This window comes from Choloepus didactylus, chromosome 14 (genome assembly GCF_015220235.1).
Source record: "Choloepus didactylus isolate mChoDid1 chromosome 14, mChoDid1.pri, whole genome shotgun sequence".
Lineage (NCBI taxonomy): Eukaryota > Metazoa > Chordata > Mammalia > Pilosa > Megalonychidae > Choloepus > Choloepus didactylus.
Window position 1 is genome coordinate 49,123,272 of NC_051320.1, and position 117,508 is coordinate 49,240,779.

The window sequence follows — 117,508 nt, forward strand, 5'->3', positions numbered from 1 at the left end:
TACCAAGCTCCCGTCTTGTTAATAACAGTATGTAGGCACTGTTATTCCAGAAAATATGAAACAATTTAACCAGAGCCTTTCAGTATGTCTAAAGCTTTTTTTTCCTTTGGGTGGGGAATTACAATTTTATTTCATGAATCCCAGTCAGGCATATAAAAATTATTAAGTTTATTAAGTCACTTGGGATAAACTTCTAGAAAAAGCAATTCACAACAGAAAAATACATTTTCTTTAAAGCTTTTTTAATGTCATCTATAAGTCTGTTAACAAAAGCACTGCTTCCCAAGGGTAGTCCTAAGTGATAAATTACTTAAGTACTTTTTTTAATAAAATATTTTTAAAATATTTTAATACCATAAATTGATAAATTAAGGAACTGAGAATGTCATTGCATTTTTATGATTTTCTCAAACAGCATTTTAAGTTTGGTATTGTAGTTGGGGAAGGGGCAAGGGAGACAAGGTTATAGTATTTCTCTTGTTGCTTACTAAAAAGCAGCTCACTTCACTTGAACATCAGCTGCCTGCTGTAAAACTAACAGTGCTTGTTAGTTCTGGAAACAGCAAATAATTCTAGAATAAAATGTATGTTCTGCCTACCTCAAAAAAAAAAAAAAGTATTTTAAGGGCAAAGTAATGGAGATGCTTTCTTCAATGTAAAATTAAGTTTCCTTATCTAGATCAGACTATATGTTGGCAAACTTCTTAACTGGCCAGACTGTAAATATTTTACACTTTATGGACAAAGAGGCAAAATCAAGGATATTACATAGGTACTTAATGTAACCTCATGTTCTTGGCTATAAATTAAAACAGGCAGCCAGCCCAACAGGTTAGTTTACAGACTTCCATTTCTTGTCTCTAAAATAAGAATATTAACTTTATTAGGGTTATCAGGATTAAATGATATTTCATATATAATCACAGATCAAAGTTTCATACAGTATTTAATGCCACTCAATAAATTACAGCTAATATTTAATGCAAAGATGGAGGTGGCAGGGTTACTGCAGTAGGTGATACATGGCCCAAGAATACTTACTTATTCTCGTTAAGTAAAAGTGCACTCCTAATATGATTTTAACCTGTCTTGGTTATAGAAATAAGCTGATTTTCAACACAGGATCTATATTTTTCAGATACCTTCTGGATAAAAATGTTTGGCTTTAAGAGTTAAAATACCATTGGGTATCAAACTAGAGAACCAATATACCCCAGTGTACCTGTTGTATCTGGGGAAGAGAAAAGAAAGAAAACTCATTGAAGCAGGGTGATGGGCACAGTTAAGTCCACTATTCTCTTTTGTGTTTTAAAATTGGTAGTGTGCTGGTAAATTGGCTTTCTGTGGGGAAAATGCCCTGATAGGCAAGTGATGTTTCACTTTAAGCTTCATCTTAGCTTACTGCTATGTTATGACAGTGACATACATTCCTCCATACATTCCTCAAGAGAAAGGTTGATCAAATAACCATCTATATAATCTTGAGTATTTTAAAATAATTTCCTCTATTTTATTCATTGTGCACAGCTTGAATATTCCAAACAGTTTATTATTCCCTTCGCTATTTGTAACTTTAGTAGTTTGAAGAGCCATTGTGAGGTGCTGTTTTGAACCATATTCACCAGTTGATTCATGATACTAGCAAGCAGAATGTTCAGTATCATTGAAAATGCACAAACACAGAAACTTTAGTGGGCTTCTCTTAGGCCTCTCTGAATCAATGAAAATTAACCTAAAACATTTGCAGATACTAACTGGCTAACTTCTAACAAAGTTTTCTACTTCCGCAATAACCCATTATTACCTTATATAAATTCATATTTTATTCTTATTTGTTCAATGTGGAAAATGTGATCACAGAATTGAAGAGAATTATATTTTATGTAAACTGTAAAAAGCCAACCAAAGGCAACTCATGCTTGATAAAATGAGCAGTTTTATACTTTATGAATTAGAAGCCAATATATGAGTGTCCAGAAGAAATCCTGAATTTTTTTAGTCACTTTGTCTTTTATTAACCATCTTTAATCTTTGACACCTAGTTTTATCTTTTTTTAATGCTATTTTTAAAGCAACACTGGAGGCAAAAATATCATTTATCCATGAAAATATTTTGAGAATGCTCTTTCTAAAATTAAAAATACCACTTAAAGTGAGGCAGCAAAAGTGTTAAGAGCATGAACTGAAGTCAGTCAGTGGTCTGTCTAGACTGAAATTGCGTCCATGATTTACTAGCTATGATTAAGTATGCTTCAAAATCCTTGTCTGTAAAACAGAGGTAAACTCTATGCTTCTTAGGGAATATGGTGCATACACACAGAGTTCCCAATAAATGTTAGCCATTAATACTAATTGGTATAGAAAATCAAATCCAGTATTTGCAAAATGACTACATAAGTGTTGCATATCAAAGAAGTCAAAATTCAGTCCCACAAGCCTTATTATACTTAACAGTTTTGTCTTTGGATACAAAGTTTTGAAACTAAAAGATGAGAAACTAATAATACATAGAAGTTCTATGAATCATCAGTAAATTATTTCTAGAAACACAAACTATATCCATTTGTCAGATTCTTCCCAGCATAAGCCAAGAGTCCCCTTGCACCTGTAATTACATTTTTTTTTGTCTTTTGAGTCGACCTTATCACTTTGGTTTATCAGATGTTGAAGAAACCATTGAACTATTCATAGCACTTAATACACTTATACACTTAAGTTTGGTCCCTCCTATCATTTAACCACAGCTGTTGAAAAAGTCACAGTCCCAACCAAGTTGTAAGTTTTTTCTTTTCATACAAATAAATCAGTTGGTCTATTCAGTTGCAATTTTTTATTTTTATAAAACTTTGCAAAATTATGAACATGGAAACTTCAAGAATATCCTAAGCTTTTTACATAAAGTAAATTACACGTTCACAGTCTGTCCATTTGAACTATTAATATTTAATAGGAGACTTAACACAGTAACATCCCAAATGGAGAATTAATTCTGCCGGCAGGTAGCAATGAAAATGCCAAGCCTGAACAATCATCACTGCCATTTCCTTATACAGTTTGAGTAAAAGATGTAAAGTACAGAATGGAAACAAAAGTGAATATAAAATTTGTCTTCCTCCAAAAACAACTCTATACAAGTCTTGAGATTCACCCATGACATCAAGAAAAATGAACTCAAGGAATTAGTTCTCTCTCCCACTGTCAAAGAAAAAAAAGCATGACTTTAAATTAGAAAACGTGAATGGCAATTTGCAAGCAAAAGGAAACCAGATTAACATTCTATTTACATTAGTTCTTTTCACAGATCAAAATTAAAATGTTTTTCATTAGATAATTAAAAATAAACACTTAAAAAAACATAAATGCATTTTACTGCAACAATACTGTGGGAAGGTAACTCTGAATTTAGAAATGCTCTCTAGAGCAAAATTAACTTAACTTTGCGTGGGCCAACTGGCCTGTCATTTAGATCTTTAATAGCAGCCATAGCTTCATTATAGTTTATCATAGCAACAATGGCTTCCCCTGTAGGTAATCCTTGCTCATTATACTGTATTGAAACTGAATCTGCTATGATTCTATAACCGTGGAAAAAGTCTAAAATCTCATTAACATTAGCTTTAAATGGAAGATTCATTATCTTAATAGGGGTTATTCTACCTGAACCACAATTTAATTTTGGATCAGGCATAAATCTCCCATCAGGAAAACCTCCCATATTACGCTTTCCAAAATCAAACTTGCCACCTTCTGGGCGACCAAAATTCACGAAAGGACGGTGGTTCCTAAAATCATCAGGTGTGCTCCTAAACTCTTCACCAGGAGGTCTAAAACTGTCTGGAAGTCTGGGCTCCTCCCCTGGAGCGCCCCCAAAGTCCTCCTCAGGGAGCTGCCTAAAGTCCTCATCAGAAGGGCATCCAAAGTCTTCCTCCAAGGGGCTCCTGAAGTCCTCATCAGGAGGGTGTCTAAAGTCTTCATCAGGAGGGCCCCTGAAGTCTTCATCTGGTGGGTGTCTGAAATCTTCCTCTCGGGGGCGCCTGAAATGCTCCTGTGGTGGCCGCCTGAAATGTTCCTGGTGTGGCCGCCTGAAATGATCCTGGGGTGGCCGCCTGAAATGATCCTGAGGTGGTCGCCTGAAATGATCCTGGGGTGGTGGTCGCCTAAAGTGTTCTTGGGGTGGCCGCCGGAAGTGCTCCTGGGGTGGCCGCCGGAAATGCTCTTGGGGTGGCCGCCGAATATACTCTTGGGGTGACCGCCTGAAGTCCTCCTCAGGGGAGTGTCTGAAGTCCTCCTCAGGGGGCCGCCTAAAGTCCTCCTCAGGGGGCCGCCTAAAGTCCTCTTCAGGTGGTCGTCTCCAATCCCCCTGGGGAGGCCGCCTGAAGTTCTCCTCAGGTGGCCGCCTGAAGTCTCCCTCAGGAAGTCGCCTCCAGTCCTCCTCAGGGGGCCGCCTGAAGTCCTCCTTGGGAAGCCGCCTGAAATCCTCCTCAGGTGGCCACCTCCATTCCTCCTCTCTAGGATGCCTGAAGTCCTCCTCCCACTGGCGCCTGAAGTCCTCTGGGGAGTGCCTGAAATCCTCTGGGTGGCACCTGAAATCCTCCGGGAGGTGCCTGAAGTCTTCTGGAGGGCGCCTATCAGGCTGTCTGAAATCCCCCTGGGGATGCTTGAAATTATCCAGTTGCCTGAAGTCCTCTAGCTGATGTCTGAAGTTTTCAGAAGGACCAGCTGAGTATTCTGGTGGCTCTTTTGAGTCAAATGAATTGGAATGGTCATCTCTGTCATATGACTGTGAACAATCTTGCTTTTTCTCACTGGACGTCAAGGAAAAATTTACACCAAACTCCCGCATTTGTACTTCAGATATAAGTCTTAACAACACCTCTGTCCCCAAGAATCTTTGTCGGTTTAAACATTCAGCTTTCATGGCCTGTTCTTCTGATTTAAATTTCACCAATGCTTCTCCCAGACCAACTCCTTTGTCATCATAAAGCAAATATATATCATCGTCAGCAAGAGAAAAGTCTGCAAAGAACTTTTGCACTTCAACTTTTGTGACATCAAATGGAAAATTTCTTATATATATGCATAGCTTCTGGCCAGGGTAGCCTTCTTCAGAGTACTTTTGTGAAACATGTCCAGATCTTTCTCTCTCTGTTGACCCTGGTCTTTTCTTTTCATAATATTCAATGAACTTCAGCATTTGTTTTCTAGAAACTGGATCAATGTGAACTGGACGATATTGTAAAATAGTCTTATGTAAGCCCAGAGCAGTATTATAGTCTTTCAGAGTCTTGAAAACCACAAAGGCATATCTTGTTCTTCTTTCATCTTTATATAAAAACTTAATCTGATCATTAGTCAGATCAGTATCTCTAAAGAAATTTCTTAAATCTCTTTTGTTAATACCTAGGGACAGATTTTTTAAGTGAACATAAAATCCAAGAGGGGAACGAGAACGTGTTCTTTTGGGAGACTTTGAATGAGACCATTTTCGGAAATGTCTTTCATTAATTCCTCTTGGTGGAGAATGTTCTTCAGTTCTCATGGAAACATCATCCTCTTTAATTGCATCACCACCAAACTTAATCCACTGTTGCTCTGAGCCTTGCATTACTTCTATAAATCTTGAACCCATAAAACTTCTATGACATTTAAGACCCCCTGAAGCATCAATACAAGAAGCAAATTTTACTATGGCATCACCATTATTTCGGCCATCGTGATGTTTTAAGAAAATTACTCCATCCACACACAAACCAGAGAAAAAAACACGTACATCATCTTCATTTACTAAGTAAGGTAAACCTCGTAGAAACAAGTAAGGATTCTCAGCCTTCAACGGCCGTGTCTTTCTTGACCTCAAATCACCATGTCCTGTACCATTAGTATGAAACCCAGCATCTTGATTAATCGAAGAGCCATATCCAGAATTATCTGCATCTTCCTTAATATTCTCAACAAAATTAGATAGGCTGCCAATCCCTGATGCCCCAGATCCTGGTCGCTCTCTTCCTGCACGATCAGTTCTTTTCATTTCTATAGTCTTCTGCATTTCTGCCTTGCTACTAAGAAAGAGCTCTACAGATGAATCCTTGATATACCCTCCTGAACGACTTATGGCACGTCTTGCATCTTCATCTGTTGCAAAAATAATAAAAGCCTCCCCAATATCCCCTCCAATTATATGCACTCCTCCATCAGGAATATTCAATCCCGTGAAGAACTGACGAATATTCACAGGCCTCGCAATAAAAGGAAGCCCCAATAAACGGATGACTACAGCCATGCTGAGCTCAAACCACAGCAATAATGACCTGCAGACAAAAAGGTACACATAATAGGAAGTCTTATTTTTGAAGTACTTTAGCCCAAACTAAGCTTAATAATTACTTGGTTCTTGCCACCTTCAGCACTTATAAATGAAAAGATACAAGTTCACAAAACTATAGATCCTATCTAATTCTTAAGAAAACAAGGAATATACTTTCTCCCATCTAAATAAACAAATAAGCCAACTACCTTGCCAATACATTTCCTATCATCTATCCTATATGTATGAACATCAAAAATATCAAATCTTCCATTTTAAGTCAGTCACATGTTTCACAACAAGACCAAACTATTTTCAGACTCATTTAGAAACATACCTTCTACTAAAACATGACAGTATTTGTGGATTAAAGTATTTTACCAACCATGATGAATTTTACATGTTTAGAAAAGTCATCTATGGTCACTATATAATTTCTGCTCATAATAAATTGCTTACCATTAGCGCATCACTGGCCAGACATAAAGAACAGAAGCCATGTGTACCTAGACATACTATTCTATACATACTTTTGTCAATCCGCTGTGAACAGCCTTAAGCTCTGGATATCTTACCTTTTTTTAAATTTCTTGGAGACCTGTTAACTCTGTAAAAGCAACTTAACTGTGGAAAGAAAATGAAATATAATTAATCCTTGGGCCCTGTAATTAATCTTAAACTACTGGTAGATGTGGATATCCTTTTCAGAACTACTTATCAAAAGTGAAGCAATATAAGAACCACTATTACGGGCATGGCAAAATGGTCTTCCATTCCAAGAGAGTAGTAATCTAGCAAAAAGGAGGTACAAGAGAAAATATAAAATCCGAATAGACATTTGCAAATTATTAAGAAACAAAAAGCTGGCTGAAAACTAAAAATAAAACAAAACAAAAAAGCTGCTCCTTGATTGGAAGTAGCACAAGGAGTAATGGAAATGTTGTGCATTTTGATTGGAGTAGCTGTTACACGGGTGTATAAATTTATCAAAATTCATTGAATTTACCTTATGATCTGTGCACTGCATTGTTTATGCATTTTACAGTCATTAAAAAAAAATTCAAAAAACCTTCCATTACTTCCACCCGTGAAAAACAAAACTTGTAGGTCATATTTATATACAACTCTTCTGCCACTTCCTCCCTTTCAAAACATAGGACCAAAAAATGCCAACTCTTGAAATTCAGGCCATTTTTAAAACAATAAATCCAAATTACTGGCTACCATTTAGATAGGATTTTAAGTTTTACATAAACAGCTCACATTTCCAAATATGGAATCAAATTTTTGACTCCTCTTTGCATTTTAAAAACTAACCTAAAATTTAATTGAGGAACATAGTACAATATCTCTAAAATCAGAATTCTCATCACTCCATGTCTTAAATTCCTAAGACAATTACTATTATAATCTCAAGGTATACAGAAAATGTTTGATAAGTATAGAATTTTATCACACCAATAGATTTAATCCATTTCAAACAACTAACTTGTACTCTATTGTGGAAACACAAATACACCATAGAAAACTAAAAAATATAATACAAACACATTAATTTGAAAGATTTGGGGATTACTAATATAACTACTGAAAAATCTCAATTTAGTATTTTTTTTTTAAGGAAACCTACATCTAATAATTTCAGGGATACCCAAACTAACAATATTTACTGAAATCTTACCAAATAAGCTGTTAAGACCTACTAAATTTATAATTATGAATTTATGTTTTCAACGTGAAAATAAATTTTGCTGTAGTTCAATATTTACACTCATGTACCACTGTGCCACAAAATGGATTCTGAAGATATTCTTTGAGGTCTGCAAGGTTTATTTTCTTTTAAAAGGGAACACAAATTGGTTCAACTTTTTTTAAAGTACAAGTTAAACGAACAAAGTTATCATGAAACTACTTGGCACATTCTACATCTGAATTATTATCAATTCCTAATTAATGAAACTTAAAATATTTTCATGGCACCCCAAAAAAGAAACTACTTGGCACATTATACATCGGAATTATTATCAATGCCTAATTAATGATACTTTTAAGTATCTTCACGGTACCCCCAAAAATGTATAAGCCTAGTTTTTTCAACAAACCAACATCGGCACCAACATTTCAACAAAATCTTTAAATGTCTTCTGAAACAGCTGTCCACATTAAAGTTCTAAGACTCCCTCCTATGTAAACCGACTTCGCTACATTTTTTACTTTAAAATATCTTAGAAAGCAGCCCTGATTACACATCATTTTGTACCTCCTAAGCTTTTTTAAAATATAAAAAAGGATTTACCCTAAGAACATAAATTCTTCTACAAGAAAAACTAGGGGCAAGTGTTTCAAGAAAGAATCATATGTCAAATACAAAAAATCACCTGTAAATAATTTATCCTCCCTTACAAACTATCTTTTAATTAAGTAGTTCCAGGAGTACCTCATGAATTCCAGTTCAAGCAGACTATATAAAGTTTATTCTAATTTTCCACAGTTAAATCTAATGCTTAAAACTTTTTTGTCCTTCAGACGGTAGGATAATTTAAGATTCTCCACCGTAACACATCCAGAAGACCACGTAAAAGATAACCAACTCCCAAACTGAGCACTTGTCCTGTGATTCTCATATGCTATTTCCTGAAGCAAATTCCCCAGAAATACTATTCTTAGAACATTAGATTACACAAAAAGCCAAATACACAAAATACTCAAAATTTTCTAAAGAATACAACAAAAGTATTTGAGTGGCTCTAAGTTAAAGACACAGTAATCTACTAGAACTTCAAATCTATGAAAAGAATGAAGTGGGTCCTAAAAGCCCACAAAAGGGTAAGTCACTGAAATTAATAAGCTCATTTTAAATAATTTTGCTGATATTATCTAGCGGTTCATCCAACTTAACCACCATTATCACTAAACAATACAAAACAGACTGAGAAGGAAATACGGGAGAGGGACTGAATTAAACAGGCATTATCTCACAGCCATTTGATTTTAACTAACAAGTCATTTTCCAGACACGGTAAGGGAGACAAAAATCTTTTACTCTGCCTGCGACTACTTCTTAAAACCCCAAGTTATGATGAAGAACTTCAAATTCTAAGAAAATGCGAGTTTCCCCTGCAGAAAATAATCTACTCCAGTCCACAATTATTCTTTACGATGATCTGCCTTTTATAATGTAGATGGTTAAATAAAGGCATAACGACAGAGAGCCATAGTTCCCAATATGAACTGTGTGTATGAAGACGAATCCACACGGCAGAGGATTTCCCTGAACATCCATCATCCTCAAATGGGGCTCATCCGAAGGCATCGATACTATAGCCCAAAGCCTCTGTCCACACTCCCAGGAGTCAGGACTTCCTTCCTTCGCGCCAGGCCAAAGTTGCTACGTGGGATCCGATGCTGTCGCCAGGCCTTCAGCCAAAATCAGCCTTCAAATTAACCTGGACCGCCCAACTTCCATGCCTTTCTGTTACGCCGTCCCAAGGGCTCACATTCCACCCTAACTCGCCACAGAGTGAGCTGTACCCAAATCTGACTAAAATATTTTCGCCCCTATCAAGCCTAACAACCCAGGCCTTCAGCGTTTTTCTGCCATCACCGATTACGATAACATCGCAAACAAAAAAATACCTATGAAATCCTTCGTGATCTTCTGTCTCAAAGTCACTGGGAAGAGCACGCACACACACACCACCACACGAAGACTGACGGGTGAGTTGCAGTTCAGCTAGAAAAAACGGTGCCCTAACGGCAGAAACTACGCTAAATCATGGCGCGGCCACCGGCCCCACCTTTCCCTGTTCTTCCGTCCGCGTCGCAAGCCCTCCCCACCCACCACGCCCAAAGGGTAACTGCTTCGCACTTGGCAGTAAACACACACCACTGCTGCCGAGTAGGACACACAAGGCCAGGGGTGCAGGGCACTCTTCGTCGCAGCAACCTCCCCAGACCTGGTAGAGCCCTCAATCAACCTAGAAGAAAATGGCGCCGACCCTCCCCTCCGGTCGGGACAAACGGACGTAGTTTGCCCATGCGTTCTCGCAACGTAACCTACCACCCCGGCGGTCGGCCCCGTTTGCGCACGCGCCGTGTCGCTAACCCACTTCCGGTTGTTAAGGGGAGGGAGGCGATTCCTGGCGAGCGCTCAAGCCCCGCCCTGGTTTTGCTAAACTTCCGCGCATGCTCCGATTCCAGCCAACCCGGGAGCCTAATTCGGAAACAAAGGATCAACTGGTTAGAGTAATAAGAACCTTTAAGAAATAACTGCCGAGTAACGCGTGCATAAAAGTTCCGGATTCCCAGGAGTTAAACAGATGCAAAAGCAAAGCAAAGTTGGCTATTTCTTTTGTCCTTTCGGTATTTTTGCTATCATGTGGTAAGCGTGTTCTGAAAGTCTCTTTGTAAACTGTAAAAGGCCACAGAAATGTTTATTTTACTACCTTGGATGTACGCCAGATGGAGTACTAACACCCAAGGGCTTAATAAATGTATTTATTCAATTTTATAGGCATTCACTTTGTGAAGAAGGGGCTTTATAAATTTACTCTTCCCACCCTAAGGTATTTTGAAACAACAGAACAGAGGGGCCAGTCCTGAAAATTAGAAGTGAAAAACATAATTACAGAACAAGTACAAGTTCTTTGATGCCTGCTATGTAATAGTTGGTGAACAACCTTGTGTTTCGTTATATGTTATTATTTGTAACTGATAAAGAAGCCCATCAAGCCCAACTAATAACCCATCAAGCCCATGCAATTACGTGATGCATTTATGGATAGATTCAAAGTTTAATAAGAAAGCAAAAATGACATTTTTAAAACATTGTTACAGATGAGTGAAAAAATGAGCTGTGACTCCCTCTCACACTGCAAAATAACCTCAAATTTAATGATATGTTTGTGAGAAATGAGTTGGTTTAACAAGTGAGTAAAATGCGGTTCCCAGAGTGGGGCAAATCACTTAACCTTTCTATGCCTCAGTTTCTTCATCTGTAAAACAGGATAACAATAGTACCTACCTTTTTGGGTTGTAAAGAGTGTTGAATAAATTAATATATCTAAATACCTGAGACTATATAAGTTTTAGCCACTTGTTTCAAATACTACAGTGATCCAAAGAAATGCAAAGGTATGTCATCTTGGGAAGCTGGTCACATTGATGAGGTAGCATTTATGTTGATTATTCCCCACACTGCAGAGTTTGGTCCCAGCCTTGCTCAGGAAACTGACCTTAAGAACTAATGTGTATTGAGGGCATATTGTTTATCAGTCACTTTGCAGTGTTTCACTTTATTCTTACAACTATCATCTGAAGTAGGTACTAATATTTTTCCTATTTTACATGTAAGAGAAAGGCATAGAGGATTGCATAATTCGCCCTAGGTCACATGGTGCAGGCTAATGCCAAGAATTGAATGCTGGTAGTTTGCCTCCAGTGGCTACTGTACTATATTACACAGGGAGAAGGATTCTGGGGCAGACTCCCTTTAAACAAGTACACAGAAGCAAAACATAAATTCCAGAATATCAATATTAATTCACAGGAAGAAACACAAAGTGAACCTGAGATCATTTCAGAACAACCAGCACTTTGGCCTGTATGCATTCTCAATATGACATCAAATGATCAGAAAGTTGTTTGCTAAGCATGGAGATCGAGCATGAGGAGTAACCTAATTTCGAAAAGTATTTTTCAATTAAGGCTACCTGGAGATATCCTTACTCATATTAACAAAAATAATAAAATAATAGCTATCATTTAATGAGCCCTTACTAGAGGGTTTATCCAGCCAAATGTGACCAGAACAGACTCAGTCCCCTGGACAGGCTTAAATAAGCATTGCCAGCCTCTCATTGCTTTCTCCATTGTTCTGGGCTCACCATCCCCCCTACTCAACACACTTTCTCCAAATTGAATGTCTGGCTTTTCTAGTCTGCCTCCCCACTTTCTCAGATGATCAGAACTGGATTTGACAGCATGTCACCCAATCAAAAAAAGAAAATTCCAGTCAAGGTAATTGAGCTTACCCACATGTTACTTCAATTACAGAATAATTTTTTGTGCCTTTAGTGTATCAGCATGAAAATGTAATCATTTTGGGGAAAAGAGAAAACTAGTTTCTGAAACAGCTAAAGAAAGGACTATACCATGAAACATATTGGCCACCCTGAGCTATGGCCACTTTGTGGCTCTATCTGAGCAGTTAATCAGCCTCCCCAGGCATTTTACCACAACTGCAGCACCACCTACCCTCCTGAATGATTTTGGTTTCAGACAGTCTTAAGATACACCCTTCCTCGAGCTCTTGAACATCCACAAGAATAGCCTTTCATCACTTGGCCTCACAGTTCCTTGATATTCTCCAAGGACTTTTATCCCTGTCCATAACTGAACTCCATTTAATCCACCAACATTTATTGAGTGTGGATTGTGTGTCCACCACTTCGCTGAAGGTTCCTGAAAGACGAAAGTGAAGAAGATACAGTCCCCTTTCCTCAAGAAATTCATACTCTAGCAGGGGAAACAGCACACATGTGCAGCCAGTCATTGCCCTCAGGAGGACGTGGACAGCAGAGGGGTTAAGGGGGTGGGCTCTGGGCCAGACAGACCCAGGGTAAATCCCACCTCTCCCACTTCATGACCTTGGACAAATTCCTTACTCTTAGTCTTCTCCATTTGTAGAGTGAAGATAACAGTACTCGCCCTAGATTGCCATTGTGAGGACTAAATGAAGTAACGCTTGTAAAGCACTTAGCAGAGTCCCTACCACAAACTTCAGGAAAACTAGAGATCAAGAACCCTGGCTCTGAAATCAGAATACCATAGTTCAATGTCTTACTCTGCCACTTGCTAGCTGTGTCACTTAAGTTGCTGAACCTCTCTGTGGTTCAATATCTTTGTGCTGGTTTTAAGCTGTCATGTACCCCCAGAAAATGCCTGTGATGGTTAGGTTCATGTGTCAACTTGGCCAGGTGATAGCACCCAGGTGTGTCTGGTCAAGCAAACACTGGCCTAACAATTGCTATGAGGACATTTGTGGCTGGTTAATAAACCAACAGGCTGGTTTATTAAATCATCAGTCAATTGACTGCAGCTGTGACTGATGACTCACCAAAGGGCATGTCTTGCACAATGAGAGAATGCAATTGGCTGGATTTAATCCAATTAATCAGTTGAAGACTTAATAAGCAAGACAGATAGAGGACCTTCACTTCTACTTTGGCTGCCCAGTGAAATGTTTCCTGAGGAGTTCATCGGACACCTTCCTTGGAGTTGACAGTTTGCTGACTGCTCTACAGAATTTGGATTCCTGCATACCCACAGTTGCGTGAGTCACTTTTACAAATTTGATAGTGAGAGACACCTCTCATTGATTCTGATTCCCTAGAGAACCCTAACTAATACAACGCCTATTCTTTTAATCTATTCATCTGGGTGCAGAGCTATTGTGGTGGGACTTTTGATTATGTTCTTTCAATTGAGATGTGACCCACCTAATTCAAGGTGGCTCTTAACCTTCTACTAGATTCCTTTATGACAGGATAAGGGTCAGAAAAAGCCAGAGAGCTCAGAGAGAGAAACACCCAGAGAGTTGGAGAAAAAAGCACTGGGAGAAGCAAGCAAGGACCCACAGAAGCTAAAAGAGCAAGACCTGAAAGCAACGAAACCCGAGAAAGAAGGATCAGCAGACACTGGCCATGTGGCTTCCCATGTGTCAGAGGAACCCTGAATGCCATCAGCCTTTCTTCAGAGAAGGTATCATCCTGTCAATGCCTTAACTGGGACATTTTCATGGCCTTAGAACTGTAAATTTGTAAACTAATAAATCCCCATTGTAAAAGCCAACCCATTTCTGATATATTGCATCCTGGCAGCTTCAGCAAACCAAAACAATCTTCACCTATCAAATGAAGATGACAATAGAAAGATTACTGAATGTAATAAAATGAGTTAATTTATGTAAACATATTAAGCAAGACACATATTAGCAGAATCTTAAAAGTTTCCCTGGTGCCACACATGCTCCTTTCCAACTGTCCCCTGCAATGGTCCTTAAAGTCACATTTACAAAACCCCAAAGGAGTTATACCAATTGATAATTCTAATTTTTCTGATCTATTCAGTTGCCTACCTTCAGGAATAGGGTCATGGTTACAGACTCTTCTTCAAACTCTGCTTGTAATATTCCTGATTGCTATATCTATTCTTGTTCTAGTTAAATGGCTTTTATCTCTATGTACTTGAATTATAACTCAAACATGTACAAAACCCTTTTCATCTTCCAGAACCCCAGCTAAGAATGATCCATTCTCCCCCGAAGGAAATCGACAATATCTACAAGTTATGAATCAGAAAGTTCACCATATGACCACTTAATTACTTTGCCCCAATTTTCAGCATGATGACCCCTTAATTACTTCACCTCAATTTTCAGCAGGAAGTAGCCAGAATGAATAATGGCCCAGTTCCCAAGATTGGAAATGAATATTGTTTTAAGGGGGAAATTGTAACAGTGACTTAAAATCTTAAAACTGTAAGCAAGCAGGAAATTGTAAAGTAGCCTTAAAAAGGCTCGATTGGCTTTTCACCTCTACCTGAAGATCTCTTCACTATTTTGCTACATAGATGAGTTGGCTCTTTGTGTTGTCCGCAGGTAGCTCGTCTGGGTTCGGGGTTTCACTAACCTTCAAAGCTGGAAGCAGGCTATAATGGAAGCTTTTATTCTCACAAAGGAACAATATGTAAATGTAAAGTCTGCACCCAGATTTGAATAAGCATTCATCTATGGTCCCCAGACCTCCCAGATCTGAATAAAGCCTTTTCATCTATCTCTCTAGACACCCGGAGGCATCTTTCCCAGGGGTCATGTAATTCCTGAAGGAAATAGGAAATAATTAAATTACTGAAATTCTCCAGACCTCTGATACATGTTACCTAAAATGATTAACTCTCTTTGTCTCTAATGGGTATGAAAACCAATTGAAGGGAGGAGCTAAGATGGCAGCACAGAGAGGAATGGAAGATTGTCAGTCCCCTCCTGGAACAATTAATAAATGACCAAAAAACTAGTAAATAACCTGGAATAACTGTGGGGAGACAAACATGACTGACCACTCATCATCCACCAACCTAAATTTGGAGGAATGCCCAAGATCGCAGCGTAAAATCTGTAAGTAAACACTGTGGACCCGCGCTGAGAGCTGAGAGCCCCTCCCTAACAGAAGCTGCGTGGTGCTAGAGAACAGCACTCTCCAAACAAGCGAGTGGACCTCAGCCCAGCCCCAACTGGGGTTTTAATATTAATCGCTCAATACAAACAGCGAATCCCCAACAAGCAGACAGAGGCTTTTGGTGACAACTGACCTTGGAAGAGTCGGGGGACATATCTGTCTCAGGATGGGGAGCCCAGAGGATCTGGTGCTATCTCTGGCTGACAGGTGAACCTGGGAGCTTTCTGTTTCTTTCTCTGTGGAGAAAACCTCAGCTGTTTTCAGCCCACAGCGCCTTGCAGTAAAGAAAGCCTCAGCCATTTTAAAATCAAAACACTCTGATCAGCAGAGTCAGAGAAACAAAGAACTTATTGATATGCAGTGACCTCTCTGGAGGGGGCATAGCTTCCCAAGAGGAAAGGGAGGGGCCCAGTTCTACTGCCTGCCTTTCTGGAACCAGACCCCAAAGCCTGCGGGAGGAGAGCCACAGGCCACACCCTCTTACACCAGCTGGTGACAGGCTGACAGGTGCACCTGCCAGGCAGAAAAGCACACATGTGTCAACCCTGTAAGTATCAGGGAAACCAGATACTGAATATTTCCTCCTTCTGTGACCTGAGCCTGTTCTCATCTGGGAAAACCTGATTGGGGTGGCCTGGGAGGTCAGATGCCTAGACAACAGAAAACTACAACCTACACTAAGAAAAACAAAGTTATGGCACAGTCAAAGGGACAAACGTACACTTCAACTGAGATACAGGTATTTAAACAACTAATGCTAAACAATTCAAAAAGTTTAGACAAGATTTCGCAAAAGAGGTAGAGGCTGTAAAGAAAACACTGGGCATACATAAGGCAGAAATAGAAAGTTCAAAAAAACAACTAGTAGAATCTATGGAAATGAAAGTCACAACAAAAGAGACGAAAGACACAATGGAAACATACAACAGCAGATCTCAAGAGGGAGAAGAAAACACTCAGGAACTGGAGAACAAAACACCTGAAAGCCTACATGCAAAGGAGCAGATGGAGAAAAGAATGAAAAAATATGAGCAACATCTCCGGGAACTTAAGAATGAAACAAAGTACAAGAATGTACATATACTTGGTGTCCCAGAAGGAGAAGAGAAGGGAAAAGGGGCAGAGGCAATAATAGAGGAAATAATCAATGAAAATTTCCCGTCTCTTATGAAAGACGTAAAATTACAGATCCAAGAAGCGCAACGTACTCCAAACAGAAGAGATATGAATAGGCCTATGCCAAGACACTTAATAATCAGATTATCAAATGTCAAAGACAAAGAGAGAATCCTGAAGGCAGCAAGAGAAAAGCAATCCATCACATACAAAGGAAGCGTTATAAGACTATCTGTGGATCTCTCAGCAGAAACCATGGAGGCAAGAAGGAAGTGGTGTGATATATTTAAGATACTGAAAGAGAAAAACCGCCAAACAAGAATCCTATATCCAGCAAAGCCGTCCTTCAAATATGAGGGAGAGCTCAAAATATTTTCTGACAAACAGATAATGAGAGACTTTGTGAACAAGACACACACCCTACAGGAAATACTAAAGGGAGCACTAGAGAGTGATAGGAGAAGACAGGAGTGAGTAGTTTGGAACACAATTTTGGGAGATGGTAACACAGCAATGTAAGTACACTGAACAAAGATAACTATGAATACCATTGAGAGAGGAAGGTTGGGAGCATGTGAGACACCAGAAGAAAGAAGGAAAGATAAAGAATGAGACTGTGTAACTTGGTGAAATCTAGTGTTCAACAATTGTGATAAAATATACAAATATGTTCTTTTACAAGGGAGAACAGCAAATGTCAACCTTGCAAGGTGTTCAAAATGGGGAGGCATTGGGGGAGGGATGCAATCAACATAAACTAGAGACTGTAACTAACAGAGTCATTGTATTATGCTTCCTTTAATGTAACAAAGGTGATATATCAAGGTAAATGCAGATAAGAGGGGGGGATAGGGGAGGCATGTTAGACACTTGATATTGGTGGTGTTGTCTGACTCTTTACTCTACTTTGATTTAAGGTCATTTTTCCTTTTGCTGCTTCCTAGCTGTCATTTTTTTTCCTCTTTCTTTTGCCTCTCTACCTTCTTTGACTCTCCCTCCTGCCTTTGGAAGAAATGTAGATGCCCCTATATAGATAGTGGTGAAGGTGGTGAACACATAAATATGTGACCATACAGAAAACCATCGATTGTTTACTTAGGATGGAATGTATGTTGTGTGAACAAAACCATCTTAAAAAAAAAAAAAATGGGTTGATGACAAAACCTCGAGGGGAATATACTGAGTGAAATGAGCCAGACACACAAGGACAAATATTGCAGGGTCTCACTGATAGAACTAATTATAATATGTAAACTCATAGACATGAAATATAAGGTACCAAGATATAGGACGAGGCTTAAGAATGGGGAGCGGTTGCTTATTATGAGCAGAATGTTCAACTAGGATGAACTTAAATGTTGAGAAATGAACAGAGGTGTCGGTAGCAAGATGTGAGAATAACTAACAGTGCCGAATGGTGTGTGAATGAGGTGGAAAGGGGAAGCTCAGAGTCATATATGTCACCAGAAGGAAAGTTGGAGGTCAAAAGATGGGAATGTATAAAACTGAATCCTATGGTGGGCAATGTCCATGATTAACTGTACAAATATTGGAAATCGCTTCCATGAACCAGAACAAATGTATGACAATACAATTAGAAGTTAATAATAGAGGGGCATATAGGGAAGAAATATATACCTATTGCAAACTATATACTACAGTTAGTAGTATTTCAACGGTCTTTCATAAACAGTAACAAATGTACTATACCAACACCACAAGTCAACAATTGAGGGGGGTTGGTTAGGGATATATTTTTTTCTTTTTTTCTTTTTTTTCATCTTTCACTTTATTTCTTGTCTGGAGTAATGAAAAGTTTATAAAAATTGAACAAAAATTAAGTGTGGTGATGGATGCACAGCTGTATGAGGGTACCAGGGGCAAATGATTGTACACTTTGGATCTTTGGATAATTGTACAGTATCTGAACAATCCCAATAAAAATTAAAAAGGAAAAAAAAGAAAACAATTGAAGAAACACTTCAGAGAGGCTGATTTGGGAAATTTCCCCCTGTCCTCCTACTGGTGTAAATAAAACCTCTTTTCCTTCTTAAAAAAAAAAAAAAAGGCCTAAGGATCATTTGAGCACAGTTTATAAACTGATTAAATAAGGAGCTTAGTCAGTTGCATGTGACAGAAGTCAGCTTCAAGAGATAACAAAATCAACAAATGTCTGACGTAAGATAAATAAGAATTGAAGAGGACCCCAACATTCCAACTTGAATAACTTCTTGTCTGAGGTAAATGTGAGTCTTGTCTCCAGGAAAGAAAGATGGAGACAAGGATCTGGATACTCTATCAATGCCATAACTTTAGAGAGGTATGCAGAAAGGTTACTAGATAAAATCACCATATTTTATTGCTAAATCTTTGGCCCCCAAACCTCAGTTGTTAAACTCATTTCTGGGAAACTGGTCAGGACCACATGTGAAACAGGATTTATCTTTTTCGTTAGGCTTCCTTTCCCCTGGGTTCCATCAGTCTCAGCTGTGACCAAAGAAACAAGGCAAGAGGAAGAACTAAATATCTGTGCCAGTTTGGATATATTTTGTCCCCCAGAGAAAGCCATGTTCTTTAATGAAATCTTATGGGGGCAGATGTATTAGTCTTGATTAGGTTGGAAACTTTTGACTGAGTGTTTCCATGGAGATGTGACTCTCCCAACTATGAGTGACACCTTTGATTGAGTTATTTCCATGAGATGTGACTCCACCCATTCAGGGTGGGTCTTGATTAGTTCACTGGAGTATTTAAAAGGAAAGCTAAGAGACCCAGATGCTTGCTGATGCTTTGAGATGCTAAACCAGAGTTTGCTCTAGAGAAGCTAAGAGAGGACAAAATGCCCCAAGAGCTGAGAGAGACTTTTGGAGGCAGTGGGGGGTAGTTCAGGGAATTAGTTGATGTAATTTGGGGGGCTTGGCAAGTCCAAAATCTGTAGGGCAGGCCAGCAGAATGGAAACTGTACAGCAGGAACTGGTGATGCAGCCTTAAAGAAGAATTTCTTCTTCCTCAAGGAAACCACAGTTTTACTCATAAGGCCTTTCAACTGATTTGGTAAGGCCCACCTACATTATTGAGAATGATTCCTCCTTTACTTAAAGTCAATTGATTGTAGATGTTAACCATATCTACATAATACTTTCATAGCAACACCTAGATTAGAGTTAGACTGAGTAACTGGGTAGTATGGCCTAGCCAAATCAACACATAAAACTAACAATCACAACAATTATTCACATATGAGAAAGGTAAAATTTGTGGTATGACACATGACTCAATTGTGAACAACATTTAAATTGCTGTAGTAATGTAAACAGTGATTTGCTACTCTAATTGAAATTTTTAAGTAAATTTATTGGAAAGATGGTGGTTCAGAAAGTATGCATGTGTAAAAAACAAGCCTTCATCTTCCATACTAGGCAGTCAATTGATAATGCTTAAATTTTAAAAGAGATCATTACAGTATTGCATATAGGACAAGATAGCAAATCATGATGGTAATGATAGTGGAGATTAAGAAAAGTTAAAAAAAATTCACTGATATTTAGGAGACAACTTCAAGAGATACTTAAAAGATAAAATCAAAAAGCCTTACTTTGGGACTTATATAGGAAGATGAAGGAAAAGAAAGCATCAAATGTGACTTGTAGATTTCTGACTTTTATTATAGGTAGAATGATGGTACCATTCACTGTAATAGAGACACTAGGAGAGGAAAAACTGGGGCAAAGAGGGAGGTATGGAGATCATGAGTTGTTTGGGGATGCATTGAATTAAAGATTCTTCATTTAACCCAAAAGGAATTTTCAAGCAGGCATTGGAAATACTGGTTCAAAACACCAAAAAGATATCTGACCTGGATATACAAATATGTTATTAATCTGCAAAAAAGTAGTCTCCCCATGTCACCTAGGGAGAAGCCAAAATTGAGAAGAGACAAAAGACTATGACTAAGCCCTTGGGGACTCCATATTTAATAACCAAGTAAAGGAAGCTGAGCCATAAAAGACAGAGAGCAGGAATAATCAGAAAGGTTATTCCAGAAATAACCTGGAAGAAAACCAGGAGCGTTCCACCAAAGAAGCCAAGTTCAGTTTGGATATATTGAATATGATGCAGCAGTTGTTTACATATAGTAGGCATTTAGTGCTAACAGTCTGGAGATTAGGAAAGAGTGCAGGGCTCACTATAAATAAATTAAGATCTTAACCTCACTAACTTGTCTTTCTGACCACAATCTCAACTTCTCCAATTCAAATCTGTTCTTCGTCTTCTTTGTAATATTTCATTCATTAGCCCCCTCATATGCTCACTTGCCTTTCCCTTTTCTTTATTTATTCTCAGACAAACTCATTCAGGGATTTAAGAGCAGCAGTAAAAATAGGGGTTAAGAGGAGTTCCACTTCCAGCATGAAGGTGTGAGGAGCTTCACAACCTGTTGCCCAGCAAAAGTGTGAAAATTATTTTTTAAAACCAACCATTTAAAGTCTTTGTAAATGGTCCTAAGGGGATATGATAAATGAAGAAACTTTTATTCAAGGGAATCTATTAAAATTTGATAAGCAAATTGAAAGTATATGGTATTTGAACCAAGACCCACACCCACTCACCTCCCTTCTAGATCAGCAAGATTGAATTCTGCTCCAGATTGATGCAGCCAAGAACACAGGACTCCCCTCCCCTGAGCTATATTTACCGCACAAAAGACTGAGAAGACTCAAAGTAGTAGAATCAGAAATGAAATAGGGGCTATTACTACCAACCTTACAGAAATAAGAAGGATTATAAAAGAATAATAGCAACAACTGTATGCAACAAATTAGATAACTTGGATGAAATGGACAAATTCCTACCATTTCATCCAAGTTATCTAACTACTGTTTTAGTTTCCTGGTTACTAAAACAACTATCATATAATGTGTTGACTTAACAACAGGAATTTATTGCCTCCTGATTTTAGAGGTTAGAAAGCCTCCCAGGATTGGTATCTTCCTGCCAGGGTTGGTATCTTCCAGCTGGTCTGCAATCTTTGGGGATCCTTGGCTTTTCTGTCACATGGCAATGCACACTGCAGCATCTTCTCTTTCTCATGTAGGTTCTGTTGACTTCTAGCTTCTAGTTGCTTCCCATGGCTTCTCTTTCTGTGTCCAAGTTTCTTTGCTTATAAGGACTTCAGCCATATTGGCCTAAGGCTCACCCTCCTTCAGTTTGGGCACACCTTAAATAATAACATCTTCAAAGGTCCTATTCGCAAATGGGTTCATATCCACAAGACCAGAGAATGGGACATGAACATGACTTTTGTGAGAGACATGATTCAATCCCCAACAAATACCAAAACAGATTCAGGAAGAAATAGACAATGTTAATAGACCTATAACAAGGAAAGAAATTGAATTAGTAACCAAAAACTACTCACAAAGAAAAGCCCAGGCCCAGATGGCTTCACTGGTAAATCCTACCAAAAACATAAAAGGAATTAATAACAGTTATTCACAAAATCTTCCAAAAAATAGAAGAGGACAGACTACATCCCAACTTGTTGTATAAGACTACTGTTACTCTGATGCCCAAACCAGATAAAGACTGCACAAGAAAAGAAAACAAAAGACCAATATCTCTTATTGGTCCTCAACAAAATACCTCAACAAAATCCTCAACAAAATACCAGCAAACCAAATCCAACAGCATATAAAAAGAATTACACTTAATTACATTCACAAATTGTGCTACCATCACCACAAGCCATTACCAAAACTTTTCCATCTCCCCTGTGATGGTTTGGAGCTGTATGTACCTCCAAAGATCACGCCCTTAGAGCTAATCCATTCCTGTGTGTGTAGACCTATTGTGGTGAGACCTCTTGACTAGATTATTTCTGTTGAGGCATGCCCCAGGTGGATCTTAATCCTCTACCGGAGTCCTTTATAAGAGGATAAAAGACAAAGAGAAGACACAGAAAAAGCCTCAGGAGCTCAGAAAAAAAAGCCAGACAGAGCAGCCAGAAGCTGAAAGCAACAAAACCCAGGAGAGAAGGGAAAGACCAGCAGACGTCTCCATGTGCCAGGCCATGTGACAGAGGAGCTGAGGATTGCCAGTAGCTGGTCTAAGGGGACAATGCATCACCTATTGATGCCTTGATTTGGACATTTTCATGGCCTGAGAACTGTAAGCTTGTAAGTTAATAAATCTCCATTTTAAAAGCCAAAAAAAAAAAAAAAAAAGAATTACACCATGACCAAGTGGTGGGATTTATCCCAGGAATACTAGTTTGTTTAACACCTGCAAATCAATTAATGTAATACACCAATAGAATAAAATAAAAAACAAAAACCACATGTCATCTCAATAGATTCAGAAAAAGCGTTTGACAAAACCCAACACCCTTTCAAGATGAAGGCACTCAACAAACTAGAAACAGAAGGGAACTTCCTCAGCCTGAAAAAGGGCATCTATGAAAAAACCCATAGTAACATCATACTTAACAGTGGAAGACTGGATGCTTTCCCCCTAAAATCAGGAATAAGACACGAATGTCTGCTCTTGCCACTTCATTTCAACATTGTACTAGAGGTTTTAGCCAGAGCAATTAGGCAATAAAAGGAAATAAAGGGCATACAAATTGAAAAGGAAGAGAGAAACTATCCCCAAGCTAATGCAGGAGTCATACAGTGGCTTCAGAGGATTCAAGAAGAACCAGATGTTAAAGATCCAAAATTGCTAGGATAACAGGTGGAATATTGTTGATCCCAACCCAGATTTGAGAAAGGAGCAGAACATGTCCAGTATTAATCATTCTTGACCTTCACTGCATTGTTAGATATCAAGAAAACAATCCAGGGATGGAAGAATGGGCAGGTTTTAGGAATCCATAGAGGTAATCAGACAGCTGAACACTCTCTATGGCCCGCTTGCATCCCCACTCTTTGCATGCACGTGCGTCATCACTCACGGAGAGGATCCCAGACGTGCCCATCGGGGATGCTCCCATCTACCAAAGTGCATGGTAGGGAAGGGGTTTCTTTTTGAGGTGATGAAAATGCTCTAAAATTGACTGTGGTAGTGGTTGAATGTATCAATGAATATATTTAAAAACAAACATTGACTTCACACTATAAATGTATAAATGTGTGAATTACATCTCAATAAATCTGTTATTTAAAAAAAGAATAGTTGTTAAGTGTGTGGAATTTGGTGTCAGTTTGCCTGGGTTAAAATGATGACCTGAATGTGACCTTAGGTAGGTCACTTATGCTTGTAAGCCTTGGTTTCTTCACCTATAAAGTGAAGGTGGTGGTAACAGTCCCAACTTAGGATCAAATGAAATATTATACTGCCTGAGACATAGAAAGCCAACAATTACTATCAGTTGTATTAATTATTATCCATGGACCCAGCTATGATTACATTTTAAATAATTCTCATATCTTTAGTTTCAACATATATATATATATTTTTTTTGGGGGGGGTAACCTATTCAATAAGGTTTTCTCAAGAAGCATTGATCAGCCCCAGGTATCTTCTATCTTCCTTTAGTGTCACAACCATCAACTCAGCCAACCAAATCAGAAACTTGGGAGCTATGCTGGACTAATTCTGTTTCTTTACTTCTTATGTCCAAGCCTTAAAGTTCTCATGATTCTTTCACCTCAATAGCTCTTTCATTCATCCTTCTTCCATCGCCCTAATTTGGACTCTGGATTTCTGCTTTAGCACCCCCAAGTGGTTTCTAACTCTAGACATTTCCATGTACTTTGTCTCCAGGATAATCTTTTCTAAATAGCAAATCTGATCATGTTAATCCTTAGCTTAAAATCTTAACAAGCTTACAACCATAGTAGACAAATATAGGCATTTAAGAGCTTTCATTTGTGTTCCTGCCAACCTTCCCAACCTCATCTCCTGTCACTGCCCATATACATCCTGTACTTCAGGGACATGCAGGTACACATTATTCCCCATGGGCCTGCTCTCTCATGCCTCCTCAGGGCCAGGCTGCCTCTAACCCCACAACCCGGGACCCTGCCCAAAGAGTGGTGCTGATGCTGCGGGAACACTAGCATTTCTGCCAGGAAGGCAGGGAGCTGCTGGGCTCAGGCCTCTGAGGGAGCAGCACCTGAATCTAATGGGCTATCAGCTCCTGCCGCTACCTTTTGAGGAACTAGAGTCACAGAGAGGCCGGCCCCAGCTGAAGAGTTACCTGAGACAGAAGCCTTGGGCCTCTGCTGGGGGCCTGAAGCAGAAGAGGGTATGGCATGGACAATTTGCATGTTGGCTGCCTCTGTTTGTTTTGGTTTCCTTCCTTCCTTTGGAAGCCTTTCCTTTCCCCTTCATCCCCACCAAATCGATAATATCTCTTCCTTTGATATCCTTCCTACACCCCATGCAGGGTTAATCCCACCCTCCATTTCAATAGTCTCAATTAGAGCAGTTATCACAACACATTGTAATTTGTTTCTACAGTCTGCCTCCCTACAAGACTGTGAGACCCCTGAAGGAAAGCAGCAGGCATAGATGGCCCTTGTCCCTGACAAGTATCTGTCTTTTAGAAGTGCCAACAAGTGTTTGAAAAATGATTGAACTTCCCACCAAAAATGTGGCCTACACTTAGACTCTCCTAATTTAAGCCTCTCCTAACTCATTTTGGGGATTCAAAACACAATAGTCTTTGGAGCAGCCACTGATGACTCCCATTTCTGTTTCCAACCTGTCAAATGATAGGCCTTCATTCATCTATCTGCTATAACTCTCCACCTGAGTAGGCATCTCACATTCAACATAACCAATCTACAAAATCTGCACTAATCTCCACAAACTGTTCACCTTTACCCTGGTTCCTCCCTAGCCCATCCTCTATCTGATCCCACACCAACATGCTATAGCCCTGCAGGCAAGTTCTAGACTTATTGCCAATTTTCATATCTAAATGATTTCCCTCCCAGTTACCCGCTCTGTCTTTTCAACAATATTATTTTTCTCAGAAATCCCATGTACTTTACTGAGAAAACTGATCTTGCTTGATTTCTTTCCTCCCCACCCCAAGATTTCTTTATGGCTTCACTCATCTCTCCTCTTTTATTCCAGACTATGAGAAACAATGACTCTCTTCTGAGATGGTCCTCCTTCCCTTCTTCCATCCATGTCTTTGACCCCTTCCAGCTCAAGAGAAAGTCAATTATTCCTCTCTATTGTGAATCTCTTCTCTACCATGACTTTTCTCTCCATTCGAATACACATTCCCTTTATCCTAAAAAACAACCCAAACAAACAAAATTTAAAACTCTTTTAGCTCAGTCCCTTTTTATTGCCTTCCTTTCAATGCCAAATTTCTCAGAGTACCCACTATTGTTCTAAAGCTTACTTCTACCCCCACTACTGTAACAAAAGTACACTCTAAAAGGTAATTAATGATCCCCTAACTGCTAAATCCAAAAAGGATTTCTCAATCCTCATTATTCCTGACCTCTTTGCAGCATTTATCCTGTTAGGAGGCATAGCACTGTGGTTAAGCAGCCCCTAGAACTAACCTGCCAGAATGCAAAGTTTGTTTCTGTAAACTGCAAACTGTGTGCTTAGGTAAGTCTTAAAAATCTCTTTGTGTCTCCATTTAATCATCTATAAAAAAGGTGATGATAACAGTACCTATTTCATATTGTTATTGAATGGATCAAATTTGATAATGCAGGTAAGGCATGGTGTGGTGTGTGTTCAGTAAGCATTTGCTGTCTATCCTCTCTGAACCCCATTCTTTCACTTTCTTTGGTACACTTCTTCCTAAGCTGTCATTAAAACATATTCTCCTACTCTCTCACCCACTTTCATGTATAACTCTTTGATATCTTCGCTGGATAATACCATACATATCTCTAAGCCTGATAAAAGGAGATAATTGTACTACCTGCTCATAGGGTTGCTAAGAAGATTGAAATGGTGCATGAAAGAAGTTTAGCATAGTACATGGCATAGAAAAAGCATTTGCTTTCCTGACTAGAGAGACAAAGAAAACAACTGTGGTTCAACTCCTTACTGTCTTATATTCCAGTGCTGTATAGTATAAGGCAGTCATATAGCAACTAAGAGGGAAGAGCCAAGAGAACTGCCAAGAGATGATTATCTGACATCATTGAAGGAACACTTGCAGCCACTTAATTCCAGACTTTTTATGTTTTTGTTTAAGCCATTCTGAACTGGCTTAAAATATCTTGTCTTGTATTAGTTGTAGCAAAAATATCCCTAATGATACAGTCCCACCTTATGCTTAATAGTTTTAGCTAATATTCTTTTCTGCCATACTTGTAGGCCATTTGTAGAGATGAACCCATGGTATCTACAGTTAATCTCATAGTTAACTGTGTTTGTCTATTTCAAATCCTTCTGCTAAAGATAAGCTTTCTATTTAGCTCTTGAGGGCAGTTTTGGTAGGTGAAGTGCCCATAGTCTTAAACAATCATAGTGCCACTGTCTGTGGTATATAAACACCATATCACCTCATTAGCTAAAGAATATAGATTTTTCCCACATGTTGAACATGCCAAAATATGCCTTTATTCCACAAAGAAACCGCTTAATACAGTGAAAATATAGGGTTTTGAGTTGGCCAAATAGAGATAAATTCTTGTTTCACCACTTCCTGAAACAGTGAGACAAGTTACTTAACTTTTTTGATCTTCACTTTCCCTTTTTGTAAAATGGGGGTAGTTCTCCCTCAAAGTGTTGTTATGAATCATTAAGATTAATGGTATCAGGGCCTAGCAAAGTGCACAGTGTGGGTCATCAATAAATAGGAGCTCATTTATTGCCTTAATTATATAGAAGGCAAAGAGTAAATTTTAGTGCCCTAATCCCTTCCACAAAACTTACTACATAATGTACTTCATCAAGGAAGACTAGATTTAAAACTCACCCACAGGAAGCTTTTGCAGGTTCATCCCAACTATTCTGACCATACCTTTTCTGAATCCCCATTAATGTTTATATGGTCACATATTTTTTTAAAAAAATTATATTCAGATAAGTGAAATTAGGCACTCAAATAACACAGTAATTTCTCAAAATATTTTAGACTTCTTTAGAAACAGCTTTTCTCTTAAAACATATACCTGCTGTGTCATAGCTATTGTGACTGCATAAATGCTGGTCTTTTGAGGAAGACCACATGGGAAAAAAGTAGGCCTAATGGTGGCTAATGGTTAAAGGTATTCAGCTTACTTAGAAGCATTTTCCACATGAATTGAGAATCCTTAACTAGTGACAAATCATCATTTTTATGAAACTTCTTTTTTTAAAAAAAGCCAAAAGTCACTGGTGGTTACTACTGATGGATAAGGTGGCTTAAAAATATGCCAGGGTCATTTACTGGAGAGGAGAGACAAAATATAACAAATTAAAAGCAACCAAAAAAACGAGATTTAACTATAAAGAAATTAGTTTTTCTTTTGTTACTCATGAACTGGCTCTGAAGGTAATTCCAAAATATTTGGGGCTTAACAGCCTCCAAGGGTGACTACTTTGAAAGACAACATTCATGTATGTTTATTTCTTTTTAAAAATTAGGTTCTTTTTTATTTATTAACAAGTAATGTAAAGATGATCTCCATTATTTACATGATTTCCTATTCTTAAAGGGAGTAGAAACACAAACGTCTGGCAGGAAAGATTTTTTTTTTTAGTGCTTGATACATAGTAATCCTCCAATATTACATATTTTAAATCAGTGTTTTTCATACTTTTAAAATGCTAGCCAAAGTACCATATACATCTTGGAATGTCTTCTTTGACGTGAAAATAACTTAGTATGGATACAATCTGATGGAAATAAATTTAACAACATTATCGTGAAACAACTTACCCTTAGTTTCGTTTTTTGTGAAGCAATCAGATATTTTCTTTATGTGATGCAATCAGATATTTTTCTTTCCTGTGCTATTTCCAGATTCCCTAAATCGAATGAGAGCGTCCCAGAGTTTAAAACACATTATTTATTATAAATAGACCATTGAGCCCTTCAGGTTCCCGGGCAAGCCTGATTCTAACCCAAGGTTTCCCGGACCCGCCAGCTTCCCGCGGGTTTGGTAACCTAGCAACCAGGCCCCGCAGGCAGACAGATCCGAAATCCCGGGCTGGGATGGGGGTGTGCCAGGGAAGTTGTCCAATCAGCAGCAGCGGACTCGTCGCAGAGGCTGATGGGGTGTGGGAAAGTGGACAGTAGCTGGCGTCGGCACCATGGCGACGGGCGGTGGTGGGGCTGGGTTGGCGATGGCGGCTTGCTTCTCTTTGTCCTCCGCCGCTGTGACTGCGTTCTTCCTTTTGGTCCTTCCGTGCGTCTCGAAAGCCCAGACCTTCTCCTTCCCTTTCCAGCAGCCGGATACTTGCGGCCACAATCAGTACTTCGATACCTCCGCGCTTTCCTGTGTCTCGTGTGGAGCCAACCAGAGGCAGGATGCCCGAGGTGAGTGAGACCCTTTGGAATGGGCTCCGGCAAAGTAACCCTTCCTCCTTGGGGCTGTCCCTAGTCTCCCGGCGTCGCAGAAACGCCTTTTTTGTCTGCGGGAGGAATAAGTCAGAAAGGTTAACCGCCGACGGCTGAGGGAACCGTTTCCTTGGAGAATCGCAGTTTGGACATAATGAATTTGGGGAACCCTGAGTTCGCTACCGCGTAAACAGTTCTAGGTATTCATTTTTCAGCACCAATGCCTCATTCATCTTCCAGAGATCTTTAGGTAGCACCTGGAAAGCAGCCGGGAGAGAAGAAAAGAAAGAGAAAAGGTAAGATGCAGAGGAGTAGGTGACAAGAAAGGTTTGGCAAGAGATACAAATTTTGCAGTTGTAAACTTTGATAGCCCTATTATCTTACTTTTCAAATCCCAGAAACTTAGGGCTGGTAGGGACTGCAAACATGATGAGATCCAGTCTCCCCAATTTGCAGATAAGGAAATTGAAGACCTCCTCAAAAGGTCGTAATATCTTCTGTGTCACCTTAAATTGGAGAATGGAAGAACTCCTGTCTATTTGTCCTCAGTCTGGAACTACATATTTCCACTATATAGTGTGTCCCCAATACAGATTTCGTTAGGATTTAGCCCTTTCTCTTGTTGAATAATGTTAGTTGCTCTTTAAATCTCTTTAGATTAGGCACTTCATTTTTTTTCCCCTGAAACTTCTATCATTTGGTCTTAATTCTCCTCATTGACACTGCTCAGTAAGTCTTCTTCCGTATTCTAAATTCCAAGATATTTTCAATCTCGATTTGGTCACCCATGGTATTAAGATGATACTTTTACCATCTTCAAATTTGATATGTCTTTATTTGGATCATTGAACAAGACAGGTCAGGATGCTCAAGTGAGTAAGTATGAATGAGAAAGCATTTCAGAGACTCTGTAAGTGTAAGGTATTAGCTTATAATTATAAATCCAGATTTTGTATGCCTTATACTACATAGACTCTTCTCGGTGCTGTTTCCACTTACTGCCGTTAGACGATGGTACACCTACCTGTCCAGCAAGTTGAATAGTGTTTATCTTGTAATGTTTACTACATGTCCGGGTTGAACAAAACAGTGATTTATTTGAATCAAGGTAACTTTCCTGATAAGGTTTTGTTTTGACAAAGTAAATTTGAATTCACTGAATATATGTTTATGGTTGGGTGACATAGAAATGTAAAATTACCCACAGAAGTTAATCAGTAGTTTTATTAGTAGTTTAATTATGCTGGTCCTTAAAATGGTAGCAAATACAACTCACTGTGGGACAGACAATATCAAAGCCCTTTACATATAATAATTAATTTAATAACTCATTTTAACCCTTTGAGGTAGGTTCTGTTACTACCCCATTTTACCAGAGAAGAAGCTGAGGCATGGAGAAATTAAGTAGCATAACCAAGATTTGAACCTAAGCAGTATGTTCCTGGATTTGAACCCAGGCAGTATTGGCTTCAGCATCTTGCTCTTTGGTTTTTTGTTTTGTTTTTCATTTTTTTTATTGTGGAATACAACGTATTTACATAAAAGTGATAACTTTCAAAGTGTGATTTAACAAGTAGGTAGAGAGCAAATTTTAAGTTTCAGTTATTTCCTTATTGTAAAATATAGAGTATATACAGAAAGGTGATAACAATGCACAATTTAATGAGTAGCTGTAGAGCACGTTTCAAAGGAATGTTATGGGTTACAGTTCCACAATTGCAGTTATTTCCTTATTGTGAAATATAACATATATGCAGAAAGATGATAACTTTCAAAGTACTTTTTAATAAGTAGTTATATAGGAAATTTCAAACAATGTTATCAGTTACAGTACCATAGTTCAGTGTCTTGCTCTTAACCACCATACTGCTTCTCAAGATATTAGGAATTATTAAAAGTTGCCCTATCTTGGAGTTTTACTTCTAATTACTAAAGGCAAAAATGACTCTTTCCTCTTCAGGAACTTCATGTGTGTGTCTACCAGGATTTCAGATGATCTCTAATAATGGAGGATCTACCATTATTTGTGAAAAGTGCCCAGAAAACATGGTATGGAGTTATATTTTAAAATAATTTTATTGTAAAAAAATGGTAAAGTAATTCATTTTTAAACTGCAATTAATCTTTACTATTTCCCTGCAAACTTCAAAAATACTTAACTTTATTTTTACTAGAGTAAATTTGAGGAGATCAGGGAAATTTTATGCAAACTTGGAGAAAACTGAAATATATTTCTTTACTTTTTTAATCTGAAATCCAGACAACCACAAAGCTGTTAAAAATTCTTTGCTTATTTTCCCCATAGAGTAAGTTATAAAGATAAAAAAGTGAATGACACAATATAAAAGCTAATATAAAGGCTTTCATCATATAAGCAATTTGGTTTGGGAGGAGTTCCTTTGTTTGATACAGATTCAGTACACCCCTTAGACCTACTTTGTCAATAGTTTTATATAATAATGTTCACAATGGTATCAAAAGTGTGATAAGTTCATGAAATGCCAGTTGCATGAATATATAGGTTAAATAATGTCCATTGCTGTTTTGTTAGTAATTTCATTATTTCTAATTCTTTAGTATATTAGAAGTGTTTAGAATATTAGTAAATTAATGGTTTCTATATCTAATAGTTCTCAATTAACAAAGTATATTTTCCAGTCATTTTGGATAAAGAGGAGTCTGTGTGCGTCAGTTTTGCATTTTACAGGAGTGTTTGTTCTGATTGCCCATATAGAAAACATTTTAATATAAAGTTACCAGTTTTCCTAACTTATAGTTTGTACATACAAGTCTGATTGTCATTTTGATATTTGTTTTGTATTTTTGGAAATAACTGACCCTATATTACCAACGATGAAGAGTTGCTAATATGAAATTGTGCCAAATCTGATTTATTTTTCAGTGACATTATTAAGTTACCATAATTTTAAAAATAATCCATATAAATGTGTTGTCAAGTATAGTAACATTTCTTGGTATATCCACTTTTTCAACAACAAAAAATTATTTGTGGCATTCTTTTGTTTTACTCTATTAACTTTGGTTACATAGCTATTTGTAATATAATTATTGTATTTTACCTCAGGAGTTTGCTAGACCGTGTAATATAGTAAGCCCAATTTTGTATGATGTCACATTTTATTTAAAAAAAAAAAAAGCTTTACTTGTACAAAGTATTAGCGGATAGAAGGAAATATTCTCAGGAATTAATTTTTAATAACTCAAGGCATAATTTATGTACCCTAAAATTCACCCATTTTGAATTATAAATTACTTTTTGAAAGGTCATGTACTTGGAAAAAAAGCTAATGCATTTGACAAAACTAGAATAGTTATTTTATAACAGATAAGACTAAACTATTAGTTGGCTAGTCATTGAATAAATCCTGTTGAGGTTTGTTCTTTTATCTTTGTAAATAGAAAAATTTAATGATGAAATTAATCATGAAGATGAGGATTCATTTGAACTAAAAATTATGAAGAAGAAAGAATTTTTATCCAGAACTAATCTTTTAGTAGCAGGCAGTATGTAGTAGTAATGTATGGCTTAAGTTTGGAATATAAGCATAAATTGGCTATCCAGGGAATTTTTATGTAGCTAATTATGTAGGATTTATTTGAATATCCACTGCAAATTGAACACTTTTGTGGCTTTTTGAAGTTATTCATCAGTTAAGAAGGAGAGAATAATTTATTTTTAATTTAATTTAGAAAGGTGTTACTGAAGATGGCTGGAACTGCATCTCTTGCCCTTATGGTTTAACTGAACAAGGAAAATGCCAGTGTCCCCCTGACCATATTTTAGGTAAGAAATAGATTCTTTATGAAATAGTAGTGATAAATCTTCATTTGTGTTTGTTTTTGATAAAAGACATTAATTGAAATTGCTTGCTGATTACTTAACAATATTTTTTATTGTTGTCCAAAATCAAGAGGCATTGGGAAATAATGTAATGTTTGTTTACTTTTTTAATCTGTTTAAATTAAAAGATAAAATAATTTATTTGACTAAAAACTCTGCCTGATTAAAAAATTTTTAATAATGTAGGGATAGATTAATACTTCTTTAACATGATAAAATATGTTTCAACCCAAAAGCCAACATGATACTTAGTAGGGAAAAATGATAAAAATTCCTATTAATATCAGGAGAGGAAAAAGATATAAACTATGTACTTAGATAAGAGAAAGAAATATTACATAACCATGGGAAAGGAGAAGGTAGAAGATGTTATTTGCAGATGATTTGATTATATATTTAGAAAACCTCAGACTAAAGGTTCCTGGATACAAAGTTAATATTTAAAAAATAGCCCTCCTATAAACAAGCAACAATCATTTATAAAATGTGATGGAAGAAAAGATTTCATCGAGAGTAGCAACAACAACAACATATACCTAGGTATAAACTAAGTATTGCATAAAAATATGCAAGGTAAGTTAATTGAAGAAAACCTTAGAAAGCTACTGAGGGATGCTAAAGTATGTTTCAATAAGTGAAAACACCTCATATTCTTTAGAAGGGAAGATTAAATATCATAAAGATGTCAACTCTATCAATTTCAGTCTGTAAGTTTAAAGGAACCCTAATAAATTATACCAGAATCTTGTTTTGTTTGTTCGTTTGTTGGTTTGTTTATTTGTTTTGGTGACTACACAAACTGATTCTGAAAGTTTTTTGGAAAAATATATGAAAAAAACAAGAAAATCCTGAAAAAGGAAATAATATAATAGCAAGAATATTATAAAGCTACTAATAACATGTCTAGCTGGCACACACAAACTGATGGAATTTAAAGCAAAGAATCAAAAATAGATCAATCCATATGGGAATTTGGTATATGATAAAAATGATTAATAAATTGTACTGGGAAAATATTTAAGTTGGATTTCTATCTTATTCTTTAAATAAATATAGATTCCAAGTGAATAAAATACTTAAGTATTAAACATTAATCCATGAAAGTTCTTAAATCCATGTTTTAAAGAAAACCTAGGAAAACTTTTTATAGTCTTGGTATGGAATAGTCCTTTCTAAGTATGACTAAAACCCCAGAAGCTATAGGTGGAAATTTTTGTAAGTTTTACTACAGACTCATAAAGAAAATTCCACATGACAAAAAAGTCATAAACAATACCCAAATCAAACTATAGACTAGAGAAAAATTTATAATGTATACAACAGGCAGGAGGCTAAGGAAAGCTCCTATAAAGAAATAAGAGCAAAATGAATAACCAGTTTTTTGAATGGCCAAAAAACATGAAAAAAGTTCACAGAAAAAAATATTTAAACCTGTCAAAATGCTCAACCATTCTCACAGTAAGGAAAATGTGAGTTAATGCTAAATGAGATTTCATTTTTAACCTATTAGATTTCATTTTCAAACTGTGAACTTTGACAGTGTGTTTACAGGGATTCAGAGAAACAGACATTCATATATTTATTAGGGGATTATAAATTGGTCCATCCTGTATGGAGAGCAAATTGACAGTGTTTATCAGAATTTGAAACACAGATGGATCATCTCTGCCCAGCAAGCCCTCTTCTATGAATTTCTTGTTCTGATAATACTTAAATATATGCCTGAAAAAGTTTGCATATTTTTTATTATAGCATGATTCCTAAGAGAAAAGATTAGAAACAATGTAAACTAGTCTGTCAAGAAAGGATTGATCAAATCAACTATGGTACATCCATATACCAGTATAGGATGCAGCCATGGAAGAGTAATGAGGCAGCTCTGAAAGTATTGCTATGGAAAGAAATCCAAGATTTATCGTTAAGTGAAAAAAAGCAAGGTATAGAACAGTGTGTTCATTCATCTACAAATATTTATTTATCAGCAGTTTTGTGTATTTGGTATGCTACCTTTTTAAAAAAGGTGATATATATGTATATGTGCTTGTATATGCATAGCCTATTTCTGAAAGTATTCATAAAAAACTGGTAATAATGGTTGCCTCCAGGGCAGAGAAGCAGTGGATGAATTTACCTCTTAGCACTAGGCTTAAGAATATGAGACCCTTGACTTGCCTAGGGAACCTTCACTTGACTGATAAATATTTAAGCAATTGTAAAGTTAAATTTGTACTATAATTTATCCATTGATTTTTAATAGTTTAATGAGCTCTATTGCCTCTCTTGAAAAAATGAAGTTATTCTCACAGTATTTGGGGGGTGGGGTGTTTTCTTAGGGATGGAGCTAATGAAAAATTTCAGGAGCTTGATGGTAATTTGAAATTTTTTTCATTTTATGATATGCTATTTCTTAAATTTAAGGATTATAGGAAGAGGAAGGTAAATCAGATTTAATTTTAAAGAATAAAAACAATTAAGGACAAATATGTTGGCATTTATTTAAAGTAGTGCTATCCAAAAGAAATATAAGCCACATATGTAATTTAAAATTTTCTTGTAGACACATGAAAAAGAAACAAGCAAAATTACTTTTAATATATATTTTATTTAAGGCAATAATACCCAAAAATATTATCATTTTAACATGTAAGGTATATAAAAGTTAACAAGGTATTTTCATTCTTTTTCTTACTAAGTCTTTGAAATCTCAGTTTGGGCTAACCACATTTGAAGTGCTCAGTAGCCACAAAAGGACAGTGCAGGTTTAAAGAAATGCAGTTATATCAAGAGAAAAATACATACAAGTACACTTGGTATCAGCTATGTGTGTATGAATTATTGTTTACCTTCTAAATTCTTTATTCCCTACATGTCAGACATGCTGTAAATACATCTGTGGGTCAGAAGCAAGGGGAAGCAGCATTTTCTTTGCGGCTTTTTCTAAACTGTGGCCTCTTACATTTGATGGCATCTTTGAAAAACATAGCATTTCCCTAGTTTAGAGGCTACTATTACATGAAAGCTCTCCATGTTGCCTCTTAGAGCCGCTTTGGGCTTGTGTTGTTAATTTCTTCTGTGGGTTTGTAAAAGGGGTTTGTGGAGATTGGTGAAGTGGACAGAAAGAGGCTTCATCTTTGCTTTTTGCACAGCTTCTCCCAATACTTCCCAATTTCTGTTATAGGAGGAAAATGCCTAGGTAATCAGGTAAATAATTTTTTTAAAACGGTGAGTGCATATCATTAAAAACTATAAAATATTTCATGAAGCTGTAATATGATAAGTAAAAGTCTATACTCCCTACCCATTTAATTTTCCTGAATTTACCTAGGTTAATTGTTTCTTCTCTCTTTCCCCCCAAAATTCAATGTATATGCAAATACAGTATATTTTAGAGCTAGTTCCTTAATTGCACATATAGATTTACTGCTTAAATTATGTATGTATATTTTAACATCAACCTCAAAAATTTACTTTTTAAAATCAAAGTAATACATGCATATCATTAGAACTTTAAATATTAAAAAAAAAAAGTCTATAATGGAAAGTAATACTCCTTTCCTTTCTACCGTCACTCCCAATTCCTCTCTTCACATATCACCACGATTAAGTTCTTTCTATATTTTTCCAGAAAAAATGCTTTCGAATTTATATGTATCTCCATATCCTTGCAGATTTTTGCAGGTGTCATCATACTTATTCATTCACAAGTATTTGATGATAAAAAATAAAGTGAATTTTTAAACCAACTTGACCAAAGAGGGTATGCTTGATGTCAGGGGCAGTAGCTAGCTCCAGTTCAGCTTCAGCCAATTGCCGTATATATCAACATGAGTCCCATGAAATTAAATTTTCCCATTTTTAAAGGAGATGCCAGAAATTCTGATTTATTTAATGTGAAAATTCTTGGTTTTAAATTTTACTTGTTTTTTTTAAAAAGGTTTGTTCAGCACATGTTGTGTGCCAAGTACTGTTCTAACCTCTGGAATAGTGGTCAGTCAAACTCCCAAGGAACATGCATTCTAGTGGCAAGAGAAAGACTGTAAACAAATAAATAGTTTTATGTCAGGGGGTAAGTGCTATGAAAAAAAATTAAAGGGAAGAGAGAGTAGAATATTATTTTACATGAATGATCATGGATGGCGTCTCAGGAATGGTGACATCTGAGCAAAGACTTAAAGGAAGCAAAGCCATGTAGAAGACTGGGGAACATCATTCAAGGGAATAGCAAGTGCGAAGGTCTGTTCCAAGGATAGCAAGTATACTTGTGTCTGAAGCAAAGGAGGAGGAAAGCAGAAATAGATGGGTCTGAAAAGTTGAGGGTAATGGAATGCAGATCATGTAAGGCCTTATGCAGACTATGGTAATGACCTTGGAAATTACTCTGGGTGAGATGAAGGGCTATTGGAAGGCTTTAAGCGGAGGAAGGACATGATCTCACTTAGGTTTTAAAATACTCTAACTTCTGCATCAAGGGGTCCAGTTAAAAAAGTGTTGCAAAAGTTTAAGTGACAGTGCTTGGGCCAGGGTGGTAGTTGTAGAGAGAATAATTCAACATCTGGATATATTTTGGAGAGTTGACAGGATTTACAGATTTTTTAATATTTGATTTTATTATTTTTTTTATTGTGGAGGATGAAAAGGAAAGAGAAGATGCTAAGAACTGGGGCCTAAGTAAATGGTCAAATGGAATTGCCATTAACTGAGATGGGGATGATTGTAGAAGGAACAAGTTGTTTACCTCTACTTTTGTTAAAATTGTATTTTACCACCTGGCAAAAACTTAAAACTTCATGGATAAGTTCTCTTTGACCATTTTCCCCAATGCCTGATTCTCTCGTTATGGTTCCCTCAACCCCAAAGCTATTGTTATCATTTGGGGATGCATGTGTGTGTGTTCTTCCAGAAATTTTTTGTTGTTCTTAACATACAAATGTACATACATAGCCACAGAAAATAAATAAGTGTTTTCACACCAAAAATATCCTTTTATAGCTTACTCTTTTTAGTTAACAGTATATTAGTCCATCTACATCTACCTCATTCTTTTTCATCTCCTCTACGGTATTTCATAGCATGGATATATCACCTTTCTGTTATTTAAAATAATTCACTTGATTTTCTAAGAAATAATGTTTCAATAAATACTGTTGTTCCAGTTTGCTAATGCTGCTGTTAAGCAAAAACCAGAAATGGATTGGCTTACATAAAGGGGGTTTATTTCTTTACAAACTTACAGTCTGAAGGCAATGAAAATGTCCAAATTAAGGCATCAACACTAGTATACCTTCACCGAAGGAAGGCCAGTGGCATCTGGAAAACCTGTGTTAGCTGGGAAGGCACGTGGCTGGCATCTGCTGTTTCCAGATTGTGTTCCAGCTCCTCTCAGTTCCTGTGCCTTCTTCAAAATGTTGTTCTTGGGGAGTTTTGTCCTCTCTTAACTTCTCAGGAGCAAACACCAGGCTAACGTCTCCAAAGTATCAGCAAAAGTCTACTTTCAGTGGCTGTCTTCAAAATCTCTCTCTCAGCTGCTCTCCAAAATGTCACCCTCAGCTGCTTTGAGGTTCTTTTGTTTCTGAGTTCTTTTATAGGGCTCCAGTGATTAAATCAAGACCCACCCTGAATGGGCAGGGCCCACATCTGCATGGAAATAATTTAATCAAACATTTCACCCACAGTTGATTGAGTCACATCTCCATGGAAACAGTCAACCAAAGGATACCAACCTAATCAACACTAATACATCTGCCCCCACAAAATTATATTAAAGAACATGGCCTTTTGGGGTACATAATACATCCAAACTGGAACATTCATTATACCTGCCTCCTTATACAAATAGGCAAGTATTTCTGTAGGTTAGCTATTGAGAAATGAAACTGTAGTGTTGTAGGGTATGTGCATTTAAAATTTTAGTAGATACTACTTTCCAAGTTGCAGAACAAAACTCATCAGCTGTCTATGAAAATAATTGCTTCCCTGTATTCTTCCTGATACTTGATATAATCAAACTTCTTAATTTTTTTCCAATTTGACACATTAAAAATTACATCACATGAAATTCCATTTATTTCTTTGTGAATGAGGTAATTATTTTTTCTTAACATTTATTAGAAATTTCTGATTATTTTCTTAAGATAAATTATTGGAAGCACATTTGAAGGATTAAAGGATATGAACTTTTTAAAGTTTGGGGCTTGTGTACAAGTTACTTCTCCAAAAAGGTTGTACCTTATTAGTAATATGAGATTCCTATTTCTTTGAATCCTTGCCAACAGTAATTTTCTTTTAAAAAAACTTAATTTGCTGTGCAAAAACATTGATCTTATTTTTATATGCGTATCTTTGAATACTAGTGAAGTTGGCATTATTTCATAGATTATTTAATATGTTTATTTTGACCATTACATGTCTTCTTTTGTGAGTTGTCAATTTATATTCTTTATTTTTCTGTTGTGATGTTCAAAACCTACATTGCTATTGATTAAAGTGAAACCACTTTTTTAATAGGTTGATAAACTTAACTGATTTTATGAAGCATTTGTATGAAGGACTTTTCAGGTTCTCTGAAAACACAGATATATTATGCCTGAATCAACCAATTTCTGAAGGGTTGAAGAAAATGACTATCCGTCATTAACTGGTAGACATGGCAGTTATAGTAGATTAGATGTCATTCATTGTGTTGTCCTTACATGTATGTAAGGACATTTTTTTTAAAATTCAGTTTTATTAAGAAATATTCCCATACCATACAGTCATCTATGGTGTACAATCAACTGTTCACAGTACCATCTTACAGTTGTACATTCATCACCCCAATCTATTTTTGAACATTTTCCTTACAACAGAAAGAATCAGAATCACAATAAAAAAATTAAAAACAAACAAACAAACAAAAAAACCCCACTCAGATTACCCCACCCATCCCACCCTATTTTTCATTTAGATTTTGTCCCCATTTTTCTACTGGATAAAGGGAGTGCGATCCACAGGGTTTTCACAGTCACACTTACTGTCACCCATTGTAAGCTACATTGTTATACAGTCATCTTCAAGAGGCAAGGCTAGTAGGTTGGAGTTTGGTAGTTTCAGGTATTTACTTCTAGCTATTCCAATATATTAAAACCTAAAAAGTGTTAACTGTATGGTGCTTAAGAATGTCCATGAGAGTGACTTCTCAACTTCATTTGAAGTCTCTCACAGCCACTGAAGCTTTGTTTCATTTCATTTTGCAAACCCCTTTTGGTCAAGATGTTCTCATGATGCCGGGTCCAGATGCATCCCCGGGAGTCATATCCTGTGTTGCCAGGGAGATTTACACCCCTGGGAGTCAGGTCCCTCACTGGGGGGAGGGCAGCAAGGTCACCCGCCAAGGTGGCTTAGTTAGAGAGAGAGGGCCACATCTAACAAAGAGACACTCAGGGGGAGACTCTCAGGCACAATTATAAACAGGGTTAGCCTTTCCTTGCAGCAACAGGCTTCATAGGGGCCAGCCCCAAGACAGAGGGCTCAGCACATCAAGCCGTCAGTCCCCAATGTTTGTGAGAACATCCGCAACAACCCAGGTGAGGAAGTCCAATACCTCTGCATTCTCCCCCAGCTCTTCAGGGGGGCCCCGAATATGTATTTTTATTCTCCACCCAAATTACTTTAGGATGTGTTGCTATTTCATTCTAATCTATGCAGACCTACCATAGCTCACTTCTTATTCAAAGTTTGTAAGAACATTTTTGAGGAAAAAATACTATGATTTGGAAATCAGTTTCTGTATGTTTTTACGTGTGAATAGGGAAGGTTCACTTTTCCACAGCTTATTATCAAGGTGCTTGACATGTTTTTTATGCATAGAAAATGTTTTAATAATTGTTAGAATAATAATTATAAGTGGATTTTCTTAAACATTTTCTAAGTATATAAAAGGTTGTATGTTGATTACGAGTTACATCTTAATTGTGTTTCTGAATTGTTTAGTGGAAAGAAATGTTAACGGAACATTGTTGTCTCGCGCAACTTGTGAGCTCTGTGACGGAAATGAAAGGTCTTTTACAATAGCGAATGCTTTAGGAAACAGGTGAGCAGTATGGTGGGAGCTGATATCATTACTATCATCATATATTCATGCAGAATATTTACCTTTTTAAAGTATTTTCCTATTGTATCCAGTGACCCATTGAAGGATAGAAGTAGACTTTAACAGCTAAGGAAGCTGGGGCCCAGAGCATAAGACAGAATAAGCTGCAAATCGTGGCTCAGCCTCTTATTTGTTGTTTGATCTTGGATAGCTCAGTAAGTCACTGGTCTCCTTGTCGTTAAAATGGGGCTATTCCACCTACCTCATAGGCTGTGATAGACTTGGAAATACATTTGTAAAATTCCTAGTATAATTCTACATAGTAAGTGCTCAGTGAACAGTAACTGTTTTTGTCTGTTATATAGTTTGTACATAAACTATAATATATAGTATATAGTAGTAACTCCTGTTTGTAGCAGACTTACTGGTGTGTCACGTACTGTGCTAAAGCCTTTATATATCATATACTGTTGCATAGAAAGTATATATTAATGAGTAACAGTTAAAATTGTAAATATCCCAGGTACCCTGATTTATGGTTGTATTCTTTGTCACTTCCTCCTCCCCCTTTATTCACAAACACGTGCATATCACACACACACGTACACCCATCTAAGTCAAGCCCCTTATCCCTGTTTCAGCTCCTTCAATATTTCTAGAGGCCCATCTGATGACTTCCCTCTAAGCACAACTCTCTTTTAAATTCCCAAGTTAAAAATAGAAGTACTTGAGCAGCTTCTCTTGGGGATACTTAGTGTGGGATCATCTTTTCTCTCAGCCTAACCTAGATTGCAGTATCCAAATACTGACTATTGTGCTGATCCCCGAATTTTGCCCCTGTAATTCCTCCCTGAGCCTGGTTTGTGAGTTCTGTGTCATACCCCAATCCCTACTCCTACCTGCTCTATGTTGCGAGTGATGAAAACCCACATAAGCCAGCAGTATTCCCCCTAGTCCAGTACCCGACCTCCCTCTGTCTCATTTATTAATAAAATATATGAAGTATTTTCCTAAAATAAACAAAGATCAGTGAATAGATTTTAAAAATGTGGTTTGTAGTTTTGGTGAGGGGATAGTTAGATGTATCTTTTAAGCTTATGTTACCCTTTTGCTGTGTGGCAGATAAAATAAGGAAGGTATATATGATATAAACTAATGATCAAAAGTGATTGGATTTCATTCAGATGAGCTTGTTGGGCCCTTTGTTGATTAAGTAACTTAACCATCATTTTGCTATTCAGTGTTATTCATCTTATATATTCCATTTGGTTTCAAAAAGAATATTCCCCCATTAATGGTTAATTTTATTTCATTATACCTTGCCTTATAGCACAGAGTGGCATGGAACTATTCAAACCAGTGTTAATGTTTTACATTTGTTGAATTAATTTAAGTAATTGTTTAGCTGAGTCAAATTATTCTACTCCAGCATTTAGGAAGACAAGTTCTTGATTAAATTAGATTTAGAATACTTTGATATTTTAAAAATTATTTTTGTTATATTGAACAGGTGTATCCGATGTGAACCAACGTTCGTTAATACCAGCAGGTCCTGTGCATGTTCGCAACCTAACATTTTAGTAAGGCTAATCAAGTTGATAAAGTGTATATTTTTTCATCAAATTGCTTATACCTTTCCATAAACTGGATTTTTTCCTTATTTATTTATGAAGACAGGTGGATTATGTTTCAGCAGCACAGGAAATTTTCCTCCAAATGTAATTTCAACTACACGTTATGGAGAGCTTGTGAGTATGTTTCAGTTTTTCTGTTCCATTGTTAAAGATCTTTCTTCATTTCTTCCTTTGGTATTTATTTTGGGACTAAAATAACAAACATTTATGTGTAAATCACTTTAAAACAGGAATTGTCAATCTAAGAAACAGACTAACAACTCAGCATTTTAATTTATAAGCAAAGTACTCTTTTCTATACCTTTGCTTATTCTGCTTTCAATGAATCACAGATGTTTAAGTGGAAAAGGTCCTATGTAGGTCCTATAAAGATGCAGTGTAAAATAGTTGAGTACCAGATACTCTAGATTTTAATTTCAGACTTTCCAGTTGTTAGTTTTGTATCCTCAGTCTTTGAGAAAATTACTAACATTTCTCAAGTGCAGTTCTATTGTCTGTAAAATTGGACATAAAAATAATAATACCCATCTAACAGTGCCTGTACATGGTAAGCATTGGATAAATGCTAAAATAGAGGTATACACAGGGAGCTCTGAGATCATAAAAAATTGGCTCAGTAACATAGCTATAACAAGATGCATGTCTTCTTGAGCATTTTTCCCCAGTGTTGGATTCTAATCTACTTCTGTACACGATTATCAAATTCACAGGCTTTTACTTTTCATTTTTTTCTTTTTAAAATAATTTAAGTTGAAGTAATTTTGCCAAAAGTCCCAACAATATCTCTTTTTCCTATCTGCTCCAGGATCCCCTATCATTTAGAGGTCACGTCCCTTCATTTTTCTCCAACCTGGAATACTTCCTCATTCCTTCCCTGTTTTTCATCTCCTTGACTGTTTTGAAGAGTATAGGCCTTACAGTCTGTAGAACGACCCTCAGCTTGGGTCTTTTCCAGTGTTTTCTCAAACCAGACCCAAAGCATGCTTGGAAAATAACAACGAAAAATATTTTGTGTTCTTCTCAGTTCATTGCATCACCTCAGGGGCACGTCATGTCCACCTATCCCACTGCTGGTAATGTTTACTTTGATCACCTACCATAAAGTCACATGTTGTTGGGAAATGTTCTAAGTTTATGCTAATTTCCTCCTTCTTATTAAACATCTGCTTATTAGCTTTAGTCTTTATTTATGACTCCATCTTTGCCAGCATCTCTATGATAGTTGCTAGATGTTGGTTTTTCATTTTCATTATTCCTTCCTCATTTATTAATTGGCTTTCTGCTGTAAGGAAGAACTTTTCTTCCTTATTTATTTATTTATTTATTATCTGTATGGATTCATGGATTCTTATTTTATTCAATGGGTTATAATCTAATACGCTCATTATTTGTTTTGATGTTCAGGTTATCCTGGATTTTGCCAGTGGAAACCCCTTCAAGTTGGCTTGTGTGTCTTTTTGACCTGTTCCCATCACTGTTTGACCATTTCCTTATTTTCTGGCAAAAGGTTTTCCAGGCTCATTTTGTAGTTTTCCCACCTTAGCCCTGGATCAGCCATTTCTCTAATGAGCTCTGGAGGATAATATTAAGGAAACCCAGATCTGCACATTTAGTATGCCCCCTGAGCAGACATAGCTGGAAAATGTATACATGCACTCTTATATACATATACAAATTTGTAACTATTTCTTTATCTGTGTACATAGATATTAAAATAAATTAGTTCATACAAATACTTTCAATTCCAAAGGAATGCCTCAGGGTTTTTCCTAACCTTTCCTCTTCAGTAAACACATTTCATGCAGTTAAACATCCCAGTCCTGAACACTGATGCTTTCCTAAGGACAAGTTTTGAATCCCTGACTTTAAGTCATTTTACAATTGGTGTTCAGTCTGGTTCTGTGTAGCAAGTGTAAACAAAATGTAGTTAAGATGGTATGACCAAGTTGGGCCTATCTTCAGCTTTGCAGGTGTAAGAACTCAGTATTTTAGATTCAATTGTAGGATAGGCAAGTTCTAGGGGACTGGTTTAAAGTAATTAAACACACAAGAAGTTGGATTTATACCAGAATGCATGTTTGTTTATTGATATTGAGAATGTAATTGCCAGCCAGACTGAAATACTTGTTTGCCTCAATAATATAGATTCTTTTTAATTGCAAAAGTCCGCTTAAGCTCATTATAGATCAGAATTTTTCTTGGGGAATGTAAAATTGGAATGTAATTAGTTTTTGTTTAGTTTATGATAGGCAACTAATCCTCTTCTAGGAATATACCTGCCAGTCAGTACAGAATCCTCCTAAATATTGTCCCCCTATATATGGCTTAGTGACTTGCTATTCCCTTTCCCAGAAGATAGTAATGGTGATCTAGAATCTTGGCTTTTTGTTTTCCCCAATTTTTTATTTTGAAATATTCCAACTTTGCAAATTGAAAGAATAACAGTGACCATGCATATGTTTTTTACCTAGGTTGACCAATTATTAATATTTTACCACATTTGCACACTCTGTATATGTGTGTCTGTCTATATGTGCATACACACAAATATGTATGCACACAGTTTTTTTCTGAGCCATTTTAAAATGAGAGAGACATGGAGACATTATAATATTTCACTCCTAAATACTTTAATGTGTTTCTCTGAAGAACAAGGGCATGTTCCTATATAACTACAAAGCATTACACCCAAGAAATTTAAAATTATTATGATGGAATTATCTGGTAGACAATCCATATTGAAATTACCCCAGTTGTTCCAATAGTGTCTTTTATTCCCTTTTGAATCTATGATCCAAGAAAGGATCTCATGTTGTAATTAATCTCTTCAGTCTCTCTTAATCTGGAACAGATACCTATGCCATATATTGGTTTGCTTTGTTTGAATTATTTATTTATTTATTTATTTTTTTACATTGGTTCTTTGGCAGAGTCAAAGCCAACTCTCTTATTGTGTCACAAAATGTGGATTTTTCTCATTGTTCTCTCATGATTAGATTTGGTAGTTGCTTTTTTGAAAGAACACTGTATAGGTGTCAAGTACTGCCCATTATATCATAACTAGGAGCACATAATGTGTCAGGTTATCCAGTTATTGGTTATGCTAAATTTGATCACTTGGTTATGGTGAAGTCTGTAACTTGGATCCACTGTGATTAGCAAGTTAGTTTGAGGTTTTACTTTGAGACTTCATTAATATCCATTTAGCATCCACTGATGAACCTTGCCCGAATCAGTTATCAAGTTGATCATTTCAAAATAGTGATTTCACAATTCTTTTATTCCTCTCCATTTATAAGCTAGTAACCTGTAAAGAGTGCTATCCTTTCTTCCATTCCTTTTTAAAAAAATTTTACCGTGAATTCATGTAGTCTATTTAGTGTGTTGTCGTATTTTATTGATACTATTCTTTCTTTTTCCAAGCTATTGCATTTTATTCAAGATTAGGGAATCAGGATGGGTGCCTGGTGTAGGAATACAAAAGGTTTCAGGAATAATCATAATATCATCCAGCTGCTCTTTGTGGAGCACTGACCGTGTGTCAGCACTCTGTAGGTGCCTTACAAATATCATGTATAATCTTCACAGAAACACTCAAAATAGGCATAGATAAGAAAACAGGGGCTCAGGAAAGTGAAATAATTTGTTTTCAGTTCACACAACTCATAAGTAGCCAGAAGGGAAACTCATTTTTAAAAAATGTCCTGTTTGGTGCTGTTTTGAAAAGATGACCTAGGAAAGACCATTTTAAGGGGGAGGAGAGAGACTGCAAGGCAGAAAAGACTCACAAAATAAAGGCCTCATGCAAGAAAGAGTAGGCGTATGACACAAGAGAACCACATACAGCAGTTTTCAATTTGGTACCGCAAAGGGGTTAGACAACCCATCTAGTGTCCCCACCTGATGCATCTTAATTTCTGATTTTGTAAATACTGGGCCCAGTTGGCAAGCATTTGTATACCATAGTCTTCTATCTCCAAAACATAATTTTTTTTCACATCATCCATGTCTAACATTACTCCTTGTATGATGTTGGTAAAAAACAAACAAACGAAAAAACAAACCTGTAGGAGCAGTGTAGGCCTTTATTTAGTAAGGAAAAAGATATATAAATAATTCATCCATAAATTGACATAGACTCACTTAGTGCTTTCCTTTAATCTTTAGTTTTAATTTGGCTTTAACCTTTAGTTTTAGGTTTAGGTATGCCTTCCAATGACTCTAATGACAGGGAAGCTATAAATGGATTTGAATTAAGTTCTTGCAAGAAGTAAATATCTGGCATAGAAAAGTGATTTCTTCGATACCAAGGGTGGAAAGAACAAATTAATGACTGTTTTAATAACTAAATATAATTAAAATGAATTGTCAGGTTTAAGTTTTAATACCTCAGAGATGCTGATATGGCTTGTTTCTGAAATGAGATTGCAGATTTAAAAAAAACAAAAACACCTGAATATGTTGAAGACTCTCCTAACCTCCTCCACTCCTTTTTTTTTTTTTTACATTTTTTATTGTGAAATATAACATATATACAGAAAAGTGATGACTTTCAAGTATGATTTAACAGTTAGCTAGAGAGAAAATTTCAAAGAATGTTATGGGTTACAGTTATTTCCTTGTTGTAAAGTATAATACGTATATATACTGAAAGGTGATATCTTTCAAAGTACAATTTAACAAGTAGCTGTAGAGCATCCGTCCACCATGTCAGTTATTTCCTTCTAGCTACTCTAGGACCCTGGAAACATATATATATAGATAGATAGATAGATATAGATACAGATATAGATATATATATATATATATCTGTATATATATCTATATATATATATATATCTGTATATATATATAAAGAGGCAGTATTCATAACCCTTACTTAAATCTTACCTTGTCTGTTGCTACCCCCTTGATCACTTTCTCAATCTTGAGGGATCTCTGGGCAGTGACCACCCTAACTTATTCATATTGAAAAGGGTGTCGACGTTGTGGGGAAGGGAGATGCATCTGGTTGATGTTTTTGAAGAGATGGTTGCCTTTGGATTTGGGGACTTATCTGGCATAGGGACACTCTGGAGGATTTAAGTTTCTGAGAGATAAAACCTAGTGAGTGAATCTTTTATGGAGTCTCAGATAGGGACCTAGATATTCTTTAGTATTTTTTGGGTCTACTGTTGATTAGGACTTGGCATGCTGTGGCCATTTGAAATATCTAGCTGGAGCTTGCATAAGAGAAACCTCCAGGAGAGCCCTCAACTCTATTTGAAATCGTTTAGCCACTGAAATCTTATTTTGTTACCTTTCTTTTCCCCCTTTTGGTCAAGGAGACATTCTCAATCCCTCAATGCCAGGGCCAGCTCATTCCTGGGAGTCATGCCTCACGTCGGAAGGGAGACAAACTCTCCTGGGAGTCATGTCCCACCTAGGGGGGAGGGTAATGAATTTATTTGCACAATTGGGCTTAGAGAGAGATAGGCCACATCTGAGCATCAAAAGAGGTTCTCTGGAGGTGTCTCTTAGGCGTAATTATAGGTAGGCTTAGCCTCCGCTTTATAGCCATAAATTTCACAAGAACAAGCCTCAAGATTGAGGATTTGACTTACTAAGTAGGGGGTTCCTAATTTCTCATAACATGTATTTTGTCCAAGATAAACCATCAGTGTCTCACATTGTATTCATTTAGTTGTACAACTATCACTCTCAATTTTAAACAATTATCATAACCCAAAACACTCCAAACCTCTTATCAACCCCTATTTTCCCCTAGTATTAGTGTGGTATTGGTAAGGTATTCCTATTGAATATAGCCTATAATATTCAATAGGTAGTTTTTTGCATATACCACACTGTTGTTAAAACTTTGTACCAGTATCATACCTTAGAAGTAGATCATTCAAGCACTTATTTTTATTTGTAGTGCTGATCTGTGGGATACATGCCTTTAAACAACCCCTTTCAATCATGTTCACCTTCAGTGCAACACTGATACTTAAAATCCCATTAATGAGCTATCTTCACCCCTGTCCATTCCCATACCTTTAAGTTTACTTTCATTAACATGTCTGTACATATTAGATTATCATTCCCCTTCACTAGATTCTGTCTATCTCTAGGTCCCCTTTATTCTAAATTAAAAGACACTGATTTTACATTGTTCAGGGAGTTCACATTAGTGGTAACATACAATATCTCTTTTTTTGTGTCTGGCTTATTTTACTCAGCACTGTGTCTTCAAGGTTCATCATGTTGTCATATGTTTCAGGACCCCGTTCCTTATCACTGCTGCATAATATTCCATCATATATATATACCACATTTTGTTGATCCACTCATCTATTAAAGGTCACTTAGATTGTTTCCATCTCTTGGCAACTGTAAACAATGCTGCTATAAATATTAGTATGCAAATGTCTGTTCATGTAACTGCTTTCAAATCTTCTGGGTATAAACCAAGTTGTGGAATTGCTCAATCATAGGGTAACTCAATATCTAGTTTTCTGAGGAACCAGAAAACTGTCTTCCATAGCAGCTGTACCATTGTACATTCCCACCATTAATGAATAAGTGCTCCAATTTTTCCACATCTTCTTCAACGTTTGTAGTTTCCTGTTTGTTTAATGGCAGCCATTCATATTGGTGTGAGATGATATCTCATTGTGGTTTTGATTTGCATCTCCTTAATAGCTAGTGAAGGTGAACATATTTTCTTGTGTGTTTCAGCCATTTGCATTACCTCTTTGGAAAAGTGTCTTTTCGTATCTTTTGCCCATTTTATAATTGGGCTGTTTGTACTATTATTGAGTTGAAGGATTTGTTTATATGTGCTGGATATCAGTCTCTTATCAGATATATGGTGTATTAGTTAGGGTTCTCTAGGGAAACATAATCAATGAGCGGTATCTACGAATATAAAATTTATAAAAGTGTCTCATGCAACTGTGGGTATGCATGAGTCCAAATTCTGTAGGGCAGGCAGCAAACTGGCAACTCCAATGAAGATGTTCAATGAACTCCCCAGGAAACGAACTGTCAACTTCGACAAACTCCTCAGGAATGCTTCGTTGGTCAGCCGAAGAAGAAGAAGAAGGTCTTATATCTGTCTTGCTTAAAGGTCTTCAGCTGATTGATTGGATTAAATCCAGCCAACTGCATTCCCTCATTGTGGAAGACATGCCCTTTGTTGACATCATCAGTCACAGCTGCAGCCAACTGACTGATGATTTAATAAACCCTTGGTTTATTAACCAGCCACAAATGTCCTCACAGCAACGGTTAGGCCAGTGCTAGCTTGACCAGACACCTGGGTACCATCATCTGGCCAAGTTGACACATGAACCTAACCATCACATATGGTTTACAAATATTTTCTCCCATTGCATTAGCTGCCTCTTCACCTTTTTGACAAATTCCTTTGAGGCACAGAAGCTTTTCATTTTGAGGAGTTCTCATTTATCTATTTTTTCTTCCATTGCTTGTGCTTTGGGTTTAAGGTCTAAGAAGCTACCTCCTACTACTAGGTCTTGAAGATATTATCTTCAAGGAGATATATTATCTTCTAGGAGTTTTGTGGTACTGTCTCTTATATTGAGGTCTTTGATTCTTGAGTTAGTTTTTTTAATGCACTTTTTTTATTGTGAACTTTAACATATATACATAACAGTGATAACTTTCAAAGTGCAATTTACCAAGCATTTAGAGAGCAAATTTCAAAGAATGTTGTGAGTTACAGTTCCACAATTTCAGTTATTTCCATTATTATAAATAATATGCATACAGAAAGGTGTTAACTTTCAAAGTACAGCTCAACAAGCAGTTATATAGGTAATTTCAAAAAATATTGTGGAATACTGTTAAAAAATTTCAGTTCTTTACTTATTGTGAAATATAGGATATATATAGAAATCTGAAAACTTGCAATGCACAATTCAGTGGATAGCTATAGAACAAATTTCAAAGAATGTTTTAGGTTACAGTACCACCATTTTCATTATTACCTTCTAGCTATTCTAATACCCTACCATCTAAAAATATATATATGTATATATTTATATACAGTTTCAGTATTTGTAATCCTTTGTTAAATCTTATCTTGTCTGTTGCTACCCCTTCCTCTCATTTAATCACTCTTGATCTTTAGGAGTGTCTAGACAGTGACCAGCCTAATTTGTTCATATTGAAAGGAGGTGTCGACAGTATGGGGAAGGGAGCTGCATCTGATTGCTGTTCTTAAAGAGGCTGTTGACTCTGGGTTTTAGGGATTTTCTGGCATAGGAACATTCTGGTGGATTTAAGTTTCTGAGAGATAAAACTTAGTGAGTGAGTCTTTTATAGAATCTAGGTATTTTGGAACTACTGTTGGTAAGGGCATGGCTTACTGGAGCCATTTGGAATAGCTAGCTGGAGCTTGCATAAGAGTAACCTCCAGGATAGCCTCTCAACTCTATTTGAGATCCCTTAGCCACTGTAACCTTATTTTGTTACCTTTCTTTCCCCCCCTTTTGGTCAAGTAGGCATTCTCAGTACCTTGCTGCCAGGGCCAGGCTCATTCCTGGGAGTCGTGTCCCATGTCACCAGAGAGATTCATTACCCTGGGAGTCACCGTTAATGAATTTATTTGCTGAGTTGGACTTAGAGAGACAAAGGCCACATCTGAGCAACAAAAGAGGTTCTCTGGAGTTGACTCTTAGGCATAATTATAGGAAGGCTTAGCCTCCCGTTTACATCCCTAAGTTTCACAAGAGCAAACCTCAAGATGGTCTGATTTATTAAGTAGCGGGTTCCTAATTTCACATATGTTCTGTTCCAAGATAAACCATCAGTTTCTCACATTATCTTCACTTAGTTGTGCAATCATCATCACTCTCAATTTTAAACAATTATCATAACATAAAACATTCCAGAGTATTTATCAGCCAGTAATTATTCATCACTATTATTAGTATAGTGCTGGTAAGATACTCCTAGTAAATATAGTCTACATCATATAATGGGTCTTTGTACCAGTGTCATACCTTAGAAGTATATTATGCTAGCACTTATTTATTTTTGTAGTGCTACTCTGTGGATTACATGCCTTTACACAACCACTTTTGAACCTTTTCACCTTCAGCGCAGCACTGATACTTATAATCTCGTTAGTGAACCATAACCACACCTGTCTATTCCCATACCATTAAGTTCATCCTCATTATCATATCTGTACATATTAGATTATCATTTCCCCTTCACTAGCTTCTGGATGTCTCTAGGTCCCCTATATTCTACATTATAAAACACTTAGTTTACATTGTTCATGTTAGTGGTAACATACAGTATCTCTCCTTTTCTGTCTGGCTTATTTCACTCAGCATTATGTCTTCAAAATTTCATCCATGTTTCAGGACCTTGTTTCTTCTTACTGCTGCATAGTATTCCATTGTATGTATATACCACATTTTGTTTATCCACTCATCTGTTGAAGGACATTTGGATTGTTTCCATCTCTTGGCAATTGTGAACAGTGCCACTGTGAACATCGGTGTGCAAATGTCTGTTCGTGTCACTGCTTTCAGATCTTCTGAGTATATACCAAGAAGTGAAATTGCTGGATCATAGGGTAACTTAATATCTAGTTTTCTGAGGAACCACCAAACTGTCTTCCACAGTGGCTGTTCCATTATGTATTCCTATCAGCAGTGAAATTGGAGTTCCAATTTCTCCACATCCTCTCCAGTATTTGTAGTTTCCTGTTTGTTTAATGGCAACCATTCTTATTAGTGTGAGATGATATCTCATTGTGGTCTTGATTTGCATCTCCCTAATAGCAAGTGAATATGAACATTTTTTTCATGTGTTTTTTAACCATTTGTATTTCCTCTTTTCGTATCTTTTGCCCATTTTATAATTGGGCTGTTTGTACTATTGTTGTTAAGTTGTATGATTTCTTTATATATGCAAGATATCAGTCTCTTATAGGTACATTTTCAAGTATTTTCTCCCATTGTGTTGATTGCTTCTTTACCTTTTTGACAAATTCCTTTGAGGCACAGAAGCTTTTGATTTTGAGGAGTTCCCATTTATAATTTTTTTGTTTCATGTTTGTGCTTTGAGTGTAAGGTCTAAAAAGCTGCTTCCTATTACTAGGTCTTAAAGATGTATCCCCATATTATCTTCTAGGACTTTCACGGTGGTGACTCTTATATTGAGGTCTGTGATCCATTTTGAGTTAATTTTTGTATAGGGTGTGAGGTAAGGGTCCGCTTTCATTCTTTTGTTTATGGCTATCCAGTTCTCCCAGCCATACTTGTTGAAGAGACTGTTCTGTCCCAGTTCCCTGAGTTAGGGGCCTTATCAAAAATCAGTTGACCATAGATATAGGGATCTATTTCCAAACTCTCAATTCAATTCCATTGATCAATAATGTCTATCTTTGTGCCAGGACCATGCTGTTTTGACCACTGTGTCTTTATAGTGGGCATTAAAGTCAGGAAGTGTAAATCCTCCCACTTTGTTCTTCTTTTTTAGAATGTTTTTGGCAATTCAGGCCCCTTTCTCTTCCAAATAAATTTGATAACCATCTTTTCAAGTCTGCAAAGTAGGTTGTTGGAATTTTGATCGGAATTGCATTGAATCTGTAGATCACTTGGGGTAGAATTGACATCTTAATGACATTTATTCCTTTCCATGAGCACAGAATATCTTTCTACCTCTTTAGGTCCCCTTTGATTTCTTTTAGTAAAGGTATGTACTTTCCTTGTAGAGGTCTTTTGCATCCTTGGTTAAGTTTATTCCTAGGTGCTTGATTTTTTTAGTTGCTATTGTGAATGGAATGTTTTTCTTGAGTGTCTCTTCAGTTAGGTCATTTCTAGTGTATAGGAGCATTACTGACTTTTGTGCATTATATCTTGTATCTCATGACTTTGCTGAATTTATTAGCTCAAGTAGATATGTCTTTGAATCCTCAGGATTTTCCAAATATATGATCTATTATCTGCAAATAATGACAATTTTATTTCTTCCTTTCCAGTTTGGATGCCTTTTATTTCTTTGTCTTGCTGGATTGTTCTGGCTAGAACTTCTAGCACAATGTTGAATAATAATGGTGACAGTGGGCATCCTTGTTTCATTCCTGATCTTAGGGGGAAGGCTTTCAGTCTCTCACCATTGAGTACTATGCTGGCTGTGGGTTTTTCATATATGCCCTTTATCATATTGAGGAGGTTTCCTTCAATTCCTACCTTTTGAAGTGATTTTATCAAAAAAAGGATGCTGAAGTTTTTTGAATGCTTTTTCCATATCTATTGAGATGATCATTTGATTTTTCCCTTTTGATTTGTTAATGTGTTGTATTACATTGGTTTTCTTATGTTGAACCAACCTTGAATGCCTGGAGTGAATCCCATGTGGTCATGGTATATGATTCTTTTAATGTATCTTTGGATTTGATTTGCAAGTATTTTATTTAGAATTTTTGCATCTAAATTCATTAGGGAGATGGGCCTGTAGTTTTCCTTTCTTGTAGCATGTTTATCTGGTTTTGATATTAGAGTGATGTTAGCTTCATAAAATGAGTTAGGTAGTGTTCCTTTTTCTTCAGTTTTTTGAAAGAGTTTGCCCAGGATTGGTGACAGATCTTTTTGGAAAATTTGGTGAAATTCCCTGGTGAAGCCATCTGGCCCTGGACTTTTATTTGTAGGAAGCTTTTTGATGACTGATTGAATCTCTTTACTCGTGATTGGTTTGTTGAGGTCTTCTGTTTCTTCTTGGGTCAGTCTAGGCTGTTCATGTGTTTCCAGGAAATTATCCATTTTCTCTAAATTGTCTAGGTTGTTGGTGTATAATTGTTTATCTTATCATCTATGACTTTTTAAATTTCTTTGGGATCAACAGTAATGTCCTGCCTCTCGTTTCTGATTTTATTTATTTAGGTCTTTTCTCTTTTTGATTTTTTCATTCAGTAGCTAAGAGTTTGTCAGTCTTGCTGATCTTCTCAACTTTTGGTTTTATTTATTCTCTCTATTGTTTTTTGTTCTCCATATCATTTATTTCTGCTTTAATCCTTGTTATTTTTTTTCTTCTACTTGCTTTAGAATTAGTTTGCTGATCATTTTCTAGTTTCTTCAGTTTTTCCAGTAGCTCTTTGATTTTAGTTTTCTTTTTTTTTTAATGTATGCATTTAGAGCTATAAATTTCCCCCTCAATACCACCTTCATTTCACCTCATCCCATAAATTTTGATATGTTGTGTTCTTGTTTTCATTCGTCTCTAGATTTTTAGCAATTTCTCTTGCAATTTCTTCTTTGACCACTGATTGTTTAGGAGTGTGTTGTTTAACCTCCAGATATTTGTGACTTGTTCTAAATCTTTGATGGTTATTGACTTCTAGTTGTGGTCAGAGAATGTGCTTTGAATAATTTCAATCTTTTCAAATTTATGGAGGCTTGTTTTATGCCCCAGCACATGATCTGTCCTGGAAGAAGTTTCATGAGCACTAGAGAAGAATGTATATCCTGGTAATTTGGGACGTAATGCTCTATATATGTCTGTTAAGTCTAATTCGTTTATCACATTGTTTAGGTTCTCACTTTCTTTATTGATCTTCTGGTTGATCTATCTATAGGAGAAAGTGTTGTATTAAAGTCTCCCATGATTATTGTGGAAACATCTGTTCCTTCCTTCAGTTTTGCCAGTGTTTGTCTCATGTACTATGGAGCACCTTGATTGGGTGCATAAACATTTATCATTTTTTCTTCTTGGTGAATTGTCCCATTTATTATTAAATAGTGTCCTTCTTTGTCTGTTATGCCATTCTTGCATTTAAAGTTTATTTTATCTGAAAATAGAATTGCTACCCCTGCTTTCTTTTGACTGTAGCAGGCATAGAATATTTTTTTCCATCCTTTCACTTTCAATTTCTTCATTTCAATTTCTTTCTTAGGTCCAAGATGAGTCTCTTGTAAACAGCATATTGATGATTCATATTTTTTAACCTATTCTGCCACTCAGTATCTTTTATTTGGAGAGTTTAATCCATTCATGTTCAATGTTGTTACTGTGAGGGCAGTTCTTGAACCAGCCATCATATTCTTTGCTTTTATTTGTCACATGTATTTTTTCCCCTCTCTTTCTTTTTTTTTTTTTTAAGTACCCTTGCTAAAACTCTTTAGTTCTACGCCCTTCTCCAGACCTCTCTCTCCTTTCTTTTTTTTCTCAGCCGGTAGAGCTCCCTTTAGTATTTCTTATAGGGCAGGTCTCTTGTTAACAAATTCTCACAGCATTTGTTTGTCTGTGAAAATTTTAAGGTCTACCTCGGTTTTGAAGGAGAGATTTGCTGGATAAAAAATTCTTTGCTGCTCTCTCACTTTAAGCCCACTCTGCAGGTGAACTCACTGCCTTCCCCCCTACATGGGACATGACTCCCAAGGGTGTGACTCTCCCTGGCAACACAGGAAATGACTCCCAGGCATGAGCCTGGGCCCCGTATTGTGGGATTAAGAAAATCATCTTTACAGGGGGAAGCCAAAAGAAGCAAAATAAAGTTTCAGTGGCTGAGTGATTTCAAATGGAGTTGAGAGGTCACTCTGGAGTGCATTCTTATGCACTATATAGATATCCCTTTTTAAGTTTTAATACATTGGAATAGCTAGAAACTACCAAACTCCAACCCAGCAGTCTGGACTCCTGAAGACAATTATATAATAATGTAGATTACAAGGGGTGACAGTGTGATTGTGAAGACCTTGTGGATCACACCCCCTTTATCTAGTGTATGGATGAGTAGAAAAATGGGGATAAAAACTAAAGGACAAATGGGGTGGGATGGGGGGGATGATTTGGGTGTTCTTTTTTCACTTTTATTTTTTATTCTTGTTCTGGTTCTTTCTGATGTAAGGAAAATGTTCAGAGATAGATTGTGGTGAAGAACGCATAACTATGTTATCATACTGTGGACAGTGGATTGTATACCATGGATGATTGTATGGTGTGTGAATGTATTTCAATAAAACTGAATAAAAAAAAAATTCTTATATTCATGCATTTAATCACCATCATTGACCACTCTAGGCTTAGGTTTATATAGCTAGTTATACAATTCCAGTCTTTATCTTCTGTCTTTCTGCCTGGTGTCATACCTGGCCTTAGCCTTCCTCTTTCAACCATAGTCACACTCATCTTTGTTCAGAATACTTACAATATAGCATTACCATCACATACTATTATGCTGTCCATTCCATTTCTGGACCTATACAGTCAATCCTGTTGAACCTTCCGTACTCCTTCAGCATCAAATTCCTGATCTCTAACCTCTTTCTATTTCCTGATAACCTGTGTTCTCAACTCTCAAATTGTGCTCATCAGTGTTAGTCCGTATTAGTGAGACCATGCAGTATCCATCCTTTTGTTTATGGCTAATTTCACTCAATGTAATGCCTACTGTCTACCATTTTGTCTTTTGGATTTTATATCTCATATCTTATTTTATTTTTATTTTTTCCTCTCTCTTGCTTTTTACTCTGATAGTCTTCATTTCTACACTCATTTCCAAATCTCTCTCTCCTGTCTTTCCCTATCTGCCTGTAGTGCTCTCTTTAGTATTTCTTGTAGAGCATGTATCTTGTTCACAAACTCAGTGTCTGTTTGTCGGAAAATATTTTAAACTCTCCCTCATTTTTTTTTTTTAATCTTCATTTTATTGAGATATATTCACATACCACGCAGTCATACAAAACAAATCGTACTTTCGATTGTTTACAGTACCATTACATAGTGGTACATTCATCACCCAAATCAATCCCTGACACCTTCATTAGCACACACACAAAAATAACAAGAATAATAATTGGAGTGAAAAAGAGCAATTGAAGTAAAAAAGAACACTGGGTACCTTTGTCTGTTTGTTTCCTTCCCCTATTTTTCTACTCATCCATCCATAAACTAGACAAAGTGGAGTGTGGTCCTTATGGCTATCACAATCCCCTTGTCACCCCTCATAAGCTACATTTTTATACAACTGTCTTCGAGATTCATGGGTTCTGGGTTGTAGTTTGATAGTTTCAGGTATCCACCACCAGCTACCCCAATTCTTTAGAACCTAAAAAGGGTTGTCTAAAGTGTGCGTAAGAGTGCCCACCAGAGTGACCTCTCGGCTCCTTTTGGAATCTCTCTGCCACTGAAGCTTATTTCATTTCCTTTCACATCCCCCTTTTGGTCAAGAAGATGTTCTCCATCCCATGATGCCAGGTCTACATTCCTCCCCGGGAGTCATATTCCACGTTGCCAGGGAGATTCACTCCCCTGGGTGTCTGATCCCACGTAGGGGGGAGGGCAGTGATTTCACCTTTCAAGTTGGCTTAGCTAGAGAGACAGGGCCACATCTGAGCAACAAAGAGGCATTCGGGAGGAGGCTCTTAGGCACAACCATAGGGAGGCCTAGCCTCTCCTTTGCAGCAACCGTCTTCCCAAGGATAAAACCTGTGGTAGAGGGCTCAACCCATCAAACCACCAGTCCCCTATGTCTGTGGTCATGTTAGCAACCATGGAGGTGGGGTAGGCGAATACCCCTGCATTCTCCACAGGCTCCTCAAGGGGGCACTACATCTTTTTTTTTCCTTGATTTTCTTTTTTTTTTTTTTAACTTTCCCTTCTTTTTTAAATCAACTGTATGAAAAAAAAAGTTAAAAAGAAAACAAACATACAATAAAAGAACATTTCAAAGAGACCATAACAAGGGAGTAAGAAAAAGACAACTAACCTAAGATAACTGCTTAACTTCCAACATGTTCCTACTTTACCCCAAGAAAGTTACCTAATATAGCAACATTTCTGTGAACTTGCTCCTACTATATCCATCAGAAATTAACAGACCATAGTCATTCCTGGGCATCCCCAGAACGTTAAATAGCTTATCTGTTCTTCTTGGATTATTGTTCCCCCTTCCTTAATTGCTCTCTATTGCTAGTTCCCCTACATTCTACATTAGAAGCCATTTGTTTTACATTTTTCAAAGTTCACATTAGTGGTAGCATATAATATTTCTCTTTTTGTGCCTGGCTTATTTCGCTTAGCATTATGTCTTCAAGGTTCATCCATGTTGTCGTATGTTTCACGAGATCGTTCCTTCTTACTACCGCGTAGTATTCCATCGTGTGTATATACCGCATTTTATTTATCCACTCATCTGTTGAAGGACATTTGGGTTGTTTCCATCTCTTGGCAATTGTGAATAATGCTGCTATGAACATTGGCGTGCAGATATCTGTTCGTGTCACTGCTTTCCGATCTTCCAGGTATATACCGAGAAGTGCAATCGCTGGATCGAATGGTAACTCTATATCTAGTTTTCTAAGGAACTGCCAGACTGACTTCCAGAGTGGCTGAACCATTATACAGTCCCACCAACAGTGAATAAGAGTTCCAATTTCTCCACATCCCCTCCAGCATTTGTAGTTTCCTGTTTGTTTAATGGCAGCCATTCTAATCGGTGTTAGATGGTATCTCATTGTGGTCTTAATTTGCATCTCTCTAATAGCTAGTGAAGCTGAACATTTTTTCATGTGTTTCTTGGCCATTTGTATTTCCTCTTCAGAGAAATGTCTTTTCATATCTTTTGCCCATTTTATAATTGGGCTGACTGTACTATTGTCATTGAGTTATAGGATTTCTTTATATATACAAGATATCAGTCTTTTGTCAGATACATGGTTTCCAAAAATTTTTTCCCATTGAGTTGGATGCCTCTTTACCTTTTTGAGAAATTCCTTTGAGGTGCAGAAACTTCTAAGCTTGAGGAGTTCCCATTTATCTATTTTCTCTTTTGTTGCTTGTGCTTTGGGTGTAAAGTCTAGGAAGTGGCCGCCTAATACAAGGTCTTGAAGATGTTTTCCTACATTATCTTCTAGGAGTTTTATGGTACTTTCTTTTATATTGAGATCTTTGGTCCATTTTGAGTTAATTTTTGTGTAGGGGGTGAGGTAGGGGTCCTCTTTCATTCTTTTGGATATGGATATCCAACTCTCCCAGCCCCATTTGTTGAAAAGACCATTATGACTCAGTTCAGTGACTTTGGGGGCCTTATCAAAGATCAGTCGGCCATAGATCTGAGGGTCTATCTCCGAATTCTCAATTCGATTCCATTGATCTGTATGTCTGTCTTTGTGCCAGTACCATGCTGTTTTGGCAACTGTGGCTTTATAATAAGCTTCAAAGTCAGGGAGTGTAAGTCCTCCCACTTCGTTTTTCTTTTTTAGAGTGTCTTTAGCAATTCGAGGCATCTTCCCTTTCCAAATAAATTTGATAACTAGCTTTTCCAAGTCTGCAAAGTAGGTTGTTGGAATTTTGATTGGGATTGCATTCAATCTGTAGATGAGTTTGGGTAGAATTGACATCTTAATGACATTTAGTCTTCCTATCCATGAACATGGAATATTTTTCCATCTTTTAAGGTCCCCTTCTTTTTCTTTTAGTAGAGTTATGTAGTTTTCTTTGTATAGGTCTTTTACATCTTTGGTTAAATTTATTCCTAGGTACTTGATTTTTTTAGTTGCTATTGAAAATGGTATCTTTTTCTTGAGTGTCTCTTCAGTTTGTTCATTTCTAGCATATAGAAACATTACTGACTTATGTGCATTAACCTTGTATCCCGCTACTTTGCTAAATTTGTTTATTAGCTCTAGTAGCTGTATCGTCGATTTCTCAGGGTTTTCTAGATATAAGATCATATCATCTGCAAACAATGACAGTTTTACTTCTTCTTTTCCAATTTGGATGCCTTTTATTTCTTTGTCTTGCCGGATTGCCCTGGCTAGCACTTCCAGCACAATGTTGAATAATAGTGGTGATAGCGGGCATCCTTGTCTTGTTCCTGATCTTAGAGGGAAGGCTTTCAGTCTCTCACCATTGAGTACTATTCTGGCTGTGGGTTTTTCATATATGCTCTTTATCATGTTGAGGAAGTTTCCTTCAATTCCTACCTTTTGAAGTGTTTTTATCAAAAAGGGATGTTGGATTTTGTCAAATGCTTTTTCAGCATCTATTGAGATGATCAATTGATTTTTCCCTTTTGACTTGTTATTGTGTTGTAATACATTGATTGATTTTCTTATGTTGAACCATCCTTGCATGCCTGGAATAAACCCCACTTGGTCATGGTGTATGATTTTTTTAATGTGTCTTTGGATTCGATTTGCAAGTATTTTGTGGAGGATTTTTGCATCTATATTCATTAGGGAGATTGGCCAGTAGTTTTCCTTTTTTGTAACATCTTTGCCTGGTTTTGGTATTAGATTGATGTTAGCTTCATAAAATGAGTTAGGTAGTGTTCCATTTTCTTCAATGTTTTGAAAGAGTTTGAGTAAGATTGGTGTCAGTTCTTTCTGGAAAGTTTGGTAGAATTCCCCTGTGAAGCCATCTGGCCCTGGGCATTTATTTGTGGGAAGATTTTTGATGACTGATTGGATGTCTTTGCTTGTGATGGGTTGGTTGAGGTCTTCTATTTCTTCTCTGGTCAGTCTAGGTTGTTCATATGTTTCCAGGAAATTGTCCATTTCCTCTACATTATCCAGTTTGTTGCCATACAGTTGTTCATAGTATCTTCTTATAATTTTTTTAATATCTTCAGGATCTGCAGTTATGTCACCTTTTTCATTCATTATTTTGTTTATATGGGTCTTCTCTCTTTTTGATTTTGTCAGTCTAGCTAGGGGCTTGTCAATCTTGTTGATCTTCTCAAAGAACCAACTTTTGGTGATATTTATCCTCTCTATTGTTTTTTTGTTCTCTATGTCATTTATTTCTGCTTTAATCGTTGTTATTTCTTTTCTTGGTTTAGGATTGGTTTGCTGTTCATTTTCTAGCTTCTGCAGTTGATCCATTAGTTCTTTGATTTTGGCTCTTTCTTCCTTTTTAATATATGCGTTTAGTGCTATAAATTTCCCCCTTAGCACTGCTTTTGCTGCATCCCATAGGTTTTGGTATGTTGTGTTCTCATTTTCATTCGTCTCTATATATTTAGCAATTTCTCTTGCTATTTCTTCTTTAACCCACTGATTGTTTACGAGTGTGTTGTTTAACCTCCAGGTATTTGTGAATTTTCTAAGTCTCTGATGGTTATTGACTTCTAATTGTATTCCATTGTGGTCAGAGAATGTGCTTTGAATAATTTCAATCTTTTTAAATTTATTGAGGCTTGTTTTATGTCCCAGCATATGATCTATTCTGGAGAAAGTTCCATGAGCACTAGAAAAGTATTTGTATCCTGGTGATTTGGGATGTAATGTCCTGTATATGTCTGTTAAATCTAATTCATTTATCAGATTGTTTAGGTTTTCAATTTCCTTATTGGTCTTCTGTCTGGTTGATCTATCTATAGGAGAGAGTGATGTGTTGAAGTCTCCCACAATTATTGTGGAAACATCAATTGCTTCCTTTAGTTTTGCCAGTGTTTCTCTCATGTATTTTGTGGCACCTTGGTTTGGTGCATAGACATTTACGATTGTTATTTCTTCTTGCTGAATTGCCCCTTTTATTAGTATGTAGTGGCCTTCTTTGTCTCTCAAAACATCCCTGCATTTGAAGTCTATTTTATCTGAGATTAGTATTGCTACACCTGCTTTCTTTTGGCTGTAGCTTGCATGAAATATTTTTTTCCATCCTTTCACTTTCAGTTTCTTTGTGTCCCTGTGTCTAAGATGAGTCTCTTGTATGCAACATATTGATGGTTCATTTTTTTTGATCCATTCTGTGAATCTATATCTTTTAATTGGGGAGTTTAATCCATTTACATTCAACGTTATAACCGTGAATGCATTTCTTGAATCAGCCATCTTATCCTTTGGTTTATGTTTGTCATATTTTTCCCCTCTGTCTATTAATATCCTTTATTGTACCCATACCGAATCTCTTTAGTACTGAACCTTTCTCCAAGTCTCTCTGTCCTTTCTTTGTTTCTCTGTCTGTAGGGCTCCCTTGAGTATCTCCAGTAAGGCAGGTCTCTTGTTAGCAAATTCTCTCAGCATTTGTTTGTCTGTGAAAAATTTAAGCTCTCCCTCAAATTTGAAGGAGAGCTTTGCTGGATAAAGTATTCTTGGCTGGAAATTTTTCTCACTCAGAATTTTAAATATATCGTGCCACTGCCTTCTCGCCTCCATGGTGGCTGCTGAGTAGTCACTACTTAGTCTTATGCTGTTTCCTTTGTATGTGGTGAATTGCTTTTCTCTTGCTGCTTTCAGAACTTGCTCCTTCTCTTCTGTGTTTGACAGTGTGATCAGAATATGTCTCGGAGTGGGTTTATTTGGATTTATTCTATTTGGAGTTCGCTGAGCATTTATGATTTGTGTATTTATGTTGTTTAGAAGATTTGGGAAGTTTTCCCCAACAATTTCTTTGAATACTCTTCCTAGACCTTTACCCTTTTCTTCCCCTTCTGGAACACCAATGAGTCTTATATTCGGACGTTTCATATTATCTATCATATCCCTGAGGTCCGTTTCGATTTTTTCAATTTTTTTCCCCATTCTTTCTTTTATGCTTTCATTTTCCATTCTGTCATCTTCCAGGTCACTGATTCGTTGTTCAACTTCCTCTAGTCTTGTACTATGAGTGTCCAGAATCTTTTTAATTTGGTCAACAGTTTCTTTAATTTCCATAAGATCATCCATTTTTTTATTTAGTCTTGCAATGTCTTCTTTATGCTCTTCTAGGATCTTCTTGATATCCTTTGTATCCCATACTATGGTCTCATTGTTCATCTTTAGTTCTTTGCGTAGCTGCTCTAGGTGCTGTGTCTCTTCTGGTCTTTTGATTTGGGTGCTTGGGCTTGGGTTATCCACATCGTCTAGTTTTTTTCATATGCTTTAGAATTTTCTGTTGTTTTTGGCCTCTTGGCATTTGCTGAACTTGATAGGGTTCTTTTAGGATTTGTAGACCAATTGAAGTCCTTATCTCTAATTTATCAGATCTACAGCTTCGTGGAGTACACTTTCTCTAACTAACCAGCAGGTGGCGTCCACGAGCCACCTGTTCTCCACAAGCCATTTCTCCCCTGCTTAGCCTTTGTGGTGAGTGGGGGAGTGAGTCTTGTGGGGTCCAATTGGTGTACCAAGCTTGCGTGTGTAGTTGGTGTTGCCCGCCCTGTATATGGGTCGTGTTTCTGGGCAGTCAGGGAGGGGGGGTGGCTCTAACAATCAAATCTCCCTGGTGATCCTAGAGTTTTAAAGCTGCTGCAATAGTCGAATCCTTCAGTTCAGTCCTGCCACAGTTTACCTCTGCCACTGACCCACAAGTCCTTGGTATTGGCGTATGGCTCCTGAGACTTGCAAGTGGGCCCCTCTTCCAGGCCGTGCACCCCAGGTCCTCTGTTGAGGGATGACTGTGCTATGTCACAGGTGAGTGCCGTCCCCCCAGGGCAGTTCTGGGCTGCTGGGCTGTGTAGGGAGGCTCCCAGTCTGCTGAAATGATGGCTGAATGGGGCTTTGTTAATTCACACTGCTCTACCTTCCCAACTCTGGGACAATCAGCTGAGGTTGCAGGGAAGGCTAATGTCCACACCCAGTTTTGTGGTGTGTGCCTGTTATTTGAAGCACTTCCGTCACACTGGGTTGTCTGGGGCAGTTCTGGGCTATGGGGCTGGCGATGGGCAGGAGTGTTTCCTGTCCACCAGGATGATGGCTGTGAGCGGACACCCCCCTTTTCTTGGGAAGTTGTGGTGTTTAGTGAATTTTCTCAGCCACTGGATTATTGTGTTTTGTCTCAGAGCTCTCCTAGTTCTGCTCTTGACTTGACCTGCCCAAATTGCAAGTCTTTGAAGCTTTCTGTATTGGGCTTCTTAGAGTAATTGTTTTAGAAGAAGAAAAAAGGATTAAAAAAAAAAAAAAAAAAAAAGTGCCCTCCTCAGAGATCTAATGGGTTATTGAAATGCTAAGAGACAAAGCAACCAGGGCCATTAAGGAAAGGTCCACAGGGCAGAGAGATCAGCTTTTCTTCGGGATTTTCATATGTGCCTCAGGGCCTGAGCTCGGGCCTGAGCTCTGCCCTTCCCCTTTCTATGTTCACCAGAACTCCAAAAATCCTCCGCTTTTATTTTGGAGTTTTTCGTGTTGTTTTTTTCCTATGCCTGTCTCCTCTCTGCTGGGCTGGCTGCTCTCAGATTCTCTGGTGTCTGGTCTCCGTCTATCTATGGTTGGAGTTTGGATCAGCAGAATGAGTTTCCGATAAGGGCTGCCACTGCAGTTCTCCCTTCTCCTTCCCGGAGCTGACAGCCCCTCCTCCCACGGGACTGAGCCTGGCAGGGAGGGGCGCAGGTCCCCTGGCCGCAAAAACTTACAGATTTCGCTGATCTCAGCAGTTCCACGTTTTCATGAGTGTTGTATGAAGTATGCCCAAAGTCAGATTGCTCTGTGGTGTCCAGTCCACGCAGTTCCTGGCTTTCTACCTACTTTCCTGGAGGAGTAACTAAAACATACAGCTCACCAGTCTGCCATCTTGCCCCGCCCGTGTCTCTCCCTCATTTTTGAAGGATAGTTTTGTCAGACATAGAATTTTTGGTTGGCAGTTTTTCTCTTTCAGAATCTTAAATATATCAAGCACATTGCCTTCTTGTCTCCATGGTTTCTACTGAGAAATCTGCACATAGTCTATCAGGCTTCCTTTGTATGTGATGGATTGCTTTTCTTTTGCTGCTTTCACAATTCTGTCTTTGACATTTGATAATCTGATTATTAAGTGTCTTGGAGTCAGTCTATTCTGTTTGGGATACACTGCGCTTCTTGGATCTGTAATTTTATGTCTTTCATGACAGATTGGAAATTTTTAGTGATTATTTCCTCCATTATTGTTTCTGCCCCTTCTCCCTTCCCTTCTTCTTCTGGGGCCAAGGGTGTCAGAAGCCAATTTAAGTTGTTCCTGGTTTTTCTTTTTCCCCATCAGGACTTGGGGTTTGAATTCTCTGAGGGAAGGCAGCCACTTGAGCTAGGCCCCGCTCCGCTTTTCTTAAGGAAGATACTCTCTTTAGGGAATTATCTCATACACTTGAATTTCTCTTTTGTCTCTCTGACTCTCTTAACTCCACCCTTGCCTGGATTAGGGCTGAAATTCAAAATGCCTAAGGCTTTCTCTAATGAGCTACTGGGAATGGGAGGAAAAAAAGGAAAAAGAGAGAGTAACCCTTTTCTTGGGACTCAGCCTTTTTCCAGTATTCTTAGCTCAGCCATCTCCAAAAGCCTCTTATTTATTTATTTATTTATTTCCATCAGCCTTACTTCCTTTCTGCCAGGAATGACCCCAGATTTCATTTCCTGCTTGCTCCAGGTTTATCCGTGCTTGTAGCTTCTACTCAGTAGTCCAGATTTGTTAATTAAAACCACAGTTGGAACTTGGTTGAGTTACTTTGCCTTGCTGCAGGTAGCCTGCTTCTTTCTCCCATGGTGAAGTTTTGCAACTCAGCCTGCCATGCCGGTGGGGGAGGGGCACCAGCTCCGCAGTTTGGGGCACTTTACTTACAGTTCTATGCTGCAATCTCAGTCATTCCACCTATTCCTGGCTGGTGTGCAATGTGTGTCCAGTCACATATGTCCCTCAATAGTTGTTCCAGACTATTTACTAGTTTTTCCTGGCTATTTACTAGTTGCTCTGGAGGACTAACTAAATTCCACACCTCTCTATGCTACCATCTTGCCCCACCTCTCTCCCTCATTTTTGAAGGAGAGTTTCTCTAGATATAAAATTCTTGGCTGGCATTTATTTTCCTCAGCATTGTAAGTATTTCATCCCACCACTTTCCTGTCTCCATGGTTTCTGATGAGAAATCGGCATTAAATCTAACTGGGACTCCCTTGTAAATAACAGGTTGCTTTTCTCTTGCAGCACCCAGGACTCTCTCTTTGTCTTTTGCATTTGGTAGTCTAATCAATATATGATGGAGTGTATTTTCATATTTTTCTTGTTTGGTGTTCTCTGAGCTTCTTGAATGTTCATATTCATGTCTTTTGCTATGTTTCAGAAGTTTTTTGTCATTATTTCTTTGAATCTTCCTTCTGCCCGTTTCTCTCTTTCTTCTCCTTATGGGACTCCCATAATGTGTATATTGGTGCTCCTGATGGTGTCCCATAGTTCTCTTAGGCTGTTTTTGCTTTTAATAGTTCTTTTTTTAATGCTCTTCAGCCTGACTCATTTCAAGTTTGTTGTCTTCAAGTTCACTCATTCTTTCTTCTGCCAACTCCAGTCTGTCTTGAAACCCTTCTGGGCATTTTTCATTGCAGTTATTGTGGTATTAACACTAGCAGTTCTGCCTGTTCCTTTTTAAAATTTCTGTCTCTCTACATCATATTGTTCATTCATTGTTTTCCTGATATCCTTTAGTTCTTTCTCTATACTTTCTTTCATCTCCTTGAACATTTTTAAGATCTTTTTTTAAAGGTTTTGTTTGGTATATCCACATCCTCATCTTCTTTCATTATTTTTTTTTTTCTGTATTTTTATCCTCTTCCTTTGGATGGGTCATCATTTTCTGTTTCTTTGTCTCATACTCTTTTGTTGCACACTGTACATTTTAGTATTTTAAAATGTTAACTCTGGCATTTACTGGGATGTCTGTTTCTTGGTTTTGTAACCAGCTCCTGATAAGACAGAGATTTTCTTGAGCTTCTGGCCTACTATCAGGAAGGTCTGTCCAAGGTGAATGCAGTATGCAGGGTTTTTCCTGTTTTTCTAGTCCTATGTCTTGTCCTGGGCTTTTGCTTGTTAGTTGTTTGGAGTTCCCCTGTTTACAGGAATTTCGTTGTCCTCTCGGTTTCCCAGAGACAGACCTCCCTCTCTCAGGTATTTGATGCTTGCAGGTCTTTATCCCAGATTGTCCATCTCTGTAATTTTTTATGTTCCTTTCATTGTCTCAAGCTGCATTTACCTGGAGGGCAAATTCTGGGAGTTGGGTCACCTTTGAGAGGACTTTTCCAAGTCAGTCTTTCCCAGCCAGCCAAAATAGGGCCAGTTAACCACAAAGCGGGGCACAGACTGGCTCCAAAGTGCCCTGGGGAAGAGATCAGGAAGGGTACTAAATGCTTCTCAGATGGCTCCCCAAAGCTGAGCTTTCCTGGCCTGCCTGGCAAGTGCAGCCCTTCAGCTAAACTGTCCCCTGCAGCCCTGAGGAAGTGCTGAATCTTTAGATCACTACTGCCTCTTCCCCTGTCTAGGGAGGGTTGAAACAATGGCTGCTGTCACCTTTGTCTGGGGCAGGTTGAAACAATAGCTGCCCTCAGAACTGGAACCCAGCAATCAGAATTTCCTAATTAAAAGCCCTGATCAGTTATCGGCTGTGCCTACCCCTGTTCTTGCAAAAGAGGATCTTTATGTCCCTTTATGTCACCAGCAGCTAACCAGGGACTGACTCCCTGGTGGCTTGCTGTGAGGGTGGGGGATGAGCACTTGTAGCCACTGCAGGGAGAAAGCAATTTACTGTTCTTTACTGTAATTTATCTGCCTCTTCCTCCAGCTCTTTCCTGGATGCTGTACAGTATTCTTCTGGCCTCTGTAGTATCAAATAGTTGTTTCAGACAGTTCCTGACTGTTCTATAGTGTTTGGTGGGAGAATTGAGTCCTGGAGCTCCCTACTCTGCCATCTTCTCCAGACATCTCCTTCTGTGTTGTTTTGACATGTCTCCATTAATCTTTAAGCACTTCTTGGTTCCTCTACACTATGTTCCAGGCTCAGCTTGTATAACTGTTATTTTTGATACTTGTATAATACTCAGTTTATGCACTGAAATTTATGTAATTGTATCTCCATTGAATATGTAGTTGTTTTTAGTTAGTATTATAATATTATTGTCAACCATTTTATGCACAGACATGTTTTTGCTTTTGAGGGGATTAGATAAATTTCCTAAGTACTTCTACATTCCTTGTCAAAGCATGTGGATAATCCTTTACGCAAAGATTGTGTGACTTTACACATTGTGTGTGGCTCTGTTTTATATGCATTTGCCAGCATTGTTTCCATTTGCATTTGCCAGCAATGTTGCCACCATTGCTTTCCATTTTTGCCAGGTTTTTTTGTGTTCATCAATCCTTAAGTACGCATGTATGTTTTCTTATAAATTGAGAGTTTTTGCTTACTTAAGAAATAGAAATAGTGCCTCATAATTTTATTGTAAATTTCTTTGATAGCAGTGGTGCCATGTCCACATAATTTGCTTGTAGCTGCTCTGTTTCTTCATGCCCAGAGAATTTACTTTGAATGATTGTCTCTGTGTCTCAATTTTTTAGTGAGATATGCAGGTAAGTTTCAAAGTGGTCATTCTTAACTAGGGATTTGTACCTATAGCGTTCAAAACCCATGCATGCCTTGGTCTCCTACTGGAGATTTTGATTCATTTTGGTTTGGAATGGACCCAGGCATTCTGTGTTTATAGAAAGTTCCACATTGGTTCTCATACCCGCCATTGTTTGTCACCACTTTGGAGATTTTAAATGTTAATTATAACAGGCCAGTTGTCTTGTTGCTTAGAAACCATTCTCGAGTATGTCCTTTTTTATTAGTTGCCAACTTAATACATTCTTTTTAATAATCATAAATAGTGCTATCAGCAAATGTTAATCATTCAAGGCTGTCAGGACCTATTTCTTTCTCTTTTTTATGTGACTGTTTTTGTAGGAGTGGAATGGGATAATAGTTTTTCACTTTTTGATTTTAGACACATTTTGTCTCCTTACATTTCTTGCCTAAGTGACATTTTGTAATGCAGTCCTATTTGTAATAACATATTTTTTAGGCTTAATTCTTAAATTCATGTTAGAATTTATTTTTCTACTGACTTTGAGAAAGTAATGTTACTCTTTTCTCACTCAACAGTGTACATATTGACATCTTCCTAACAGTGTGAGATTAAGGAATCTTCATTTGAACTTAGAACTAAAATTCATCTTTTCATTTATAGGGCATGTCTTTAGCCTCAGAATGGTTTTCACAGTATTTGCACTCATCAGCAGCTGCATGTTTGGTAAGTTTGAATTTTTTAAGATTATTTTATTTAATTTTGAAGAATTGCAGTACTGTTTTTTTCCCCAGATAATTAGCATTTTCTAAGTAGGTATATCTTCTTGGCCATGTTCTATAAGAAGAAGAAACTTTTTCTAGTAGATTGAGAGAGAATATGCAAAGAAAATATTATTCACTGAATTAGGGTTCTCTAGGGAAACGGAGCCAACAGAAGATATCTGTAAATATGAGATTTTATTAAAGTGTCTTATGCACCTGTGGGGATGTACAAGTCCAAATTCTGTAGGGCAGGCCACAACTCTGTTGAAGGTCTTCAATGAACTCCCCAGGAGAGGCTGGCAGGCTGAAGAAGAGAAGTTCCGTAGGGTAGGCTGCAAGCTGGCACTCCGATGAGGGTCTTCAGTGAATTCCCCAGAAGAGGCTAGCTGAGTGAGGAAGAAGTGAAAGTTCTCTTGCTTCACACTTAAAAAATCTTCAACTGATTGGAGTAAATCCAACTGATTGAATTCTCTCATTGCAGAAGACACTCCATTCATTGATGTAATCAGCCACAGATGCAATCAGTTGACTGATGATTTAATAAACCAGCCTTCTGGTTTATTAACCAGCCACAAATGTCCTTTTAGTAACAGTTAGGACCGTGCTTGCTTGACCAGACAGCTGGGCGCTATCACCTGGCCAGGTTGACATATGAACCTAACCATCACAGTCTACCTCTTGTCAAGTTGGCCGTTATACACATCACCCTAAACCATACTCTAAGTAGAACATAGTAACAGACATATGTTTCTCCTAACTATCCTCAGCTGTCCTGCATGTAACCGGAAATGCACTAAATCTCTGAAGAACAGGGTGCAAGTTCTTGGGTAATAGTCACTCTTAAACTTGATATTCTATAACTTAAATACCTTATACTAGTTTCTGTAACTGGTCACATGGTCTTAGTTCATATTTATGACTACCTTCTTCCACTCTGCATTCCATGTTCCTTTTATCCTCAGCAAGCACTTCAACTGGCCATGGTTCTTTGCCTAGTGGGGTGACCTAGACCTTCGTTCCTGAAGTTTCTGGGCCTGGTTTGGGTTGTTGCAGTTTTCCATTGACTTTAATCACAGGACATGGTAGTACTAAGAGACATCCCAGGTGATCTTTTGGATTCCAGGAAACTCTTCTTTACCTCCATTGTACAGTTGCAGTCCAGTTTCTCCTTGGTAGTCAGGATCAATTACCCCAGTCAGTACAGTAATCCCCTTCCTTGCCTTTTGATTCATAGGCGTGAGAAGCCCAAAGTGGCCAGGTGGCAGTCTTAACTTCCAGTTCAACGGAATTATTGTTGTGTCTCCTGGTGGGAGCACTCCTCCTTTTGGAATTAAGATTTGTAGACCAGCAGAGTTTAAGGTTGCAGGAACAGGAAGCAAAAATTTTCCTAGTGGATCACTAGGGATGATAGTGGTGCCATTCCATTTCTACCCCTTGATTCCTGGATTCGTGAATCCTGGCTATGGGAGAAACAGCACCATAGAATGGATGCTGATTCAGAGCATACACAGCCTCCTGGAGAACACTGCCCAAGCCCTGCAAGGTATTGCCACCTAATTGGCACCATAATTGAGTCTTCAAAAGGCCATTCTACTGTTCTATCAACCCAACTGCCTCTGGATGTTGGGGAACGTGGTAAGACCAGAGAATTCCATGAGCATGTGCCCATTCCCTCACTTCATTTGCTGTGATCATTCCTTGATCACAAGCAATTCTGTGTGGAATACCATGATGGTGGATAAGGCATGCTATAAGTCCACGAATGGTAGTTTCGGCAGAAGCATGTCGTGCAGGGAAGGCAAACCCATATCCAGAGTATCTGTCTATTCCAGTAAGAACAAATCACTGCCCCTTCCATGATGGAAGTGATCCAATGTAATCAACCTGCCACCAGGTAGCAGGCTGATCATCTCAGTGAATAGTGTCATATCAGGGACTGAGTATGGGTCTCTGCTGCTGGCAGATTGGGCACTCAGCAGTGGCTGTGGCCAGGTCGGCCTTGGTGAGTGGAAGTCCATGTCACTGAGCCCATGCATAACTTCTGTCCCTACCATCATGAGCACTTGGTTCATGAACCCATTGGGCTGTGACAGGAGTGGCTGGGGAAAGAGGCTGACTGCTAGCTACTGAAAGGGTCATCTTATCTGCTTGATTATTAAAGCGTTCTTCTGTTGAAGTTACCCTCTGATGAGCATTCACATGGGATACAAATATTGTCATGTTTTTTTGCCCACTTAGAAAGCTCTATCCACATACCTGTTCCCCATACCTCTTTGTCGCCGATTTCCCAATCATGTTCCTTCCAAGTCACCCGACCATTCAGCCAAACCATTAGCAACAGCCCACGAATCAGTATACAAACGCACCTCTGGTCAGTTCTCCTTCCAAGCAAAGTGAACAACCAGGTGCTCTGCTTGAAGTTCTGCCCACAGGGAGGATTTCCTCTCACCACTGTCCTTCAGGGACATCCCAGAAAAGGGCTGCAGTGCTGCAGTTGTCCACTTTCTTGTGGAACCTGCATATCATGCAGAACCATCTGTAAACCAGGCCCAAGTTTTCTCTTCCTCAGTCAACTGATTGTAAGAAACTCCCCAACAAGCTATAGCTCTGGGCTGGGAAAGAGGAGAGAATGTGGCGGGAGTAGGGGCCATGGGCATGTGGGCCACTTCCTCATATAACTAATTTGTGCCTTCAGGATCTGCTCGAGCCCTATGTCTTACATACCATATCCATTTTGATGGAGTGCTGCTGTGCATGCCCAACTTTATGGCTTGGTGGGTCAGACAGCACCCAGCTCTTGATAGGCAACTCAGGTCTCATGGTAACTTGGTGGCCCATTGTTAAGCATTCTATCTCTAGTAAGGCCCAGTAGCAGGCCAAAAGCTGTTTCTCAAAAGGAGAGTAGTTATCTGCAGAGGATGGTAAGGCTTTACTCCAAAATCCTAAGGGCCTGCATTGTGATTCTTCTATAGGAGCCTGCCAAGGGCTCCAAATAGCATCTCTGTTTCCCAGTGACACTTCCAGCACCATTGGATCTACTGGATCATACGGTCCAAGTGGCAGAGCAGTTTGCACAGCAGTCTGGACCTGTTGCAGAGCCTCCTCTTGTTCCGTCACTTGGTAAATGGGCGGCGTAGCACACCCAAATGAGGAACATGCCTCCAAACTCCAAAGAGGCCAACTAAGCATTGTGCCTCTTTTTTGGTCACAGGAGTGGCCAGATTCAGCAGCTTATCCTTCATCTAAGAAGGGATATATCAACATGCCCCACACCACTGGACACCTAGACATTTCACTGGTCTTTACTACCAGATATTCAGAAAAAAGCATTTGCCAGCTCAATAGCTGCATACTAGGTATCGGGATGTGTTGATTTGCTCAAGCAATGATACCACATCTGGAACAGCAGTTGCAATTGGAGTCACCATCTGGTTAAGTTGACTATAATCCACTGTCATCCTCCAAGACCCATCTGTTTTCTGCACAGGCCAAATAGGAGAGTCGAACGGGGATGTGGTGGGAATCACCACCCCTGCATCCTTCAAGTCCTTAAGAGTAGCATTAGTCTCTGCAATCCCTCCAGGAATCCAGTATTGCTAGGCAGGGGCAGTTCTAGTGGCTTCCAACTTGGCCTTTCCTACCATAATAGTCCTCACTCCATGAGTCAGGGAACCAATATTGGGATTCTGCCAGTTGCTGAGTATGTCTATGCCAATTATGCTTTCCAGAACTGGGGAAATAACCACAGAATGGGTCCGGGGACCCACTGGACCCACTGAGATGGACTTGAGCTAAAATTCCCATCAGTCACCTGACTTCCATAAGCTCCTACTTTGACTGGTGGACCAGAGTGATGTTTTAGGTCTCCTGGAATTAATGTCACTTTTGAGCCAGTGTCTAATAATCGCTGAAAAATAGGATCATTTCCTTTTCCCAATGTACAGTTACCCTGGTAAAAGGCCCTAGGTCCCCTTGAGGAAGGCTGGGAAGAATATTAACAGTATAAATTTTTGGCAGTGTAACAAGGTCCTTCCCCAAGGATACCCAGCCTTCCCCTTATTTAAGGGGCTATTGAATGTCTCCAAGCTTTATTCAGCTATAATAGGAGAAACTGATTCTTACAGTTATTTAGTAAATGTTTATTGATCACCTACTGTGTGCCAAGCCCTGTTTTTAAATCAGATTATATATTTCAGAAAAAGACAAAATTCTTCAAGGAATTATATTCTAAGTAAATATCAGGTGGTTCTAAGTGCTGTGAAAGAAAATAAATCAGGATAAAGAGCAGACAGAGTGGAAGGGTGGTGCTGTTTTGTATAGGATGGTCAGGAATGCTTCTCTAAAGATAAGACTTTTATGAAGTGCGAGAGAGTCATGTAGATATCTGGGGGACCAGTGTTCTCCGCAGAGGTCACAGCAAAAGTCAAGTTCTAAAGCAGGAGCACGCTGGTTTGTTCATCCCTAAGGAGCAGAAGGAAGCGAATACTGACTGGAGCATGGTGTGCAGGGAAAGTGGAGAGGAGCTGAGGTCAGGGAGGTAGGGAGTGGTGATGGCAAAGATGTGGAGTACTAAGGGAGATGAAAGGATTTTCTACCAAAAGAATGTGGTTGAATTTAAGATTTTGAAAGGGTCACTCTAGCATGGAGAATAGATTTTGTTGAGGCAAGAACAGAAGTAGGGACACCAGTTAGAGGAGTATGACACTAGTCCAAGTAAGAGATAGCGGCAATCGTACAAGGGTCATAGCTATGGTAGTGATGAGAAGTGTTTAGCTGCTGGGTATACTTTGACAATTGAGCTGACAGGATTTACTGATGAATTGGATGTAGGGAAAGAGAAAGAAGATCACCCTAATGTTTTTGACTTGAATAACTGAAAAATGGAGTTGCCTTTTCTTGATAAAGGAGACATTTGAGGGGCAAAATTATCTTATTTTGTCATTCATAAAACAAATTACTTAAACCCAACAAAATGTATTAGGTATATATGCCTAAAATCTAATAGTATGCAAATTATGTCTTTCATGTATATTCTATTTATTTATATAAATGCTAAAAATGTTTACTCATTAACTTGTTTTTATATGTTGGCATGGAAGGTACAATTTAAAAGTACACATTATGCCTCTGCCTATGTAAAGCGATAAAGTTTTTTTCCTAATTAAGCTAGAAGAAAGATACTAGGAAAGCAAAAAAAAAAAGAAAAGAAAAGAAAAAAAGAAGAAAGAATAAGTAAAATTAAATTAAAACCAGGCATTATTTTTCATATCCACTTCTGCTTAGGTTATTAAGATCCATCTTACATTTCTTTTTCATTGTTCTCTTGAAGGTATATTCCAATCTAACATCTTGCCAAACTCTTGGAAATATGTGTGTGATGAACATGAATTCTTATGACTCTGCCACTTTTGATGCATGTCGACTGTTTCAGTTTATCTTTGAAAATACTGCCAGTCTGGGCACTGTTCATTCTGTTTCATTTTGGTAAGAACATTTTGATTATTGAACTGTCATTTTAAATGAATTCACTATAATTACTTTCAAAAATATTAAAAATAAAAATATTGCTTCCCCATTAATAAAATAATTGTAATTGCTTATAGGAGACAGACTCTTCCATGGCTGTTCTATGGAGACCAGCTAGGATTAGCACCTCAAGTACTCAGTACTACACCTCTTCCTACAAATTTCAGTTTTAAAGGGCAAAACCAGGTATAAGTCACTGTATCATTAAAGGATAACTGCATTTTGATTTATAATTTTAAAAAGTAATAAGAAAGTTACTAGTCACAATTCTTACTCTTTTAGGCTGTCTAAAAAACATTAGTTACTAAATATAATATAAGCAGCTAAATATAAGAGCTGCTTGTGAGTACTAAACAGTATTTAGTTTAGCTGTCTTAAGTACATGGATACCCCTGGATTTTGTGATGATGACAGCAAGTACTTGTGGTGTTGGGAAGGGTAGTTTTCATTAACAAACACAAAAACGTTTCTTACTTCTCTGTCTTCACATTTTAAAAAAGTCCTCTCAAAGATCGAATGGAACTCTGTAACATTTCCCAGCACTTCCCAGGTCCCACTTCTCATCTTCAACTTTTTGGTATTCTAGAATGAAGGAATAAGTTTAGCCATCCCCAGACATACTCAACAGAGTTTGAAAAGAGACTCTCTGTCACTAGCACTATCCCTCAATTCTGAAATAATAGTTTTGATGCAAAAAACAAAGCAGTTATGTTAGGTGTGTTGGATCATAAATATATTTAGATTAGAACATTAATTAGATTAATTATATCAAAATGTTCAGTATAATATTTGCTCATTGGAAAAAGAAAGGATTAGTCAAGATGAAATTTCTTTATAGAGTATTATACTGTTCAGTGTATGTAACATTTTGTTCTTGTTTTTCTTTAATCAGAATACAAAACTGAAGTTTGTTGCAGCTTCCTATGATGTAAGAGGAAATTTTCTTAAGTGGCAAACTTTAGAAGGAGGTGTTTTACAGGTGAACATGATTCTATAGCTAAAGAATTACTAATTACCAATTATTAATGTGCCTTAATTTTGCGTGAGGTAAAGAAAAGAGGAAGAAGACTAGATCATTGCTTGAATAGAGCATCAGTTGCTTATTATAGTTGATTTCTTCTTGTGCTTTAATTTGGAATTCCTTAAAACTGCTTCAGATTATGACTAATTTATAATAAAGATGCTTCCTTAACTTTTCATACTCTTGATCATACATTAAATAGGTATTGTATAAAGCATATATCCATGTTGGGGCTTGAGAGTTCTTGACCATAAGCAGAGAAAACATTTTTTATATCCTTATGAGAGATATTTATCAGTTGTTTGTTTTGTTGTAGCTTTGTCCAGACACTGAGGCAAGACTGAATGCTGCTTATTCTTTTGGAACAACCTATCAACAAAATGTAAGTTTAAACTGTATTAGGCAGTCTGTATTTTAGCTTCATTTTTCAAAACTTGTGTAATTTTTAGTGTTTTTAATTGTAGTAAATAATTTCATTGATATAATTATTTATTATCTGGGCACAGACAATCTTAATCAACTTGAAGAGAATACCTCATCTCGTGTAGCATTATATGTTAAATTTTCACAGATGTTTATTTGCTTCTAGGTATATAGGTTTTAAAAGTAATGCTTAAAAAAAAATAATGCCTAGTGATGAATACTGTGAGCTATTGATTGTATACTTCGGATGAATTGTATGGTGTGTGACTATATTTCAATAAAATTGCATTATAAAAAAAAAACAAAAAAACAAAGGCAGCACTGCTACAGCATACGTCCCTTTGTTCATCAGCTTCATCTTTCTGTTCTTTAGACTAGCATTTCCCAAAGTCTATTCCAAGTGTTTTTGAATACTTTTGAAATAGTAACTGATTTTTTTCTCAGGTGTTCCTTGCCTCCACCTTTCTTCCCTACAGACAGCTAGATCGTTGGTTCGTGGAAGAAATGTTACAGTTGAAATACGAGGAAAAGCAAGCTGTTTACAGATTATGAGTTTTTAAAACTTAATCCTCTAGGGAAACAAATAAACAAACAAAAAAGGATTCGTGGCCTAAAGATTTGAGTAAAAACCTCATGATTAAGAGCAAAGCTCCTTCCTCATTATCCTGCAACTAGTATTCCCTAGGCAGAAAGTCAAAGGAGAAGCAACAAGAGCTTGCATATTTCAGGACTTAGAGAGAGGGACTGTTTATTCTCTTCCATGAGAAAAGCCCATGAGAGACCATTAGGTATATGGGACATCTGCTCCATTTCCTGCCTAAAAGCCAAAGAAAGTAGGAAGCCCTCAAAGATGGCAAAATGAGACGTCTGAGAAGATATGGTCCTGAACATTCACACACAGGTTTCTTTTACCTCACCATGGGAGAAATCAACAAAATTATTCCCAGTAACCAAAGAGTTTTATGGAAGCAGCAAAGAGAGTCAGCAGATTTGAATGAGACATAATCTCAGCAACAGAAAAAAAAATAATTCCTGCTTTTGAGCATTTTGGAATAAAATAAAAACAACTTTATTTCCAGTGGTTAATAAAAATGATACTACCTTCTCCCTGCCCCAGTGACAAATAAAAATACTTCCTTTTCTCTCTCTCCATACTTTCTTCTCTCTCCCTCTCCCCCCCAACCTTCTTCTGTAGCCCATTTTGAAATTACAGTACGGTATAAAGGAGTATTATGAGCCATTAAACATTTGAAAGGCATTCAGTAGTATACAAAAAATGCTCCTTGATATACTGTATAACCTCTACACACACACACACACACACACACACACACATTTAATACCTTGATTCCTGTTTTAAAACTGCAATGAAAAATAGCACCATGGAAAACAGATTGGAAGAAAATAAGCTAGCATTTTTAACAGTGGTTATCTCTGGATAGTGAGAGTACAAATATTTTTGTTTTCTTTTTTAAATTTTCTAAATTTTCTGCCATGAATATGAATTACATTTATTATCAAAAATGACATGTATTATTTTAAAGAGAAATATTATTATGTGCCTAACATGGACCAGAAGAATCAGTATTTGTTAAATACCTGCTGCTGTGTGTGCAGCATTTGCTCCATAGACAACAATGTCAGATATATATCATCTGCACTTACAAATGAGGAAATGATGCTCAGTAACATTAGTAATTTACCCAAGGTGTTGCATTAAGTAAATTGTGGAATCAGTGTTCCATGAGGTTCAAATACCATGGTTTTTTTCATTGAACCTGGCTGCCTCTCAGGTAGTTCATAGTTAGTAGAGGAAACAGCTATCGAAACAAATAATTGCAAAGAATCTAAGTGCTATTCTGTAGGTTTGAATAAGGTTTACTATTTTGGTATAAAAGAGAGGGGGTCATCAGCAGTTCCTGAGGAAGTACAAAAGGGCTTCACACAGTGAGTGATACTTGGGCTTGTAGACTGAATATGAGTTTGCCTGGGGAATACAGTCAGGCAGAGAAAACAACGCTTGTAATGTCAGAGAGGCATAGACTAGCATAGCCTGTTTAGGGAACTGCAAGGAGATTAGTGTGAATGAACCATAGAACAGTGGGGAGCAATGGCAGATGAGCCTGGTTCTTTTACCAGGAGCCAAATCATAGATGACATTGCACATCAGGAGAAGGAATTTGGACCCCATCCTTTTAAACCTTTTCATTGATGGACACTTAATGTTAAGAATAAAGCACACCCTCTCCAGCTGGGTTGTAGGACAACAACCAGACAGTTCTTTACTGTTAATATTTCAGCCCTTATTATAAATCATATTTATAGTATCCATGTTTTGGAAGGCACATGAAAATGCATATGAACAAGATGGTTTAAAGATATTTTATTTTACAAAACTAAATCAGTCCCACTTTTTAAAAGATAATAAATTTGCATTCTGATTTTCAATTATGATGCTTTTATTTCTGATTTTATTTTTCCAGTGTGAGATTCGTATGTCTAAAATCTTAACTGACTTTCCCTCTCCTGTATTTTATGATGTGTACCTTGAATATACTGATGAAAATCAACACCACTATATTTGGGCTCTGCCTGTGTTAAACCTAAATCTTCAATACAATAAAATGTTTGTGAACCAAGGTAAGACTTTATACAAACCACTCTTTTTCTGAGCTTCAACCAATAGATGAGTCAACTAGTATGATAATTCAGTAAGCCATGGATTATAAGAAAGGTCATTGATTCCCTTTTATTATATGGTATTAGACAGCACGCCAAAAAAGTAAAACCATACCATTTCTGGTATATTTAGAAACTTTTGCTACATATGTCAGGCATATTATTTAAAAGTTTTTACTATTCTAAGTGTATATCCTGGGTGAAATTAGTAGAACTGTACATTGGAGCTTTTTCAAGCAGTCCTTGAGCTGCTTTTGGACAAATTAGTTTCTTTTATTGTTTTCTGTAGTATAAAATACTGCTTATTCAGGTAATTTTTAAGGAAAATCTTTACAAATTAATGAAAAGTTCAAACAGAAGGCATTCAAGTGAGGTAGAGAAGGTCGTTACCAGTAATTCCTTACAGCAGTACTTCTTTTTGCAGCCATCTTATCTAAAACAAAATGTGTTAGTTTGTATTTTAAATTTGTTCTGAAAACATCTCATTAAGAGCCACCTTGAACAGTTTGAGGTTCATTTTTTTTTTTTAATGCCATCTTTCAAATTTCTTTTTATAATAAAAGACAGTAATTCTGGCAAGTGGCTTCTGACTCGGCGCATTTTCTTAGTGGATGCAGTAAGTGGACGAGGAAATGACTTAGGAGGTCAGCCAAGAGTAATTCGAATTGCTACCCAAATATCACTGAGGTAAACACATGTGTAAGTCACTAAATTAGGCTTGGAGTGTATGGGAAAATGGCTTAATGAAAGTGTTTACCAGAAGTTATCAGATGAAAACAGTAAGGACAACTGAACTGGAATAATACAGGAAGTGTTTTAGCTCTCTGCGTAGATTATACATTGATAGAGATGAGGAGCCAAGGGAAGAATTATATCAGAATAAACTGTGGAGTTTTGTCAAAATTCACATTCTAGGCCCCACTCTAGACCTGCTAAATTAAAATGGGATTGACAGGTGGTGGGAAGGTGAATACAGTGAGGTGAAATGGGTGTTTTAGAAGGATCACTCCAAGTGATCATAATAAGCAGGCCTCTCCCCTCCTCATCTCCTTTAAGAGCCTCTGTTCTAGGTTGACCCAGATTCATGATCACACCTCCTTCTTTAATGCCTTAACCAAGGTCCTATCTTAGTGTAGTGTTGTGTAGCCCATGTTTCTCTACTCTTTCATAGTGAGTTAACTGACTTTCTCACCCCTGTATTTTATAAGTACCTTGAATACACTGATGAAAGTCAATACCATCATCTTGTATTAGTTTGACACTTTGAAGTAGTCTCAGAGGGCATAAGATTTTAATATTAAAATTTGACCACTTAAAATAGCCTGTATTATTGTCATTAGTTTGTGTTTAGTCCTTATTAACTGGTCATTTCTGAGATCATCGAGAAAATCTGTATTAAATTGAAAAGAAATGATATCTAAAATGTATATTTGAGAGCCTAGATGTATTTATAAATAGAAATTTTCTTTTAAACAGCATCCAACTTGTACCTAATACAAAAAATGGAAACATCTTCCCCCCGTTAATTACCATTGCCTACAGTGACATTGATATCAAAGATCCCAACAGCCAGTCTGTGAAGGTGATTCTTTTTTTTTTTTTTTTTTTGCTAATTTCAGAGCCCTTGTATGTGTTTATGTAACACTGATGTGCTTATGATGAAAGGACACTCAGTCTTTTTTCAAGTATCAGGTGAGCCCTTCTCTATATATAGTCAAGCCTTACTTACATTTTGCCAGTAATGGTAAAAGGTGAGTTTTTAATGAATCCTGAGTATCAAAAAGCAAATATTAAGTTTTTCAGTAGATCATATCACCTGCAGTTGGTGTCCCTGTCAGGGATCCTGGGGTATGCTAAGATATGCAATATCTGCTCCTGTCCTCTTTGGTCACCTGGCTTCTCTTAAAATTTTGTCTCCTTGCCAAATTAAATCAAGAACTCAGCCTTTACAGTGGGTATGTATGTTCTCTTCTCAATAATCCATAGGCCACCTGATAGAGACAAACTTCCACAGGCAGAAGGAGTTTAAAATTAATAGTTCTGGAGTGAGTAAGGGCATTCAGGTTGGACCTACAGCCAAATAGGCTTCCTACCACTTCTCCACCTGAGTTAAACTTACCCTCAGAACTAAAGGCCTCCCTGCCTAGAGGGCCTGATACAGAAGACACCTTTTATATCCTAAAGACAGGCTGCCCTGCAGAGAAGGAGCCTGGAAGAGATTGAGCCACACATGCTTCGTTCCTCTTCCTCTCAATCTCACCAGTCAGATAAAGCATCCCTGCTTTCAGGATGGGTAAATGAGAGGGGGATAGAGATAAAAACCAGAGGTAATCCGTCTGTACTTTTTCCTTCTAGAGATGGAATGGATATTCCCTTCCCTCTCTGAAAACATAAGAAGTGGGCGATAAACATTTCTCACTTGAAAAAGCTCACTAATAGCTTTTAATTTCTACTATTCTATTTTTCTGAATTTTAATATTGCAGTTCCTTTAGCCAGTGCTTTTGACCTCTCTGTTGTACTTGTACCCAGCAGCTTTTGGTTATGAGTACATAACATAAGTTTTCTCTTGAGGTTTGACCATCCTCAAATGTATTACATAATCTGATTTTAAAATTAGTTTCCATTACCTGAGTTGTACACACTGTAATGAGAGGAGAAGAGAATCCAGAAACACATTTAGTAACAACAAAAGACTGTCTCCTTTAAAATGTTCTAGAGTAACTCTTCATGGATAACCAAGAGTATATTTATTTAATATAAAACACATAGGAGGAGGAACCTAAGATGACGGCTAGGTGAGACAGGGCAAAAAAAAAAAACACCTCCATGAAAAATACTAGATAAAAGCCAGAGTGACCGAGAACACCAGTTCCAGCGATGCTCCAGCCGGGCAAGGTCTGCTAAATCCACAGGGAGCGTGCATTTGATGAAACCAGGAGTCTGCATTCTGAAACGAGTGAGTAAGCCGGCTGAAAGTCCCGCGGCCATGCTGCGATGTGGGGAAACCGTGGGTTGGCGCTTGGAAATGGACTAGTTCTTTCAAAAAAACAAAAACAAAAACCCGGGAGCAGCTGCAGATACGGCAGTGAGAACCGCACAGGTGAAGCACTGCAGGAGCGGGCTGTAGCCAATGCCTCGGTGGGGATAGCCCTCCCCACACCCACTGCTGATTGTCTAAGGGACATTGGGACAGAGGGGAGCCAAAAGGAGAAACTGTGCCCCTTGCAGACATCTCGCCAGCAGCTTGGGGACGCTCCCACCCAGGGCCAGACCCATAGCCCAGAGCCGCATCAAGACACCTAGTGTGATGGGGGTCTTTCCCACAGCACCGTGCACATGCCACAATATTGGCTGTGGCAGCCTTTAATGCATCCGCAGCTAATTGTCCCACAGCTGGGAAGGCAGAGCTGTGCGAAAAGGGGGAAATTAACATGCCCCATTCAGCCATTTTTACAGCAGGCTGGGAATGCCCCTGCATGGCCCAGCAGCCCAGGGCTTCCCTGGAGGCCGGCGTGCACTTGTGACATGGCACACCCTTTCCTCAGCAGAGGTCCTGGAAGAGCACGACTGGGAAGGGGGACCTGCTCAGAAAACCCAGGGTCCCTACACCAATACCAAGGACTTGTGGGTCAGCGGCAGAGACAATCTGTGGCAAGACTGAAATGAAGGCTTAGACTCTTGTAACAGCCTTAAATCTCCGGGAACACCTGGGAGGTTTGATTATTAAAGCTGCCCTGCCTCCCTAACCACCCAGACACACGCCCCACATTCAGGGTGGACAGCACCAACAGCACACCCAAACTTAGTGCACCAATTGAACCCCACAAGAATCAGATCCCCACACACCACAAAGACAAAGTCTGGGAGAACTGACTTAAGGGGAATAGGTGACTTGCGGATGCCATCTGCTGGCTAGTTAGAGAAAGTTTAGAGATTGGTATTTTCTTTATATCCAGAAAGAAACCTATCAAGTAAAGCAAATGCCTAGAGGCCAAAAACAACAGAAAATCTTAAAGCATATGATAAAACCCAAGAATATGAAGAACCCAAACCCAAACACCCAAATCAAAAGATCAGAAGAGACACAGTACTTGGCGCATTAATCAAAGACATAAAATCACACAACGAGAGCATGGCACAGGACTTAAAGGACATGAAGAAGAGCATGGCACAGGATATAAAGGACATAAAGAAGACCCTAGAAGAGCATAAGGAAGAAATTGCAAGAGTAAATAAAAAAAATAGAAGATCTTATTGAAATAAAAGAAACTGTTGGCCAAATTAAAAAGACTCTGGATACTCACAATACAAGATTAGAGGAAGCTGAACAATAACTCAGCCTCCTTGAGGACCACAGAACAGAAAATGAAAAAACAAAAGAAAGAATGGGGAAAAAAATAAAAAAAATTGAAATGGATCTCAGGGATACGATAGATAAAATAAAACGTCCAAACTTGAGACTCATTGGTGTCCCAGAAGGGGAAGAGAAGGGTAAAGGTCTAGAAAGAGTATTCAAAGAAATTGTTGGGGAAAACTTCCCAAACCTTCTACACAATATAAATACACAAGCATAAATGCCCAGCGAACTCCAAATAGAATAAATCCAAATAAACCCACTCCAAGACATATTCTGATCGGACTATCAAATACTGAAGAGAAGGAGCAAGTTCTGAAAGTAGCAAGAGAAAAGCAATACACCACATACAAAGGAAACAACATAAGACTAAGTAGTGACTACTTAGCAGCCACCATGGAGGCGAGAAGGCAGTGGCATGACATATTTATAATTCTGAGAGAGAAAATTTCCAGCCAAGAATACTTTATCCAGCAAAACTCACCTTCAAATTTGAGGGAGAGCTTAAATTTTTCAACAGACAAACAAATGCTGAGAGATTTTGCTAATAAAAGACCTGCCCTATTTCAGATACTAAAGGGAGCCCTACTGACAGAGAAACAAAGAAAGGAGAGAGAGAGATAGAGGATTTTAACAGATATATATATAGAACCTTACATCCCAAATCACCAGGACACACATTTTTCTCTAGTGATCACAGATCTTTCTCCAGAATAGACCATATGCTGGGACGTAAAACAAGCCTCAATAAATTAAAAAAAAAAAAAAAAAAAACTGAATATATTCAAAGCACATTCTCTGACCACAATGCAATAGAAATAGAAGTCAATAATTTTTTATTTGTAACTCCACTATTTACTTCCTACAGGATATAAAATACATAAACTCTAATGACTAATGAGTGGTTTTGGACTCAATGTAAAATATGTAATTTTTGACAAGAACTATATAAAGGTGGGGAAATGGAGGAATATAGGAACATAGTTTACGTGTCCTATTGAAGTTAAGTTGGTATCAAAGAAAAACAAGATTGTTATGGATTTAAGAGGTTAAATTTAAGCCCCACAGTAAACACAAAGAAATTGTCAGAGAATATGACCATAGAGATGAAAAGTAGAGTGTGAGTTACGAGAAGTGGGGGAAGGGGCAATAGGGAGTTAAGAAATGAGTGTAGGGTTGCCATTTGGGGTGAAGGGAAATTTCTAGTAATGGATGGTGGGAAGGTGATAGCATTACAACATTCTAAATGTGATTAATCCCACTAATGGAATGCTACGGAGGGGGTGGAATGGGAAGATTTGGGCCATATATACGTTTCCACAATTGAAAAAGAAAAAAAAAAAAGACAGTCTAAATAGGCAATGACAATTGAATGCCAAGGATGATCCTGGATGGGATCTGAGGATGGAGGAGAGGAGACTCAAAGGGACCCAGTGGGGGCATAAGAAAAAAAAAAGGAAATATAGAATATAAGCTTTGTATCAATGTTGAATTTCTTGAACTTCTTAGCTGCGCTTAATGGGATTGCATAAAAGAATGTTCTTGTTCATGGGAATTGTATATGTGAATTATATTGTTTGTTCAAGGATGTGTGCAGCTTGCTCTCATATGTTCAGAAGACAGAGCAATGGATGATGGATGATAGGGAGGGAGGAAGGGAAAGAAGGAAATGGTGGTGTGACAGTATGTAAGGGTTGGTGGAGTGGGGGATCGGGGGAGGGGGATCGGGGTATGCTGGAGTTCTGTGTATGGGTTTTGCATTGTTTTTGCAACTGTTCCTGTAAGTTTGAATTTATATCAAAATAAAATTAAAAAAATATATGAGTCTTTTATTTAAATATCATTCTTTTTCAAAATACTTCAAACTAAGACTTGAAAAATTGGGAAATAAATAGAAAAAGAGTTGAGAAAATCATGAAACTGTACTGATGAAGTCCACCTCAAATTCACTCTGATTGTAGACTGTATAGTTCTTTCATCATCGCCTGTTAATTTCTCATGGCAAGTGTTACAGAAGTCAAGCATCTAGCTACATTTCTGCTCTCTCACCAACAATAAATAACCTTGATCCCTATATTGCTGAGCAGATCAATCCCATCCAATGTGAATTCCTTCATATTTCTTCTTTAATGCTTCATAATCTCTATTTTCATTCTCCTTCCCTTTTCTTGTTCCTATTTCTAAGAAAGGAGGGCCCTTTCTCCTTTCTTAAGCTAATCTTCCTGTACTTGTTTACATTTTTTCTCCAATATCCTGTTTCATCCCCAGCCCCTTATTCAGGCAGCTTCTCTATTGGTCTCTTTCCTTTGCTTATAAGAACTCTAAGGTTGCTCCATTCTTAAAAACAAACACTAAATATCCTCAATTATTCCAGTTTTTTGGCCTGCTAGCATATCTCTTTCCTTCATTTCCCAACCATTCACTCCTTCATCATTTGCAATCTGGCCCTTACCATTTTACTTCTTTGAAAACCTTTCGTAAAGTTCAGCAATGACTTCCACATACAGTGGCTTTATTTCCTTAACTTGATACTTACGCCACATTTGACACTGTACTCTTGACCTCCCCATTCTTGGAACTCCTTACTCCATGACATTGGTGAGACTTAGGTCTCTTGCCTCTATTTCTCTCACAGTCCTACTTCTCTTACCCTTTTCTGGTTTTTCTTTCTCTTCCTGTCTCTTAATGTAGTGGTACTCCTAAGATTCTTATTCAGCCCTTTGATTAATCTGCCTACGTAGGATGTGTTTGCTTAGTCAGTCACTAAGTTCTTTATACACAAGATCAGTCACATTCTTCAGATGCAGAAACCTATGAGAAAATGAAATATAATTAGTTTAACCTTAACTGCCATGAATGAACATGACCTAATTCTTAAGGAACTCTTTTTTCTTTAATGTGTGTTCAAAAAGAGGTTTTTAAAGCAGCATGAATTTATGTATAAGGGTCAACTCAAGTAATATTGATAGCTTAAAAATTATGGCATTTATGGTAAAATACAGTTCCAAAGATATATTTTTTATTAGGGAAGTTGTGGGTTTACAGAAAAGTCATGCATAAAATAGAGGTTTCTATATACCACCCTACTGTTGACCCCTTGCATAGATGTGGAACATCTGTTACAATTGATGAAAGCACATTTTTATAATTATATCATGAACTGTAGTCCATGGTTTAACTTAGGGTTCACTGTGTAGGATAATTCCATGGATTTAAAAAAAAAAATTATTCTGTTACCGTATATACAACCTAACATTTCCCCTTTTAACAACATTCATGTATATAATTCAGTGCTGTTAATAACATTCACTATGTTATGCTACCATCACTACCATCTATTATCAAAACTTTTCCATCATCCCATACAGAAGCATTAATTCTCTGTTCCCTACCCCTACCCATCTCTTGGTGACCTATATTCTAGTGACTCTAAGAATTTGCTTATTCTAATTATTTCATATCAATGAGATCATACAATATTTGTCCTTTTGTGTCTGGCTTATCAACATGATATCTTTAAGGTTCATCCATGTTGTCACATGTATCAGAATTTCATTCCTTTTGCAGCCAAATAATATTCCATTATATATATACACTATACTTTGTTTATCCATTCATCTGTTGATGTACACTTAAATTGCCCCCATCTTTTGGCAATTATGAGTAATGCTGGTATGAACATCGGTGTGCAAATATCTGTTCAAGACCCTGCTTCCAATTCTTGGGTATATAACTAGAAGAGAGATTGCTGGATCCTGTGATAATTCTATATTTAGGTTTCTGAGCAATTTCTAAACTGTCTTCCGTGGTGGCTTCACCGTTTTTATGTTCCCACCAGCAAGGAACAGAGTTCCTCCATATTCTCTCCAACACTTGTGATTTTTCCATTTTTTTAATAGTAGCAATTCTAGTGGGTGTGAAATGGTATCTCATGCTTTTGAGTTGCATTTTCCTAATGGCTAATGATGTTGAGCATCTTTTCATGTGCTTTTTGGCCATTTTAATATCTTCTTTAGAGAAATATCTATTCAAGTCTTTTGCCCATTTTTAAATTGGGTTGATTGTCTTTTTTTTGTTGAGTTGAAGGATTTCTTTATATATTCTGGATATTAAACCTTTACTGGATATATGGTTTCCAAATAGCTTTTCCCATTGTGTAAGTTGTCATTTTACTTCCATGATAAAGTCCATTGGTTATGAAATTTTTAATTTTGATGAAGCCCATTTATCTATTTTTTCATTTGTTGCTCATGTTTTTGGTGTAAAGTCTAAGAACCATGCCTAACACAAGGTCCTGAAGACAGTTCTGGCTCTTATATTAAGATCCTTGATCCATTTTGAGTTGATTTTTGTATATAGTGTGAGGTAGGGGTCCTCCTCTTCCTTTTTTGTTTTTCAAATGGAGATCCAGTTTTCCCATCACCAATTTTTTTTAATCCAGTTTTATTGAGATATAGTCACATACCATACAGTCATTCATGGTGCACAATCAGCTGTTCACAGCACTACCACACAACTGTGCATTCATCACCCCAATCCATCCCTGAACACTTTCTTCACTCCAGAAAGAATCAGAATCAGAATAAGAAATAAATATAAAAAAGAACACCAAAATCATCGCCTCCATCCCACCCTATCTTTCATCTAGCTTTTGTCCCCATTTTTCCACTCATCCATCCATATACTGGACAAAGGGAGTGCGATCCACAAGGTTTTCACAGTCATACTGTCACCTCTTGTAATCTATTTTGTTAAACAATCGTCTTCAAGAGTCAGGGCTGCTGGGTTGGAGTTTGGAAGTTTCAGGTATTTACTTCTAGCTATTCCAATACATTAAAACCTAAAATGTGTTATCTATATAGTATGTAAGAATGTCCACCAGAGTGACCTCTCGACTCCATTTGAAATCTCTCAGCCACTGAAGCTTTATTTTGTTTCATTTTGCATCCCCGTTTTGGTCAAGAACCCATCACCAATTTTTGAAGAGACTATTCTTTTCCAGTTGAGTGGTCTTTGCTCCCTTGTCAAAAATCAGTTGGCCATAAAGTAAAGGTTGTTTTCTGAGCTCTCAATTTGATTCAGTTGGTCTATATGCCTGTCCTTGTGCCAGTTCCATGCTGTTTTGATAACTCTGGCTTGGTAATAAGTTTTAAGATTAGGAAGTGTGAGTGTTCTGATTTCATTCTTCTTTTTCAAGATGGCTGTGGCTATTTGGGGCCCCTTATCCTTCCATATAAATTTAATGATTGGCTTTTCTATTTCTGCAAAGAAGACTGTTGGAATTTTGATTGAGATTGCATTCAGGCCGTAAATTGCTTTCTGTAGAATTATCGTAACAATATTCAGTCTTCTAATCCATGAACACAAAATGTCCTTCCATTTAGTTAGGTCTTCTTTGATTTCCTTTACTAATGTTTCATAGCTTTCTGTGTATAAGTCCTTTACTTCCTGGGTTAGATTTATTCCTAGATTCTTTTAGTTACTGTTATAAATATAATTTTTTTCTTGATTTCTTCTTCTGGTTGTTAATTACTAGTGTATAGAAGCAATACTGATTTTGAGACTTTGATCTCGTACCCTGCCACTTTGCTGAATTCATGTGTTGGCTATAAAAGTGTTGTTGTGGATTTTTCAGGTTTTTCTGTATATGGGATAATGTCATCTGCAAATAGGGAAAGTTTTACTTCTTCCTTTATAATTTGGATGCGTTTTATTTTTTTTTTTTTCCTTGCCTAATTGCTCTGGCTAGAATTTCAGTACAATGTTGAATACTAGTGGTGACAGTGGGCATCCTTGTCTTTTTTCCTGAACTCAGAGGGAAAACTTAATATGATGTTAGCTGTGGGTTTTTCATATATCCGCTTTATCATACTGAGGAAGTTTCCTTCTATTCTTAGTTTTCTAGATGTTTTTATCAAGAATTGGTCCTGGATTTTGCAGTGTCTTTTCTGTGTCAGTTGAGATATTCATGTGATTTTTTCCCCCTTCATTCCATCAATGTGGTGTATTACATTAATTGTAACATCATATTAAGTTTTCCCTCTGAGTTCAGGAAAAAGACAAGGATGCCCACTGTCACCACTAGTATTCAACATTGTACTGAAATTCTAGCCAGAGCAATTAGGCAAGGAAAAAAAAAAAGGCATCCAAATTCTAAAGGAAGAAGTAAAACTTTCCCTATTTGCAGATAAATCCCACTTGATCATGGTGTATAATTCTTTTAATTTGCTATTGGACTCAGTTCACTAGTATTTTGTTGAGGATTTGTTGTCTGTATTTGCAAGAGATACTGGTCTGTAATTGTCTTTTCTTGTGGTATCTTTATCTGGCTTCAGTAAGAGAATGATTTAGGGACTGTTCCCTCCTCAATTTTTTGGAAGAGTTTGAGCAAGACTGGTATTCATTCTTCTTGGAATGTTTGGTAAAAGTCACCAGTGAAGCCATCTGGTCCTGGGATTTTCTTTATTGGGAGATTTGTGATAACTGATTCAATCTCTTTACTTATTGGTTTGTTGAGATCTTCTATTTCTTCTTGAATTATTGTGGGTAGTTTTTGTGTTTCTAGGAATCTGTCCATTTTATCCATATTATCTAATTTGTTGGCCTGCCATGGTTCATACTATGCTGTTCTAGTATTTTTTCCAGTGGCGTTGGTAGTGATGTCCCCATTTTCATTTCTGTTTTAGTTATTTGTGTCCTTTCTCTTTGTTTCTTTGTCAGTCTAGCTAAAGGTTTGTCAATTTTATTGATCTTTTCAAAGAACCAACTTGTAGCTTTGTTGATTTTGTCTGTTTTTTTTTTTTTTCTCTATTTCATTTATCTCCACTCTAATCTTGGTTGTTTTCTTCCTTCTGCTAGTTTTGGGTTTTTGTTCTTCTTTTTCTGGTTCTTCCAGTTTTGAGTTATATCTCTTATTTGAAATCTTTATTTATTCTTTTTTAATGTAAGTATTTAGAGCTAAAATTTCCCTCTCAGCACTACCTTTGTTGCATCCCATAAATTTTGATATATTGGATTTTCATTTTGCTTGCCCCAAGATATTTCCTAATTTCCCTTGCGAGTTCCTCTTTAACCCACTGGTTATTTAAGAGTATGTTAATTAATTTCCACATATTTGTGAATTTTCCATTTTTCCTCTGCTATTGATTTCTACCTTCATTCCATTGTGATTGGAGAAGGTACATTTTATGACTTTAGTATTTTAATTTATTGAGACTTGTTTTGTGACCTTAAATGTGGTCTATCCTGGAGAATGACCCATGTGCACTCAAGAACATTGTCTATTCTGTTGCTTTTGGGTGAAGTGTTTTATATATGTCTTTTAGGTCCATTTAGTTTAGAATATCATTCAAGTCTTCTATTTCCTTATTGATATTCTGTCTAGGTGTTCTGTTCATTATTGAAAGTAGTGTATTAAAGCCTCCTACTATTAGTGCAGCTGTCTAATTCTTCCTTCAGATCTGTCAGTATTTGCTTCACATATTTTGCGTCTTTGCTGTTAGGTGCATATATATTTATAATTGTTGCGTCTTCTTGTTGCAAATTGATCCCTTCATCGGTATATAATAATCATCTTTTGTCCCTTGTAACAGTTTTTGTCTTAAAGTCTGTTTTATCTGATACTAGCATAGCTATCCCAGTTCTCTTTTGGTAACTACATGCATGGTATATATTTTTTTCCATCCTTTCTCTTTCTAGCTACTTATGTCTTTGAATTCAAAGTCTCTTATTAACAGTATATGGTTGAGGCATGCTTTTCTTTTAATCCATTCTGTTATCCTCTGCCTTTTGACTGGAGAGTTTAATCCATTTACATTTTTACATTTAAAGTGACTACTAATAATGCAGTACTTTTTTCTACTATTTTGCTATTTATTCTTTGTAAGTCTTATAGCTTTTTTTGTGTCCCTCAATTCTTTTGTTAATGCTTACTTTCATATTTATTTGTGTTTTTTTTTTCTTTTGTATTGTACATATTGAATCCCTTCCTATTTCTTTCTGTATATATTTTTCATGTATTTTCCTTGTGGTTACCATGGGGTTAAAATTTAACACCCTAAATATATAACAACATATTTGATTTGACTTCAGTAGCATACACCTATACTGTTCACATACCTCTTCATCTCCCCACCTTTTTATGTACTTGTTACAAACTCCATCTTCATTCATTGTATGTTCAAAACCATAGATTTATCATTACTTTCCATAGATTTATCATTACTTTTTATGGATTTGCATTTTGGTACTTGTAGGAGGTAAGAAGTGGAGTTACATACCAAAAATACAAAGACAGTAGTACTGGCATTTATAATTACCCATATGGTTAACTTTACCGGAGGTCTTTATTTCTTTATGCTACTTCGAACCACTGTCTAGTGTCCTTTCCTTTCAGTCAAAAGAATTCCCTTTAGCATTGCTTATAGGGCAGGTCTAGTGGTGATGAACTCCCTCAGCTTTTGTTTATCTGGGAATGTCTTAATCCCTCCCTTGCTGGATATAAAATTCTTGGTTGGCGATTGTTTCTTGTCAGCACTTTCAGTATTTCAAACTCACACCCTTCTTGCCAGCATGAGAAATCATAACTTAATTAATTGGGACTACCTTGTACATAATATGTTGCTTTTCTCTTCCAGCTTTCAGAATTCTCTCCTTGTCATTTATATTTGACAGTTTGATTGACATGTGACAGGGCACTTTTCTTATCAGGTTTGTACTATTTGGTGTTTCCTGGGGTCCTTGGATGTGCATATTTTACATCTTTTGCTATGTTTGGGAAGATTTCTGTCATTTCTTTGACTATTTCTTCTTTGTCTCTTTCTTTCTTCTCCTTCTGGGACTCCCATAACACATATAGTGGTGTGCTTGATGGTGTCCCGTAGGTCTCTTAGCTCTTTTCACATTTGACAGTTCTTTTCTCTTTCTTTTCCTCAACCTGACTCAATTCAGTTGTCTCGTCTTTGAGTTAATTGATCCTTTCTTCTGCCAGCTCCATTCTGCTGTTGAAACCCTCTAGGGAATTTTTCATTTCAGTTATTCTGTTCTTTGACTCCAGTACTTCTGTTTGTTTCCTTTTTAAAATTTCTATCAAGATTCTCATATTGTTCATTCATTGTTTCCTGATATGTTCTGGTTCTTTCTCTGTATTTTCCTTCATGTCCTTGAGCATATTGAAGATCATTTTTTAAAGCCTTAGTCCATGTTCATACTTTTTTGTACAGGGTAGTCTTTACACATATTTTTGTCTCTAAATCAGAAGTCTCAAGTTTTTTCAATCCCTAATAAATAATCTTAGTAGCCTTTTGTTAAAAAAAAAAAAACAAAAAAACTCTTAGTCCAGTATTGCCACAATCTGGTCTTCTCTGTTGATGTTTTCTGGAATTTCCCCTATTCCTTTGAATGGACCATCATTTCTCGTTTCTGTTAGTCTTGTAATCTTTTGTTGCACACAGTACATTTTAGTATTTTGAAATGTTAAATCTGGGATTTATTCCCTGAGATGTCTGTTTCTTGAGTTTGTAATCATCTGGTGATTTGACAGAGATTTTCTTGAGTGTCAAGAGGTAACAAAACCAAGCAAGCCTAAGCAATAAACAAGTTTCTCCATCTTTTCAAATTGGCTTTGTGTGGGCTGGTGCTCTCCTTCAGAATTCAGCTCTTCTATCAGGAAGGTCAGCCAAAGGTGAATACAAAGTGCAGGGTCCTCCCTGTCTTTTCTGGGTCTGTATGTTGTCCTGAGCTTGCACTTGCTACAGGCTTTAAGAGTTCCCCTGTTTACAGGAGTTTGAATGCTCCTGCTGCTTCCCAGAAAACAGACCTTTTCCCTCTCCAGGGTGTTGAATCTACAGGATGTAAAGCAGGCAAGCCTTTTCCCAGGCTGCCCACCTCCATTGTTTCTTACATTACTTTCATTATCTCAAGCTGCTTTTGCCTTGAGGGTAGGGAGACATGCCACCAGAGAGGAGTCTCCCAAGTCAGTCTTTCCCAGCTGAAATAAGGCCAGATGCCCACAAAGGGGGCACTTGCTGGCTCTGTACTGCCCTTGGGAGTGGATGAAGGAGGGGCCAGGAAAGTTGCCAGGAGCTTGTCTACAGCTCCCCAAAGCCACACTTTCTTGATTTGGCCCCTGTCCAGACAGTGCAGTCCTTCAACTGTCTTCTGCAGCTCTGAGGAAGCATACCACCTTTATGTCTTCTCCGCCAACTCTTGTCCAGGGTAGGTTGGAACAGTGGCCACCCTCAGTGGCAGGGTTCAGTGCTCTGAAGTAGCTAATCAAAAGCAATGATTAGCAATCAGACTGTAAACCCCCTCTTCTCCCAATCTTCAGAAATGAGGTTTTTATGTCTCTTCCTGATACCAGCAAGCTACACCAGGGATTGGACCCCTCTGCTTCCTGTTGTGAGAGTGGAGATGGGTGGTGGTAACCACTGCACAGAAAGAGCAGATCAGTGGTATTTACCCCAAATTACCAGCCTCTTCCTCCTGCAGTTCCCCTGGATGATGCCCAGTGTTCATCTGGACTCCAGAGTTTCAAAATGGTTGATTCAGACAGTTGTTCTGGTGGAGGGACTAATTCCTAGAGCTTCCTACTCTGCCGTCTTCCCACAATTCCTCTAACTCCCTCTCCACAGTTTTGTTTTGTTTTAAGAGATATGTACGTTTGTGTTATATAATTTCAGTATGGCTAATTTGCTTTTTTCTAAATATCAGGTTTCTTTCTCAGTCAACTATGAAATGAATCAAGGAGAGGCACAGGTCCAGACAGATGTAAGTTTATTTTAACCTGTTAAAATATTTACAGAATATTTTTTAATTAAAAAAAAACAACAAACTTTAGATGTACAGGAAAGTTGCCAAAATAAGTACAGAAATTTCCCCTATATCCTTTATACAGCCTTCCCTAATGTTAATGGCATAAATAACTATAGTTCAATGATCACAATCAGGAAATTAATATTGATATGTCCATTAACTAATCTATACTATTTGAATTTCATCAGTTTTTCATTACCATCTTTTTTTTTTTTTTTTTTTTTTTTTCGGCTTTAGGACCCAACCCAGGATCCCACATTGCTTTTAGCTGCCTTCTTTAGTGTCCTTTTAGTGACATACTGAAGGTTTTCATGACTTAACACTTTTGAAGAGTACTGGTCAATTGTTTTGTAAAATGACCCTCAGCTTGGGTTTGCCTGATGTTTTCTCATGATTACTTTGAGTTTATGTAGTTTTGGCAAAGATTCCATAGAAATGATGCTGTGCCCTTCTCAGTGCGTCATATTGGGGTACACGTTGTCAATATACCATATTGTTGGTGTTGTTAACTTTAATTACATGGGTAAGATTGTGTCTGCAGATTTCTTCACTGTATTTTTCTCCTTGTAATTAGTAAATATCTTGTAGGGAGATACTTTGAGACTATGCAGATATTCTGTTACTTATTCTTTTGATGATTCTTGCCTACAAAAAGTATGGTAATTTTCTTTTTCTATCATTCCTTCTGTATTTATTTACTGGAATTCTATAAGGAGGAGTTGTCTCTTATCCTCTATTTACGTATCCATTCAATTGTTTATCTAAATCAGTATGGGTTGTGGATATTTATTTTATCCTAGTAGTTATAATCTTTTATTCTCTTCTTTTGCTCAAATTTTTCCAGATTTGACCATTGGTAGTTTCTTTAATTTGGCTCCTGAATGCTTTCAAAATGATCCTATTATTTTTTGAACACTTCTTTACTTTCTATTTATAGTATTTTTGAACACTTATGAGAGCAATTACATAAATTCCAAAATATTCTCTTTTTTTTAGATTGCTTTGGGCGTGTTGGGTGGGCTAGCTGTTTTATTGTCTCTTCTGAAGACCGCAGGTTGGAAGAGGCGCATCGGGAGTCCCATGATTGATTTACAGGTATGAACTTAGGAGTTTTTAAAGTATATTTTTATCATTTAATATTCTGGATCCTTTAAGTAAGGTGCCTTAAGTTTCTCTGAGATTTATAAGTAGGAGAGGTATTGCTAGCTTATAGGGTATAGTCATACCTCATTCCCCTCCCACATTGCCATAGACTGGTCTACACTCCCACCAGCAGTGCTGTCCTTGTTTCCACACACCCTCACCTACACTTGATATTTTTCCAGCCTTTTGATTTTTGCCAATCTGGTGATATAAATTAATATCTCATTGTTGATTTGATTTTCATTTCTCTGCTGCCCTTCATGTATTTGTTAATCATTTGGGTTTCTACTTCTGTGACTACTTATTTATATCTCTCACCCATCTTTCTATTAGCTGTCCAGTTTTTCTTGTTTATTTGAAGGAGTTTCTTGTGTATTCTAAATATGAATCTCCTTTTGGCTTTTGATGTTGAAATATCTTCTCCAAATATGTGACCCATATGTTATTTTTAATCTGCATGATTCTTTGTTTAACATAAATTCTTTAGTATCAGCATATCCAAATATTTTTTCCTGTATGGCATGTGCTTTTAGGATCTTGTTTAGGAAGACCTTCCCTATCCCAAGATTACAAAGACAGTCTCCCACATTTCATTCTATTAACATTATAGCTTTACTACTCATTTAATTTTTTCTTATGTCTGTTTCTGTTTTTATTTTCTCCTGACATTTATTGCATACTTACTGTGTACCAGATACTTGTTTAAGGTTTAAATGTTTAATTCATTTAATCCTAATAGCCCTATGAAGTTGGGTATTAATTCACATTTTATACAAGATAAAATGGAGACAGAGGTTAGGTAAATTTTCTAGTCATTTAATTTGTATAAAAACCCTTCGTAGGTATTATTTCCATTTTGCTAATGAAGAACCTAAGAAAGGCCACAGTAACTTGTTCATGCCAGAACATTCTTCTGATTCCAAAACCTTTGTGCTAAGGAGTCAGAGCAGGGAGCTCTATTTACTGTTTGGGATAGTCAAGAAAAGTGAACTATAAGCTGCATTATGTTCTATGCATATAGTAACTAGTCACTGAGGATTTACTGTGTAAGTGCCAGGTACTCTACCAGGGGCTAGGGTGTGTGGTGGTAAGCAAAGACAGATGTAGTCTCTGCCCTCAGACCTAACAAGAGTTTGTTAGAGAGAAGGGTGGGGAAGAATATTTGATAAAACAATGCCTATTTCATTCCATAAAGTATTTGAGATGGAAGTGTGGAATGGTTAAGTGGTTAAACTGAGTAAGTGGCCTTGGGGTTAAACTGGCAGATAAAGCTAGAAAGTTAATTTTGGTTCATGTTGTGTAGGATCTGTGGGTCAAGAATTCATATTTTATTTTGTCATTAGTGAGGAGTTGTACATTTTTAAAAAGTGTTATGACATAATCCAATTTCCATTTTGGAATGCTAACTGGTGGTAGTATGGAGGATAGATTGAGATGGGAGGATTCCAAACTAGGAGATAATTAGGAAACAGTTCCAACAGTCTCAGGTGGTGAAAATGAGAAGAGCATGAATAAGAAGCTATTTAGGGGATGGACTGAGAAATAAAGATCAGAAAGATATTTAGAGGATGGACTCATTTGGTATTTAAAACTGGGTGCTACATGTATACATAAAACAAGATTTCAGGTTTGAGAAATTGTGTTCATGACATGTTATTAAAAATGGTAGTTTAAATAGAATCCATAATAACCTTAGCAGCTCTAACACTTTTTTTTTTTTTTTTTTTTACATTGCAGACAGTTATAAAATTTTTGGTATACTATGCTGGTGATCTGGCCAATGTTTTCTTTATCATAACAGTGGGAACAGGTCTTTATTGGCTTATTTTCTTCAAAGTAAGTGAATTTCTGAATTTAACCTGAATGCCAATACCTGAGTAACAGTGGTAAAGCTCTCTTTATAAAGGAACTATTTTTATTTGGAGGCATTTCTGATCAAGAGTATTAAGGCAAATGTAAAACCCACCATTCCCTAAGTGCATATTTTTTTAGTGTATCGCCATCTCCCTCTTTTACACTTTATTTGGTTATAAATAGTGCTTAGTAAAAACCTTGTATGATCATTTTTAACCAAGTAATTTTTATTATAGGCACAGAAGTCTGTCTCTGTTTTGCTACCAGTGCCGAATCAGGAAGAACGCTTTGTCACTTACATGGGATGTGCTTTTGCTATGAAGGCAAGTTTTTAAAGGACAATATTTGAATTTAAAAGGCTTGCTAATAAACTTATACATCTTTAAAATTAAAATGCTTTCAAAATCTTTGGTTTTGAAAGAAAACATAAATTATTTTATTTTACCTGGGAAATCTACTTTTGTCTATAGTAGATAGCTCATTCTGAAAATCTTCCTTAAGTAATTTTTCCCAAAAAGCCATAAATATGTTTGTATTAACATGAGTTATAGCTAATTTGATAAAATGGTATTTCAGTGTATGGCTTTCGTCTTTGAAAGCCTGGTGATGCATTCACAGTGGGGACAAAATGCCTTCGGGCACGAATTTTTTCTGTTAATTGAAAGTAAAAGGTACCACTTAGGTTAAAGAGCCAAAGTCTTAGAAGAGTCTTAGAAGCTCTTTTCTCTGTCACCATATCCCTTTCCTCTTCTTGCTTCCAATGTGCCTGAAACCCTTTACCTGCGTCTGTGGTAGCATTCATCCCATTGTATTGTGATTATTTGGTGTCTACTGCTCCCACTGAATGTGAGCTCCTTGAAGAGAGGAATCGTCCCATACTTAGATTTTTATCCTTTGTTTGATAAATAATCCGTCTACTAGGAAGAATGCCTCACTTGATACATACTATGTCTATAGATGAAAAAGATGTTATTTAACGAAACATTTTTTAAAAATCTTAATAGAAGATTTGGAAAAAAAGATAATGGGAGCACCTGAAAACTTTACTTAGGACAAGCAAATTACAGCTGAAAAAATGTCTTTATTTATAAAGAATGTCAGATGGGCTAGAAAACAAAGTGTGCCTCTGGAAACCTTAGGAAAGAGAGTCAACTATGTTAGGGGCCCTGTGTGTCAGGAGGAAGTACAAAGTCTCCCTTTTTCATAGTTCTGTTTTAAAGAAAGATGGAGGAAGGGGTGAAGATTAATATATGCATGAAAATTCTGTGAATTTGGTGATTTCACTTTATTTGGTGAGCTTCCAATGGTGAAGTCATATCTGAAAAATATACATTCCGGTAATGAAATATTTGTTTCATAAAGAATCAATATTGTTCTCATAAGTAGGCTTAATGCTGATTCTTTTCAAGTGTTTTATTGTTTGTCATTCTCAGGCTCTGCAATTTTTGCATAAGCTCATATCTCAGATTACCATAGATATATTTTTTATTGACTGGGAGAGACCTAAAGGAAAGGTTCTAAAAGCTGTTGAAGGTAACATATAACCATTTGTACCAAAATTCTTTTACTACCCTTGCAGAGCAAAGAAGGTGAAACCCTTTTACTCATTTTATCTCCCTAACCAGGTGAAGGTGGTGTTCGGAGTGCTACTGTTCCTGTAAGCATATGGAGAACATATTTTGTAGCAAATGAATGGAATGAAATTCAGACTGTGAGAAAAATTAATCCACTCTTTCAAGTACTTACTGTCCTCTTCTTTTTGGAGGTATAAATTATTTGATGTAAATATATGCAACTTATCGTTAACTCATATATATTAACATAATTCCAGCTAAGTTTTTGTGTCAGCAGAAGAGTTTTCTAAAGGCTAACATACTTTTATCATGCTGTTAAAGTGGAGTAGCTTTTTTTGTTTGTTTGATCATTGTTTATTTTTTTTAATTCAATTTTATTGAGATTCTTCACATACCATATAATCATCCAAATTGCATAATCAATTGCCCATGGTATATTAACTTCTAGTTATAGTGTCATACATTTGTTCTAGTTCATGGAAGAGATTTCTAATATTTGTACAATTAGTCACGGACATTATACACCATAAGATTCACTGTTTTATACATTCCCATATTTTAACCTCCAGCTTTCCTTCTGGTGACATATGTGACTCTAAGCTTCCCCTATCCACCACATTCACACACCATTCAGCACTGTTATTCTCACAATAATGTGCTACTGTCACCTCTGTCCATTTCCAAACACTTAAGTTCAAGCTAGTTAAACATTCTGCTCAGAATAAGCAACCGCTCCCCATTCTTTAGCCTTGTTCTATGTCCTGGTAACTTACATTTCATGTCTATGAGTTTACATAATATAATTAGTTCATATCAGTGAGACCACACTATATTTGTCCTTTGGTGTCTGACTTATTTCACTCAATATAGTGCCCTCAAGGTTTCTTCATCAACTCATTTTTTTTTTTTTTTTTTTTAAGATGGTTTTGTTCACCCACCATACAGTCCATCATAAGTGAACAATTGATGGTTCCCTGTATGATCATGTATTTATGCATTCACCACCATCACCACTGTCTATATAAGGACATCTCCATTTCTTCCACAAAGAAGGAGGAAGAGTCGAAGGTAGAGATTCAAAAGAAAAAGAAAAAGAAAAAGAAATGGAGAAAAATGACAGCTAAAAAGCAACAAAAGGAAAGATAGACTTAAACTAAAGTGTAATAAAAGAGTCAGACAGTATCACCAATGCCAAGAGTCCCATACCCCTCCCTTATGTACCCCTCTTACAGGCATTTAGCTTTGGTATATTGTTTTTGTTACATTAAAGGAAGCATAATACAATGTTTCTGTTAACTATAGTCTCTGGTTTGCATTCATTGTATTTTTCCCCAATACCACCCCATTTTTAACACCTTGCAAGGTTGACATTCATTTGTTCTCCCTCATTTAAAAGCATATTTGTACATCTTACCACAATTGTTGAGCATTCTAGGTTTCACTGAGTTATACAGTCTCAGTCTTTATCTTTCCTCTTTCCTTCTGGTGTCCCACATGCTCATAACCTTCCTCTTTCAACCATACTCGCAGTCCTCTTTGTTCAGTGTACTTAGATTGTTGTGCTACCGTCACCCAAAATTGTGTTCCAAGCCTCTCATTCCTGTCTTTTCCTATTTGTCTGTAGTGCTCCCTTTATTATTTCCTGTAGCGCTGGTATCTTGGTTACAAACTCTCTCATTGTCTGTTTGTCAGAGAATATTTTAAACTCTCCCTCATATTTGAAAGATAGTTTTGCCGGATATAGGATTCTTGGTTGGTTGGTTTTTCTCTTTTAGTATCTTAAATATATCATACCACTTCCTTCTTTCCTCCATAGTTTCTACTGAGAAATCTGCACATAGTCTTATCAAGCTTCCTTTTTATATGATGGATTGCTTTTGTCTTGCTGCTTTCAGGATTCTCTCTTTCTCTTTGATGTTTGATAATCTGATTATTAAGTGTCATGATGTAGGTCTATTCAGATCTATTCTGTTTGGGTTATGCTGCTCTTCTTGGATCTGTAATTTTATATCTTTCATAAGAGATGGGAAATTTGCATTGATTTTCCTCTATTATGGCTTCTGCCCCTTTTCCCTTCTCTTCTCCTGGGACACCCATGACACGTACATTTACATGCTTCATGTTGTCATTCAGTTCCCTGAGACATTGCTCATATTTTTCCTTTCTTTTCCCTATCCTTTTGTGTGTAGGATTTCAGGTGTCTTGTTCTCCAGTTCCTGAGTGTTTTCTTCTGCCTTCTGAAATCTGCTGCGTATGTCTCCATTGTGTTTTTCATCTCTTGTGTTGTGCCTTTCATTTCCATAGATTCTGCCAGTTGTTTTTTCAAACTTTTGATTTCTACTTTATATTTGCCTGGTATTTTCTTTATATCCTTCATCTCTTTTGCCATATCTTCCCTGAACTACTTGACTTGGCTTTTGAATTGATTTAGCATATTTCTTTGAAAATCTTTAACCAATTGTTTCATTAAGGTGAAACAGTATCTCAACTGTATCTTAATTTAGGTGTAAGTTGGTTCCGTTGACTGGGCCATATCTTCGTTTCTCCTAGTGTAATTTGTAGTTCTCTGATGTCTAGTATCTGGTTTCCTTGGTTACCCCAATCAGATTTTCCCAGACCAGAACAGATTCAGGTCTCAGAATGGGGCTATATTCAGTGTCAGGTTTCCCTGATGGTGTGTCTTAGAAGACTGACAGACTTTCCTGTGAGGTCTTTAGCCACTGTGCTTTTCCTCACCTGCCCAGCAGTGGCGCCTGTCAGCCTGTCGTTCCCGACTAGTGTAAGGAAGTGTGGCCCCTTTAATTCTCCACTTACATTGTTTCTGTTTTGATTGTTGCCCCCCAGGCTCTGGGGTCTGAGTTCTAAAGAGAAGGCTAGCACTAGAGCTGGGCCCCACCTCCTTCTTCTTAGGGAAGATACACCCCCTAGGGAGCTATCTTCTGCATTTGAATTACTCCTTTGTCTCTCTGACTCTGTTAACGCCACCCCTGCTAACTGAAAATGGCTGAGGCTCTCTCCACTGAGCCAGTCAGATTGAGAGAGAGAAATAGGGAAAGCAAGCCCCCTTTCAGAACCAGTCCACAGCCCCCCAGTTTCACCTGTTGGTGAGAGAGAACACTCGGTCTTCTGGGCTCCCTTTCTCAGGGCACAGGCGTTTTCTGGTTCTCTAAGGTCAGTCATCTTTAAAAGCCTCTGTATTTTCCATTCTTTTTTTTTTAATTAATTTTTTTTCCTGTCAGCCCCACCTCCTTTTCACTGGGAACAACTTCAGGATACTTTGTTGCTTGTTAGGGGTTTGTCTATGTTTGTAGCTTGTTTTCAGCAGTCCACATTTGTTAATTAAACCCTAGTTGCAGCTAGGCTGAGATATATATTCACTTTCTCTGAGAATGCTGCTTTCTCCCACAGCGAAGTGGGAGCTCCCAGCGCCATTCTGCAGTTTTTACTTACAGATTTTATGCTGCCATCTCAGCCGTTCCACCCAATCCAGGTTGATGTACGATGTGTGGACAGTCACAGTTGTCCCCTGGCAGTTGTTCACGTTATTTACTAGTTGTTCTTAGTTGTTAATTAGTTGCTCCAGGGAGCTAACTAAATTCCACACCTCTCTATGCCACCATCTTCTCCCTCCTCTCCTGGAATAGCTTTTAAAACAATGGTTCATATCAGAATACCCTGCGAGCTTTTGCAAAATACCTTTGCCTGAGCTCACCTCTAGAGATTATGTTTGATTCAGTAGCTCTGAGATGGGCCCAGTTAACTGTATTTTGTGAAAGCCCTCTCCATTCCCCGTGATTCATCTTCTCACCCCTGCAATAAAACCACTATAATTTTCAACAAATTATCATTGAACACCTACTGTGAACTGCATTCTGTGCTAACAGAAGGGGCCACAATGGAACAAAACATAATGAATGGGTACATCCTTATGATACATCTACAGTTAGTTCATGGATATGGTCAGACTTATTAAATGAAGTATTGAGTACTGAATGTAAGACTGAAACATGGAAACTGTTTATATGGGTGACAGGTTTTCTCAGGAATAGGCTGCTTAAATAAAGTTAGATATGAATTATTAACCCTTATGTCTGTTTACCTTTTTTATCTCTCTTTCTCCCTCCCTTCCTCCTTCCTTCCAACTTTTTTTTTTTTAAGCTAAGAGAAAAATTTGTGTATTTCTAAATACTTAAACCAGGTTCATTTAAACTAGTGCTTTTAAAGGGTATAAGGTGTTACATGAAAAAGAAGTTTTGCAGTCAATTACTTTTGGAAAACACTGGATACCGTAAAGTCAATAAAGTCAATACTGTAGATTTAGTAAAGTAGATTGCTTTACTGTAAGACTTATTTTACAATGGGTGGGAGGCATGGTGATGACCAAACTAATCTAACCATGTCTGCCTTTTATGAAAGAAAATGTCTTCCTTAAAAGACATTTTGGAAAATACCCTTGTAAAGTATAAAAAGTATTTAGCATAGTGCCTACCACATGCTAAATACTAATGAAATACTAGTTGTTAGTTTAAATCATTGGTAGTTCACTGAAGAAAGTTTTGTTCTTCAACACAAATTTTTGAGTTACCTTGCTTTGTTAGTTTGTATGATTGTAAGGTTATATTTGGCCCTTAGTCATATTCAGGAGAATATCAAATGAATGAACTAAATACTTGTGTTAAATACTTGTAATTAAAATACTGGATAATAACGACTTTTATATTTTCTACTGTTTATACAAACCTGAATATTTTCATAGGTTTTCAATGTGAGGAATGGGGGGGAGAGGTCTCACTTTCATTCTACAGGGGTCTCCTTTATTGATGTTTTTTTAAATTATTATTTTTCCTTTTTACTACAGGTTGTGGGATTCAAGAACTTAGCACTAATGGACCCATCCTCTAGTCTTTCCAGAAGTCCACCTAGCTACATACCTCCTGACAGCCGTATTTTGAGATATGCAGTGTCTGCCGCTCTTTGGCTAGTCATTGGCATTGTACAGGTAATGACATTACTTTTAAACAACATTGCCCCTCTATATTTATAACTGTTTGCATATTAATTACCCTCAAATACTGATGTCATCCTGATTTCTATAGCAGAAAGAAGGTGACGACAGCAATTATAACAGCTAATATCTTATATAATAAGCCAGGCACTGTACTAATTAATTGCTTTACAAGTATTAACTTTATTAAGCTTTATAACATCCTTCAAAAATAGGTTCTGTTAGTAGTCTCATTATTACAGATGAGGAAACCTAGGCACACAAATTAAATCAATTGCCAAAGTCGTTACAGCTAGCAGTTGGCAGAACTGGAATTCAAACCAGGCCATCTGATTTCAGTATTCATGTTCTTATCAATAGTAGGGCTCTGAAGAGTCTTTCAGAATCTCCAGCTTTCTAGTCACAGGACAGACTCCATGTTTAGTTTAAAAGGAAGGGAGGGAGAGAGAGAAGAAGGAAGGAGCTAAAACAATCAACTATAATTTTTGCACATCTATCTCTTGCTTCCATGCATCCTTATGAAAGGAAATAACTTTTTTTTTGATTAAAAATTTATTTAACTTCTGAAATTAGCAAATGAAGGGATTTCTAGAAAGACCAGGTTAAATTTCCTAATGTCTGCCTAAAACAGCTAATTCTGAAAGATATCTTGGGATTGAATCCCTTCAAGAGAGCTTATTCCAAGTGTTGGATACAGGTGGTATTCTGTAACCTAAGAATAAGACTTCTTAATTTATGTTTGTTTTAAATTGATAAGACTTGTGCAAACTTGAAACTACAGAGATAAAGCTAGAGTGGAATAGTTTGACAACCAGAAAAGGAAGACAAACAGAGGTTAGAATTTGAAATAAGATGGGCTCGAAAGAGTATGGGATTGGATGTTTATCATCAATGTAATAGTAGTAAAGAAATATTATGTTTTGAACCTATAAAAGGAAATATTTTACTTTACACTTATATTTTTATGAAAATATCAGATTCAGCTGGGGGTAGAAAACTAAAAGGAATACTATCTGAAGCTTTTCATATGTAGTTGAATATAACAAAGAAACCAAAATAGCAGTGATTGAAATAAAAGAGAAGTTTCTTTCCCATAAAAAAGAAGAGCAGAAGTAGCCAGAGCAGGCCTGGCATGGTGGCTTGGTGCTGCCGTCAGGACCCAGAAGCCTGTCTTTCTGCTCTGCCACTCAGGACTTCCACCTCCTGGTCCATCATGGCTGATGGAGTTGCAGGAGGGAGCAGGAAAGGGCCAGAGGAGAAGGGCTCACCCTCGCCCTTCAAGAGCTTTTTCAGAAGTGCCATTCAAAAGAACTTAGTCACATGTCCACACCCAGCTGACTGAGTCTTTCAGCTGGGCAGCAGTGTGCCCCACACACAGGAGGGGCCTGTGCCTAAGGAGAAAGGGGTTATGATATGATTGTTGGGGCAGCAACTAGCAGTCTTGGGTACCACCATCTAACCTGGTTCCTTGTTTCTCACTTTGCTATCAGTCAGATAGGAAAACATTTCTCTCTATGGCAATATTCTAAGGTTATCAGTGTTTGTTCCTGAAGTGTTCTTAAGGCTTCCTTTAACAGCCTGTTACAGTTCTATTAATTTGTTTGACCATCTCTTGATTCTAATTATAATTTAATTTTATTATTCACTACCTTTTCCCCTCTAAACCCAACTTCAACTTTTAAGTGTTGTCCTTGAATTCTTAAACTTTGAATGTTGCTGTTTTTCATGCTGCCTTTAAAGAGATAAAATATATACATATATATAAAGTTTTAGAAAGTGTTTTCAGTAACTGACTGCTATAGATTCATTTGTTTATTCATTCATTTCTTTGAGTACATTTTATATCAGGCACTGTGCTAGGCTTATGCATATGCTGTAATGAGCAAGTTCCAGATAGTGGCAAAAAGTGCTATGAAGGGAATCAACAGGAAGATAAAATAGAGAGGAAATGGAGGTAAGGGAATAGAGATGAGGGGGCAGCAGGGACAGCCGGGAAAGCTTTAAATAGTCTGGTTAGGAAACATTATCTTTCTCTGAATCATGGCCAAGAAGGAAGGTCCATAATGCAGACTTTTCTTTTAAAATAAAATTTCCCTTTCTAGTATTTTTATTAAATCTAAGGAAACACTTGAAACCCTTTCATTTGAATATTTAACACATTATCTGTAGTTGAAATACAATACTTATCATATGCTTTTTATGTGCTACTCTGTCAGAAACTTTTCCAAACATCTTTTAGAATTTATGAGAATGTCAAAATTGTGGAACCAGATATAAATTGGGCCGTTAGTGTATGGGTTTATCCTGAGTTTTTAAAATTGCTTTCCCTTCTTTCTCCATTTTTGTCCTATTTTGATGACAGAAACTTACTCAGATTCAAAGTAGGCTCCCCCAATTAATTTTAACACAACTATAATCCTTCCTTTGACAGCTAGAGTCAGAAATGAACAAGTAGGATGTTATCCCACAGGAACCATTAGTGTTCTTGGTTGGAATTTCTTTTCTTTTTAAGAGACTGCACTGTGGCTGTAAAAGAGAAGTAAAACCTCAAAGATAATAAGCATAAACTTGGCTTAATGTTTCAGATCTTGTTCTTTGCTGTCTTTTATGAGAGGTTTATAGAAGATAAAATTCGACAGTTCGTGGATTTATGCTGTATGAGCAATGTAAGTACTTTCTGACTTTTATTTTGAAACTGTTATTTTTCCCTTTTTAAAGGTCATGAGTACATTAGGAGAGGCTTTAAAAGGGATTTGGTATGATTGGATTTTAGTCTCATTTTCCACTGGTTGTTAATTCCAGAGATAGTTGTGATCAGCTCAAGTTAATACTTAACTGCCTTTGTTTTTTTCTTCTTTATTTGAAGTTTCTTAATTATGAATTCCTTATGCCCTGAAATATTTTCATACATCAACCCTGTTTCTTCCTTTCTTGGAAAATATCTTTAATCACCTTTCCATCAACTTTTAAAAATCACCTTATTATCATCTTCATATTTTTTTCCAGGCATTCAACCATCATTATTTGAGAAGGGAAACAATTTTAAGAAAAACTTATTATTTTTTTTCTTGTTTTGCAAATGAGTTGCTAATTGCTCCTTTTTCTTCTCTTTTTCTAGATATCAGTGTTTCTTTTATCCCATAAATGTTTTGGGTATTATATCCATGGTAGATCAGTACATGGGCATGCAGATACTAATATGGAAGAAATGAATATGAATCTTAAAAGAGAAGCGGTATGAATGTATTTTAAACCTTCTTGTTTTTAAGTTGAGAGATGGTTTCTCTTTTCTTAATCTAGGACTTGTAATAGTACTTTTAAATAATCCTCATTGATCACCTTTGAAAGTTGCTAGGGTACCAAGTCAATACATTGAACATGACTTGGTTGCTAGGGAAAGAATCATTTTGTCCTCCAGTTCCTATGTGAACTGTATTTCATAGTAACCAAATAATTCATGGGGGAAAGTTCCTCAGTTTGGAAGAAAGTAGAAGGAATTATAAGTTAGAAAATCACCATTTTGCAATGCTTAATGAATTAATGAATCTAGGCTACAATCATCAATGGATGCTGAACCTACTAAGTGAATGCTGACAGAGAACTTTAAAATGAGGGATGGAGGTTGACATGGTCTAAACACACTGAATCAATCTTACTATAAGTAAAAATGGGAAAAAGTGGCATATGTGCTTCCTGTTATGAAGTAGTAGGAAGTACATAACATCACCCATAAAGTTTTCTTGCCTAAAAAAAATTGTACCTGAATATATTCAAGCCTCTAGATCTAACCACCAATTTAAAGGAAATACAGGGGATAGAGGAATAAATTAAATAACACCACACAGAAGCCATCAGCCAGATCCAGAATGTAGGATGTTTCACAGAACACGTAACGCAGTGTCTCCAATGGATCAGTGGCATGAAAAGAAAGGGAAGGGTTGATGGTTGATGGTGTCAGAAGAACCGGTAGGAAGTAAGAGATTTAAGAAACAAAATAATCACATGCAGTTTCTTAAGTGTGATAATACCATGGTGATTATGTGGTTTTTTTCTAAGTCCTATCTAGTTAGAGATATTTACTGCATATTTACAGATGAAATGACATGGTGTCTGGAGTTTGCTTTAAAATACTCCAAGGAAAAAAAAATTGGAGGATAAATGAGATAGAGTTGGTAAAATGTTGATGATTAAATTGGGTGATGCATGGTTTACTCTATGTTCATTCTACTGTGTACATTTGAAAACTTCCTTAATAATTTAAAAGAGAAATTTATTTCTGCACTGCTAAGCTATACAACAGCTTTCCAAACTGAAGTTTTGTTACTAATTTTTTTAATACAGATGATGCCAAAATCTTATCATTTGAAATGTTTGTTTTTCTGTTTTATAGTAAAAGCTCATTAATTCTTCCTGGAATTTAAGATAATGGGTTAAGCTGAAAGGTTTGCTGAAGCAAATTTATAGCCTATATGAAGTACTTAAGAAATTATCGTGAAGCTCTTTTTAAAAAGCACACATTTACAGTTGATATGCCGATTACCACCAGTCACTCTTTTCAGTTATATTAAAATGCCTTCCTTGAGGACCCTTAGGAAGCCTCACTTTTTTTTAGATGCATTCAATTTACTGTTTATTCTTGAAATATATACATATGTATTTCATGGAGAATTTAAATATTTTTTCTTCTCAATTTATTTACATTTTTCACCTATTCAAACTCAACCTTGTCCCTAATGAATTTTAATCAGTGAGGTTTTACTGTAGCTTATCTTTCTCTTGGGGCAACTTACTATGTAGTTGGCTTATTTCAATTTGATTTTGGAATTGTTTGTTTCATTCACAACCTCCTAGCCCTGTTCTGTTCTGTGAAGGCCCAAAGACTACCATAAAACTTTGTAAATTAAACAATTGCATAAAACCAAAAAAAAAAAAAAAGCGAGCAAGAGAAAGAAAAGGTTATTTTAAGAGGGGAAACCAAGAGGATTTGGTGATCAAGGGGCTATTCCTATGACTTGTAAGAATTTAAAACTTGATAATGGCATGTCAGAGAATAATATTTAATGGCTTAAACTGGATTGGTTGGTTAACTTTTAGAAATCATATGTGGATTGGAAAGTTAAATTTTAAAAAAATGAAACCATGAAAACCTAGAAAAGAATTTTCAGATTGGAGGATGCTTCTGTGCCTAACAGAAAGCATCACAAAGAATATTAGTTGATTTTACTTTATTAATGTAAACATGTGCCTATCAAAAAAATCATATGATTGAAAGACTTAGCAAATTAGGGTAGAATGCTTTTAACAAATATGACAAACATACTGATAACAATATTGAAACACACAAATCAGCCATATATCACACCTTTTATTGGAACTAATTAAGGAAGTGTTTAAAAACTATTCAGAAAACAAAAATGCCCATTTTCATTTATAGAAGTTAATTCCAAGACTAGACTTTTTGGCATGCATTAAAGAACAATAAGATTGGTAATAAAGCTGAGAATATCAGTGTATGCAATGTGTGGACTTAGTCTGAGAACTTGATATGAGATTTTTTAAAAAGTAGAGCAAAGGGGATGATATAAAAACTTGCAGGGAAGTATGAATTAGAACAAAGTAGAAATTAGTAAAACCTGGGGTGAGGGTGGGGAACCTTGGATAATGTTAGAATCTCTTTGTCTCAAATACAATTGCAGCAAAATTTCAGTTATCTTCAGAATCTTGTAATGTGTGTTACTAACTAAAAGAAAAATTCTATGGGTATTTTGTTTGTTTATTTGGGCAGAATTTTCATAATCTTGCTCTTAATTTAAATTCTTTAACTTTTCAGGAAAATTTGTGTAGCCAGAGAGGTTTGGTGCCCAACACAGATGGTCAGACTTTTCAGATTGCAATTTCTAGCCAGATGAGACAACACTATGACAGAATTCATGAGACACTAACCAGGGTTTGTATACAGTACAGTTCAGGAATATTTTGCTGATATTTCATACTGTTTAAATACCAAGAACATAAGTCATGTTTTGTTTATTTTTGTCTCTTTTTTGCATTAGAAAAATGGCCCTGCTAGACTATTGAGTTCATCAGCAAGTACTTTTGAGCAAAGTATAAAAGCATATCATACTATGAACAAGTTTCTTGGCTCTTTCATTGATCATGTATGTATATCAGCATTTGTATTTAAGCTAGAATCAAATGAAGTTTTTAAAAAGTTATGTGGGAATGTCAATTATTTCTTCAATCTGCCCAGTCAGTGAACTTAAATCTTTTTAGGCTGTCAAATTTAATACTGAGGAATGAGATTTTTTAAAACGATATTTTCTAAGCATTTACATACCATGGCTCGGAGACAGAGTTAGGTTATGTAAGAATAAGGCAAGATTTTAGGTGTCCAGTCACAAAATTATGATTCCTTTAAAATGTCTTACTGGAATTTTGATAGCCAGTTACCAAATTAGTGTATTATTATTCAAATCTTTCATATTATGCTATGATTGTGTTCCTGAAAAGCCTGTTGTAAATTGATTTTTAGTATATCTAGCCCTAAATACTACTATAGGCTTTAAAATTAAAACATTCTTAAAGAAAAATTTGTTTTAAAACCAGTGAAGGGGGGATGTGAAATGAAATGAAATAAGTTTCTGTGGCTGAGAGATTCCAAAAGGAACCAAGAGGTCACTCTGGTGGGCACTCTTATAAACAATAGACAACCCTTTTTAGGTTCTAATGAATTGGAATAGCTAGCAGTAAATACCTGAAACTATCAAACTACTACCCAGACCCTTGAATCTTAAAGACAATTGTATAAAAATGTAGCTTATGAGGGGTGACAGTGTGATTGGGAAAGCCATATGGACCACACTCCCCTTTGTCCAGTGGATGGATGGATGAGTAGAAAAACGGGCAAAAAAAAAAAAAGCACCCAGTGTTCTTTTTACTCTAATTGTTCTTTTTCACTTTAATTTTTATTCTTAATACTTTTGTGTGTGTGGTAATGAAAATGTTCAAAAATTAATTTTGGTGATGGATGCACAACTGTCTGGTGGTACTGTGAACAACTGATTGTACGCTTTGTATGACTGCATGGTATGTGAATATATCTCAATAAAATTGAATTATTAAAAAAAAACAGTGAAGTAAATTCAGTCTTTTTGAAGAACAGATTTTCTGTGTGTATTATTCATGTTTCATTTTCTTTCCTTCTTATTTTACATTAATTGGAAAGCATTTCTTTCGCTACTATTTTTGAAATGACTTTTTTTATATTAGGTTCATAAGGAAATGGACTACTTTATAAAAGACAAATTGCTTCTTGAAAGAATTCTTGGTATGGAATTCATGGAACCAATGGAAAAAAGCATCTTCTACAATGGTATCCTTCAAGTTCCTTTAATAAACTTGATTACCATTTTCAAAGTTTGGGGGAAAAAGTGCTTATTTGTCTTTTGATTCTGTAATTTTAGATAAAACAAAGGAAGCATAACTCAGTTAACCTCATGGAATAATAGTTTATTGTTCCATTTTATTATGTTACATAACAGGAAACAGTTATCTAAAAGATAGTTATCCTACCAAAAAAAAAAAAAAAGCCAAATTTCAGAATCAATAGTACCTGGAGAAGAGATAGTAAAACAAATGCATAAAATTCAGATTTTATTAGAATCTTCATTCAGTGGCAAATATATGAAATGCTTAGAGAATAACAACATTTGTGATTAATCTTTAACATCCAATTTCTCATTTTATCCAAGTTCTTAAAAATCACTGATATTTGTGGCAGGAATAATGACTAAACCCTGGTTTCTTACCATTAAAAATGAAGTTTCTCTGTCATTTTGAATGTGACATATAAGCTGTTGCATGAGTAGATAAGAATGGAAATGATATCACTAACATCCTGGCCTAGATACCGTTTATCCATTTGTTGAGTGCCAGATGTTATGCCAGTCCTGGGATACACAGACCATCCATCCCTGGGGGACTTTGTGGTAGAGTGTGGAAGATAGGTATGTGAATGAGTAAGTAGAGTGATGTTGGGATGGGAGTCTGTGCTGGCACAGGTACACTAGGAACTGAAAGAAGAATAGAAAATCTAACTGGATGTAGGATGAAGCCAGAAGAGGCAATACAGAGAAGTTTGAACTGGGTCTTAAAAATAAGAATGTATGTCAAACAGGAGGAGTTGAGGGAAGAGAGAGAGGTAAAGATAATCATGCAGAAGGAGAAAAGGGTTTCAGAAAAGTGTGAAAGTATATTATGTAGTCTGAATTTCATGATGGGAGCCAGGTATGAAGTGGGACATAGTAAAAAAGCGTGCTTGAAAGATAAAGAAGGTAGAGACCAAATCCCAAAGATCTTGTCTGCCACCCTAAGGAGTTTCTTTTTACCCTGTAGACTAGTTGTTTCTAAAAAAGGTTTTTTATTTTTGCCCCACAAGAGGTGTGCAGGTTGATGCATTCAGGTGCGGCAAGAAATATTAAAATGTATATTTGTATATTTACAATTGCATAATTCTTAATTTACATTTTTTGTATTTCTAATTATTTTATTTGGTAGTAATTAATAAAACATACCTATTATGGGAGTGCATACCCAACATTTTATTCTGATGTGAATGCATGATCAAAACAATTTGGAAACCATTACTAATGAATGTGTACATCATTGAAGAATGCTAAGTGAGAATGGTTTGTAAATTGGATTACTCTGGCAGTAACGTATAGATTGGGTTAAATGAATGCAAGACTATGACAAGATAGGATAGTTGTTAAGAATAGAGCTTTCAAAATAATTCAGATTTAAAACCTGACTGTTTACTAGCTATGTGAAGTTGAGAAAGTTGCGTAACCTTTCTGAACTTTAATACTCTCGTGCAAAATTAGATATAAGCCTCTAAAAGTTGTTGTGGGGTTATTGTGTTTAAAAGAACCTAGTAGAGTACCTCGTGTGAAGTAAGCACCCAGTAAAGGGACATTGTTACTCTTTCTTCATAATAATAAAACAATCATCGTCCAAGCAGCAGATGATGAGAATATAAGCTGAGGCAGTAACAGTGAAGATGAAGACGCAGAAAGGATTGCTGGAGATGTTAAGGGGAAAAACGGGGTAGGAGAGAAAGAGTAGTCCAAAACTATCCAGATTTCCAGCTTGTGTGACTAAGTGGTTAGTGGTACCTGTCACTAAGACAGAGAATGTAGATAGAGGATCAGATTTTGAGGGAAACAGGATGATTCCGTTTTTGAATATGTTGGGTCTTGAGGTACCTTTGGGATGTCTAGGAAGTCCAGTAAGCCTTTAATATAAGGGAACTGGATGTTAGGAGAAAATAAAGGCACACAGTAAGCTTGGGAGTCATCATCATACGAGGTCAGTGTTTGAGCATTGGTAGTGGAATATCAACCAGGGAAAGCGTGTAAAGCAGGCGTGTTTATTTTTTTAATGTATGGAAAATTATATATCTTAAGCACATATATTGTAAGGGTATAGCTTACAGCTCAGTGAATTTTCACAAACTGAAAATTGAAAGTATGTCAGACTGAAAATATGTCCCTAGAACTAGCACACTGATCATATGTCCCCTTGTATTAACCAGGAGTTCCTCTGAGTTTCCATGGGCAGCTTCAGTGGTTCTCCGGACCTTTGAAGTTCTATGAAGATTTGTATATGTGAACATTTTTATTCCCCTGGTGAAAGGGTCCATAGCTTTCATTGAATCTTAAAGGGTGTTCACCTTCCAAAAAGCACCAACCCCCCTTTGGGGAGTGAGAAGAGGAGAGGTCTTAGAACAGAATTTGAGTGGGCTGAGGAAGAATAGCCTATGAAAGAATCTGAGAAAGAACAGTTAGAGAGAACCACAGACAGGTGAGAATTTGAAGGGAAAGGAATCAGCCATATTCAGTGCTACAAAGAGGTCAATTAGATGAGGGCTAAAAAAAAAAAAATCTTCAGGCTTGTCATTTAGGTCATTAGAAATCTTTTCTGGAACAGTTTCAGTGGAGTGCTAGGGTCAGAAACCTGACTGAAAACTTAGGGGAGGTGAAGAAGTAAAGAGAAAATGTAGACTTTTCTTTCAAGGAATTTGGTTATGAAGGGAAGAAAAGAGAGACCTGTAACCAGACTCAGATGCTTGATCAAGAAGTGTGGTTTTTTTCCCCATTTTGTTTTTGCTTAAAAAAAAATTTTTTTTTAAATGAAAGAATCATATGCATACTTGAAGTTAAATGAAAAGAGCCAATCCAGAGAATAATTGAAAAACTAGGGAAGGGAATAATACTGGATGGAGCAGAGACCCAGAGGAGACTTAGTGCAGGGGTGGGGGGCTTCATTCATGAGGGAGTATCACGAGTGCAGGTGAATGCCTAGGAGCCTCTTCTCAGTGTGCGGGAAGGGAGTGTTCAGCTGTGTGACGGGGTGGTGGATCCTCAGTATGCTCTGGGATGCTGAGGGACAAAAGTCATGTAGAGACAGTTGTGAGGCAGGAGAGGGAGCTAACCTGAGAAACATGAAAATGTTTCCTCTCAGAGCCTGCATTAGTCTTCTCTTATGTTTTATTTTTAACCTTATATATTTTTGCCTAGATAATAGAGTCTCCATTCAAAATTCCAATAGGAATAAAAAGATGTATAATGAAAAGTCTCACTCCTACCTCATCTCTGCTACCCATTTCCCTTCCTCCTAAGCAATCAATGTTGTCAGTCTTTTAGTTTCCATTTCCAGAGAAATTTTATGCAGAAACAAGCAAATGATTGTCTAGTTGTATTAACACAGACATGCATATATTGTGTGTGTATATACATAGAGAGAGACAGATTATAGCACACTATGTACTATTCCGTACCTGTGGGTTTTTTTTATTTTTACTTTCTGAAGTTAATTTAAATTAATATATAAAGAAATAGAGAAAGCATATTCATTACCTGGTCTTTGAAAAGTATTGACTATGTACTTAAGTTTCTAGCAATTACTAACCCTTGGTGCTAATATTAAAACTACTTTTTATGAGCAGAGTTCCTTGGTTAACCTTCAGAGCAGAAACTAATACCCTTTTGTTTAATGTTTGTTAGCCATGAAGTATTTGTTATATGTAGTAATTAGTTTCTAATATGCTAGTTTTAAATATCCATATTTTAGAACCAGAAATTTATCACAGACTTGTACTATTTTTACGTTTCTAATTTTATCTTATAAATTGCTTTTTTTTTAATAGATGAAGGTTATTCGTTCAGCAGTGTTCTGTATTATGGAAATGAAGCTACTCTTCTTATCTTTGATCTTCTCTTCTTCTGTGTTGTGGATTTGGCTTGCCAACATTTTATTTTAGCAGCCTTCCTTACATACCTACAACAAGAGGTGAATTTTAAAATTATTCTGGGTTTCTTTTAAAAGAAATATACTGAAAATAGATAGCTGTTTATTTTCTTAACAGAGAGTAACATGTCTACTTTTTATTAGGAATTTGTAAAAATTTAGAATATGACTAACGCTACCAAAAGAAGAAATAACATTTCAATCAATCTTTTTCTATACTATGACCTTTAGGTTCAATGAAATAGTGGGGTCTGGTGGAGGGTGTCAGTTGCTTGAGTGTATGTGAAAGAAATTCAGTAGGAAAACACTGAAGCCCTTAAATTGTTGATCTCCAAGACGCCAGAAGTGAGCAGTAATAAGAGTCCCATTTACCCTCTGTACCAGATGTTAACATAGCTAAAAAAGCAAGCTCTGGAATTCTAGCTTGGACTCAGCCACCAAAAAGCCCCTTTATCTTGTAACTCTCATATATCCTCTACCCACATGGATTAAAAAAACAGCTGTATGGATGGATGTGGGACTTGAAATAGCAATTTCAAAAATGGCAAATCTGTTCTTGAAATACTGTTATTAATATCATCCAAGGAGGTATACGAGTCAATAAGTTATAATTTATTAATCCTTGATAGAGATCTAGAACCAACCAATTCTGCCCCTAACATGTAGATTCTTTTGATGTTTCCATAGCATTTAGAGCTAGAGGAAAGTGGTCTTGCCAGATATTTAAAACAGGACTTGTATTATTAATCTATCTTAAATAGGAACATACACGTCTTTGATTTTGTGAAAGATGTTAATTGTTTAATTTTTATTTAAAATGTTGCCTATCACCATGGAATTCAGATGTCTGATAGATGAAAATAAATAGTTGAATGAATTAGCTAATTTAATTTAGATATTTTCATTAATGTGCATATTTAAGTTTTCTTTATATATATTTCTTTTCATTCAGAATTAATTTTTTTCCAGATTTTTAGATTTATCCGTAATACAGTAGGACAGAAGAATTTGGCATCCAAAACATTGGTGGATCAAAGATTCTGATTTATTTACAAGACTAGATAACTTCAAGACTCCGTATAATCATAGGCAAAAAAAAAAAAAAAAAAGTCATGATTATTAGGTTAGTTTGCCATATTTTTAAAAACTTGTAATACACATTATTTTCTTCTTGTTTTTTATCTGAAAAAGGATTTGTTTTTGTAACTTGTGAATACATAATTGCTTTGTGAACATATAATGTGATATTATTAAAAATATTGTTTCCCTATTATGTATGGCATTTAATTCACCAAGTAATAAAATTAGCACTGAAAGTGAGACAAAAAAAAAATCCCAGTTTTGCTTTCAGCTTAGCACTTTATAATGTTAATTAAAACAGTCCCCATCATTTGTCTCTAAGTCATTTATAAACTCAGATTTGCCCAGAGTTTCTCATATTGACAAAATTCTTTGAGTCCCAAGTTCAAGACTAATTTTCAGTTCAGTGTTTTTGTGTTTTACGTATTTATGTTTAAATAAATATTCAGAAATATTTTAATTTAATTAGAAATTTTAAATTGTATTACCACTGACACAATTTGCCTCATTGCAATTGTTTACCCTATTTGGCGGTGAGCTCTTTTCTATTGGATTAATATGCAACTCATGAAATGGTCCATATTCATTTCATGTTTACCTATACTATTTGGTTGATATATCTTTCCATGAAGTGTATTTATATTCTAATTTGGTTTACATTTATTAAGCTGTAATGTGTGATATTTTTCCCAATGTAATTTCTTATACAGTTTTATTTGCTTAATATTTTAAGAGCACTCCCAAAGTTTTGCTTTTCAATTGTGATTAAAGATTGTAAATAAACAAATAACTATAAATTGATCATGTTTATGTTGACAGAGTAAATTTATTGAGAGCAAAAATATCAAACTTCATAAGTCAGTAGGCTTGCATTTTTTTTCCTAAATAAGGAAAAAATATTAGGATCCAAAATATGATCAATAAAAGTTATAAGCAATGTGGCTAATAATTTCCTACAATTTTTTTTTCTTCAACATACCTTTTAAAAATCCTTTTCATTTCTTATTATGTACTTGAAAGACACCTTGTAATTCAA

General features: G+C 36.9%; 2 protein-coding genes across 6 annotated transcripts; one reads left to right on the forward strand and one right to left on the reverse strand.

Annotated features, from left to right (window-relative positions):
• Positions 1-1,486: 1,486 nt before the first annotated feature.
• RBM12B (RNA binding motif protein 12B) lies at positions 1,487-10,326 on the reverse strand. Of its 5 annotated transcripts, XM_037802685.1 has the most exons (4): positions 10,191-10,326; positions 6,880-6,928; positions 4,430-6,308; positions 1,487-4,333 (listed from the first exon to the last, which is right to left on the reverse strand). In XM_037802685.1, the coding sequence occupies exons 3-4, from the start codon at positions 6,278-6,280 to the stop codon at positions 3,416-3,418; spliced, it is 2,769 nt and encodes a 922-aa protein (XP_037658613.1). In that variant the 5' UTR covers positions 6,281-6,308; positions 6,880-6,928; positions 10,191-10,326; the 3' UTR covers positions 1,487-3,415. The 5 variants fall into 5 exon arrangements, with proteins under 5 accessions (XP_037658613.1, XP_037658607.1, XP_037658612.1 ...); XM_037802679.1 differs by having other exon boundaries at positions 1,487-6,308; XM_037802684.1 differs by having other exon boundaries at positions 1,487-6,308; positions 10,173-10,268.
• An 18,540-nt stretch (positions 10,327-28,866) lies between these two features.
• Positions 28,867-116,501, forward strand: TMEM67 (transmembrane protein 67). The gene is made up of 28 exons (XM_037803184.1): positions 28,867-29,104; positions 31,086-31,174; positions 32,837-32,930; positions 40,956-41,055; positions 42,566-42,635; positions 42,729-42,803; positions 69,593-69,655; positions 75,023-75,177; positions 75,297-75,405; positions 76,112-76,198; positions 76,557-76,622; positions 79,147-79,303; positions 79,906-80,029; positions 80,819-80,924; positions 94,408-94,464; positions 95,506-95,604; positions 97,390-97,488; positions 97,743-97,829; positions 98,940-99,039; positions 99,132-99,271; positions 103,939-104,079; positions 106,671-106,751; positions 107,204-107,320; positions 109,916-110,032; positions 110,139-110,243; positions 111,355-111,457; positions 115,292-115,434; positions 116,362-116,501. Exons 1-28 carry the CDS (start codon positions 28,879-28,881, stop codon positions 116,434-116,436), a joined length of 2,985 nt encoding a protein of 994 aa, XP_037659112.1. The 5' UTR covers positions 28,867-28,878; the 3' UTR covers positions 116,437-116,501.
• The last annotated feature ends 1,007 nt before the right edge of the window (positions 116,502-117,508 follow it).

Bases quoted from the DNA above. Each gene is read 5' to 3' on its own strand.
- RBM12B (XM_037802679.1), bottom strand. From the start codon at position 6,280: ATGGCTGTAGTCATCCGTTTATTGGGGCTTCCTTTTATTGCGAGGCCT.
- TMEM67 (XM_037803184.1), top strand. From the start codon at position 28,879: ATGGCGACGGGCGGTGGTGGGGCTGGGTTGGCGATGGCGGCTTGCTTC. The intron at 32,931-40,955 runs GTAAGAAATAGA...TGAATTGTTTAG, and splicing joins TCCCCCTGACCATATTTTAG to TGGAAAGAAATGTTAACGGA. The intron at 69,656-75,022 runs GTAAGTTTGAAT...GTTCTCTTGAAG, and splicing joins CATCAGCAGCTGCATGTTTG to GTATATTCCAATCTAACATC.